At 41.0% G+C, this 144179-nt stretch overlaps 4 protein-coding genes across 4 annotated transcripts; 3 read left to right on the plus strand and 1 right to left on the minus strand.

Moving 5' to 3' along the window:
• Positions 1–34988: 34988 nt before the first annotated feature.
• On the minus strand, positions 34989–36677 carry LOC311506181 (tripartite motif-containing protein 16-like; the record flags this gene model as incomplete). Its single annotated transcript, XM_084570058.1, has 1 exon — positions 34989–36677. Exon 1 carries the CDS (start codon positions 36660–36662, stop codon positions 34989–34991), a length of 1674 nt encoding a protein of 557 aa, XP_084426184.1. The 5' UTR covers positions 36663–36677.
• Positions 36678–47045: 10368 nt separating this feature from the next.
• Positions 47046–55748, plus strand: LOC311505582 (butyrophilin-like protein 2). Its single transcript, XM_084569222.1, has 8 exons — positions 47046–47165; positions 48648–48992; positions 49461–49523; positions 50039–50146; positions 50715–51023; positions 52880–53209; positions 54018–54341; positions 54416–55748. Exons 1-8 carry the CDS (start codon positions 47093–47095, stop codon positions 54469–54471), a joined length of 1608 nt encoding a protein of 535 aa, XP_084425348.1. The 5' UTR covers positions 47046–47092; the 3' UTR covers positions 54472–55748.
• A 6817-nt stretch (positions 55749–62565) lies between these two features.
• On the plus strand, positions 62566–96859 carry LOC311492027 (uncharacterized protein; the record flags this gene model as incomplete). The annotated part of the gene is made up of 8 exons (XM_084550149.1): positions 62566–62934; positions 67479–67908; positions 68398–68736; positions 71286–71359; positions 72089–72476; positions 73582–73914; positions 91022–91354; positions 96379–96859. The coding sequence occupies 8 exons, from the start codon at positions 62566–62568 to the stop codon at positions 96432–96434; spliced, it is 2322 nt and encodes a 773-aa protein (XP_084406275.1). The 3' UTR covers positions 96435–96859.
• Positions 96860–109704: 12845 nt separating this feature from the next.
• LOC311492037 (uncharacterized protein) lies at positions 109705–117467 on the plus strand (the record flags this gene model as incomplete). Its single annotated transcript, XM_084550160.1, has 4 exons — positions 109705–109819; positions 113731–114078; positions 114572–114910; positions 115447–117467. 4 exons carry the CDS (start codon positions 109705–109707, stop codon positions 115587–115589), a joined length of 945 nt encoding a protein of 314 aa, XP_084406286.1. The 3' UTR covers positions 115590–117467.
• Positions 117468–144179: the final 26712 nt, after the last annotated feature.

Here is a 144179-nt window from a genome sequence, read left to right on the forward strand (position 1 = left end):
CAAACTGTGAACTAAATAGAAGCTGGTTGTTTCACTTCCTTTTCCTGTGTCATTGCGCAAAAGGAGTTGGGCCTTTGTTTGTGGTTCAAGAGAACTCTGCCAGTGTCAAGGTGACATAGAGACATTAAGGTGGGGTGTGAAAAAGAAGTGTCTGAAGTCAAATGTGACAAAGAACAAACAAAAGCAAGGCAGAACTACGGAACAAAAAACTAACCTAAATGTAAGTTCTGCAGGAAGGCAGCAGCTTATGTTTGAATGTTTTTTTTTTTGTGGTCTTCAATACGGTAACACCTTTTCTATCCTGCAGCCTCTCCAGAACATCTGGAGATGACCACTTCTGTGGTCCTGCTTCATGCCCAGAATATCCGAGTATGGCATTCTGCTGCTTGTGTTGTGTGAATGGGGACACAGACAGTGGACGTGGAGGTTGTGATTCACGTTTCTGTGCTACCTTTTGTCACCCCTCTTTGAGCTGTTGTGAGGGTAATAAAGCACTGGGTCGGTGTGACGCTCTGGCATTTTCAGGCAACAAGCAAGCAAGCGGTTTCCCTCGTTGCTTTGGAGTTGACAACAGTTTCCAAAGCAACCTGTGTTGTCTCTCTTATCAATGCGAATACTTATGTGCAGCAAGGGGGTGATGGGATTACTGGTGGTGGAGCTAAGGTTTTCTACCCTAGTTGAAATGGAACAATCCGGCACCACCCTAGGTTCATTATGCAAACAGGCAGGAGGCAAGGTTCCACCAATGAAAACTGTTTTTGACATAAAATATTAAAAAGATCAGATTGTCACATCCACACTAAGAGATGGTTCAGAGATGAGGCTTACTGGTGGAGAGGAAGTATCTCAGGGAAGGGTCACCCCAAACAATTAAACAGGGGGTATGCAGTGAAGGAAATGCCACCAACATGGAGACCCAGCCCCCACCACTTTAGGCTCTCAGCTTGTGAAATACAAGATAAAACAATTAATGGGAGTCCACACAAAGAATTATCAGAGAACACAAGGAATATCTCACATCTGTCCATGAAAGAGGTTTTGAGTCCTTGCTGAACATTAAGGACTATGTATAAAATGCTCATAATTCCAACTTTTGTTTTTTCTCCTAAATTCCTGTTTTCTCATGTTGTCCCAGTTAATCTGAATTCACCCTATAGGACGATAAAGTACTTTCTAAAGAAGGTGTGTGTGTCTCACCTGAAAACAATCTTGGTTTATGTACACTATGAGTCATATTTACTGGTAGATGAAGTGTTATGTGAAACAGAGGTCGCATCCTGTCTGAATACTACCGCATACTCCACTACACCGCAATTCCTTCCCCCTCTCATGTACATGCAGACTTCTGCATATACTCTCTCTTTTAGGCGTGGGGAAAGACTTTTCTAGCTGGTCTGTTACTGTTGGTCCTCGTTGTTGTTCATAGAAACTGTTCTGGATCAAACTTCAAACACATTCATATAAAATCAGCTTCATGTTCAGGAAGGTGATCTGACGGACTAACTCTCTGAAAGAGATCTGTGGGAAGACGCTGCTTTCTACTGTAGTTCAGCAGCCTTTTAGAAACACTAGGTTCTGGACCCAGACACCGTCCTAAACCAACCAGAACCTTCAACTGATAAAATGAAGGCAATGATTCACCTTTGATGGTGTGTTCTATTATTATCACGGCATTATTTGAAACTGTACAGATGGAGCAGTCTGTAATTCATATCTTAACTGGTAACTATGATATGTGATTGATCTGGACTTGAGCAAACACAGTACTATACCTCAACAGTCTCAAGTGCAGAAGGAGGCTCCTCTCCTGTGGATCCAACTCCCAGTTTGGTAACAACCACATGATCACCCACCCCATGCCTCCCCTGAGTACCTGCACCCGTGCTAAAGAAAACTCCACCTGTGGAGACCTGACGTAGCTCATGAACGACAGACAAATAAACAGATGTGGCTCCTACACCCTCTATTTTTCTGGGTCTCTGGCTTTGAGCTGCACATCTGTTCTCATGAACACAATGTTTACCCACTGAACAGTAGAAACATGTTTCTCATACTGACGAACAGTGGCAGTGTTGCAGACTTCATCTAAAAATAAATGACAGAATGTTTTCTATCATCTTTAAATTCCGTTACTCCTTTCACACTTCTCTACCATGTAACAAACTGAATTTCAAACTTAACACTCAGTCATCTTTCTGCTTTTAGCAGATGGTTTTATATTTCCTGAGCTGAGCTGTTACAGGAAGTACAATCTCTGCTGGGGCTAGCACTGATCAAAGACACCCTGGCACACTAGGTTTATAACCTGCTGTGTTATGCAAAAGTGTATCATAAGGTGTGTCTCTTTGACTGCCTGCACACACAGAGCTACAGATGCCCTCGGGGTTTTCGGGGCAGTTTCAATTATAACTGACACACAATAAATAAAAAAAATTGAATTCTACTAGATTAAACACTGAGTAGGCTGATGAAATGTGTCCGGTTAAATAACAGATCTCTGAATCTCTATCAGTAAATGATTTGATAACTGATCTTCAAGATGATTTGTTGTATCTTAGCTCCACGTTCTAGTTCATGTAAAATACACCCACCTGCAGGCAAACTGGGCTGGCCAACAATTCAAATGAAAAGGTTTATCTTGGTGCTACAGTGTACATGGAGCATAATTCAAAGGCCCTTAGACGATATAGGCTACAAGAAGCAGTGATGCACAGAAAGACTTGGAAGAAAAGTCAAATCTAGGTGAATACAGTGAGACAGAATCAATGAAAGCTGCATGGATTTGTCTTTGTTGTTGATGTAGACCTGATCCATCCTGCTCCTCAACCAGTGTCAGCTAAAATAAACCATTCAGTATATACAGGTATGGATGGAAGAAAACCTTAATCCTCCGTAGAGCCAGTTTACACTGTGAGCCACTTCTGAATTCAGCTTCTCCCACCTCCTTATTTTTAAAGTAAGCTACTTAGTAATGTCATCTTTTCTGTCTCTAATTGCTGCTGATGCTTCTCACTCGGTATGTCCTGGACCCATGCAGGGTTCACACCCAGACAAGAAGAACTCCACCGGCCCACTCATTCGCAGGTGAGCTGCAGAAATCTACACATGAGAGGGGGAAGGAAGTGCGGTGTAGAGGAGTATGCCATGGCTTTCAGACAGGGTCCACTTCTGTTTCACATAACACTTGATCTACCAGTTAGTATGACTCATAGTGTACATAAACCAAGATTGTTTTCCGGTGAGACGCACACACCTTCTTGACTGCGGTCGTGATTAGAAAGTGCTTTATCGTCGTATAGGGTATTCAGGTTAACTAGGACAGCGTGAGAAAACAACAATCCACTTGTCCTTGAAAAGACAAATCAATTGTTGCTGAGACCTTGCTGTGGAAGAACATCACCCAAGTCACATGACATAATTGTGGTCTGTGGCTGAGGTGTGCTAGCACCTGAAATCCCCCGGACAACTCCAGTCTTATACTCACCAGAATCACCTGAAATGCAAAACATACACAACAACAACAGCACCGTGATCAGACTTTCTGTCACTTGGTGATTTTTACAACCCAGATTTAGTTCTTGATCTCAGTCGATAAACCGGTTTCATTCCACGAGACTTAAAACCGTTGAAAAGACTCCAAATGAAGTGGGTGAAGTTTGGTGGTGGACACGTTTAGTCCTCAGTAACTGAAGATAGTAGATATGGTGAAGACGTGGACTTGATGATGATTCATGGGACATCTGACTGAACTGTACTCTCAGACCAGCGTTAGCTTTGACAAACATCCTGACAAATAAGTTGTCATGTGCATCATATGAAATGATTTACACACTCAGAACAATGAGCAGCCACACATGTGGTGACCAGGGAGCAGTTTAGGAGGTTAGGGGCTTTGCTCAAGTGGAGGAAAGGTGTTGGAATTATAAGCATTTTATACATAGTCCTTGATTTTCAGCAGGGACTCAAAAGCTCTTTCATGGAAAGATGTGAGATAGTCCTTCATTAGTTCTTCATCAGTTAAGCAGATAAAATGACTGAGTTATCTCCCAGTGTGTTACTTGATTTGGAAATTGTTGCTGCAAAGTCAGAAGATGTGTTTAAAGGAGCTCCAGTGAAACTGGGCTTGTAATTCCTCCAGTTTGTACGTGAATATCCTCAAATTAAAGCTGAGAGTCTGCACTTTAATCCCAGATTCATTATAGAACTGTAACTTGAATATGTTCTGATCAACAGGTAAAACAACAGAAACAGTGTCTAAACACACATGGACATGAGTGGATTTATAAAAGTGGTGTTTTATCCCACAGAACATGAACACACCAGATCATTTCACAGCTTCTAAGTGTGTCTGTGAAGGTTCTCAATCATCCAGGTCATGGTATATCCAAAAAGGTTTAAAAAGGCAACTGGACTTGTAGAATTTTTTCAGAAGACGTTTCACCACTCATCCGAGTAGCTTCTTCAGTTCTGATGGACTGGTGGGAAATCTGAGGTTTAAATAGGAACTTCTCCTGAAAAAATTGCTTGTTATGCTAATAACCAGAAACTGGTGCAGCAAATTTTATTGCTCTACAAGTCCAGTTGCCTTTTTTAACCTTTTTGGATATACTTCTAAGTGTGGTTTGATCTCCCTGATAACATGTGATGAAGTCAAACTGTGGACAAAGTGAGTTGAGGAGCTTTAACCTCCACTACATCCCTGGTTAGCAGGATGAAGGCGCCCTCTTGTGGTCTTCATCACATTTCACAACAGATCAGATTTGTACCTGAAGAAGCCTTGGATGAGTGCTGGAACGTCTTCAAGAGACAGTGAACTAACACAAGTTATGAATATGTGATGTTTACGTTATCAAAGCAGCAGATGATGGAGAAAAACTCTGACCTTCTGGCCTCAAATGTCCCTTTAAATCAGAGGTCCTCATTTAGCAGGTCATGGACCAGTACCAGACAACAAACCATTTACTACTGGACCATGAGGAGACAATATGATCCTGCAAACTCCCTGAATAATGAACACATCATTGTAGGTTATCTGTGCTGCAGACTCACTGAACTTGTCGTGCCCTCTCACCACCAGGGGGAGCTCTCTGTTGATGAGCTGCTGCAGAGAAACAACAAATGTCAGTGTGTGATAAATATGGGAATACAACCAGATCTCTTTTTACAGTGTTCCTCCAACACATTTCACAACTTTTAAACTAAATGAGTCTCTTTTCTTTGATTGGATTCAAACATCCAGAGCTCATGTTGTCATAGAAACTGAGTCAATGCTTAAATTCAAATAAACATCTGGATTATGGCTGATACACATGTGTTGAGAAGTAGACTCTTACTTTCACACTGTCATTCTACACACACACAAACAACAAACACACTGCCCACATGGTGACAGATAGATGACTTTCAACTAAATATAAAGAGACTTTCAAAGAATGATTGTGCTGCCCTGGCAGAGCGTTGACTGTAGCAATGCTGTAGACAGACAGTTAACAATCCCAAGTCCTCCAATAAACACACAGCCTTGACTTTTAGGGTATTTTAATAAAGACTTGCTGCTTCATTTGCTTTGTTTGGAAAACCGAAACATTACAATAAATATACAATTCTGTTCAAAACAATGTAAACGTTTAAAACATGAACTTAAAACAAGGCAGAATTTTAACAGAAAGGAAACCAGCGACTGTTTTACTCTGAGCTCAATGAAAACTGTTTGACTGCAGTAAATACCTCTGGCCAGTAGGTGTCAGTAAATAACTTTTTAACCTCTGAACTCATGAAGGTCACTTTTCAACTTATTTAACTGAAAGACAGAACAATTATAAACACTGACATCAGTTATTAATTCTGTAAGAACTTGATTTAAACACTGAGTAATATGAACATTTAACTCTGGAAAATATGGAGGTTAAATATACTTATATACGATGTTGAAAATCCTTGGGTCTGTTGATTTTATGAATCAGGTCTTTTACTAAATCTCTAATGATTAGACAGGTCCTCCACTCACGCTAGTGTCCCTCTGAGACACTCGTCCTGAAAACTGTTCATCCAGAGACAGAATCAGAGACAGGAAATCGAGATGTGATTGTTTTCGACTGCTTATGATGGATCAAATAAAGAAAACAATATTTATTTTCTGCATTTAAAAATAAAATTCAAAACAAAGAGCATGTGGAGTTTTGTATCTTATAGTAAAACGTTTAATTCATTTATTGACATAACATTAATGTCACTAAACTTGTGTGAGCTCAGATATGTTTGAATGTGTGTTTAAACTATGATTATTTAACCCAACTATGAGAACATGATGATTGTTAACTGTTATAAGATGGAATTATTAGTCAAGTAGAACAATCAGAGCTCATAACCTCCATGGAAGAAGTTATTAAGAATAAAATCGAACAGTGCTCAGTTACCAACATAGAGAAGATTCATGACACCTTTCGTAAAAAACAAACAAACTTGAGAATGCTGGAAACAACCCAGCCACCACCCTACCTAAAAAGAATAAGAAAAACCTTTATATGTTACGCAATGGGGAAATTGCAGTTTGCAAGAGCATACAGAAAGGGCAGGAAAAAAAGACACTCTGGCATCTGTCCATGCAGTAGAGAGTTTCTGTTTCACTGCTAGTTCCTCCAACGTAAAAAGAGACAAATGTCTAATCACATTTTGCAAAACAATTCCAGAGAGCACAACCCCAACCTGCTTTACCACACTTAGCTAAGATTCTGGCATCCATCCAGACACCACATCTGTCACCGCATGCTGCAGAGAGTTACTCTTTCACTGCTGGTTCCTGCTCCTTCACAGGTGACTACATTAACCAGTCAGTCAGTTGTTCATGTCCAGAGTAATCACATGTAGTATTTACCTGGTAAAGGTATGAATTACAGACTGCTTTACCAATTAGGTTTCAAATAGTGACAGGATAATAATCTCTTAAATTTCCTTAATTTAAATAAATAATAATAACATCTCAATAACACCTCCATCAAAAGGTGAATCAATCTCTTTGTTTTATCAGTTAAAAGTCCAGGTTGGTTTAGGACGGTGTCTGGGTCCAGAACCTAGTCTTTCTAAAAGGCTGCTGAACTACAGTAGAAAGCAGCTCCTGAATGCATCCAAGCAGGAAGCTCCTTTAGTCTGTTGGTGCATTAAAACACCTTCCTGGACATAAAGCTAAATGAATGAAACAATAGGAACTTGTGAGTTCTGATCTGAAAGAGGATTTCAAGTCCTTCTTACTGCAACAAAGAAAAACTCATCTGCCCAACAACCTTCTCTGCATTGTTGTTTCAGTTCATGTTTTCCACAGAGTGTAACAAGGACTTTGACTTGTTCCAGCAAAAGAAATGTAGCTTTGGAACTGAGACACTTCTGGTTTTCCTGCTTGGAAACTAATTTATTTCTTGTGTCAGTGGTTGACTGCACAGACTCAAAGATCAGTTGCAGTCTGTTTACCTGCTAGACTTTATTTATTTTTCCATTAAATGAGAACACAGCTTCTTTCATTCATGAGTCATTGATTCTATCAGATTCAAACATCCAGAGTTCATGAGTTAAATCAAACTGCTGAGAATGTTTGACTGGTCTCTGAAACACAATCCCTCCAGACTCCTCCATTCACACTGTGATTCTACACAGACACAAACACCAACAATGATCACAACCATCATTTTAGGAGGTGACACTTCTGATACAGTTGTTCCGTCAGTGGTAAACTCTCTGCTGTAGCTACTTCCTGAAACATTTACTCTACTATAACAGGATTGTTCAGACTAGACAGGAGGAGAGGTGACGTCAAAGACTCCACCATCTAATCTGGTGTTATGAATATTCAGACCCACTGGTCCATGCTGTGACCACTCTGGATGAACAAGAGTAAAACTCACTGACTCAACATCACATACTGTATCTAGCAGCTTAAGGAGCCTCAACAACAGCTATTAGTTTCTCTGCTCTTAGTCTGACTAAAGTGCTGTTTGATTACATGGACTTTTAATCAATGGAAAATGAATGTGGAGGAAATGTGGGATTAATATCATGTCACCATTCAAAACTTCAGAAGAAAAGTTAAAACTTTAAAGATCAACCACTTTATTTACATAATAACATAACAAGATGTAAATAATCAATACTCCAGATGTTTTAGTGCAAAGAACAAAAACATTATGACAATGTTTACATTTAATTAACTTTCCTTTTACAAAAACATTTCATGAAAAACCTGAAAACAGACGTGCTATTGCTGATATCTGCTGTTTGTGGCCCGTTCTATTTGTCTTGTAAGCGCGACTTGCAACTCGGGAGTGACGTCACATCCGTGTTGGAAAACAAGTTACAGCGGGTTTTTACGTTCTGTTTTGTACACAACACGACAGGTCGGAGAAAAGATGTTCATAGTGTTTATCTCGTTTACAGTGCAACCACGACGGATTTCACATGTTCACTACATATTACACAAACATATTTCACAGTTTGATATCTGAATATTCCGTTTTGATTAACGTTAACGATAGGCTAGTGCTCCGCTTTTTGCTCAAGACTCGGCATTGTTGTCATAGCAACATGGAGCATCTCTAGCCAATTTAAACTGCACAAGCTACAAAATAACTTATTAAGCGGTATTTAGCTGTAGCGACATAGGTAACCGTAGGCTATACACTGCTATGTGTACGACTTCTACATTTGGTTACAACAAAGACAAAAGTGCTTAAAATAGTAGAAAACCACAATGTTTACTACGTGTGATGCTCGTGGTAGCCATCTTGGAAACTGAACTCAGGGTCCTCTGAGCCTCGACGAGTTGACGACGTGTATATACGACCTCAGGGGGCGTTCTATTTGCAACTTCCGGTTCGTAACTCCGGAAACCGACTCGCAAACCGAGTTCGGTGGACAAATAGAACGCCCCATTAGTTCTGGGTGTTGTGTTATGTCTGCTCCTCTGACTAAACCAGTGCGACCCCTAGTGGAGAGAAACAGTTATATCAGTTACTTCTATTGAAAATTGCACAGACCTTATGTTTCACCTCCCTGCACTGTCTCTCTGAGACACTAAGCATCTATACAACTAATGAGAATTTCTTTTTTCTCTCTGCCTTTAATTTTGGAAGCAATCAGAACTATAACACAGAGAGACAGCAGAGCTACTACTACTACTGCTGCTGCCGCTACTACTACTGCTATCAGTCCATCACGTCGTCTACTTCTTCCTCCAGTCTCTGGTTCTAGACTCAACGTTGGTCTCTGAGTTTGAGGCTGATCAGCAGCTGCTGGAAAGAACATCAAAATATTAGTTGACACTTTTTCATATCCAAACTAAACAAATGTAACTGATGGTGTTTGTTGACATGTGCAGTATATTATTATGTTAAATGACAATCTGAGGAAATAATAAAGTTCTCAGCAGCCAGACTCCATGAAGTCCAGTTGAACAGCTCAGTCAGTGCAACAGTTATCAGCATCTTTAAAAAGGACTTCTAGTAACTTCTACTTTATCAACTTACCAGTGACGCTGAGTTCACATCTGCCAGATCTGAAGCCATAATCTGTCTTCACTTCACACAGGTACAGACCAGAGTCATCAGTCCTGAGTCTGGACACATGAAGTCTGATTCGTCCTTCTCTGAGGACGTCTTTGTCTCCCTGGACTCGTCCTGAGAACTGTTCATCCTGAGACTCTGACATCTCAACACCTTCATGTACATCATACAGAATCAACACCTTCTGATTGATTAACAAGATACAGTAGATAAAGAGATGTTTGTAGGAAGAGTCAGGTTTGGTGGTGAAGGTCCACTCCAGGGTGATGTTGTGGTTCTCCTCTGCCTGATAGGAGCTCTGTGTCACATTCACTTCAAATGTTGCTGCTGAGGAGACAGAGAGAGAAAGAGAGGAGCAGACACACTGAGAACTGGAACATGGGAGTCTTTCAACTCCATCATTGAAGACTGACAATTGATTTGGACTTCATCAAGTCAATTTCTAAACTGACCACAGACACATGAGTTGAGGATGATGAGCAGCAGGATCCTGCAGATCATCTTCTCCCTGTGAGAGGAGACAGAGGTGAAGAGTCATGAACACATGAGGTCAAAGGTCACTCTCTGCAGATACAACAAGGACAATCTACAGTCTGACTTCATTCAGTCGTTCCAACATCTGATCCTGTTCTTCATCCTGTTTGTTCCAAACCACCGACCAAAGAACTTTCTGACTAAACTCCATCAACGTCAAGGTATTCCAGGGAACACTAACCCCACCCTGCGTTATACACCTAGCAAAGAATCTGGCATCCATCCAGACACCATGCTGCAGAGAGTTTCTCTTTCATTGCTGGTTCCTCCTTCAGAGATTGGGACATTTAGTTTGACATCAACCAATCAGTTACTGTTTGCTCAAGTCTAGACCAATCACATGTTGTATTTACCAGGTAAAGGTATGAACTGCAGACCGCTCCAACAACGAGGTTTCAAATAGTGACATTATCATGATAATAATATATATATATGAGTTCTGATCTGAAAGAGGATTTCAAGTCCTTCTTACTGCAACAAAGAAAACTCATCTGTCCAACAACCTTCTCTGCATTGTTGTTTCAGTTCATGTTTTCCACAGAGTGTAACAAGGACTTTGACTTGTTCCAGCAAAAGAAATGTAGCTTTGTAACTGAGACACTTCTGGTTTTCCTGGTTTGAAACTAACTTTCACACGTACCTTGACAGTGTGTTCAGCTCCTCTTGACTCGTCTGGTTGTTTCTTCTTTCAGTCTACATTCTTTCTGCTCTGGATAAACGGTAAAACAAAAACACACTCATCAAAAGAAGAAAGACACAAAAATAGTTAAGGACTGTCTGCAGCTGCAGTTGATAGTCAGTGTGGCAGGTAGCAAAGCGTAGCAAAGATCAGCTAACTATGTGCAGGGTGTGGCATCTACCAAAGGGTGTGTCAAAGATCAGCTGCCTGCAGATGTATGTAGCTGCAGGCAGTGTCCATATAAAAAGTGGTCCCTTACCTGCCACACCCTGCCACACCCTGCCACACCCTGCACAATCAGTGTGTCAGGTAGTTGACGTCAACTACCTGACACACTGACTGGTAGGACTTTCATACTTTAACAACCATTTATAAATGACGGCAGATTGCAACTTGACCTGACTGAGGTAACTGTCAGGAGAGTAAATCAAAAAGATGAAAATAAAGCTGTGTTTATAGTTATTAAATCAACATGACTGTTATCTAGTTTATATTCGTAGCTGCAGTATCGACTCTTTTACCTGTTTGATATTATCATGATGATAATTATCAGTTCATCTCTTCTTCTAAGACCCTGATATTCAAGAAGAGATAATAAGAAAATGTCTAGAAACAAAGACCTGCATTCAGTGGTAGCTTCAGTTGTAAATAAATGCACCATTTGTCCACCCGTCTGCTCTGATTTGCTACTGAGAGGAAATGGTTTATTTGTTTTCATTTCCACTAGACCTCCACTAGAGTAATTTAACCGGTTCTTCAACACACATTCTTCCTCGTGACATAATTCACAGGTCACAGGCATATTTAAAACATCTCCTTACACCACATCCTTTAACAATCAAGTTGACATGTGTTTCAGCTTGTGCTGGACTTTATTTGATATGAAGTTAAATGAGAACGCAGCGTCAGAAGAAATTATTAAGAAGTGAATATTTATTAAGAATTCTTCTTCTTCCTCTTGAAGACACCACAAAGGCAAGACATTTAATGTACAAACTGATGAACTTTATCGTCTCATCTTGAGTTTGATGCCTGCAACACGTTCCAAAGAAGCTGGGACAGGGTCATGTTCACCACTGTGTTCCATCACCTTACTTGAGACAACACTCAACACTCATAGTTGAAGCTTTGCAGGTGGAATTCTTTCCCATTCTTGCTCGATGTACGACTTCAGTTGGACAGGTCTGGACTGCTGGCAGGCCAGTCTAGTACCTCCACTCTTTTACTACAAAGCCACACAGTTGGAACACGTTCAGGATGTGTCTGGACATCGTCTCCCTGAAATAAACTAAAGACGTTGATTGGATGGCAGCGTATGTTGCTCCAAAACCTGGATGTACCTTTGAGCATTAGTGGTGTCTTCACAGATGACATCGGCACTAACATGCCCTCATACCAGCGCAGTTTCTGGCTCTAAACTTTACGCTGGTAACAATCTGGATGATCCTTTTCCTCTTTAGCACAGAAGACACAACATTCATAATTCATAATTGAAATGTGGACACATCAGACCACAGCACACTTTTCCACTTTGTGTCCATCCATCTCAGATGAGTTTAAGTCCAGAGAAGCTGGCGGTGTTTCTGGGTGTTGTTAATTTATGTTTTTCTCTTTGCACGGTTAAATTTGAACTTGTTCTTGTAGCTGTAGCGGTGAGCTGTGTTAACTGACGATGGTTTTCTTTAGTGTTCCTGAGCCACGTGGTAACATCCTCTACACAATGATGTCAGGTTCAGTGTTGGCTTTCAGTCTTGCTGCTTAAGTGCAGAGATTTCTCCAGATTCTCTGAATGTTTTGATGATATTATGGACTGTAGATGATCAAATCTCTAGATTCCCTGCAACTGTACATTGAGAAACATTATTCTCAAACTGTTGTTCACAAAGTGGTGAACCTCACCTCAACCCTGCTTGTGAATGACTGAGCCTTTCACCTGTTTCCAATCAACCTGTTCACCTGTGGACTGATCCAACAGGTGGTTTTTAAGCGTTCCTTAACTTTCCCAGTCTTTTGTTGACCCCTGTCCCAGCTTCTTGGGAACATGTTGGGAGACATCAGATTCAAAATGAGACAAAAACATTTATCAATTTGTCTTTGTGGTGTATTCAATTGAATATAGGTGAGAAAAGAGTTCCAAATCATTGTATTCTTTTTTTTTTTATGTTTACACAACCTCCCAATTTCACTGGAATTGTGTTTGTCCACAGACACAAATAACAACAATGACCATAACTACCATTTTAGTGTCTACACTTAGGATACAGTTATTCTATCAGTTACTTGACAAATTGGTGTCGGTCATTGATTTCTTGACAATATCAAAACGGGTGGGAGAGTGAAAATCGTGTGGATCCCTGGTGGGAGTATAAACCATTACCATCAGCTTCAGGACAGAGGATGACGGTATGTGTTTCTCTTCTCTTCTCTGACTCTGAGTCTAACTTCTTCTTCAGATCTGTGTCCTGTGTTAACCTGTTGTTAAATGCTGAGCAGTAACAAAGTGTCTCTGTGTGTTTTTCTTTCTTTTGTTTTCCAGCTGCTAAGATCTTGACTGGTTTCCACCTGAACAGTCTGATCATGCTGCTCATTGGTTCCATTTGAAATTGAAAAAAGAAAAACGTCAGAAGAAAAATGTTTAACGTCAGTGTTTCAAATCTAATTAAACACGTTCTGAAGTATCTAAGCTGTGAACGTTCGTGTGTGAATTTGATAAATACACCATCTTTACAAAGAGGCAGAGTGGCGCCACCCTGTGACAGAACAGTGCAGTAGATTGTCCTTGTTGTACCTGCAGTGAGTGACCTTTGACCTCTTCCTCCAAATATCTGTCTAACTTCTGTAGCTTTTTAACCAGGTCAGATTGTTCTGTATCATGTATATGAAGGTGTTGAGGTTTTATTAGAAACCTGCAGGAATAAAGGAAGAAAACTAAAGCAGAGCTGGATACACTCTGAACTGTACGTACTTCTTCCTTTGATCATTGTCATAATCTACTGTATGTAGCACTAGTAGAGGACTTTGTTGGAATTCTAAGCTTCATCTTGTTTACAGTCATTCATGTAAATGTATAATCCATTGATGCTCTGTGGATGATGAACTAGTTTTTGGTGCAGTGTCTTTTTGTAGAAACAACAAGTCTTGTAATAAAGCATTAATAAAGCATCTTCTCCTGCTTCTTCTAAAATACATGACAGCTCCACCCTAACCCTGCTGGATTTTATTTGAGATGAAGTTAAATGAGAACGCAACATCAGAGAATATTTGACTGGCCTCTGACACACGATCCCTCCAGACTCCAGACTCCTCCATTCACACTGTGATTCTACAAAGAGGAAGAAAGGATGTCAGTCTGTGTTTCTGCGTCTAACGTCTACATATTCCTCCAGCATTAGAGACACAACCTGCATAAACACTGGCTGCAGATAACAACATGAAGTGGAGCACAGCAAAATACTGAATCAACGAGTTCTGTGTCTACAAGGAAACACTCTGCTGCATTTGTTTAGTGTCAAACTCCAGCTGCCAGAGAGAGAGAGAATGAACGTTCCTGATGACATCTTCAAGTTTGACAACAACATCAACTCTATGACTTAATTATTCTTCTTTCATACCTGAAAGGAAGGGAAAAGTTGTGGAACACCACAACAACCAGTTATAAATAACTACAGATTGCATCTTAACCTGTCTGAGGTAACTGTCATGTCAAAGCAATAGACATAAAAATAGCATATTGAGAAGACTGGATGTTTTCAGGCTGCTGCTTTAGATGAGGTGTTCTAATAGTTTTATAATCCATCAGAACAGAAAGAAATGCTGGTGACACATTCATTCCTGCATTCTAGCTGTTTCTTTCTGTTCTGTCCAACATGTAAATGTAAATAAATCGTTGTCACACAGATTTTAGTTTTAACTCTTTTTATTAGAAGCGTTCAACACCTGCCAATAATCAATATTGTTCTCTTACTGACAGATGGTCTCATCAGACCACTGGAAAGAATGTGTTGGTGCTACACACACAAGTCTACAATGAAAGGTAACAGTAAAGATCACAGCTATTCATAACAGACATGCAAATACTTTATCATCAAGTATCCATAAAGGAAACTCTGTATTACTGTAAATGCAGGATTAACATTTGAAGTGAAGTACACCTGTTGTGTACTGCAAGTACTAATAATCAGTTGTTATGATGATTGCCTCAAAACTGGTCAGCATTTAAAAGAAGAACAAGACAACTACGCAAACGCAGATTTTAAAAAGAGGAAGATGAAACAGGCTGTTTATTTGGGTTCTCAGTTGAACCAGGGACTTTCCAACGCAGTGAAGCCCATACATGGATGTCTGTCGATGTTGACATTGTTGTTGTCAGACAGCTGAAGGTTTCTAGTTCAGGACGAAGGTCATCACTGAAACCTGGATGATCCCTTTATGTTCTCAGACTCTGAAGACTGCAGCTTAATCACCATCCTCCGTTTGTCTGCTTAGGTCTCATGTCCACCTCACACACCATCTACTCCACCTGGTCTCTACCGGAGCTTCTTCTAATACGGACGGTCTTGCTCCATAACATTATGACCACCTTCCTAATATTGTGCAGGTCTCCCTTGTGGTGACTCATCAGAGAACGAACATGGGCCTTCTGAGGGTGTCCTGTGGTGTCTGGCAACACAATGTTGTTAATGGGGGCCTTTGAGGGGAGGGGCCTCTGTGGATCATCCCACAGATACTTGATCAGTTTGGGATCTAGTGAATTTGGAGGCCAGGTGGTCAGCCAACTGGTCAGCATTTAAAAGAAGAACAAGAAGATTATGCGTAACCAGATTTTAAAAAGAGGAAGATGAAACAGCAAACTCTGTGGCTGTTTATTTGGGTTTTCTGTGGAACCAGGGACTTTCCACCACAGAAGAAGCCCATACATAGATGTCTGTCGAATCCAGGCCGACTGGGATCTTTCTATTTGTGTGGAGTTTGCATGTTCTCCCTGTGTCTGCGTGGGTTCTCTCCAGGTTCTCCAAAGACATGCTGGTTAGGTTCATTAATGATTCTAAATTGGCCGTAGGTGTGAGTGTGAATGGTTGTCTGCCTCTCCCCCTGAGATAGACTGGCGACTTGTCCAGGGTGTACCCCTTCCCCTCCAACACCCCCACGTTCCTTCACAGGACAAGTGGTTATAGAAAATAAATGAATGAATGAATGAATGAATGAATAACTGTTGTGAGACAGCCGGAGGTCTCTAGTTCAGGACGAAGGTCATCACTGAAACCTGGACAATCCTTTCATGTTCTCAGACTCTGGTCCACTCTGAAGACTGCAGCGTGATCACCACCCTCCATTTGCCGGGCATACACTGTACGATATTTTAAATCCTTTGATTCAGCTCCATCTCAAACTGCATGACTAGATTGCTGAGTTCAAAAGTTCACAGCCTATGATTCATGTTCTCACACTATACGGCCTGATGCTCTGATGCGACTTGACTGCTCTCACCGTATGTCCACATACCACACGTCGGACTTTTGCAACGGCAAAAAGAAGTAGAAGAACAAGAGGAACCCGGAAGTGAGAGACGCACGTCAAAGTTGTTTTGACGTAACTTCAGCGATAGCACATGCTCTGTGAGGGAGGTTGAGGAAAATCGGCTCGTGGCACTGCTTCTACTGTGCGCTACCTTCACGAGGAGCGACCAGGATTTCAAACAAGTTTGATTTTCTTGCGAGCACACGATTTGTGATCGGGAGGTCGTCGTGAGCCTTGTTACCCCACGTATACTGCAGGAAGCACGACACGCGATTGAGCCGAAATTAGGCCCGATTAAAAAAATAGTCGCATGAGTGGAAAATCGTCTCAAAATGAGCCAACAATTGCACAGTGTATGCCCTGGTCTAGGTCCTTATGTCCACCACACACACCATCTACTCCACCTGGTCTCTACCTGATCTTCTTCTGAAATGGACGGTCTTGCTCCTCCATATGCACCGATCAGCAGGTCTCCCTTGTTGTGATTCATCACATGGGTCTTCTGAGAGTGTCCTGTGGTGTCTGGTTAACAGGATGTTTTTAGTGGGAGTACTTGATCAGTTTGGGATCTAGTGAATTTTGAGGCCAGGTCAACACCTTGTGCTGTTCTTCATGTGTGTTTGTTTGTTTTGTTTGTTTTTTCTTTTTGTTGTTGTTCCTGAAGTGTTTTTGTGTGTGTTTTTCTATCAAGTTGCATCCTGCTGGGAATGGCTGCTGCCATCAAAGAGTGTCATTGCTATGGGGTGGGGGTGTCTGGTCTGGTCTAGGTGGGTGGTACATGTAGTAACATCCACACCAATGAATGCCAGGTCCAAAAGTTTCCCAGCAGAACACTGAATTGTCTCAAGATGGTCAGTGTTATTTCTCCTGTCAGAGGTCATAATGTTGTGGCTGATGGGATACATTTCTTCAAATAAAATCACTTTTAAAACCTGGTTATTCTGTTTTAGTTTATGCCAGTGTTAGATATAAAAGAGTTATGGGAAGAAACAGAACAGGACAGAAAGAAGTGTTCTTCTTTCTGTCTTGTTCAGATACGGGGTTATTTACTGCTTTGCTGCAGCTTGCTCACTAGATAAGATGCACCACACTCATATTTCACCTTGAAGATATCAGTTAGGGCTGGCTTCGGCCACACATAGAAGACCACTGATACACGAAAGGCCGCGCTCCTCCTATTGTACCCGGGTGGAGCCCAGATAGAATAAAACCTGTGTGCAGACTTAGTGAGGGGCTTCTCTTCTCTATCCTTAAGGTGGTTAAGTTGAAGTCTCAGCACTGATGCTGTACCTATTCTCTGCGTGTCAAATAAATTGTTGATTAGAGAGAAGTTGTCGGGTGATCTATTCATAGTTGGACTAACCTTTCCAATAGGTATAAAGAACCTGGGCTGAAGGAGAGGAAAACATTCCTCCTTCGACAAATTGGGGGCTCGTCCGGGATACCTGGAAAGGAATAGTACTGGAGGAACGTCTCTTACAGCCAGCGGCCGTATCTAAATAATAGGTAAGCAGAAAACCTTTTTAAACCAATTTCTGCATGTCTTTCGAGACATTCTTTGGCTGTGAGAGCACGATCCAACAGTAGTGTTGTTTTAAAAGAGATATAAACGCAGAAAATTTGTACGGCTTAGGGATAAAAGAGTTAAAGAGGTGGGTTTAGAGGCCCCTCATCTAGATACTTAGGCCTACATTGCCTGAGTGTCTGGATGTAAACGCTCCCCTTGAGAATAAAGAAAAGAGTTAAAGAGGTGGGTTTACCACAATGAGCTGTGTTTTTTGAAAAAGGAAGTTGAGACTGTGAAGGAGAGACAGGGTGTGGTTTAGCATCTTCAGCTTTCTCAGAAATCTGAAAGGTCAGTGTAAATTACAGGGATACTAGGAATTCAACTACTTATAAATTATGCTGATAAAGGAAAAAAATGGACTTCCTCTTCAGGCTGAGTTTATATTGGAGGAGGACCATCATGCTGTTACTGCTGCTGTGAACACAGAGAGACAAGGTCAAGAGATTTTCAGGAAACCTTCACGACGGTGAGTTTTTCTTCAGTTTCAGTTTATTTTCTCCTTGTGTCTGTAATTCAGTGAATACAAACACAGAGCACAAGTTACTGAGACATTTTTATTTTATTAAAAATATAGATTTATTTTACAAAGTCATGTGGACACAGTCAGACTAAACTGAGTCCGTTAATACAACTGATGTCACTAGTTTAACTTATTATTTTTGTAAAGTTGAACCAAAATAGATGAAAATCAATCAAGTTATTTAACAATTAACATTTTCTTTCAGGATGAATCTATCCATCTATCAAACTTTAAATGTGTTTTATCAGATTTGTCTTTTCTCTTCTAACACATGACTGTAAAGCGTCTTGAGACGATTTGTATTGTTATTGACGCTATATAAATAAAACTGAATTAAATTGAATTGAATTGAATTAATTAATAATTAACACGTCTTCATAGAGGTTGATCCACAGTTTCATCAAATAAAGAGTGAATATAGTGTGAACAATCATGGGTTTTCAGTTGATCAGTTCATTTAACTTTAACTTGACATGCAACAAACTATAATACACTGATTTCTATTTTATTTTTTACAGTGATCCACCATGACATTACTGAAGGCTCTCCTGCCCCTCGCTGCTCTCCTCCTTCTGTCCGTCGTTCCCACAGAAACTAAAGTGGTGAACTTGATGGGAGACTGTAAAGGATTCTTTCTTAACAATAATCCACCAAATATCCCAGGAATGTTGGAGGGAGGAAACATCCTGGACCAGAACAGATACAAACCTATTTGCCAAACTTTGAACAACATCAGAACCTTTGTGACACTTTACAACACTGAGAACAGGATCCCAGTGTTTTCTGCTGCAAAGTACATAGGGAGTCATGGAGGCAAAAGACCTAAGCGTTGGATGATTGAACCTCAGGTGAGCTTTTTAACAAAGAAAATATCATAATACTAAAGTATTTGTGGATGTTTTTTGACAAGTCTCATTTTATTTGACATTAAAAGTTGTTAATCAGTTGAAAATACATGAAATAAACTGTTATGATGCTGCAGTGCATTGCCACAGTGTCAGTTACTCTACCTGACTCTTTGGACATTGTTGAGACCAAATTATTGTCTAAACTCTCAATCTGAATTTACTTTGAAAATGAAGCAAAAGCACCAAAAATAGTCTTGTTTACTTCCTAAGGATAATTATGTGGAACCAAATACTAACTTTACTTTGAATCTACTTTGATGTAACCTATGAAACAGTAATTTAGTTTTTCATTGTTACAGCTTGAGGACCCAGATGACAGAAACAACAACATGATGCTAGTAGACAAACAGAAAACCTACATCAACTAGGCTGGGGACACCGACTATAGAAACAACCAACGAGGTTTAGACAGAGGCCATTTGTTACCAAGCTGCTATGGATTTAAAGAAAATGAAAGAAAATCCACGTTTACCCTGACCAATGTTGTTCCACAAAAAGACAGATTCAACCAGGGAAGCTGGAACAAGATGGAACGATGTATCAAATGTGTTATGGATAAATACTGCATCAACAACAATGATAAAATAGAAGGTTTTGTAGTAATCGGAGCACAGCCCAGCACCAGCAACAAACTCAACAACAGGGTTAATATTCCTTCCATGCTCTGGTCAGCGTTCTGCTGCTACAGCAGCAAAGAGAAGAAATGGTTAGCAAGTGCACACTGGGGCAACAACACTGAACCTACAGAAGAATACCTGCCGACTAAGACTCTGGAGGAGCTCCACAAGAAAGTGGGAGAAAATTTTGAAGTGTTTCCTGGAACAGAATGTCCTGTCCGCACAACTGTCACTGAGTTGTACCCAAATCTTGACAATAACTGCAACTGCCCACCACCTACTACTACTACTGCTCCTTTGACAACCACTTCAGCACCAACATCTGTGTCTTCGACATCTGGTTCACCTACCACCTCATTCACTCCTCCTACCACCACATTCACTCCACCTACCACCACATTCACTCCACCTACCACCACATTCACTCCACCTACTACGACTACTACTGCTCCTTTGACAACCACTTCAGCACCAACATCTGTTCTTTCTGTTTCCACATCTGGATCCCCCAAAACCAAATCTAGATCTTTCAAACGACTATTTGCCACGTGCAAGTACCAAAAACACTACTCCAGGGTCTGCCAACGTTTCTGCTCCATGTCACACTCCAGATTCCACCACCATCAAATTCGACCCATTCCCATTAACATGTCAATATATAGCTCATGCAGACGCCGCCGTTACTCTCCCAAGTACATCTCTTCCTTTCAGCTTTCAGCTCCTCATCAAACTCCATCAAACTCACCTCCTTCTCCAACCTCTAACCCTCCTTTTCCTCCCTCTAACACAATTCTCTCTCTGTCACCAGAATGTCCTTTCCTACTACCAGTAACAGAACAACAGCTAGCTCTGCTTTGTGCTGACCTATTTGTATATCCGTTATCCAAAACACACTTGTGTCTTTGTGTGATCAGTTGAAATCTGTATTTTATCCTGAAATAAAAGTGGCACAAGGAAAACCCACGTCTCAGAGCGTCTTACTTCTCAATATACATCTCCAATAGAAAACACCAGCTTTGTTAAAAATGGGAGTTTCACACATATCAACATCTAGACTGATGGGAAAGTTGGGACATTGTCATCATCTAATAAAAAGACTTCTTTGTATTGCTTCAGGTGTTTATTCATTTATTTAAACGTGTTCAAATCCACTTAGTTTCACCCTCCATGACTTTAAAAACGTTGTTGTATTTAATTGTTTTACCACAGAAACCATACAACATTTTGAACTCCAGCTGTGCTTAAAGCTTTTACTGCTAAAAACACAGCTTGTTCTGAAAAGTCCCAACACAGAGCAGAGACGGAAGAAAGACATGAAGACAACAGCAGCTTGTGGTCAACATGTGTCTTTTCTCTTCAGGTGAGAAACTTCTCACTTCACCCACTTGTTTTCTGTGTTATTTCTTTACTGTTTGAGAGAAGAGTGATCAGGTCCTAGAGTTGGTGTTGTCGTCTGTACTGAGAGAACTGGAGGTTCAGACAAAGTGTCCTGATAGTTTTCAGAGTTTATTCAAAACAGAGAGAAGAAATAAGCAGACGGCAAAAAGAAAAGAGAAACGCCACTGAAATGAAGAATAGACGTGTTGATAGAAATCAGACTGATGTCCAGGAAGGTGATCTGACAGACTGACTCACTGAGAGCACTATGAAAATTAAAAAGAGAAAAAAGAAAATCTCAATAGTTGTATAGATGCTTAGTGTCTCAGAGAGACAGTGCAGGGAGGTCAAACATCAAACAACAGTCTGTGCAATTTTCAATAGAAGTAACTGATATAACTGTTTCTCTCCACTAGGGGTCGCACTGGTTTAGTCAGAGGAGCAGACATAACACAACACCCAGAACTAAACAGCAGATATCAGCAATAGCACGTCTGTCTTCCTTCTTCAGAGAGTTCAGGTTGTTCATAAAATGTTTTCCTGAAAGGAAAGTTAATTAAATGTAAACTGTCCAACCCATTATTAAAAACTGGAAGGATAGTGGGGAACGTGGCCCCCCGACCCAGTTTAGACCCCGTTTCAGTATGACACAATAGTTCAGTTTGAAGATCAGAGGTTTAGAGATGTAAGATTTATCAGTAACGAGGCAACTCAGATTTGATCCTATTAGTTATCAGTCAGCATCTAAAGAGAACACATGACAACAAGAACCAATGCTAAAATGCAACAGATGATGAGATAATCTAGATAATGATATCTGATCTCTGGAGTTTTCCTGCTTCACAGCTGCAGCTCTCTAGTCAGAGTTTCTCTTGCTGCTCACATTTCATCTGCTGTGACAGAATTCAACTTAAGAGAAAGGAGCAGTGAACACAACAACTCACAAAGACTTCACCTTTCTACTCTCTCTCTCCTCTGTCAGTTTAGTCTGGAGTCCTGTGTCACGTCAACCTGTTGTTAAAGTTGCTGAGTCATTACCAAGTGTCTCTGTGTGTATTTCTTTCTCTGCTCTTTGTTTAACTATACGTTTGAAGCCAAGGAAATCCAACACAGGTCGACCAAAAGGTCCAAAGGGTCGACCGTAAGACAACACAACCAGCTCTCTTTTAGGCATGGGGAAAGACAGAACAAATTTAATTTGCATTTTACTATAACGGGTCATGTTTAAAGGAGCTCCAGTGAAACTGGGCTTATAATTCCTCCAGTTTGTACGTGAATATCCTCAAATTAAAGCTGAGAGTCTGGACTTTAATCCCAGATTCATTATAGAACTGTAACTTGAATATGTTCTGATCAACAGGTAAAACAACAGAGACAGTGTCCAAACACATATGGACATGAGTGGATTTATCCCATTGGACTTGAATGCACCAGATCATTTCACAGCTTCTAAATGTGGTTTGATCTCCCTGATAACATGTGATGAAGTCAAACTGTGGACAAAGTGAGTTGAGGAGCTTTAACCTCCACTACATCCCTGGTTAGCAGGATGAAGGCGCCCTCTTGTGGTCTTCATCACATTTCAGAACAGATCAGATTTGTACCTGAAGAAGCCTTGGATGAGTGCTGGAACGTCTTCAAGAGACAGTGAACTAACACAAGTTATGAATATGTGATGTTTACGTTATCAAAGCAGCAGATGATGGAGAAAAACTCTGACCTTCTGGCCTCAAATGTCCCTTTAAATCAGAGGTCCTCATTTAGCAGGTCATGGACCAGTACCAGACAACAAACCATTTACTACTGGACCATGAGGAGACAATATGATCCTGCAAACTCCCTGAATAATGAACACATCATTGTAGGTTATCTGTGCTGCAGACTCACTGAACTTGTCGTGTCCTCTCACAACCAGGGGGAGCTCTCTGTTTATGAGCTGCTGCAGAGAAACAACAAATGTCAGTGTGTGATAAATATGGGAATACAACCAGATCTCTTTTTACAGTGTTCCTCCAACACATTTCACAACTTTTAAACTAAATGAGTCTCTTTTCTTTGATTGGATTCAAACATCCAGAGCTCATGTTGTCATAGAAACTGAGTCAATGCTTCAATTCAAATAAACATCTGGATTATGGCTGATACACATGTGTTGAGAAGTAGACTCTTACTTTCACACTGTCATTCTACACACACACAAACAACAAACACACTGCCCACATGGTGACAGATAGATGACTTTCAACTAAATATAAAGAGACTTTCAAAGAATGATTGTGCTGCCCTGGCAGAGCGTTGACTGTAGCAATGCTGTAGACAGACAGTTAACAATCCCAAGTCCTCCAATAAACACACAGCCTTGACTTTTATGGTGTTTTAATAAAAACTTGTTGCTTCATTTGGTTTGTTTGGAAAACTGAAATATCACATGAAATATACAATTCTGTTCAATTCATTCATTCATTCATGTAAAACAATGGAAATGTGTAAAACATGAACATCAAACAAGAAATCCTTTAAAAACAAAACATTTAATACTATTATAGACATATGGACATGAATGAAATTTTCAGCATCAAGACCTAAACTCTAAAAGCCTTGAGTGGATTCTTAGCTCTGATTTCTCAGTAAAGTGAAGGAGCTGATTGACTCTCTATAAACTCTACCACCTCCATATGTAGCCTTGTGATCCACCTGTGTTTTAGTTGTAACTATGGATGTCCTCATCAGTTTTGAGGCCGATCCAGGCATTTTTAATCATAGCCAGATATTTAATAGTTATTTTACATTTTAATAACGTCCCTGTAGCATCAAAACATCTTCATCTTCTTCTGTTTTAATGGTGGTCAGCATGGAGTCCACTCAGTCAAAGGCTGCACCCAAACAACAACAACAACAACAAACACTGAACGCTGTATTTAAAAGACGACTGCAGTCAGAGTGTTAACACAAAACTAACGCTGGACCAGAGTTCAGGATGACAGCTTTGTACTCAGCTTCTGTCTCTGCTTGATTCCTTCAGTCCTTCAGTCATGTTTCTCAGCTTTGTTTCAATCAAGTGATCAGTGCTGATTTCAGACCTGCTGACAAGTCCTAAACTCTGACAAGACGTCCTTTAACAGTGAAGGACTTGACTAACAGTGTGTTCTTGTTTAGAACCAAGCTAGAAAACAAAGAGTTTAAAGATCCTGCAGCATCTAAAGAGAACACATGACAACAAGAACCAATGCTGCTGTTTCTTTGGACTGTTGGACTTTTTAACAATACACTGTAAACAATTTTCCTGTAAAATAACAGTAAAGAGCTGGCAGCACAGACGCCAGCAGTATACCGTTATTTTAACGGTATTTAAACGAAAAATACTTTACGGTATTAGTCTGTAAACCATAAAAACAGTATATTTCTGTATTTCTATAATTTACAGTAAAGAGCTGGCAGCAAAGACGCCAGCAATATACTGTAATTTTACAGTAGTAGTGTGTAAACCAGACATACAGTATATTTCTGTATTCATACTGTTATTATACGGTCTACAGTAAAAAATAAATGCCGCATATTTCTGTGATTATTTGGAAATTAAAATAATATTTTGTTTAGGTTGTTACTTTGTAGACAGTGCCTGTCTACAGTAAACAAACAATTTCAACCTGACCCTAAGCCTGGATTCAAGTGTCTCTCCACTGAAAAAATAAAAAACTTGGATCAACTTAAAAAAAATTGAGGTAATCGATCTCACGAAATATCTGACATTAACTCAAAGCAAATTATTTTATTTTGTTTAACCTGAAAAGTTTAACTCCATGCAACCACTAATTAAAGGTTGGAGCAATCTAATTGTTTTTAGGTTGGAGCAAACTAATTATTTTAGGTTGGAGCTTTAGGTTGGAGCAAACTAATTATTTTAGGTTGAAGCTTTAGGTTGGAGCAAACTAATTATTTTAGGTTGAAGCTTTAGGTTGGAGCATAACTATTTTAGGTTGTCTCAAATAAAAAAGTAACAGTTGTCATTATTTGAAATGTATAGTAAATCAAATTTTAAAAAATTGGTTTTAATACATTTTGATCAGTGACTACTCAGAACACTTTCCTTAAGAACACATTCATATTTATTGTTCCATAAATTGACAACACTGAACATGTGTTTAAAATCTATTTAGATAAACAGTCTTCTTCAGCTGAACACCAGAAACGAGACTATTGATGTCATCAGAAGACAAATCATGGAGCTGCAATAGTAGCTCAACTCCTAAGACATCATGCCAGGACATACATTTTCTTATTCAGATGTAAGCCTTATTATCAACTAAACACAAAAGCTGTTGCAACTGAGGGCAACTCATTCAGGACCTCTGTTCCTTCGATGACAGTCTTAATGTCTTTGTGTGGATGGAGAGGATCCTCTTTCTCAGTGATAATTTGCTCCAGCTCTTCAACCTCATTTTCCTGCATTAAAAAGAAAGAAGAAGAAAAAAAAGACATGTTATTGTTTCAGAAATCTCCAGATTTCATGTTAGATCATAATATCCTTATGACATTGTAAATATAACTTACCATAAGCAATGATCACTGGCAGGAGCTTCCAAATGCACATGGTTGCACAGCAGAAACACGACCGATTGGTGGCTGTTTCCCTTAAGTTGAAAGAGAATACATTATTTAGTTTTTAAGTTAGCCATCAAGTGTGTTAGCTACTAACATGATGCACAAATTACCCAACTTTTAACATAAACAGATATACTTTATTTTATGATTTTAGGGAAGCTAGCTAACATTTTGGTACTTTTCTACCACATGTAAATTCTGTTAACAGTGTAGCATATTAACATTACCAGCAAGAACTAGCTGGGCCTTGTAATATTATGGCTGATAAATACTGAACACATGATAATTAGGAGGGTGAACGTAAGTTAACTTTATAGTTTGAATGAAGAATGCTAACGTTAGCGCTAGCTTAACGTTAGCATTTATAAACTATCAAGCGGGAGTGCTGAGATTACGGCCAGAGTCAAGGCCAGTCAGGTATACTTGGAAACAACGTTAATGGTAGACAAAGTTTAATGTTTTTACCTTACCAGTATCAATGTTGCTCGTTGTGTTCTTCTGTGTCGCAGCCTGGATCGAGGGTCTGTTGGAGTGAACCGTCCGCCGCCCACTGATTGTTCAGTGACGGACGTTTTTTTTTTTTTTTTAATTCCTTTATTTGGACGTAAACAGGTCAGAGAGCGGGATCTCAAACCCAACAATGCGCATGTGCAAATCATGCTTAATCGAAAAATACTGTAGTGTCCTGTAATTTAAAACATCACCATACTGTTTGGGGCCTCTGTCCTGTTGCTCCAAGTTAAGCAGCCCACAATGCATTGCTGACTACAGTACTAAGCTGTTTAACACGAAAACAGTATTTTAATGTTGAAAATTGGCTGTAAATTTACAGCAATTGCTTACAGTGTAGATAATGAGACAATCTAGATAATGATATCTGATCTCTTTGGAGTTTCTCCAACATGTTCTCAGAGTTTCTAATGTGTCTCTGATTTACAGGTGGATTAGTTTGTTTTCCAGGATTAAAAACATTTTGAAACACTGAAAACTGAAAACCAGCATGACTGGTTGAAACACCATACAGAAACATACCTTACAATAAAACTGGTTGAACTGTAGCAACCCATATCCATAAAGAATGTAACATGGAACCAAAACATACCACATCATTGACCACACCTCATATTTCTGTTAGAGGCCAGTGCAAAGCAAAAGTAGTCTATGTTTAACCTGATGGGGTACACTGAACAGCTTCTGTTGAGGGGCTTGGAGGTGGGCTGTATTGATCTGAGAGCGTAGACACTAAAAAGAGCACGGGAGAGATAGTAGCTGATCACACAAGTGACTGTTATGTGATCATGACAAGATGCAAAGATATCTAACACTGAAAATAACTCACTGTGACAGCTCATTGTTGTGACATACTGCTGATTGTTTTAAGGAAACTACTTGCTGAGAGGCAAGCCAAGGCTGAGTGCTTGAGCTGAACAAGCTGCTCATTCGTAATTGAAAGGGGAACATTAAGTCCCTTTATTGTTCCTAGTGCTAATAATAGAGTAAAAATATTTAAATGATATAGAAATCATGTATTTAAATGTATTTGTCCGTTTATTCAGGTTGACAATCCACTTAGCGCAAGACTGCAAAGTTCTAAAAGTTATGTATGCATATCATATTATTTGTGTGTAAATGTTATAAACAAGTAGTGATATGTTGAGGCTGAGACAATCACAATTCAAATTCTTCTAATTATTATTGTTATTGTTGTTGTTTTTATACTGTAATAGTTGAAAATGATGTGAATATGCATGTACATTGCATAGTTTTAGTGAAATAACATACCCTATGCCTCATTGCCTAGAGAGATATCATGTATCTCTCTAATGCACTTTGCCGATGACAAGAGAAACATACAGAAACAAAAAGAAGCCCGCATACTTTTTCCTCACAGCACGCTGTCCCAACCTGCAGCCCGACTCATTTCAGGGAGGTCAACATAAGAGAGTCTCTTTCCATGGCTCTGGTTCTAACCAGCTCAAGAAATTTGCACAAGTTGCAGGAGATTTTTAATTGCTCGTGGGTATGCAGGAGGCGGTTTTCAAATGCAGGAGACTCCTGGAGGTCGCGGGAGACTTGGGATGTCTGGACTAGCGGCCATAACTTGTGAGAGGTGTGTGCAGAGTCAGACGACACACAGGATGGTCATTGCTCACTTCGCTTCGTCAGTCATCTTGCAACAATACACCGTGCACACAAATGAATACCGCTGCAAGGCCTACTCACCGGACGTGTTGTTTACTCCCTCGGGTCTTCAGTAGTGGTTGTGTCTAGCAGCTTACCAGTGTTCAGCTACAGGGCACGTTGCAGATCATGTGACCGACCAAGGTATATTATTATTAATAGAATTATCAGTCAGCATCTTTAAAAAGGACTTCTAGTAACTTCTACTTTATCAACTTACCAGTGACGTTGAGTTCACATCTGCCAGAGCTGGAGCTATAATCTGTCTTCACTTCACACTGGTACAGACCAGAGTCATCAGTCCTGAGTCTGGACACATGAAGTCTGATTCGTCCTTCTCTGAGGACGTCTTTGTCTCCCTGGACTCGTCCTGAAAACTGTTCATCCTGAGACTCCTGAGACACCTCAACACCTTCATGTACATGATACAGAACCAACTCCTTCTGATTGGTTAACAAGCTACAGATGATAAACAGATGTTTGTAGGAAGAGTCAGGTTTGGTGGTGAAGGTCCACTCCAGGGTGATGTTGTGGTTCTCCTCTGCCTGATAGGAGCTCTGTGTCACATTCACTTCAAATGTTGCTGCTGAGGAGACAGAGAGAGAAAGAGAGGAGCAGACACACTGAGAACTGGAACATGGGAGTCTTTCAACTCCATCATTGAAGACTGACAATTGATTTGGACTTCATCAAGTCAATTTCTAAACTGACCACAGACACATGAGTTGAGGATGATGAGCAGCAGGATCCTGCAGATCATCTCAGAGTCAGAGACAAGGAAATCCAGATGAGGTTTTGTTTAGGATGGATCAACAGTGAAAGTTTAAAGAAAACAATATTTATTTCCTGTATTTAAAAATGAAATTCAAAACAAAGAGCATGTGGAATTTTGTATCCTATAATAAAATGTTTAATTCATTTATTGGCATAACATTAATGTTACTAAACCTGTTCAAGCCTAACCCCAACCCAACTATGAGAACATGAATAAAGCCTTTGTTTCATTATTGCTGCTGATCATTGTTAACTGTTAGAAGATAGAATTATTAGTCAAGTAGAACAATCAGAGCTCATAACCTCCATGGAAGAAGTTATTAAGAATAAAGTGGAACAGTGCTCAGTTACCAACATAGAGAAGATTCATGACTGATCACCTTTTGAAAAAAAAAAAAAAAACAACAACTTGAGAACCCTAGAAAAAACCCAGCCACCACCCTACCTCACCACAGAGACTCTTGCATCTGTCCAGAGATAGTACCTGTAATGCTACAGAGAGTTTCTCTTTCACTCTTAACTGATCACCTTTTGTAAAAAAAAAAAAAAAAAAAAAAAATCCAGAGCAAATACTCTGGCATCCATCCAGACAACATACTGAATCAGTGACAAAATCCTGCAGAGGGTTTCATTCTCACTGCTACATGCTCCAGAACCTAGTGTTTCTAAAAGGCTGCTGAACTACAGTAGAAAGCAGCTCCTGAATGCATCCAAGCAGGAAGCTCCTTTAGTCTGTTGGTGCATTAAAACACCTTCCTGGACATAAAGCTAAATGAATGTAACAATAGGAACTTGGGAGTTCTGATCTGAAAGAGGATTTCAAGTCCTTCTTACCCTTAGCAAAAAGAAGTTTATTCAAGTGTACTACAAGTATACTTATTTTATACTAAAATTGAGGTAGTATACTTGAAGTTTACTTTTTATATACTACATTTCATATACTTAAGAATAGTATAGTGAAGTATACTTGGCTTATACTGAAAAGTATAAAGAAAAGTCTAAGACTAAGTATATTTATACTAAGACTTACACTTATACTTTAAGACTAAAGCTTGTACTTTGGTATACTTTTTACTTCTTTCTGCCACAAAGTACTAATACTTAGTATATCTTAGTCCAAGTACAGAATAAGATCAAGTCATTGACTTGTGCATGAAATTTAATTTAGCAGAATCAAAATGTTTTTCCACTACACAATTTGTTTGAGGTATTACCCGTTAGAAACTCAAGATCATATAGTGCTGGACTTTAAAAGTTTACAGTAAATGGTATGTGTGTTCACTAGCATTATCTTTATGTACCTTAAAAACATACACAACAACAGAAACATTGACTTGACTTTATTGATCAAGTTCTAGTCCCTTTCATAAGAGTTTGGCAATGGTGTTATGTACACAGCATCATCTATTTCAACAAGAACACATTTAGTTTTAATCATGTCAGGCCACACAGCATTAACAGTTTCGTTTTTTTTTTTTTTATCCTCATATGTAAAGTACTTTGTACTGTGAATCTTTACATACAGGCCTGTCTGATTCAGTAAGTACCTCAACTAAAACACAGCATAGTTTGGCACATGAACAAAAAGCAGAAATTTGATGTCAACACATTTGTTTAAAAATAACCAAGTCATTAATTAAACTAAACGTATCATCTTTCAAGCATACAGCACTGTTGTATGTCTTCTTTAGTCTGAAATGTCCACATCCAGTTTACTTGTGGTAGGGTTCTCAGTGTTGACTTCATCATCATCTTCTTCATTGCTGGAAGTGTTACTCCAGTGTTCTTCTGTGTTGATTAGGTTATCTTTATTATCATTCTACATGTGAACCAAGGAAAGAGAATGAAAAATGTAGTTCATAAAACGATGACTGAAATTGTGCAGGTGGTTTGCTGTAGCTGTTGCCTTGTGCTGACAATGTTGTCATTCGTCTACACTTGGGTTGGACTAGAGGATAGATCAAAATGTACCACAATTAAGATAAATTGTCTGTTAGATGGTATGAATGCACTCAACTATTACAGCAAACCTCTAACTACATGTACAGTAAACTACATGTGTGCACTGTTGACACTTTTTGAGGGTGTCACTGGAAGCCCTCTGATGAATATTATATAAATCAGATTCTTAAAATTCAATCAAGCAGGATAAGAAAGTTACCAAGATACATGGGTTAATGTATCCTGGCAACAGAATATGTCCTGACATATTTCAAGATTGAATGTCTGTAATAACTTGGACAAACTGTGTCATTGTGTTTACCTGTTGAAAGGCAGTATCCAAAAGCCTAGGTGTGGAGACGCTCCTACTGTTGAATCATCTCTAATTTCTCTGTGGGAAACAATATATACATTCAAAACTAGGATACAAATTGATGAATTCAATCAATGTTGCTCAACTAAATGTATTACAAATTAATGCAACTAGTAATTTATATCGTCCCCAAATAAACTAAAATAAAACATTACATTTCAGTCTGACCTTTTCAACTGATGATGATTTTTCTTACATATCAAACCAGTTCAACATAAATATGCAACTGGAAACGGTCATTTAATATAAAATTAGTCACATGATAATCTTGGAGCTAACCTCACATCACCAGCAGCCTGTGGAAAGTAATGGAATGGAATATTCTACCAACTCTGTAGAACATAAAGCTCTGATGCACTGTAAGCAGCAAGCTAGCTGCTGTGTTCTGATCTTAGACATCATGATCATTATCTGTTACTTACTTTTACTTTCCATCTGTAGCCTACTTGGTAGTCCTTGGAATCTCTGCTGTGTAATCCTCCAAATGTATTTTATAAGGTCTACGACGTTTCGCGATGTTAGCTCTAATGAGCTAATTCAGAAGCTTCTCCAGCTCTCGCTGTCACAGGGTCGCGCTTTGCACTTCCGGTCCATGTTCCCGCCTCCCTACCTGGCAGCCAATGGGAGCCTAATTTCAAACTGGCGTCCACCGCTGCAGGTAACGATCTTGTTCTCCAAAGAAAAAACAACGGTCCCGTTCTCAACAAGGAAAGAAGGAGAAAACGACATGGAGGTGAAGTGGGACATTAAAGGCAGAGAAAAGCCAGACGGTCCAGCCTTTTTCCCAGCAAAGGTTTTAATGTTTGGTGGTAAGTTGTTGCATTTTATTTCTTCCCAGTTACCTTGGTAGCATTGATTTAATCTGTCACTTTGTCATAGCCCAGTTGTTTGCACGTGACGTCACCGCCGGCATGCTGCCCATTGTTTCCATCAGTTACCACTCTGTCATTCAGTCTAGCTCAGGGATGAGCAACTGGCGGCCCGGGGACACACACGGCCCGCGACCTCACTCGAAGTGGCCTTTAGATTAATTTTTGATAATTATAAAAATATGTCCTCTGCGGCACTGAATCAGTTGTAATGACACAGTTGGCCACTAGATGGCCTCTAATGCAGACGCCGCCTCATACACGCTTCCACCGGGTCTTCTCCACCAGTGAAGAAGAGACGTTGAGCCGTGGCTAAGAGCGGAGGAGAGATAAGTTGATCGAGAAAACAGTGTGTGTGTTTCAGGTGAAATGGGAAGAAGATTATCTGTTCACAGAATTTAAAAGCAAACCTATGTAGCCTACTTAGTCTGCTTAGAGACGTTATCTGCCTTGAAAGATTTCAATTTAAATCGCCGCTAACACGTTGCACAAAGATAAATACGAGAAGTATACTGAAGCTGCAAGGGCTGCTATCGTAGCAGACCTTAAATCAAAAGTACACAAACAACAGCGACTTTTTACCAGTGGCCACTGCTGGTAGTGGTGAGGTAGAGTGGGTAGGGAAAATGTTCAACTCTTTCTTAGTGTAAAAATTCACAAATAAGTTCTTGCAATTAATGTTTGTCTAATGTTCTGCAGGTTTCTGACATCATTGAAGAGGATGGTGATTTTTATGTTTTATTTTCATGAGCCCTTTGCACTAAACAAAATAACTTTAAGTGGTTATTTTTGTTTGCTTCAGTAAACATATATATGTATGTATATATATATATATATATATATGCATTCCCTATATAGAGTTTTTACCTGATAAACCATCCTTCATGCCTCTTTAACAATTGTGTTCATTGTGGATGGTGAATAAAAATAACACTGAAGTAATGTTTTGTGTTTTTCCCTCGCAGTCCATGTCCAGGCCAAGTTCCCTGACACCACCATGCAAGATGTGAGACCAATCAGAAGAAAGAAATGCAACAATATAAGCTATGCCAAGCAAGTAGCTGAAAAGAAGTCATAAAAGTAACGTTTTTGTTTCTGTCAAGGTATTTATTATGTTTGGTTCCAAAGATGTGCACTTTTCTTTTATGGAAGGACTTCAGTTCTCAGTTGCAGACACTGTTTTGTTTACATTTTTAATTTTTCAGCAAAGAAGGACTTGATTTCATAGAAGCTCTTTGTTTTTGAAATGCACATCTTTAAGCAGGTATTTGTAAATACACTGTATGTTATAAAATGTTCTATAAATATATCAAACTTGTTCTCAACATTCTGTCTTGTGATTTTGTAAATACAATGCAGTCTAGTGCACACACAGTATGGGTTAACTTTAAGAATACTTAGAGAATATTAGAAGAAGTATATTTCAAGTATATAAATAGTATGCTACAAGTGATATGCTAAGCAAACTTACAAGTATACTTGTAGTATAATGACAAGTAAACTAGTAAAATACCAAAAAATTGTGTTTTTCAGTTTTAGTAATTCTAAGTTCATACTTACCCTTAGCAAAAAGTAGTATACTTGAAGTTCATTTTATTAAGTATGCTTGAGTATAAGTATATGTATAGAAAGTATACTACAGACCATGTACTTGTAGTGTACTAGAAAGTATACTAATTTAATACTTCTTCGGACTAAATTGGAACATTTTTAAGTTTATAAAAGTATACTTTATATTTTATAAGGTCATTTTAAGTTTACAAAAGTACACTTTCAAGTATTCAACAAGTACACTCATCTATATACTACTAGTGTACTAGGTATATACTTCTAGTCCACAGTTTAGTTTATAAAAGTGTACTGTAAGTTTACCACAAGTACACTCATCTATATACTACTAGTGTACTAGGTATATACTTCTAGTCCACAGTTTAGTTTATAAAAGTGTACTGTAAGTTTACCACAAGTACACTCATCTATATACTGCTAGTGTACTAGGTATATACTTCTAGTCTACATTTTAGTTTATAAAAGTATACTTAAAGTATACTTAAAACGTTCCAATTTAGCCGGAAGAAGTATTAAATTAGTATACTTTCTAGTACACTACAAGTACACTCATCTATATACTACTAGTGTACTAGTTATATACTTCTAGTCTACATTTTAGTTTATAAAAGTATACTTAAAGTATACTTAAAACGTTCCAATTTAGCCGGAAGAAGTATTAAATTAGTATACTTTCTAGTACACTACAAGTACACTCATCTATATACTACTAGTGTACTAGTTATATACTTCTAGTCTACATTTTAGTTTATAAAAGTATACTTAAAGTATACTTAAAACGTTCCAATTTAGCCGGAAGAAGTATTAAATTAGTGTACTTTCTAGGACACTACAAGTACACTCATCTATATACTACTAGTGTACTAGTTATATACTTCTAGTCTACATTTTAGTTTATAAAAGTATACTTAAAGTATACGTTTATAAGTAAACTTAAAGTATACTTTTATATACTTAAAACGTTCCAATTTAGCCGGAAGAAGTATTAAATTAGTGTACTTTCTAGTACACTACAAGTACATGGTCTGTAGTATACTTACTATACTTATACTTATATACTTAATAAAATAAACTTCAAGTATACTACTTTTTCCTAAGGGGCGTTCAGAGCACAGACAAGTTTAGATTCTCATGTGGACAAATGTCAGTTTAGCTGAATCAAAGTCATGTTGAGCAGGGAGAGCCTCCGTGGCTAAACAGACACAGGAAGGAGCGCCACCCAAACAAAGTCCAACATCAAGCAAACAACAAACCAGGAGACGTCAAAGTACCGCCCAGAAAGTGTGATTGACAGCTGATCTCTGTTCAGTGAAGACATGACACAACAATGAGCTCTCAGCTACAATGATGGAGACCAAATCACCTGGAGACTAAAAGACATTTTAACCAACTGTCCCTCAAGCGACTTCTGTCTATTTGACTTTAATCAACTCAGCAGAGTCTCCAGAATGAAACGGACGAAGTCCAGCATAGAGAGGCTGAGTGAATGTGGTCTGGACTCTGTGGAGGAGAGTCATGGTTTCAGAGACACTGTAGAAAGACAGAATACCTGCTCTGTGATTCAGGTACACTCCTACTCTGGAGGAAACAGGACCTGAGACGTCAGTAGAGACTTTGTTGTAGTAAAATCTATAACTGTTTGTGAAACAATATAATGACCAAGATTTGTCATTGTATCCAAACCAACATTCATCTGACCTCTCTGCTCTGCTTATATTCTTGTATGCGACTGCTACACCAACTCCTCTTCCTTTCCACTCCACCTCCCAGTAACAACGTCCAGTCAGACTCTCTCTACTCAGGACCTGACTCCAACCAGTGAATCTGTCTGGATGATCAGAATAAGACTGTTGTTGATTCATTCTTGTTACTTTTCTGTTCCCCTCAGATAATAACAGCCATGTGTTTGCTGTGTTTGGATCCAGTGTGATTTCACATGAATATTTCAAGAATTCATCTCTGGTCTTTGGCTCTGGTTGTGGCAGTAAAACATCCACTTCAGTCACTGTCACTGAGATGTTTGTCCATGTCTCTCTCAGAATGTCCTGTAGTTTCTCTCGGGTCTCTGTCACAGCTGCTTTCACGTCATCAAAGTACCTCAGAGGACGAATCTTGATGCTGGATGAGTGTGTAGACTCACTGGGTGGTGGCAGTGAGGGGTAGTTGTGTAGAAATTGGTTGTGATCCTCTGTGTTTAAGAGCTGCTTCAGCTCGGAGCCTTTCCTCTCCAGCTCAGTCATCTCCTGCTCCAGCTTCTCCTGAAGATCTTTGACTCGACTCTTTTCAGTTTCCTGCTGGGATCTGACCAGCTGCGTCACATCAGAGCTTGTTTTCTGGATGAGACGGATCATCTCATTGAAGATCTCCTGACTGTCCTCCACTGTTTTATCAGCAGAGCCATTGATGGCCTTCAGCTCCTGTCTAAGCAGCTCCACATCTTTCTTTCTCTCCTGGATTCCCTGCAGGATTTCTTGTAGCATCACCTCCACCTCCTTCTGCTTCTCAGTCCTTTCTGCTGCAGCTGAGACTGTTTCATGTCCTTTATGTTCATCCATTGTGCAGAGATAACAGATACTCTGCTGATCAGTACGACAGAAAATCTTCATCACCTCATCATGACGAGAGCAGATGTTCTCCTGGAGCTTCTTGGAGGGCTCCACCAGCTTGTGTTTCTTGAATGGAGCTGCGTCATAGTGAGGTTGGAGGTGTTTCTCACAGTAAGAGGCCGGACAGTTGAGACAGGACTTGAAGGCTTTCCGCTTCCTCCCAGTGCAGACATCACAGGCCACATCTTCAGATCCAGCATAGCAGTGATCAGCTGGAGCAGCTTGGAGTCCAGTCTTCTTCAGCTGCTCCACTAACTCTGCTAACATGGTGTTTTTCTCCAGGACAGGCCTCGGCTTGAAAGTCTTCCTGCACTGAGGGCAGCTGTAGATTCCCTTCTGGTCTTCTTCATCCCAGTGGCTTTTAATACAGTTCATGCAGTAGCTGTGTCCACAGGAAGTAGTCACAGGATCCTTCAGTAGATCCAGACAGATGGAACAAGAGAAGGTTTCTATGTCCAGCTGAACTCCTTTCTGCTCCATTTCACCTCTCAGTGTCGACGACTGTGTGAGTTTCTGTTTGCTAGAAGTGAAACTACTCTGACCTCTGATCTGAACAACATGTGATTCTACAGTGAATGGAGCCAGTCAGCTCTCACACATGCTGGTTACACCCATCTTTATGGGAGGGAACAAGGAAACATGAGGAAATATGAGTAGAGCTGCTCCAGGATCAGGGTGGAGTTATCAGACTTGTTCCAGGATGAGGAGCAGTGAGAAGCTGACTCTTTTTATAACAGAGCACTTTTGAAAACATTGTTCAGCTCAGCTTTTAGGTGGTAAACTCTTCTTGGGATCTTTGGGTTTAGAGTTGTCTCTTTTCATCATTAGCTTTTCTGTTCTCCTAAAACGAACTTTGACTGAACAGTTTTAATCCTTTGTTTCTGAAAGTTTTTATTTAATTTTGAACAAAACAACACAAAATCTCTTTCAGACACATCTGACCTGACAACAAAAGAAAAGAAGGACGTAGAGAATTAGATAAACTAATGAGTGAGAGATGTTTAAAATCAGTCTAGTAACATTAGTCGTGTCTTTACCTCGACCATGAGATCATTTAGAAAGGAATGAAATACATCAGTGCAGAAAGTAAAGGTAAAACGAAATGATTACCTGAAGCTGAATGGTGTAGAAAGGAGGACAGCTGACACTTTCACTGAAAGAATGTCAGTATTGTATGTGTTGGTTTACATCTCTGATTCATAAAGACAAGAATAAAATGAGTTCAAGATGATTGGGAAAATTGGAGTGTGACATGAATCTGCAGCTAATAAAACAAAATGAAAAGCAGATCAGTAAAATGTTTGGTCAGTCTGTCTTATCAGCGCACGTTGAACTCTGCACCAGTGTAAATATATTGTATTATGAAACGACAAAGACGAAACTAAAGGCGCTGCAGACATGGCAGATAAGTCGTGATGTTACGAGACATGCCGTGGCGTCGAAGCGTGTGTCGAGCAATGGAGGGGGGGTTTCCTCGAAGCGCGTATCGACCATTGACTGTATACTGTATCGACGCTTGCTTCATTTAGGGGAGGGGCCGAAAATAATGACGTCCGAAGCCTCGCTGCACGGCTGTACCACGTGACTGCTTCAGAAAGTGGTTCGAGGTTTGACAGCACTATAAACCCCTCTGGGTTTTTTGATAGAGAGTTGCGGTCAAGTTGCGGAGTTTGGATAGCGTTTATATAGTTTGGAGATAGTTTGGAGAGTTTAGAGACAGAGAGATATGGTTTGAAGATTTAGGAGAGTGAGGAGAGAAAGATAGGTAAGAGGATGGAGCCAGCTAGGAAGAGACATATTCAGTGCCCTCTTCCTAGTTCCACAAGCACTTTCACTTTCCTCATCTGCCTGCTTAAGCCCATGCCATTTGCCTAAAGTGACAATACACAACCTGCCATATCATATGATAGTACAATTTAGGGAAAATTTGCACACACAGAATACATTCAAAAAGATATTTTATCATACATATGTGAAAATTTAAACAGAGAAATTATTTGGTCATACATTGTTTTGTAATTCATAGTCATTCCCAAGAGCCATCACAGACACAAAAATTCAATGCATCACACATTATGTGGTTAAGAGCTACAACTGCCTGTGATTATACACCTGGCCAGTAGGTGGTGTCATGTGCGCATGAAGCTTCGAGAGATTAACCTTTTCTCGAACCAATTGGCTCAAGTGGTTCGATGCCTCGTGAGGCTTCATCTCACCATCACTACAGGTAATCCAAATGTGACAAGACAAAACCATAGGAGACATGAACATAGTAGGATGACAGGAAGTACAATGTGACTGAGAACAAAGGGGAAGGCAGGGCTATATATACACAGGGACAGAGGAGTGCCAAGACACAGGTGAAACAAATCAGGGCGGAGCACACAAGTAGAAACCAATGAATCAATAAAAAGGGAAAACACAGGGAGTAACACCAAAAGGAAACCAGAAACATAACAAAATAAAACAGGAAACAGAACCCCAGGAAAACTAAGCACAAACCATGACAGACGCCACCGAAATAAAAGGTCCCACACTCTAATATTTCGTTGGACCACCTTTAGCTTTGATTGCAGCACACATTCACTGTGGCATTGTTTCGATAAACTTCTGCACAAGATTTATTTTCATCCAGTGTTGCATTCATTTTTCACCAAGATCTTCTATTGATGATGGGAGAGGCTGACCACTGCACAAAGTCTTCTCCAGCACGTCCCAAAGATTCTCAATGGGGTTAAAGTTTGGACTCTGTCGTGGCCAATCTATGTGTGAAAATGATGTCTCATGCTCCCTGAACCACTCTTTCACCATCTGAGCCCCATGAATCTTGGCATTGTCATCTTGGAATATGCCCGTGAACATCAGGGAAGAAAACATCCATTGATGGAATAACCTGGTCATTCAGTGTATTCAGGTAGTCAGCTGACCTCATTCTTTGGGCAACATAATGTTGCTGAACCTAGACCTGAGCAACTGCAGCAACCCCAGATCATGGCACTGCCCCCACAGGCTTGTACAGTAGACACTAGGCATGATGGATGCATCACTTCATCTGCCTCTCTTCTTACCCTGATGCCCCCATCACTCTGGAACAGGGTAAATCTGGACTCATCAGACCACATGGCCTTCTTCCATTGCTCCAGAGTCCAATCTTTATGCTCCCTAGCAAACTGAAGCCCTTTTTTCCGGTTAGCCTCACTGATTAGTGATTTTCTAGGCTACACAGCTGTTCAGTCCCGATCTCTTGAGTTCCCTTCACATTGTACGTGTGGAAATGCTCTTACTTTCACTATTAAACATAGCCCTGAGTTCAACTTTTGTTTTTCTTTGATTTGATTTCACCAAACATTTAAGTGATCACCGATCACGATCAATCAGGATTTTTTTCGGACCCCATTTCTTCCTCGAAGACAAATGTTCCTCACTATCCTTCCAGTTTTTAATAATGCGTTGGACCGTTCCTAACCCAATTATAGTAGTTTCTACAATCTCCTTAGATGTTTTCTCTGCTTGATGCATGCCAATGATTTGACCCTTCCCAAACAGAATGGTGGTGTGGAAACATCTTTTCCACACCACAGGATGCGTCTTTAGACATGGTTGTTTAAGAAATGAGAAGCTACTAATTGCATCAGTTGGGGTTAAATAACTTGTTGCCAGCAGAAAGATTCTGCAGTAGAGATTCTGTTTGACATCAATAAATATGTTGCTGTGATGAAAGAGCAGAATATATGACAACACCATAAAACCAAACCTCAGACCGACACTGAAGTTCAGCTAATAGCAGCTAACACAGGCTCAGGTCTTAGGTCCTCAACTTGTTACCAGACATAAAACCTTTATGAGAAGGAGACTTCATTAGAGTTCCTCACTAAAGTCTCATGATTGATGTTCCTGGCAGAAAAGCAGTGTTCATCAAAGTTAGCATGTCTACAAACTTGAAGACTTGTTGATTCATGTGAGGAGAGATTCTAGAGACACCACACAGCTGTTAACTTTTCATCATAACAGTCTTCATCAGAGAAGAACAGACTGAGAATCAGAATGACCCTCAGTAATTAATGATTAATTAGTCGACTGATAAATGATCCTCATCCTGGTTGAAAACTGAAACATTTTATGAATGAACTCCAAAGATTAACTCTACTAACTTGGCGTCCTGTGCTCTGCCAGGTTTGGGAGTTTGACATCGAGCTGGGAAACGTTGCTGAGGACATCAGAGATGAACATGGTTGGAGTCATGTGACCTTTAGAGTGATTACTGATCCATGATTGTGTAAAAATAATAAAGTCATCACATATTGTCCTGACTGCGTCTCTGAGGACGATTATAACATTTAAAGAAGAAGATTAAACTCTGAAAGACACTGTGACTGAGGCCAGATGTCTACCAGGAGTCCTCCCTCTTCACTTTTAAATCACTATTAAAATGTGTTAACTGAGTCTGACAGACATGGATGGAAACTGAAACCTGACTGTTGGAGCTACAAGAGCAATGATCCACGTTTGAGACAGATTTATTCTTCATCTGATCTTGGTTGTGTCCTGATGCCACGTCTCTCAGAGAGCCCTCCCGCGTCCTGACTCTCTGTCCTGCTGCCGTGATTTCAGTGTTGTTTACATTTACAGCTTAAGCTGCTGGCTGTGTGTTGCAGAGGTCTGCATTCTCCACTGTTCCTTCGATCAGGGACTCTGTGGCTGGATGTCAGACCGAGAGGGAGATCCCCACTGGGAGATGGTTCACAGCTCCACAGGTAACAATTAGGGTTTGGTCAGTGTATACTAATAAAAATGGTATTGTTGACCTGAAAACATCTGCTGAGACCAGACAGCTCATGTGCTACACACTGTGAGCTGCAGATATGTATAGTGTAACCCATGTTAAAATATGACATGAATAAGAATAAATAGTTTAAAAACTGCATAAATAAGTTTGAAAGTTAAGTAATTAATTTAATGTAAGTTAATTCATCAGTTAATTAAAAAGATGTTAAGATAGCAATAATTTAATGTTTAAGATTAAAAAGTATGCTGACAGAAATTCAAGTCGCTGCCCCTTTAAGGGACAGGTGACGCTAGATGCAGCACCTCAGTGACGCTGCAGCAAAGACTTGTGGGAGAGAGCAGAGGAAAAATCGGAAAGAACGAGCAGTGGATAATAAGCAGAGAAAGGATTGAAAAAGTTGATCTTGCAGTTGAAAAACAGAATTTACCTGGGGGGTATTGCACAAAACTACGATAAGGGATTAAGCCAGGATATGTTGGTTATCTTGGCTCAATTTATCCGTGATCCGGTTGCACAAAAGCGGGATAGGGAGCAGTAGGATATGTTATGGTATAAATTACCGTGGAGATTTATTCTGTGGAGCTAGCCTGCTCCAGACCAGGCTAAATTCCGGGATCTATTTAATCTCATCCATTATCTCAGTCAGCAGTCACCGCAAATGGAAACCAATAGTTATTCCACTGCCCACTACACATTGTTATCACATAGAATTACACCCACTGTTATTATTTAAACATTTGTGATCATTAATTTCAATCATTTTGGATAAACGATGATTTTAGATGATGTTGCAATCATTACATAATTTCCTTTCCCATAAGGCTATATATAAAACCACAGACTATTAGGGCCACAGAGCAAGACAAAAAAAAAAAAAAAAAAAAAAAAGACTTTGACAATAAAGTCAAATATTGTAACCCATTGTTTTAGGGGACAGTTGTTAAAATGAGGGCTGTGGAGCATTTCGCAGAATTGTACTTCAAAAAACGCTTCACAAACAAGGACATACTTAATCTTTTGCCACAACAGCATCACATTGTCATAATTGTCAGGACTAAAAAGAATATGCATTTTTTCCGCAGAAAGAACCAGGGTCATAAATTCATGGCTTTTTCTTCTTCCTCAGTGTGGCCCTAATACTCCGTGGTATAAAATACACATCCATTTAAATATAAGCACACATCAAAGTGTAACATCATGTTCTTTTATTGAATAAGGATAAAACAAAACATGTAAACCATCAGCTCCTTTCAAAATTGAAGTCACACAGTGACTCTACAAGATGGAAAGCACAGAATAAAAGCATATTATACAACACAAGGAGAAATACACATTCAGAGGTCTGTATAATACACCCCACATGTCTGTACACTGAAATAAATGCAGGACAAATCCATACACATGAAATGAACAGACAAATTAATGGATGCAGTAGCCTCCCTGCAAGCTTGTACACACACAGTATACAACACACACCAGATAAATGCAGAGACCAAATTCCTTGTATACACAAGTATACTTGGCCAATAGACACTTAATCTTAAAGAAGAGGCCAAAGCAATTTATAAGTAAGTATAGGCTAAGTATATATACTCTTTTGATCCCGTGAGGGGAAATTTGGCCTCTGCATTTATCCCAAACCATGAATTAGTGAAACACACTCAGCACACAGTGAACACACAGTGAGGTGAAGCACACACTAATCCCGACGCAGTGAGCTGCCTGCAACAACAGCGGCGCTCGGGGAGCAGTGAGGGGTTAGGTGCCTTGCTCAAGGGCACTTCAGCCGCTTTCTATTGGTCGGGGTCCGAACCGGCAACCCTCGGTCACAAGTCGGAAGTTTTCAAAAAACACAAATTCCTCTGCCACTGCAGGATATATTGCACTGAAAAATGTGAAGCACGCATTTTAACTGAAATAATTTCGCACATATTGGTCCCTCACCAGCCGACCACCGGCGTCATCAGGGAAGATTGCAGGATTGTCCCAGTTCATGGCTGGTGGCACTCTGGGGGCCCTCTCCTTCCTCAGGCAGGCCACATTGTGGAGGACAGCACAAGCCACAGTAATGTCACATGCCCTCGAAGGGCTCACCCTTAATTTGTGCAGACACTGAAATCGTTCCTTCAGGAGGCCAAAGGTTATTTCGATTTTGGTCCTGGTTCTGGCATGGGCATGGTTTCCCCTCTTTATTTCCCCCCTTAATCAAGGAGTTCCTGAATTAAAATACAATTAAGATATACCTAAATCGTCCTTAATTACCCCCTTAACCCCAACAAATAAAGGGAACCCCTGACTTGACACGTTAAATGCAGATTAAGGGGTCATACTTTAAAATGGCATTTAAGGTAAAATGAATGGCCTGTTTAACAAATTCAGGACCACTTAATTTAAAATAAGTGGTATTGGGATGTTTTCAGGGGTAATTTATGGTGAATTCGAGTACATTACGTTTCGTAGTGAACTGCGTTTTTGGAGATGTGAATAAACTATTTGGATTGTAGGCTAATCGTGATGTTTCAGCGGAGCGGTCTAATTGTGCACTACTTATGCATTCAGGCGGTCAGCAATACTTTGCCACGCGTTTTCTCTTTGTTTGATCACTGTGGCGGTGTTGCCTTTCTTCTTAATTATATGTTTCACCTCCTCGTAGGCCTGAACTCCGGTGCACAATATACGTCATTACCAAACGTTGCTGATTGGTTAAGGGAACTCCAATGATTTTAAACCTCAAAATAAGCATCCGCCCATTACGGAGACAGATTCCTATTACATTGGGCCAGACTAACGTGCAGACCGAAATCAAATTTCGGGCGAAAACGTAGGATGGTGACGACCAGGCTACTTCTCCATCGCATCAGTGAGGAAATCTGCTGCGTATGGTGACTCGCTGCCAGAGTGGTAGGAGTATCAGGAACTGGTTTTGAACTGAACTGAACACTGATTGAATTATTTTCTCTGGACTGAATCGAACTGAAACTTGTCAACTGAACTGAATAATTGAACTCACATTTGGACTTGAACTTGGAATTAAGGTGTTATACTTTTCTTTTCATATTGAGTTCATATTTGAATGTGATTTGAAATGATTGTGGTCCACATTGATGTGATTTTGCAATTGAAGGTATTATCTTACCTGTAAAAGAAAGGAAAAAGAGTCAACTCAGGAAGAAAATAGGAATTCTAAAATAGGTGCAACCTAGGAAAAAAGAAACTGGTCTAACTTAACTTAGATTAGATTAGACTAAAATAACTTAGGTGAACTAAAGAACGAAAAAATAGTGAAATACCTTTTCATTTACAATTTTGTTTTGTACACTGTATTTTATATCTGTGTTTTGCATTCAGTAAATTGCCAGCCTTTTGTATTTAAAGCAACGGTCTCTGGTGTAATTATTTTTGCTCCCCACTCGTTAGAACCTAGAACTGGTCCAGTAGTACAGTAAGTGGTGTGATACCGGTGCTACAATAGCCTGTATAAAAACAGGCATCATCTCAGCACCATCAGTAGCATTTAATAATACTCCACAGCGTATATTTAGATGGTATAGTGTAGCAGGTATTTCTCTGAAGCTGAAGGTCTAATAACTTTATCAAATAGTTGATGTTCAGCCTCCTTCTCTCTGTTACCACAGGACGTTTGGTGAAGTTGTTAACTGGCTACTGTCCAGAGGATTTGGTATGCTAGAGTTAGCGTTAGCCTTTTCAGATGCATTGCAACAGTACTTTAGTTGTATTTCTGGACTGACATGCCACGGTAGTATGGGCTTCATCTTTAGTGAGGTATTTCCACACACTTGATGAACCAATGACCCACTGGGCTCCTCACCTGTCTTCTAGGAGGCGTCCATGTTGTTATTGTCACGTGATCAGCGACTAGCCCACTAGTCGGCATCTAGCCTGTGTCACACACCTGTTCATTATATTTCTCTATAGACTATTCATGACTCTCAGTGTTTTATTTAGTTGAATAAGTGCTGCTGTCAAGTCACAGATTATTAAACTATTTCTATTAATAGCGGGTCGCACACAGAAGCAGCTCAGATGAGTCACAGTTTATTTCATTTATTGGTTGTGTAGCTGTGTTGACTTCCTGTTGTTGCTGTAGTGTTACTGGTTACTAGTTGCAATACATGGTAATTCAACTCCTATTGGAGTTTTATTGTTGTTTTTTTCATGATGTTCATGAATGTCATTTTTTTTAACCTCCTTAACACTTCCTTAACACCTCAATCCACACAAATTGGTTGTTTCAAGTCAAACTAGACACTGTGAATCTCTTTGATGCAATATGTAAATATTTTTTGTACATAACATATTTGTCTGCCGTATTCTATTCTACTGTTTTTTTTTTTTTTTTTTTTTTTGTATCTTCTGCATCTTGCACTGTTGTTTCCTGCCGCTGTAACACCCTAATTTCCACACGGGGATGAATAAAGTCTTATCTTATCTTATCTTATCTTATCTTATCTTATCTTATCTTATCTTAGTGAAGGTTTGACTTTAACTGCTCCACGTTTAGGATTCATTTTAAGATTTAAGTGTTTGCGTGTAAATCAGTGAACGCTCTGACCACAACATCTCTGATCTCCTTCAACTGAGATTCCAGCTCCAGTCCTCAAACTTCAGTCTATCTCTGCGTATCAGGCTGGCCACCACGTTGCCTGGTTATAAATCAGAGTGTTTTATTTTTTAACCTCTTCCTCTTCCTTGTCTTTGTTTTCCTGTTGACGGTGTTGTGTTCAGGATGTCGGCCATCGTTGGCTGTTTTAATAAATGAGATGAGAGTTGTAGTTGTAATAAACTAATTATTAATTATTGTAATCTGTTTTAAATCCCTTCTTAACTTTGTTCAGTTTTTCTCACAATAAAAATCGAAAGTTGAAGATGTTATCTCAGGTGGCCGCTACCTGTCCGTCTCTCAGCTGAAAAAGCTATGGTGACCTGTGCTTCTCCTTCTCTCATTGGCTGATGGGGCCTCATGTGGACGTGCTGCAGCTGTTCGCCAGGAGAAGAGGATGAGACCAAAGGTACCGAGTCAAAGTCGACCCGCTCTTTAAAAACAATGACCCCAGCTGAGAATGCTTGCTCCTGATTGGCTGTGGCAGGTATGGCCCCGCCCTGTGGAGCAGAACATGGCTGGAGACACATGCAGGTTACCTTCACGATGCACTCTCTGGTCAGTGTGAGACGTGTGCACGCACACACACACACGCAGTACACAATAGTGTCAAGCTCGAAACTTATCTACTTGATATCTACTAAAGCTGAACCTTTATATTTTGTTTCAAATACATAATGAATTGTGTTTCAATAGAGTGGTTTCTTCACTAAGTAGTTTGATGAATAGCCCTACTACTATCTGAAATACTGGCTGGGGCTGCAAGCCATTCAGACAATGGAGGGGTGTTAAGAAACTACGTGTGTGAATGACATGTGAAAATCCCTGCTCCAGCCAGTAGGCGAACTGCTGAGTATGGGTTTTAACACTCACATACCTGTAATATTAAAACAATTCACCAGAGCATCTTAGACATGATTTTAGCTTGATTTAAAGCATGACTAACAGGGGACTTGAAAAATGTCCCCTGTTCAACTGCGAGTCCCCTGTTTGTGAATGTGTAACAACGCCAATGTCCCCTGTTATGCTGGTTGACAAGTGCACACACCCACCCACACACACACACACACACACACCTGTCATCATCATCAGCCTCACAAACTGTGTGTGTGTGTGTTCAGGTGTTGCTGAAGGCCGAACGGAGGATTGGCCGTCGAGGTCAGATCACACTGTGTCACATCGACACAGGGGGTATGCTCATGACATCACTTTGACACCTGAAATCTTTGTGAGAAGGAGACAGTGAAAATAAATCCTCGGATCTAGTTTAGTTTACTTTCAGAGCGAGACTGCTTCACCTGACACAAACGGGATGAACAGGTGTGAAAGTATGAGGAAATTGAACTAGGTTCTTAATTATGCAACTGAATTGGGTCTTTATCAGAGTGAAACTGAATGTAGAGAGAGACACACCTCGCCCCTCCCTCTCTTCACCTGTCAGATGAAAGCTGACACTGTAAAAGCAAACGTGGCAGCAGAGAAGTGTTGTCAGAGAGTCAGTAGATGATCAGCTGCTGTGATCCTTGGTTTGACAGGAAGATGAAGACGTTGGTGGTGTTTGTGATCCTTGTTCATGGTAAGATATCTTCTTCCTGGGTCTGATTATCACTTCAGTCTGACATCATTTCTCTCACGTCTGTCTAAAGAAAGTCAGTGATGACCTGTTTCAACTTTGATTAGCTATTAGTTTTTCTGTGAGGGACACGTCCAGAAGCAGAAACTGATGTTCTGTTCATGTGAAGTGTTTCTAATCACTGCTGTAAATGTAAAATCACATCAACGAACAAAGAATCAAACAGATTTAACGTGAGCTCAGAGCTAACGACTGCTTGATGATCTGGCTGCAGGTCAGGACTTCACTGCTGGACAGAAACATTACAGATGTCAATGTGTTTTAAAGTGAAACTGTCAGCTAGTGAGTTCTTCATGGGGAAATGTTGACGACTAGTTTCTTCATCCAAATGCCACATCACTGAGAACAAGCAGAGACATATTAAAGGTTAATAAATGTTAACCTTATTAAACACCAGTGCAATGAACTATTAGCTGTTTTCATTCACCCTATCTATCCTGATGTTTCCAGTGGTGAATGTGGGACAGGTCTTCAGTGACTGTAACAAGCTGAATGTCCTGATCTGGACTTCACAGCCTCCGTCCTGTTTATTTCTGTCTCTAGACAAAAGTCTGAACATTGACACATTAACAACATGTCAGTCTTCAAATGGGTTCTTACTGGAATCAACACAAATGATCCAAAGCTTTCTGAGCACCACAGAGGACAGAACGTTGACTATCACATGTCTGGATGTATCAGATGATCAGAGAACAGTTGGTCCAGTGTTCTGTTCCTGACATTGAGAACTGTAACAGGTCAGAGGTTAACTATCAAACACAAAGGAGTGGACATAAAGACAGAAATATGTATAATGAGGCCATGTTTCCGAAGCTGCGTGGTAGAAATGCTAGAAAGAAGACAAGAGAACAGAGCATTGACTTTGTACCCAGCCCCCCTGGACCTTCTGGACAAGCAGACCATGAACATTCTCAGTAACATCTTGCTCCAATCAGTAGATTTTCTCTCTGTGTTTGCTGCATGTTAGCTTCCTAGTGTTCCAGACTTGTAAATCTGTGAAAGCAAGAAGCCATTTCTGAATACTTGACATGAATAACATGGCTGTAATTCTAGTCTGGACGTTGAGACAGTTTCTGGTTTAGATTTGTACTGTTAAAGAAGAGATGTGTCTCTGTGTTAGTACCAGGACCAGAGGAAGCTTTTTACTGATGGATTGTAGTGCAGAGATCAGTCCTGAGAGATGGTGCACCATGAGTTCATTTATCAGTTAGAGATAACAATCATGTTATGTTTGATTGAACTCTAAGCTGTTACAGGACTGGAGTAGAGGACAGACCTGATCAACACAATCTTACAAAACTCACTGTATAACAGTTAAACTGGTTTCTCTGGTCCCTGCAGATAATGTGACCTACAGTCAGTCATGTGTGAAGTCAAACAAGCAGCATGCAGCTGATTTGTTTTTCTCTTTGTGTGTCCTCACAGTTTCCCAGCATGCCCTGGCAGGTGTGGTGCAGGTGACTGAGGGGGCGGAGTCTGTCCTGCTACCCTGCCAGTACTTGGATTATTTACCTGAGGACCCCACAGTGATTTGGACCCGGAATGATCTTAGTCCCAAATATGTCCACAAACAACGAGAAACAGATGAAGTTAAAGGTCAGAACCAGGTTTACAGGGGGAGGACATCGATGACGCCTGATGCTCTAGAGACTGGAGACTTCAGCCTCACTCTGAGAAAACCCCACCTCTCTGACAGCGGCAACTACACCTGCTCCATCAGTGATGGCAGAGAAGAACTGAGAGTGACAGACGTACATCTACAGGTCAAAGGTCAGAAACAAACCTCAACATTCACTGTTTAAACATGTGGAGGAAGAAAAAAACTCAACCGAACCTTTATGAGGTTTCACTTTTTGTAGCAGAACATCTGACTAACAGCAGTGGAGACAAGAGCAGCACCTCATTCATTCATTCATGCTGAAAGATATGACAGAACCAGTATTAACTCTGTCAAAGACTGCAAAGCGAGAAGGAAAGTGATGGGTCCTTCTAAGAGTGTTAGAGAAAAGTGTAAGGAAGAGTTTCTCACAGACATTTAGCAACAATGAAAAGATCAAAATCTAACTCAGGTTTTTATGTCATCCAGGAAAAAGTTTTCAAGCAGCAGTGTTTTCATATTATTAACAGTCTGGGGAGACGTTCCTGTAAAGATGATGTGTTGTGTTTCTGCTAATGTGATGAGATGCGTCTAATTAGGACTCTCTTCTTTTTCTTCTATAACCGCTTGTTCCTGTGAAGGGTCCGAGCTGTCACCAGGCGTGGGGGAGGTTACACCCTGGACAGGTCGCCAGCCTATTGCAGGTAATTAGGGCTGTCAATAGATTCAAATATTTCCATGGTTAAATTCAAATGAATTACACATTCTTTAAAAGTCTGTTTCAGATATACCTGGAAGGTACATTTTAAAGTTTTTAATACGCTTCTCAAGATCTCAGCTGCTCAGAGAACTCTGTGCTCTGCAGAGAAGTCTCAGCTCTCAGCTGTGTTATTGATCTGATGGTAACTCCATTCAGGTGCTAATACTAATCTCAGACTCATTGTGTTTGTCAGTGAATGTAGAACTCACCAACACTGATCATTTATTGACAATGATTCTATGGATCAATTTGAAATATTCGGGGAGTAATGGAAGAAGAGGGAGCAGTCACAGCAGACTGAACACGTTCAGCTTCTCATCCAGGAAGCAAACACCTGTCTCTACAGTTTATCTGCTTTATTGTCCTTTCAGACATAGATACAGGCCAGAGGACAGAGGTCAGCACTGGAGACACTGGTCAAAGGTCAGAGGTCATGTTGTTCTTTACGTTTCTCCACAGAAGTGTTTCCAACCTGGGCCATAGTTCTCCTGGTTCTCCTGGTTCTCCTGGTTGTTCTTGGTGTCACTGGGGGTCTTTTGTTTTATTTCCGACACTACTTCAAGTCAGGTGAGTCTCTACTACTACATTACCCATAATGCTGATGTTAACATGTGTCCTGTGGAGGAGACTTGTTCCAGCTGCTCAAAGAGTTCAGAATTCAAACAGCTGCTGCAGAAAGCTGAAGAGAATCTTCCAGGCTTAGTTCCAGAAATTCTTCATCAAACATGTCTGCAGCACTTTACAGGACACCTTGACTAGTTACCAAGGAACGAGTCAGGAAGACATCAGGAACAAACGGAGACACAATCCCTATCCCAGTAAAACCAGAGCAGAGGGTCAAGGTTGTTCCTCATCCATTCATCTGATTGGTTCCTCATTAGTTCCTGACTTCTTCTTTGGTAACTGCTCCAAATGTCCTGAAGAAGAAAACTGGTGTTCAGTCACAAACTAGTTTCCGCTGGTTTGTGTCAGAGGTGTGACAGACATCAGGTGAACTCAGGTCACCTGGTTGATCCACGTCCTCAAACAAACTGAACACTGAGAGTCCTCCACCAACATGAGACACATAGACAAGGATGGACAGGGATGCTGCTGCTGTCTCTACAGCTGATGATGTGATTTGTTGTCCTCTCAGTCTACCAGGTGGAGGTGGATTCAGGGGTGGAGTCTGTCCAGCTGACCTGCAAAACCATAACTCGTCTGCCTAAAGATGCTAAAGTGGAGTGGAAGGGTGGTGGAGATGTTGTGTATCAGAATGGCTCTGACCAGCTTAAAGACCAGAACCACAGAAACAGAACAAAGATGAAGAAAAACCTGAAAACTGGAGACCTCAGTCTGACCCTGAAATACCCCAGAGATAGAGACAGCAAGACCTACACCTGCACCGTCTACAGCAAGGAGGGAAACAACCTGATGGAGAAACGAGTGAAGCTCAGTGTCAGAGGTCAGTATTGTAGATAAAGGTCAGAGGTCAGTAGTGAAGATATAGTTGTTGTTTTTGTTGTTTGTTTTATTTCCCCCAGCGTACAATTCGGTTCATTCATCAATGCACTAAATAGCATAAGTTACATAGCTCTGTTGTTGCGTATTTTGTCTTTGGAGTGAATTGGTAAAAGACAACAGGCTCAAACAGTGTCCTCCAACGACAGGTGAGTATCTGGTGGAAAGAGCGTTAACTTATTATTAACATGTTAATTTTGATGGCCATCATAAGCAGGATGGAAAATTATGAATAACATTTAGGATGGAACAGAAAACTGAAGGCAATGGACACTTTGAGTGTATTATGGGTTAATGGAGCCAAGAGCATTCATTCATTCATTCATTCATTCATACATACATCTTCTGTAACTGCTTGTCCTGTTAAGGGTCGCGGGGGGGCTGTTGCCTATCCCAGCTGTCATTGGGCGAGAGGCAGGGTACACCCTGGACAGGTCGCCAGTCTGAGCCAAGACCAATTTAATTCAATTGTATTTTGTTTAATTTTATTCAGTTTAATTACAAGTCCGTACAAGTTCCCGGACATTTCACTCTTGATACATCTGAACTTTTCCATGAGCGAGTACGTACAGAACGTTTTTGTACGCACGCAACCTTCGTACATGAGGCCCCAGGTCACTGGCTTTATGAGACAATTGAAGGACATATCCTGGTTTCTCACAGTAGTACTGGAGGCCAAGGTGATGACATCCAGAGAAAGTAAGTGATTAGATTCTCTGAGATGTTTAGGGCCAAATACAATGGCTTCTGTTTAAGAGAGTTTAAGAGGAAGAAGTTCCAGGTCATGTCTTTAAGGAGTGTAACCAGCTGATAGATAAATATAGCTTAGTGTCATCTGCATAGAGATAATGCAATGTATCCTGATAATATTTCCGAAGGGAAGCATGTTTATTGTGAAGAGTATTGGTCCTAGCACAGAACCCTGAGCAACTCAATAACTAACTTTAGTAGAAGAATCACTGTTGGAATCTGTCTGATAGATAGGATTCAAACATTTAATCAAGTGTGTGTAGTAAAATAATGTGATGAATAGAGTTAAATGCAGCACTAAGATCTAGGACAAAGGACAGAAGCCCATTATCTGAAGCCATGAGGAGATTGTTGGTAACTTTAACCAGAGCTGTTTCTGTTCTATGATGAACTCTAAAATCTGACGAAAGGAATCAGCAACAACTTTAACTACAAGTTTAGAAATCAAAGGAAGGACCACAGGTCAGAAACACGGAGCTCCAGGTCAGAGACATTAAGGATCATAGAAATATCAGGTGGCAAATATAACTAGATTAAAGACCATGAAGTTCTGTCTTTAATCCTCTAATGATAAATGATGTTTTTGTCAAGTTCAAGATGACAACTGAAGATCATTGTTTGCATGAATCATACATCAGCACAGATTAGATCCTAAACTGATCGTACACAGAATCGAAGAACTTTTGTGGCATTAATGAATAATTAGAGAGCTCCTGTTTGTTCTTGGGTAAGAAGACCCTCGACCATACATGAACACAAGAAAGACAATCTGCTGCTGGTGCTGGGAAATAAGAATGAAAATGAATGAACCTGATTAAGACACAGGGAAATGTTCTGAAATCATTCATTCACATAAATAGATAGTTTAACATTTAACATTTAATACATCAGTAGTTTACAATTCTTAAGTTGCCTCTGTTCAATGGAGAATGGGACATATTTCAGACTGGAACCAGTCAAACATGTTTCACTCCAAATATTTCTCTTCAATGTGCTCAGAGCTGCTGCTGCTGTCTCTACAGCTGATGATGGGATGTGTTGTCCTCTCAGTCCCCCAGGTGGTGGAGGTGGATTCAGGGGTGGAGTCTGTTCAGCTGACCTGCAAAACCACAGCTCACCTGCCTAAAGACGCTGAAGTGGAGTGGAAGGACAGTTATAACAGGACGGTCCATGTGTATCAGAACGGCTCTGACCAGCTTGAAGACCAGAACCAGATTTACAGAAAGAGAACGAAGATGAATGAAGACCTGCTGAAAACTGGAGACCTCAGTCTGACCCTGAAATACACCACAGAGAGAGACTCAGACATCTACACCTGCACCGTATACAACAAGGAGGAAAACATCCTAATGAAGAAACAAGTGAAGCTCAATGTCAGAGGTCAGTACTGTAGATACAGGTCAGAGGTCAGAGGTCAGTATGTCAAATGTTCCTTAAAAAGATCAGAGAGCTTTTCCAACTCCTACTATTCTCAGATCAGTTCCAGCAAATGTGAGGTCATTGGTCTGGATTCATGTTTTCAGTAATCTGGATCAGACTTTGATTCCAGTCTCATCCTAAATGCTCTCCGAAGAACCCAGCCTAGAAAGCTCCTTCTCCGATCTAGAGGCTCCTCTGCTTGAATCGAGTGGATTGTGAATGGACTCTGGTGCAGTAGCTGCAGCGTTTGATTGATGTCCAGTCAGTATTAGAGCCAGACTTTCTGATCAGTGAGAGAAGATGAGAAACACAGACAGTGATCCTTCAGCAGCAAACATGTGATCAGAGCTGGATGTTGATCTAACACTAATGTAGAGCTGAGCTGAGTCTTTGATGAGATGAAGGGTGTTTGAAATGTTACGTGGAGCTGAGATTCATTGACACCACAGAGAGACAAAGAGACTGAAGACATGTTAGGATCTGAACTCTTCTTCTCTTCACTGTCACTGTCATGTTAGATCCACAGATAGAAAAGCAGCAGACAGCAGCTCCACACTGACAGGAGACATTACTGTGAAGCAGCACATGGACAAACAACCAACCATCAAGACTCTGATCATCTGCAACACCTTTCTAGATCTCTGTCCTGTTCCTTCTGCTCTCATCTGCTTCTGTCCTTCAGCTTTCTCTGCAATCATTCAATAAAGTCATGAAAACCTACTGCTGCTGCTGTCTCTACAGCTGATGATGGGATTTGTTGTCCTCTCAGTCCCCCAGGTGGAGGTGGATTCAGGGGTGGAGTCTGTCCAGCTGCCCTTCAGAACCACAGAGCTGCCTGAAGACGCTAAAGTAGAGTGGATGGACACTTCCTTGAGGAAGGTCCATGTGTATCAGAACGGCTCTGACCAGCTTAAAGACCAGGACCAGATTTACAGAAACAGAACGAAGATGAATGAAGACCTGCTGAAAACTGGAGACCTCAGTCTGACCCTGAAATACCCCACAAAGAGAGACAGTGGAGGATACATCTGTACAGTCCACAACAAGGAGGGAAAGACAGTGAAACAGAACACAGTGGAGCTCAGAGTGAAAGGTTTCTTTCTTTCTTTCTTTCTTTCTTTCTTTCTTTCTTTCTTTGTCTCTAACTGTCGTGTGTCTCCTCTGCAGGCGGAGTCCAGGTCCAGGATGTAACATTTCCTCTGATGGCTGATGAGTCAGTTTGATCAGGTTGTTGATCTTTGATTATTGATCAGTGAAGGATCTGATGGACGATGGATGAAGAGAAGAGGACGCTTTGTCAGCTCCTAGTTTTCTTCTTCCTTCATATCAGTCTTTGTGGATTTCCATCATGTCCAGATGGTTTCATTGTGTCACTGCTGTGAAGAAAAGAACAGTGTCATTTGATCCTGATTCATCCTTTCATTGTGCCTGTCTGTGACACCCCAGACTCTGGTTGCTTAGTTAACCCACTTGTATATTTTCCAGTAAATCAAGCAGAACATAAAAATGTTTGTAGCATATGTGCAGAGCGAGCTCTTCTTCTGTTTAAAAAGCAAATACTGTAAAGTCCATCGCTGCTCCAAGTCGCTATCATCATGGTGGATTTGTTGGTGGGAACCAAAGTGATGAACAGTGTTTCCTCCAGCTTAAAGTCTAGGGAACTCTGTGTTTGAGTCATATGTCAATCAACTGGATTAGTTGTTCCCATTGGTCAATATTATTTCAGCCAGGTACCGCCCACTTCACATCACTTCATGGGTTTCAGCAACATTCATGGTCTCTGATCGACACATCGCTGATCATCTTTTCCGGTGCAGACGAACCTGTACGTTGTCACTTTAAGACATTTGATTTGACAACAAGATCAGTACCAATAATCTTCTCTGCAGACCTGATTGTTCTCTCCTCGTCATGTCTGGTGGCAGATCCAAACCAGACCGTGATGGACGTGGTCAGGAGAGACTGGACTATTGCAGTGTAGAAAATAATCAGCAGCTCCTGAGGCAGGTTGAACATCATGAGCTTATGCAGTGTCATGGTTTTCTGTCAAGGTTTGTGATTAGTTTTCCTGGGTTTCTGTTTATTGTATTTTGTTAAGTTCTTGGTCTTTTACGGTCATGGTTTAGTGTTTAGTTTTTCGGTTTTCTGTTTCCTGTTTTATTTTGCTAAATTCTTGATATCCTGTTATGTGTTACTCCCTGTGTTTTCCCTTTTGATTAGGTCATTGCTTTCTCCTTGTGTTATGTCTTGATTTGTTTCACCTGTATCTCGTCACCCCTCTGTTCCCCGTGTGTATATATAACCCTGCCTTCCTCTCTTTTGCTTTTTACTCAGCATGAGATGTTGGTTCTTGTTGTTTATATTGTTTGATAGGTTTTATGATTTTAATCTTGTTCTTAATTTTTCTATGTGTTTTTATATTCTCATGTCTGTGTACAGTACTTTGGTCAACCTTGTTATTTTTAAAGTGCTTTATAAATAAAGATTGATTGATTTGGTCCTTGTCGTGTCATACTGTTTGTTTGCCACGTTCACGTCTTTCCATGCCATAGTTTTTCATGTCTTTTTCATATTTTCATATTGTTTTCCTGCCTTGTCTGCAGCACCTTTGGTTTTCTTGGCTTTGTCTTTTTTTTTTTTTTTTAATTAAATACCTTTTTGCTAACAGAGAAAACACACGGACAAACTTTGAATTTCACAGTCAGCATGTCATTTCCCCTTATGTTTTAATATTTAGTCAAATAATTGTGACTTCCTGGCAGAATGATCCCTGTGCTTCATTTTCATACATCATACCTTTGCCTCCACCTAGTGGGCTAATGGTGGTACTACACATGACAAACACTACAGTCATACAGTAGTGACAGTTAGCTTTAGCCATAGGGAGGAAATATCAATATTCTTATGGATTGTATAATGTGCACAATGTTAGAACGTGACGATGTCCAGGCTAAATAAAATGTGTGTACATTATCTCCTGTAGTGGAATCAGTAGTATTTTGTAGCCAGATTCCCTTTCAAGAGGTAAAAACCCAGTTTGATTCATGGGTCATTCATGTGGACCTGAGAGTTTTGAAGCTCTCCCCGATTTATTTCTTTAGTCAAGCTTAACCTCCCAGCACCCCAGGACTTAAGAGATGAACTCGTTAACCCTCTACGTATTGCAGGAAGTAAAACACAGACCACATTCAAAAATTCAAGACCTTGTGTCAAAAGTATTTTCACATTCCCCGTCTGCAACCAAGTGACCAATAAACCAATAAAAATAAATCAGGGACACATCAACTGTGAACTCAGTTTACAGCAGATGTCTATATCTTATATGGAGAAGTGACCTCCCTCCCCCTGTAGCACAGAGCCCAAACCCTGTTTAGTAAAACGTAAATAAAACCAGATCAAACAATGATTGGGTTCATATGAGCTGGGATTTGTATTTGGATGTGAAACACAGTGACCGGTAACGCTGGTTACTGTGTTACCGGAAACAGACTGAGTACTGCAAACAGTTTCTAGGCATCTACTAAAACTAAAATCACACTCCTTTCCTGACTTGAATCTATCAACCTGACTAGATCACAGTCAGTGGAAGTTTGAAATTAAGCTGAAATAAAGCTGAAATAAAGCTGAAAGTCTCTGATGCTGACGACTCATCTTTCTTTCAGCTGCCAGCACTCAATCAACCAGGAAGGTAGAGGAATGAAGGAAAGTAGGGATGGGTGGCAGTCAAAATATAAAGAAATGTGATGACAACAAAAGGAAAGTAAATAGAGGCTCTGTGTGTCACTGACAATGATCTCCATGACAACAGCAACATATGCCGTCCATCAACCAAAACCCACGTATTATAGATTGTCTGCATACAGCACTTTGGCCAACCTCGTTGTTTTTAAAGTGCTTTATAAATAAAGATTGATTGATTGATTGATTGATAGGTTATTATAGACATTATGCATTTTTACTTCTAATATTAGTCTGTCCAGGGTCACATTCAGTCAGTTAATTCATGTTCCTGTTAAAAAGTCATCCTTCAGTTCCAAATCCAGATTACATCCTAAATCTAGGCAGTGTGTTGTTTAGCAGGCTGCTGTTAGACTGACTATCAGTGACTGCAGAGGTGATTTCTGATCAACTCTGGACGTATAAAACCCTCAAACATGTCCCTTTACTAGTTACAGCCGAAGGTGTAAGAAATGTTTTCTCATCCGTGATGTTTTTAAATGTCTGTGATAGGGGTTGACAGACTTCTGATTTTTCGACTAATATGTCAAATGACAAACGTATGACGTGAATGGAAGTCAAACATGTTGGCAGCAGCTGCAGCCATGAAATGTTCATGTGTCCACACTGCAGATGTTGATCACATTTAGAGTGTTGAGTTCAGTTCATTCTGACAGAGACAAAGTCACAGATCCATCTGTATTTAATACATCAAACTGTGTTCAGACAGACATGAATCCAAAGAGTCTGTTATTATGTATGTGTCAGAGTTTTAGTTACAGCATGTGGCTCTAGAGCAATAACTCATCCAGGAAGTTTGAACAGAGGGATGAAAGCTGGAGTGATGGGGGATGGGCAGTAGTCAAATCAATAAGAAATGTGATGAGAACAAAATGAAAGTGAACAGACGCTCCACGTGTCACTGACAATGATCTTCACGACAACAGCAACAGATCTCACCTGTCACCTGATATTTAAAGACAAACAGCTGACGTTTCCAGACATCCTGTCCTCCCTTGCAAGGACTAAATTTTGATTTCAGAAGTGGGGGGGACACAAGTATTTTTAAGAAAACTCTAATCTTTCAGTTCTCTGTGTTTTCTAGTAGTTCTTCTAGTTTTCTGTTGTTACTTTTAAGTTTAATGTTCCCCTTTTTGGTTTGACTGGTTGTAAAGCATGTAGCAAAACATTATCACCCAATTCTGTGTTTGACCGTGTTAGTCAACTTCACTCCAACTCAGTACCACCAATTTTACACTTATTTATGGTATATATGGTAAACAGAGCTTATTTACATAGCACCACCCAGTGGTGGGCAGGTCAAACTGGCATCACAGGTGGAGAGAAACTGAATCAAATGTCGGCACGCACATATGCACATGGACACCGATTCAAACGTTAATGTAAATGAAACCTCTGATATTACAATCCTTCTAGCTGACGTGACCCAGGCAGAACAAAGGAACAATTTACAGTAGCAGGTTAACAAGGACTCCTGACCGCAGACTGGCAGACCGGTGTGACAGCAAGGTGGAGTGACAGCGGGGACGGCCAATCACACAAGAAACGGCAGAGCCAATGGAGGAGCTTGTGGGCGGGGCTAAACTAAGGAAAACAGGCTTCAGCTTGAGCGGCCGTTTTCCGCTTGGTCCTAGTGCTTGACTTTTCTCTGTTTACTATAGTAACATTGTTTTTGGACGGTAAAAAGTGCAGGGGACCAAAACGGCCTTTTGAAAAAGTGCAGGGCACATGTCGCCCCCCCCCCCCCCCCCCATTACGTCCGTGCTGCCTCGTCAAAAACCAAACCGACACCTTCAGCAGTCAGTTACAGTTGTGGATGCTGTCCAGAAACTCGTTCTTCCTTTTTTTTTTTTTTTTTATAGTCTACACTTTCACTTCAGTGGGAGCAGCTGAAGACGAGAGGAGGAAAGTCAGAAGTGTCTCATGATCTGAAGAAGAGTCCAAACACATCAACTGAGTTCTTGGAGTTTTGACAGGAAGATGAAGACGTTGGTGGTGTTTGTGATCCTCGTTCACGGTAAGATATCATCTTCCTGGATCTGATTATCTCTTCAGTCTGACATCATTTCTCTCACGTCTGTCTCTTTAAAGAAAGTCAGTGATGACCTGTTTCAGCTTTGATTAGTTATTAGTTTGTCTGTGAGGGACACGTCCAGAAGCAGAGTCTGTTGTTCTGATCATGTGAACTGTTTCTAATCACTGCTGTAAATGTAAAATCACATCAACGAACAAAGAATCAAACAGATTTAACGTGAGCTCAGAGCTAACGACTCCTTGATGAGATTTCACTGTTGGACAGAAACACAACAATTCTCAATGTGTTTTAAAGTGAAACTGTCAGCTAGTGAGTTCTTCATGGGAGATGTTGACGACTAGTTTCCTCATCCAGATTCCACATCACTGAGAAAAAGCAACAGAGACATATTAAAGGTTAATAAATGTTAACCTTATTAAACACCCATGTTATGAACTAAGCTGTTTTCATTCACCCTATCCATGGACGTTTTTTTTTTTTGGGGGGGGGGGGGGGGGGGGGGGGGCACAGGGGACATGTCCCCTGCACTTTTTACCGTCCGAAATCTGTAAAACAATGTTACCCTTTTTCTGTTTGTAAATGTTAAGTGTTGCCAGCAGAGGGCGCACTTACTCATTGTATGCATTTACCTGTTGTACGTGTGGATGTGATGTCACCACGTTATTTTTAAGTTCACGGTTGCTGGGAGGTACCGCGAGAACGGTCGTTAAAAAAATACTTTTCTCTGTTCATTCCTAATGCAGATGTAACCTGCTGTGTTGGCCTTAATAAAATGTGCCTGAAGGCTAAATAGAAAAGACTGAGTCAAGCTCCGCTTATTCTCCACCACGCTGAAGATGTTGCGCGAACAGCTTAACAGTAAACATTGATGACGTATGCGCGCGCATTTTGGCAACGGAAATATGGCGGAGATAAACAGCTTGTCAAGCTGTGCAAGGGGATTATCAACTAAAGATCGTAAATGTTACCTTAACAAGTTGACTTTGACAAATGGTGTCCGACTTCCAGATTCGTGTTCTATTAACGAGTGGGTTGATGACGTTAAAAAGTATCCGAATATACAGTGGCCAGATAGCCTACCTATTTAATTGAGAAACCGAGTTTGGACAGATGTTAGGGTACAACGTCAGAATGTCTGACCCATTCACCCATTTAGACGGATGAAATAATTAAATCAAGCATTAGGCTAATGTGTTCATCGACAAAGGTGGAGCTGATTTAAATACTGACAGGTCGTTCGTAATTTCTTTCCCGGGATCAATAGTCTCATCATGTTTTATTTTTAAAAATATATATTTTTTTTTATTATCAGTTAGAATTTGCAAAGTAATTAAAGCTGTCAAAAAGTGTCAAATGTCCTCGAGTGGGATGAAACGGAAAGCAGAGACATAAATACCGTAAATCCTCTAATATTGGCCTGTATTCCATTACCGGCCGGGTCTCCAACATTGGCCGGTCTCGCTGTCAGCGGAGGTAAATAAAGGCCGGTCTCTAATAGTGGCCGGGGCTATTATTAGAACCATCTCGGCGGGTCAGGGTTTCGGCGGCACGGTGTGCGGGACCTCTCCCCGGCGTCGGCCGGCCCCCGCCGGGCGCATTTCCTCCGTGGCGGTGCGCCGCGACCGGCTCTGGGTCGGCCTAGAAGTGCTAGGGGCGAAGGTGGCTCGCAGGCTCTGGCCGCGAGCTTTACAGCGACCCCCCGCATCTCACCTCGCCGCTTCCCTGGGGTCGTGGAATCAGTGCTCACTGCGCCCTCTCTCCCTGCGGGGAGGGACGGGGCCCCCTCGCTCGAGGCGCGACTGCCGACCGGCTGCGGACTGTCCTCAGTGCGCCCCGACCGCGTCGCGCCGCTCATTTGTTGTTAATGTTCTGTATGCATACCAGGTTATGGTAACTGTACGTTTTCAATAAATGAACCTAGTATTTTATAGGTTCAAATAGACACAAAATCTTGTTTTTATTAATTCTACTCGTAGTTCGTTTTGCTCAAATAGAAATTGAGGCCTGCCTCTAATTCTGGCCTCCTTCCAATAAAGGCCTGGACCGCGATGAGTAAAATAAAGGCCCGGGCCTGTATTAGAGGATTTACGGTATGCGTAGTAAATTAGAGTAAAACACAGGGGGTCGTTTCTGAACCACATGACGTCCCCAGGTAAAACCAGTCCCGTATAGGGCTATAGCTAACCAGTAGGCCACGGGGCAGCCGTGGCCTACTGGTTAGCGCTTTGGGCTTGTGACCGGAGGGCTTGTGACCGGTAGAAAGCGGCTGAAGTGCCCTTGAGCAAGGCACCTAACCCCTCACTGCTCCCCGAGCGCCGCTGTAGCATGGCAGTTCACTGCTCCGGGTTAGTGTGTGCTTCACCTCACTGTGTGCTTTGTGTGTTCACTAATTCACGGATGGGATAAATGCAGAGACCAAATTCCTTGTATACACAACAAGTATACTTGGCCGAGAGACACTTAATAATAAAATAGTCCTGAAGTTGACTGTATCTCAGGTTCAGATCATCGTACTCTCTCTTTGGAACTGGGATATCCTCTTCAGCTTTAATATAGAGAAGTGAAAAATTAAATTATTATTATTATCATTATTAAAATAAAACACAAACACGTCTGTTTAGCCTAGCAAGCTGCAAATCTCACGCCAGCTCATCAAACTTTAGCTGCATTTGATTATTATTCTATATCATACAGACAATCACTAATGTACGACGGAGTATAGGGCCACATTGAGGGAAAAAAAAAAATCACAAACTTTGAGAATAAAGTCGTAATTTACGAGAATAAAGTCGTAATATTACGAGAATAAAGTCGTAATTTACGAGAATAAAGTCGTAATTTATGAGAAAAAAGTCATAATATGTTGTTTTAGAGGAAGACAGTTGGTAAAATGAGGGCCGTGGAGGATTTTGTGGAGTTGTACTTTAGGGTGGTCGGACCAAGTCCACCAAGAGCTCTATCTCGCTGTGCTGACAACAAAAAAGGAAGGAACGGTAAAATGGCTCTTCAGATGAGTCGATGACGTCTATTCGTTCGACATTCTTTCCATTTCCATGGTTTCCAAAACGAAACCAACGGGCAGATCTCATAATCCAAAATTTAGATTTTTCATTTTGGTGGAGAATCGGAAAATGAAAAAACGATCCGTTATCCGTTTTTTCCATTTTGGTTTTTAAAACGGATAACGAAAAAACAATTTTTTTCTCGTGTTTTTTTCTCTTTGGTTTCACTACGAAAAACGAATGAACGGAAGGTTCACGGATTGAACCAGACGGACTTGGAGGAAGTCGCTGCTTTTGTGGAGGGGGAAATGGCTGGAACTGGTCAACTGCAGGGTTATCGTGGATGCATCAGCGGGCCATTCAGAGGGGTAAGATTCTGGATCCAGAGGGAGTCGAGCTCCGGCGAGCACGGCGTCTCCGACGTCGGCAATACACCTGCAGAGGCCCCAACGCCTTATGGCACATGAACTGATTCATAGAATAAACTAAAGCCCTATGGCATTGCTATTAACGGCTGCATTGACGGATTTAGTCGCCACATAATGTGGATGGAGGCATACACAACTAACAGCAACCCCAAGGGAATAGCTGAATACTTCATAAATACTGTGATGCACATTGGAGGCTGTCCACAGCGGCTAAGGGCCGACCCAGGTACGGAAAATGGACACGTGAGGGACATGCAGATGTTCCTGCGGAGGAATCACACAGACTATCATGTGGGAGATGGGAGCTTCATTTATGGGTGCAGCACTGCCAATCAGCGGATAGAATCGTGGTGGGGGGTCCCGCGTAGACAGCGTGTCCAGTTTTGGATGGACATACTTCAGACCCTCAAAGATGATGGGCTCTTCTCGGGGGACTTTCTGGAAAAATCCCTGGTCCAGTTCTGTTTTCTCAACCTAATCCAGGTACAGTGTTGGATGAAGTTGTTCTTAAATTAAAAGTATCGCCATTAGTATAATTTTTAAATGATAATTTGGTTAAAGTGAAAGTAAAGTTAAAGTATCTGACATTAAAAATGTATAGTATTTTTATTATATTATATATTGTATTTATTAATACGCCTAATTATTCCTGTCAGTGTATTTCCTGCTGTAGCAAAGGGATATTCAAAATACAGTGCATTTTCATTGTGATCAACAGTGGTTGTGTATAGTAATATATATATTACAATTAATGTTAAATGGTTATTTATTTACAGGATGAACTTGACGAGGTTGTCAGGATATGGAATACACACCAGACAAGATCAAGAAAAGCCCATGGTGTGCAGAGAGGACGACCCATTCTCATGTACTCTATGCCACAGCTCTATGCAGCAGAGGACAAACTCCAATGTGTACTACCTGTGGAGGTTGCTGTTTGCAAGGAAGAGTGCACCCCAAAAGGGCAGTTCCCCTGTGATGAGACTCTTTTCGAGCTCTGCATTCTAGTAATGGCTGAAAATGTTTGGAGTCCTCCTACGGATGCATACAGTGCCACAGAACTGTATTCACTATTAAGAAATAAAATACTCGAAAATCTATAAAAGTTTCACAATGTTCATTTTGTTTTTGTGTTAGGACTTCATAAGAGGCTGCCTCAGTGTGATGCTACATACCTACAGCATCTTTCCAAATAAGGGTCTAAATTGTGTGTACATAAAGACTCTTCTTTGAACACATCATCCTGTCACATTCATCTAAAATGTCAGTATAACCTACTAAAGATGAACAAGCACTGTCCAACTCGAGGTACTGATGTGCAGCTATTATTTTAAAGCATTTTTATGCACATCATGCTACTCTACAAACATGGCATCCTCCATAAAAGGGGACCTGCTACCCATGTAGATATAAAAGATTCGTTCCAAATGCTATGTTATCAGCAAAATGGCTAGAAGGTTTTTTTTCTGTAAGAGTGATAATAATGCAAATACCGGTAGCCTAGTGTCTACATGTGTGATGCAATATTTTTCTCTGAATTGTAAAATAAAACCTGAATAGTGGTGAAATAGAAATACTCATGTAAAGTGCACGTACCACAATATACAAGTGCAGCAACTAAGTTTAGCTAGTCAGTTCTATTCCATCACTGATGAGTTAACTTTTGAAATGTTCAGCAGATGCCTGTTTTCATCAAAATGAATTAAATACAATTGTGTCAAACATATCTTTTAATAACTTCACAAGTAAGTAAACAGAATAAAATCTCTTCATACAAACACCTGCAAGTGACCTCAAGAAATCCAATGTCTCTGGCTTACTTTTGTAATTCATGACAACTTGATCACAAATGATCAACACATATGTTCTGTAAACAATAATAACCTTGCTTTGATCACAACAGTTCAATACATTTTCTGTAAACAATAAACACTTCAGTTTGATGCAAACACATCAATACAGTTTCTTTCTATAAACAATAAAAACTTTGGTTTGATGCAAACACATCAATACATTTTTCTGTAAACAATAAGCAACCTGTCAAGATCAACATACTTCTATAAACAATCTGATCACCTGTTTGTCACAACCGATCAATACATTTTTTCTGTTACCTCATTTTGATTACAGTCAATCAATTTTTTTTATGTAAACAATTACCTCATTTTGATCACAATCAATCAATATTTTTTTTCTGTAAACAGTTACCTCATTTTGATCACAATCAATCAATATTTTTTTTTCTGTAAACAGTTACCTAATTTTGATCACAATCAATCAATATTTTTTTTCTGTAAACAGTTACCTCAGTTTGATCACAATCGATCAATATTTTTCTGTAAACAGTTACCTCATTTTGATCACAATTGATCAATATTTTTCTGTAAACAGTTACCTCATTTTGATCACAATCAATCAATATTTTTCTGTAAACAGTTACCTCAGTTTGATCACAATCAATCAATATTTTTTTTTCTGTAAACAGTTACCTCATTTTCATCACAATCAATCAATATTTTTTTTCTGTAAACAGTTGCCTCATTTTGATCACAATCAATCAATATTTTTCTGTAAACAGTTACCTCATTTTGATCACAATCAATCAATATTTTTCTGTAAACAGTTACCTCAGTTTGATCACAATCAGTCAATATTTTTTTCTGTAAACAGTTACATCATTTTGATCACAATCAATCAATATTTTTCTGTAAACAGTTACCTCAGTTTGATCACAATCAGTCAATATTTTTTTTCTGTAAACAGTTACATCATTTTGATCACAATCAATCAATATTTTTCTGTAAACAGTTACCTCATTTTGATCACAATCAATCAATATTTTTCTGTAAACAGTTACCTCATTTTGATCACAATCAATCAATATTTTTCTGTAAACAGTTACCTCATTTTGATCACAATCAATCAATATTTTTTTTCTGTAAACAGTTACCTCATTTTGATCACAATCAATCAATATTTTTCTGTAAACAGTTACCTCAGTTTGATCCCAACCGATCAATACATTTTTTCTATAAACTGATAATCTGTTTTTCACAATCGAATAATACATTTTTTCTGTAACACAGATACATTTGAACATTCTGTTAGAAATGCCTTTTTCTGAGATAAGATGTGTGCATTTAATATGTTTGTAGTAAACGTCTGTGCTGATGACTGCATGTGTTTGTTTGTACCATGTGTATGGAGGTAGTGAACTGTGTAACAATATTTTAGAGTAAAAAGTCAGCAGTAATATTTGACGCCACATGTCCCGCCTACACAATATCCATTATCCAGATGTTGCTCTCTAGAATGGAATTAAATTCGCTGCGGAAGTCAGGAAAATGATCGTAGCTGTCAGACAGTTTCAAGACCATTCCACATGTATGGGCAATGGGCCGTCTTGTGAAACTGCTCTGAACAGCAAACTCCACCTTGATATGACCAGACACCAACAAATCAGAGCCAGTACAAAACCTTAAAAATCTTCCCAGCTTTTCCTCATTATAAGCTCTCTGATGTATCTTTTTAGGTGCTGGGAGACCTCTGCTTCCTTCTGTGTCATCGCTGTAGGAAAGTTCAGTATCCCCACCACTTTCCTTGGCATTGGTTTGAGGTCACTGTACATTTTGGTCAGTTCTGCAAGGTTCAGATGCAACTGTGGCTGTGTGATCTCCCTCCAGCAGTCAATCACAAACTTGGGTTTCTGTACAAGTTCCTTGTGAGAGATCTCATCTAAGATGTCTGGCAGGGTATCAGCAGAGACCTTCTTTCTACATTCATAGGTGGTCAGCACTTCGAGAAGGTCATCAGCATCAACAGATGAAAAATCATCTAGAGCCTGTCTTAGGACATCCTGCTCTTGGCAGCTCACAAACTGAAGAAAACTTGTCTTCAAATCACTGTGAACTTCCCCAAAAAGCATTTCCTCGACAAAAGGTGGGGCTAGCTTGATGGGCAAGTATTGGTAATCTTGGAATCCTTTCAGAAGAATTCATCCAATTGCTCTCCATGTAGCTGCACTGAAATCATGCCTAAGAAAAGGCACTTTCAAAGTTGTTCCAAGGGTGCACCGTTCATAAAAATCTTCCCAGAAGCTACTGAAACTGTCTCTGACTACGCCAGAACCGCTGACTTTTTCCACTGAGTTGTCAGGAAGTAAACGTTTTACTTTCAAGGTTTTGTTCATGATCTCAGGATCAGAGAATGCCTCTATCATTTCACTGAAGCTGTTTGTGTGGTGTAACACCAAGGTCATTTCAGGCAAAGTATGAAAAACAATGTTACTATAGTAAGCAGAGACTCGTCAAGCACTAGGACCAAACGGAAAACGGCCGCTCAAGCTGAAGCTAGTTTAGACCCGCCCACAAGCTCCTTCATTGGCTCTGCCGTTTCTTGTGTGATTGGCCGTCCCCGCTGTCACTCCACCTTGATTGCACACCGGTCTGCTAGTCTGCGGTCAGGAGTCCTTGTTAACCTGCTTCTGTAAATTGTTCCTTTGTTCTGCCTGGGTCACGTCAGCTAGAAGATTGTAATATCTGAGGTTTCATTTACCTTAACGTTTGAATCGGTGTCCATGTGCGTATGTGCGTGCCGACATTTGATTCAGTTTCTCTCCACCTGTGATGCCAGTTTGACCTGCCCACCACTGGGTGGTGCTATGTAAATGAGCTCTGTTTACCATAAATCCCATAAATAAGTGTAAAATTGGTGGTACTGAGTTGGAGTGAAGTTGACTAACAAGGTGAAACACAAAATTGGGTGATAATGTTTTGCTACATGCTTTACAACCAGTCAAACCAAAAAAGGGAACATTAAACTTACAATTTTGTAAATATTGTGTATAGATTTTTGTTCTTTTTTTAGTTCTCTATTTTTTATTGTTGATTTTTAGTATTTATGTATGGTGTTGAATGCCTGTACACTGCTGCTGCAACAGAGAAATTCATTAAAAATCTATCTATCTATCTATCTAAAAGTAGCAACAGAAAAATTAAGAACTACTAGAAAACACAGTGAACTGAAAGACAAGAGTTTTATTAAAAATACTTGTGTCCCCCCCCACTTCTGAAATCAAAATTTCATCTTTGTCTTCATGTGTCCTCTCAGTTTCCCAGCATGCCCTAGGAATTGTGGTGCAGGTGACTGAGGGGGCGGAGTCTGTCCTGCTACCCTGCAACTACCTGGGTTTCTTACCTGTGGACAACCCCACAGTGATTTGGACCCGGAACGATCTCAGTCCCAAATCTGTCCACAAACGACGAGAAACAGATGAAGTTAAAGGTCAGAACCAGGTTTACAGGGGGAGGACATCGATGACGCCTGATGCTCTAGACACTGGAGACTTCAGCCTCACTCTGAGAAAACCCCACCTCTCTGACAGCGGCAACTACACCTGCTCCATCAGTGATGGAAGAGAAGAACGGAGAGTGACAGACGTACATCTACATGTCAAAGGTCAGAAACAAAGCTCAACATGTGGTTTCAGAGGGAAACAAAGACTCAAGGCCAAACAGTTTCTGGTCTTTCCAGTAGAAAATCAAAGTGGTGATCAGGAGCTGTTTTATTGTTGGAGTCACAGACACATTTCTGATCTCATCTAACGAACAGGACTTCTCAAGGACACACACACATCAGTCTTCAGTGTGTTTATCTGGGCTTATGTTGAATAAAATGTGAACCCCCAGCTTCAGTCAGAGGAAATAATCAAATCAGAACTGAATAAGAAGGTGAGTTGTGGTCTTTAAGTCAGCTGATGAAGAGTTCTGGTTCAGTCTCGTCACATATCATGTTGCCCCTGAGCTGGAGAACAATCTACAGATATTTAACAAAATCCACCAGGAACTCTGGACCATGTATTAAACATGTTAGGCTACTTCACTTCCTGCATGTGACAGTTATTATTAAACCAGATGATTGATGTTTCTGTCTCTTGTGTTCTCTCAGTTTCCCAGCCAACCCTGGCTGTGGAGGTGGTGGACGGGGCGGAGTCAGTCCTGTTGCCCTGTCAAGACTCTTCTGTTCTTGTGGACCCCACGGTGGAGTGGATCCGCTATGAACTCAGTCCTTCAACCATCCATCAGCGTCAGACGACAGGTGATCAACTGACAAACCAAAACCAGCGTTACAGTGACCGAACATCCATGAAGACTGACGCCTTGACAACTGGAGACTTCAGCCTGAATCTAAGGAAACCCCGCCTCTCTGACAGCGCAACCTACATCTGCTCCATCAGTGCATTTGGAAACGAACGCAGACTGGCAGCCGTGCAGCTGGAGATCAAAGGTCAGCAATAAATACTAACACTGTATACAGCAGTATACTGTATGATCACACACAGTTGACATTTGTAGGGTTGCCATCTCTAAGCCTTTTGGACTGAGTCAGACTAAGAGGTTGAATCCTTTATTATTTTTATTTTACTGTCAGTGGAAATCTGATCCTCAGCCGACTCAGACTCCATGCGATAAGCTCTCCAGGCCCAGGGAAGGAGAATCCACCTTCAGGAAGAACAGGTCACTGTAGCTTGTAAAGAAATGAGAGATCAGTCGGAGAGACAGGAGAGTATCCTGGAACTCATCTGTTCACTGAGAACATTTGCATTGTCTGACCAAATTCAGAGAATGCAAACCAAGTACTTGTCTTCTGTTCAAACTCCGACCCCAGAAACTTTCATTTCTGCTCAAGCTGCAGCCCTAGTTCCTGCCCCTGAGCCTTCTCTAGTCTCTGTTACTACCTTGTCTCCTCACCTCTCCCAGCGATTTTCTGGTGATTTGGGTGACTGCCGAGCATTCCTGAGACAGTGTGGGCTCCATTTTGAGTTCCAGGCCACCTCCTACCCTACCGAGGCAAGGTGGCATACATCATCTCTCTTCTTTCTGGAAGAGCTGAAGCCTGGGCTACAGCTCAGAGGAGCTGGAGTTCTCCAATCTGCGACTCTTTTGAACTTTTCTCTGAGACTTTTGCTAAAATCTTTCAACACATGGCTCCTGGTCGTGAGGCAGACAGGGCCCTAGCAGACCTACATCAGAGAGAGAGATGGGATAGCGTTTTGTAGCAACTATTGACCTGCTATCTGGAACATCATCTCCTAGGGGTGACTTTATTCTTTATCTGCACCTGAGATGCAAGCCATGAAGGAATATGTGAAATCATTCTTGGCTGCTGGCATCATACGTCCTTCATCCTCCCCTCAAAGTGAGGTCTTCAAATAAAAACAAGGTGACATTTCATCCCCCACTCCACAAACTGATGAAGACAGAAACCAAAGTGACATTGAGGAAGATGTGTCTGAGAATGAGGATGACGTTGAGTGTGATCATGAAGAAGGCCCTATCAGATATGCTGTGTCACATGTTCAAGACATCAAGACAACATTTGAGCTGTTAATACCACCATATGTTGAGAACATCTTGCTTGAGATGGCAAACATTAAAGGTAGAAGGGTGTTGTGAAACAGCTGGATTGGAAACAACAAACATACCTGGATGCTTACATGGGGCAGTTTCTTCTTGCTGGGGTGTATAGATCATGTAATCAGACTACAGCCATCTTATGGGATGCTGTGTCAGGCCGGAGTATTTTCTGTGCTACCATGTCACTTCAGAGTGATGTGTTGTCAAGAATTACCCAGTTTGACAATCAGGAGACGAGACCTGGTCCCCTTGTAAATTACAAACTTGCTCCCATTAGACAAACAAGGGCCTATATTTGCATTTGCAATTTTGAGCTAAATGAAGTTTGGTTTTGTGAAACAGACTTTTTTTTTTTTTACCTCTATCCTAGCATAAATATGTACGGGTCTGTTTTGACCCGTAACAGAACAGATGTCACTGTGATTAATAATATTAAGTAAAAAAACTCCACATGTAATTTATTTTTGGTGGTATGTTCTAATATTAATCTATGATAGTCAAATAGAATAATTATCTATTGTCTTCACTATAACAAAGATAAGAAGGGAATTTAAATATTTTTTCAAATGAAAACGAGTGGTGTATTCCAAGATAAATGGATAACGGATAAATGTTTTAGACTAACATCTAAAACAAAATTTTCAATGGCACGCGATCTACCCCCACACCTTCGCGATCTGCCAGTCGATCGCAATCGATGTAATGAGCACCCCTGGTGTAGAGAAACCCTGGGGGGGCCAAGACTAGATACAGGTCAGAGGTCAGAGGTCAGTACTGTAGATACTGGTCAGAAGTCAGAGTTCAACCACATTCTTACCACATCCTGGGTAACCTGTGGGTCAGACATTCAGATGAGTGATACATAATTCCAGGTGTTGGTGACTGAAAGGACCTTACACAATGTTTAACTAGAGCAGAGCTTCTCAATTATTTTCTGTTACGCCCCCCCCAGGAAGAAGAAAACATTTCGCGCCCCCCACCCCCCCGACTTTCCGCTGCGACTATAAATAGTATAATTTGTCTAGAAAATTGTTATAAGTACACCTCTGCATAACGTTTTATCCTTAATTAACCCTTTCATGCCTGGTGTCGCGAATTCGCGACACACTGTTTCCGCTCAGACTGCAGCCGAAATAACGCATGTTATACCTTTTGCAAGCACCAGTTTCTTAATTAATTTCTTTATATAATTGAAAAATCTATGCTGTGTGGGCGCATGCTCGGTGCAAAAAAACAAAAACAAAACATACACCATAGAGCCAATACTCCTTGCGCACACTCTGACTCTCATGTTGTGTTCAATGTACTTCAACCAGGGAAAAATATCAGACCTGTTTGAACTCTGAGACATTCAGGAGTTTGGACCAGAGTAGTGGTGTTCATGTGGAGCTCATTCTGTTCTTTGCTTTTAACCCACAGAACCGTACATTTTTCCAGTTAAGGCCTGGGTTCTCCTGGTTGTCATCATTGTCATGATCGTTGGTGGTGTCATTGTGGGTCTTGGAGTGTATTTGAGAAGATTCTTCAACAAAGGTATGCTGTGTGTGTTAATCTCTCACAGTGTTAGTAGATGAAGACAATAGACACAATAAAAATAAATAAATATATAAGGAGTGATATAACCAGTCCAGCATCAAACATGACTGTGGAATCAGTTTGACACTGATGTGACGACTAAATATCAGAGAAAACTATAACGATAGGTGTCAGTAAGAAACCTTAATCTAAATGACCTCACTGAAAGAACCAGTGAACACCACCAGGGCTGGCTGTGGTCAGACGACCTGAACAGAGGCAAAGCAAACTTAGTTGCACCATCGTGACATTCTCTCCACAATCCTGTGACCACTGGTCTAAAAGGCGCCAGTCTTGATTGACTAAACATAGAGATGAAGGTCAGTACCTTCCTCAGGAAATATTTGGGAATGCCAGAGTAACACCACAGCAAACTGTAACTGCCATTAAAGTCCTTGTGAGAGGAGTTTAAGGAGACGAGACCCAGGGAAGGGACGCAAAGGTGGTTAGAAGCAGGATGGAGGAGAGGGTGGACAGGAAGTGGAGGGTAGTGTTTAACATTTACACAGAAACTGATACAATGACTGTTTATCTGGCATTTTATCTTTAATTTCTAATTTCTGGAACTTGACTGAAACCAGTCAAACATGTTTCACTCCAAATATTTCTCTTCAATGTGCTCAGAGCTGCTGCTGCTGTCTCTACAGCTGATGACGGGATTTGTTGTCCTCTCAGTCCCCCAGGTGGAGGTGGATTCAGGGGTGGAGTCTGTCCAGCTGACTTTCAAAACCACAGCTCACCTGCCTGAAGACGCTAAAGTGGTGTGGAAGGACAGAAGATACTGGACGGTCCATGTGTATCAGAACGGCTCTGACCAGCTTGAAGACCAGAACCAGTTTTACAGAAACAGAACAAAGATTAATGAAGACCTGCTGAAAACTGGAGACCTCAGTCTGACCCTGAAATACCCCAGAGAGAGAGACACCGACATCTACACCTGCACCGTCTACAACAAGGAGAGAAAGATCCTGATGAAGAAACAAGTGAAGCTCAATGTCAGAGCTCAGTACTGTAGATACAGGTCAGAGGTCAGAGGTCAGTACTGTAGATACAGGTCAGAGGTCAGTGATTTTGGATGGAAATGGATTTTTTCTACCAATGTATTTGTAGTTTTTCCAGTTTCCATCTCATCTGTGGTGATTAGATGTTACATTAGTGTTCATTACAGATTACACTCAGATCTACTGCTGCAGAGCGTCTCGTCCAGTTTCCAGCTTCAGTCTCTTGTAGTTTACCTTTAGACAAGTTGTTCAGTCAGGTAGGTCATCCACCAGAAGTTGTTCTTTCACAGCTTTTTGATGTGAGGTGACCGTGTTAACCAATGCACCTCATTAAAAACAGAATTAATAAAGATCATAATAATGATAAAAAGAGATTCCTGACTGGTGCATTGATGACTCTGTCTTCTGAGGGTCTTTAGTGGGTCTTTATATACTCTTCTGATGCTTTTAGAGGGTTTTCAATAATTAGTGGTTTGCTGATGTGAGACCAGAAGAACTTGGTACAATGTTAAAGTACAATGCCTTGGGACCTGCACAAGAAGTACACTGGCTTCTGATTCCCTGTGGATGGATTTAGCACAATTCACTTTCAGTCAGGGTTATTTATTGTTTTTTGTATAGGTCACTGTATAATGACAGTAAAGGCTAATATGAATTATTGTTGGTAATTAATGATGTTCAGGATGATAACTGAAGATCATTGTTTCCATGAATCATACATCATCACAGATTAGATCCTAAACTGATCGTACACACAACTGAAGAACTTTGGTGGCATTAATGAATAATTAGAGAGCTCCTGTTTGTTCTTGGGTAAGAAGACCCTCGACCATACATGAACACAAGAAAGACAATCTGCTGCTGGTGCTGGGAAATAAGAATGAAAAGGAATGAACCTGATTAAGACACAGGGAAATGTTCTGAAATCATTCATTCACTTCATAAATAGATAGTTTAACATTTAACATTTAATACATCAGTAGTTTACACTTCTTAACTTCTCTCTGTTCAATGGAGAATGGGACATATTTCAGACTGGAACCAGTCAAACATGTTTCACCCCAAATATTTCTCTTCAGTGTGCTCAGAGCTGCTGCTGCTGTCTCTACAGCTGATGATGGGATTTGTTGTCCTCTCAGTCCCCCAGGTGGAGGTGGATTCAGGGGTGGAGACTGTACAGCTGACCTGCAAAACCACAGCTCACCTGCCTGAAGACTCTAAAGTGGAGTGGAAGGACAGATATAGGAAGGTCCATGTGTATCAGAACGGCTCTGACCAGCCTGAAGACCAGAACCAGATTTACAGAAACAGAACAAAGATGAATGAAGACCTGTTGAAAACTGGAGACCTCAGTCTGACCCTGAAATACCCCAGAGATGGAGACAACAAGACCTACACCTGCACCGTCTACAACAAGGAGAGAAAGATCCTGATGAAGAAACAAGTGAAGCTCAATGTCAGAGGTCAGTACTGTAGATACCAGAGATGGGACCAAGTCTTTGTCCTCAAGTCCTACACTTTTCATTTCGAGTCCTTTTAACAGACAGATCATAATCACTTTTTAAATCTACATTTATTTATCATAACGTGATAAAACATGTTTCAAGTGAAAATGTATAAAAACAGAGCTGATCCTTCCATATGACGCTATTAACCAGTTCCATTTAACTCATCTGCAACAATATTTTTCATTTTAAACTTTCTTTGCTGAAACAAACATTTGATCAAATGTGGAGAAGTGGAGCTGAAATCATTTGCACAAAAGTGCTGACATTTAATTTCCAAAGCACCAGAATGAGTTCCACCAGAGAGAGAGAGAAATTATTTGATTTTTAAAAAACATATTGGAACAATCTTATTGGAACAATAAATAACAACGTTCATTTCATCACCAGAACCTCCTTAAACACAGTATTAAAGGTTAGAACATATCCAGACACAGAGCATATCACGTCTTCATGTTACTCACTGCTTTAAAAAACCTAAAATCAATCCACACTCTGGTTTTCACTCACCAAATAAACATAGGAAGTGCTTCCTGTCCAGTTCTGTCCTCCACCTTATTTCTTCTACGACAGTCAATGGACATTTTTGACATTGTTTATGCTGGAGGACAGTGTTCCAAAGAGGACATTTTTGCCTCCACTCCAGTGAGTAGCGTCTCCAATTCTCTTTCTGTGAAGTTCTTCTTTTTTCCCGTCTTACTCATTCTTATGTTTTCATTTTCTGATCGTGCAGAGAGGGGAATCTCAGGTGCAGGGTCAGTTTAAATATAATTTGCATATTTAAAAGGGGGCGTGGACAGGGAGGGGTCGGGAACAATCCGCGCTAGATTCCATGTTGATTGGGATGTACAAAGGAAAAATGTTTCTTGATCTGAGCGTGCGCCACGCTTTGGAAGGAAATCCACGCAAGTCTTTGTACATGAGCCCCCTGTTGTTGGTCTGTCCTCTATGTCCAGCCTGGTTCCTTTGATGACAGGATCTTCTAAGAGCTAGTGAAGAGAACTTGTCTTCTCAAGTTTCTTCCAGGAAAAAATGGTGTACGCTCAGATGCAAATATGCAAATTATATCTAAATTGACCCTTCACGAGATTCCCCTCTCTGCACGATCAGAAAATGAAAACATAAGAATGAGTAAGACGGGAAAAAAGAACTTCACAGAACTTCACTACTCACTGGAGTGGAGGTGTGCAATAATGTCCTCTTTGGCAGCTGTCCTCCACACGCCACAATGTTGGTTAATTCCATTTGTGCATCACATATGACCTGTACATTGATGAATAAAAATGTTTCATCATGTGATGGCGCTTTTATATCAATGTGTGTTCAGTCGATACCTCTGATTACATTCAGAAAACCGGTTCTCGCTGCAAATTGCTCTTTAATGTTGACCTGTTCAGATGCATTGTGGGAATTTGATATACCTGGCTGACATGAGGATAACTCCATCCCACACGGCTAGCATGGCTCTGCTCAGGGTCAACCGGCACAGTCCTGATCGGTGGGACTAATAGTTTTCATATTGATGACAGGTTCCCAGCATCACCTCTAAGTGTCGCCAAAGGATCAACAGCTGTAGAAGCCAGCGTGCGCCAGACATGATGTTGGCGTAGGCATGTACAAGTTAGCAGTCATTTCACTCTTGATACATCTGAACTTTTCCGTGAACGAGTACTCACGGAACGTTTTTGTGCGCATGCACCCTTCATATATGAGGCCCCAGGTCTTTTGGGCCTATGAGGTATTTCTGTAAAAACTACAGTCTGTTGTTAACCTGCTCTGTATATTTACCAGGCCATGTCCTCCCTCACATTTTGGTAAAAACAAAACACTCTGAGACACCCAGTGTAATTTATCCCAGAAAAAAATCAAGGAGAACAGCTTGTAGCTTTGCTGTTAGACCTTTAGGTGGCTCTATAACAGCTAGCCAGTGCCAGAGGGCCGACGCAACCAGGTTATTAATAATTAGATTAGATTAGATTAGAGTAATTTCAACTTTACTGTCATTACACATGTACATGTACAGAGCATCGAAATGCAGTTTAGCATCTAATCAGAAGTGCAATAGGCAGTAAGTGCACGTGGCATAAATATTATGGTAAATAAGTTTGGTTTTTACAGCTTATGGACAATATTTACAGATCAGAACCTATGTACAGGTGAGACCATATATACAGGTTAATGAGCAGGATATACATAATGATTGAGTGAGGTACAATGAACATATTATGCAGATGGATTTGTTTGTTAAATGTGAGTAGACTATAAACAGGAACTAGCATAACATAATTTACAATAGAGGAGATGGCAGATGATAAATTAGGTAATGCAAAAACAGATGACGTGAGCAACTTACAGTGCAAAAATAAACAATAAGCGGTAGCTATCTAAGTTACTAGACTAGTGCAATATTTGGGTACATAGTACTGTGCAAACAGATTGTATAAAGTGAGCATGTGCAGAGTAGTCCAATAGTGCAGTGGTGCAGTGGTGATGGTGTAAAAGTCTTTGGTCAGTGACACCCAACCTCTAAAACCTCTAAAAGATCATTTTGGTTTCAACCAATTCTATTTATTTAATTTGGCTTTAATCTTTTCTATAATTCTGTCCCAGTTTTTCTGCACCATGTTCTCGTCTCCCAGATATACTCTAAGATGTTAAAAATCTTTTTTCCACTTTACTTTCCCTGGTAGACTGGGTAGTCCTCTCTTCCAGTTACCAACTGCCAGTACTTTACTTTTCTTCCAGTTAACTTTTGCAGCTGATATCACACCAAAATCATTTACAATGTATTCAAGTTTTCTGGCCTCTTCCTGGTTCTGAATAAAAATAATAAGATCGTCAGCATAAGCAGATAAAACATGTTTCTCATTACAACCTTGTAAAAACAACCCCTCCTTCTTATTTTACACAGCAAAGCTTCGATAGATAACGTGTACAACATACCTGAAAGAGAGCAGCCCTGTCTCACCCCTCTACACACTCTGAAGGGGGCACTTAGACCTCCTTTAATCTTCAGTACACTTTCAATGTCTTGGTACAACACCTTGATCATAGCTATGACACCAGGGCTGAGACCAAACCTCTCCAGGATCTTCCAGAGGTAAAGGTGCTCAACCCGGTCAAAAGCCAAAAGAAGAACTGAACAGCTCTCCATCTTCTCTGTACTCAGAGCTAAACAGCTCTGAATAAAAACCTGTCGCCCATCTCCTGATGTCGTTGTCATCTGACCTCGATATCAGCAGATGACCTTGATTTCCAGTGGAATCTGCTAAACTTTGTAATTCCACAGTTTCATTCTCCAGATCATTCATAGATCTGGTGATGCCACGTGTGACACTGAAAGTGTACTGTTGACAGAGCTGCTTTATTTCCACCTTCCCATAATCCCACCACTGCCTCAAAGATTTATGCATGTTTGACTTTCTGTTCTTAAAACATCTCCAAAAGAATCTAAAAATATCTTTAAAAGGGAAATCATCCAACAGAGCAGTGTTAAAATGCCAGTATGCACTCTTGGACTTTAAATTAGAAATTAAAACGTTACTAGTAACTAAAAAGTGATCAGTAAAACCAATAGGCATCATTCTGCAGTCTTTAAAAACATTAAAATGATGTTTAAAACAATAAAACCAATCCAACCTAGCCAGAGAATAACATTATCTCTAGTGTGAGTCCAGGTATATTGTCTTCTGTCTCCATTTCTTCTTCTCACACATCCACCACTTCATGTGTTTTCAGTACACAAATGGTTTTCTGTGCAGTTAAAATCTCCTCTCAATAATAATAAAAAAAAAAATCCTCAAAGTGACTTTGTCTATAACTGAATTTAAAATGTTTAGGAACAAAACTCTGTGAGGCCCCGCTCTAGGAGCATAGACATTTATAAAAAATACATTTAAAAGATCTACCTGTTCTCTGACCACCAGCAGTCTGCCCTCTACCACCTGCTCCACCTCCAAAGACATTCATGAGAGACCCTTAGAAAACAGAACATGGCTCAGCACCACGTCCCCCTCCCATTCTCTCTTCCATTCGGACTCATTGGAAACATCACTGTGAGTCTCCTGAACAAACATCACATCTGACTTTTTAATCAGTTCGTATAGCAGAAACTTTTCCTCTCCTTCTCTTGCCCCATTTATATTTAAAGTGCTGCGTGTAACGTGACTCATTGTGAAAGAAAATAAAACTAGACAGAAAAATCTAATATACTAATATTAAAAGAGACTCTATTCATCATCATCATCATCAGGGATTAGTTCTTGTCTGGTTTTCTCAAGTATTTTCTTCATTCTGTATATTTCTTGTTCAGTTAACCGTCCTCTGGCTTTACTGCCCATGTGCAGTCAATACGAGTTACAGAGCAGCACTTTGTCTGAGAAATATTCCTCTATTTTAACACCTTTCATGTTTTTGGTTCTTTATAAGAAACTCTTGATTTTCCCCATACCGTAAACTCTAGTGTTTCCACTTTTACATCAGGGTTACCGTCACTGTCCATCTCACTGTCCATCTCACAGTCCTCTACGGTCACCTCTCTGTCCACTTCTCCTTTGTTAGAGAGCTTCCACTGCTGCTCCTGGTTTTTCTTTTTAACTGAGGAACCTTCATGTCCTCTTAGTCTCCTTCCATCTCCAATTCACTTTCACACAACACAACATTTCATCTTCTTTGTTACCTTTTTGTTTTATAATTTTCTTTAATCATCTTCTCCTGATTTCCATATTTTGTTTTACCTGTTATACTTTGATCTGCCTCACTCACCTGGCTGTCCTGCTAGCCCTCACCTGTCTCCTTCCATATTGTCCTGACTTCCTTCAGGATTCTTGTTAGTTGTGTCTGTTCCTCCATTTTATCCTGCTGTGCTATTCTCTTCTCTCTTTCTTCTGTCTGTACCCAGCTGGCCTTAGGCAGATGGTTCCCTCCATATGAGCTGGGTTCTGCTCAAGGTTTCTTCCTGTTAAAAGGGAGTTTTTCCTTGCCACCATTGCCTTCAGGCTTGCTCTGGGGGTTTCAGGCCGGGTTTTTGTATAGCGTCTTGAGACGATTTGTATTGTTATTGACGCTATATAAATAAAACTGAATTGAATTGAATTGGACGTTGTCTCTGGGCATGCTTTAATCAAATGTCCCTCTTTACCACAGTTGAAGCATTTCATATTCCCTGATAACACAAATATAACATAATCAAAGTCATCCACTCTGATTCTGAATGTTAAGGTCAGCTTTTCCTTCTCATAAAAATGTGAGACACCATGTGTTTCAATAAAGGAGATTTACATCCTGAGTGAACCTTTTTCAGACCAGATAACTCTCTGGTTAATGTCTCTGATGAAGACAATGAGAGGCAAGACATGCACCAACGTATCTTTAATTACGACCCCGTTCTCCACTACCATGTTTGCCTTTTCCAAAGTGTCTAAAAAAATCACCACCACATTATTGTTGGGACCTGAACCTGGTGGTGAGCTATGGAAGCTCACCATGCAAAATCAAGTTAACCACATGTCTTGGAAACAAAGGGAAGCACCACAATCCTCCAGGTGTGAAAACTGACCAAGCAGTTCACTGGCTGACAGTGGCATGTGACCTCTGAGTCCCACAATCCTCCATCAGGAACACACAGCAAGGACTACAACTTTTCTTTGGCTTTCCATCAGGAACCGCCAGCTACAGGAGCAACATACCAGAAATTGACTTTTCCACCAAATCTGGTAGTATGACCTGGGCATAGTCAAGCTAAGCTAAGCTAAACATAGAGTTAGAAATGTTGATTTGATGTGATATTTGTGTTTATTGAGTTGTTTATAGTATAGTGGTTTGATGTTAGTTTAGATTATGCAACACATAGACTCAGGGTCTCTTGCATGCTAAATTAACCACTCTTCCTCTAACCTGGCACCTCATAAAACCCTTATCATATTCCACATATCTACTAGCCAGCACATGGTCTGAGTGTCCCTACTCAGCAGCCATTGTTTCCTTTGTGTTCAAGACCTCAAGGCCCCAGCGGCCATCTTGGCACGCCCATAACCGGCGGCCATCTTGACACGCCCACAACCAGCGGCCATTTTGGTGCACACACACACATACACACACACTCACCTGTATTGAGTACACTGTAGTTAGATTGTATGTTTACTTTTATTCTTGTTAGTAAATGTCTTTTAAACATACCTGTCTGTTTAATGTTGCACAAGAGTGAATATTGCCAACCCCTGCACTGTCAAGAACTCCAAATTCCTTCACTTTAACTAGTTGTTAACGTGGTAATTTTTGGTTATAGTTATTAAGTTAATTATTAATCAGAAATCCAAATTGACAATTTAGTATAATTTATGAGACTTTATGAGATTTGATTGATTGGCATCTTTTCCCTTCCTAGCAGGGTGGTGCCCCGAGGTGATCTAGTAATTCAGATCCAGTTATTTAATAATAAATAATTATTTTTGAGAATTATTAATTATTCATGATAGCCAAACCCTAATATTGAGTGCCTTAGTACCCAGGCCCGACATAAATGGTGCCCCGTGTGAGGAGTACTGTTGGCAATTATTCATAATTGTGCAATATTAATTTCAGCATAATTTTGGCCAAAGCCAAAAATATTTTTGTACAACTTTTAGACTTGCCAGAAGTCTTAACTTTCAGTCCCACTAGTCTACCACAGGAGTAGATGTCCAGCTGTATTTACGAACAGGTGCAGTGTGGTGATAATTTATGAAATTCATAAATTGATCAATTATTAATAATTTGTTATTAATAACTACCGTTTTCAGTCCCATAGTGGTATATTAAGAGTTGCTTTTGCTGCTAGCTAATACAAGTTGAATCTACTTTTCGTAGTTGTAAGAATTTCAGCATTGGAATACCACATATTCATGCAATCCAGTCAAGCTGTTCCTGTTAATTTAAGTGCTCCCCTGTTGAATTAAACCACAGCGTGCCACCGGCCCTGTGTGAAAGAACTTGTGCCGGCTGTTACTGCCATGCATTTCAGCCTAAGCAAGATAAGGAGTCTGAGATAGAGCCACAGTGTGCTTCCAGCCCTGTGAAACATAAAGTTATATACTGAGCTGTTACTGCCATGCATTCCAGCCAAAGTAACCTTTAAGAATCACGTCTCTGTTACTGCCCTGTATTTCAGTTATTGCATGTTGTGTTTTTTGTGAGTAAATTTGCATTTACTGTTATCAAAATTTGTTGTGCCCATTAGAGCCAATAGACGGTGCCATAGCTACCTTTCGAGCCTTAGAAGCTACATAGTTACTTAGCATAGCATTGCTAGCCCCATTGCTTTGTTGTTGTTATTTTTGACACCTTACCTCTATCCCACATAACAATGGAGAACCCCTGTGTAGAGCAATTCATTTCCTCCCTTGCACATACCCTAAACCCAGGCTACTTTGAATTCATTAGCAAGTTGAATTTCAGTGAGTGCAGGGAAGAGATAGATTCTCTACTGAAGGACAGGTGTGATGCACAGACTGCATCCAAGGGCCCAGTGTTAAGATGTTTGCTTCTGAACTTTCACAGGCAATCCAGCCTTGCCTCTCAGAGCAAATCAGCCTTAGAAAAGGAGGTTGAGTCCCTTAAAGCGCAAACGGCTTGTCTCCTCCATGAGGTACAAATGGCCAATAATAAAGCTATGCGGTACTTAGCAGACCTGCACTCAGCAGAGTCCGATCTTTGTGCACACAAAGAAGAACTGCTAAGGCTTAAATCGGGTTGTCTTTCCCCACCACCGTCATTAAGCCAATGTGATTCTGGTTACTCCGATTCACACTCCTCCTGTAGTGAAAGGTTAACGTCCCCTACAGTTAGAAAATGGGAACAATTTCCAGCTGACCCTAAGTTCCTGGGAATGGAGTCAGCTCCTCAACCTCCTCTGAGAGACCGAGGTAACGGTTACCTGACGTCCCATCTCACTGACATAGACCGTGAAGAGATTTGTAGTTTATTCTCCAGAAGATATTCTGCCCAATCTTCTTTTCAGTCTGTGATGCATGACACTTCCATCCGTGCCCATCTCTCCGAAGGGAGGACTACAATACCACAGGTTTGCCCAGCATCCGCCTTTCCACCAGAGATAACTGTTGCATGTGATGCACCTGCCCGGACACCACAGCGTCCCCGCTTTGAAGTGCTTGAGTTCCTCGCTCAGGACATTGAACATTTTGATCCAGACAGCTGTGATCATAATGTTGACAATTATGTCAGGGATTTAGACCACGCCCTAATTGATTTGCCCCACGCAACCCAAAGGGAGAAAGTTAAACTTGTATGGAAAACAAGTTCTAAAGCTGTCCATAAGTTTATCCAGTCACAACCTCCCACAGTCAGAGATGACTACTCAGAGCTCCGTCAAGCACTGCTAGAAGAATTCTCTTCTACTGCTGATGAGATCGGCTCAATGGTTGCAGCCCTCCAAATTAAACACACCCGTCATGAGCATCCCAGAGATTATTACAAACATTTGAGACATGTGTACTTTCAGGGCAAGAATGCACCAGGCTTAGAAGAGAACTCCACCTTCAAGTTTTTATTCTTGCAGAACCTTCACCCATGTGTACGCACTCACGTTGTACTCATGACACGCCAAGGTAACCCCTCCATGCAGGACATCAGGAAGATGACACAGGTGGCTTGGGAAACTGTCGTCACTTCCAAAGCAAGAGGGAAGACAGTTGAGCCCTCCAGCTCAAACACCAAGGCATCATCCCAATCTGTCACCTTAAAACATCACCCTCACAACAGACCAAAGGGGGGTGATAAAGGGCCACACAGGGACACTGAGCGTAGCCGCCATGTCCACCAGCTTCTCCAAGATAGGCATTCACACAGTCGAAGCTGTAGAAAGCCTTACTCCGAAATTATGGCCCAGCAGTATGATCAGCCAATAGACTGCTCAGATGATGATCGCAGCATCTCTGAGTGCAGTTTAGATGATCATAATTCAGCAGACAGTGACAATGCCTCTGAATATCTCTGTGCCTCTGGCTACACAGAGCGTTACAGCCCTGAGCCACGAGTTCGGAAAAACTTAAGTCACCTCAAATTCAGAGTTCCTTCTTCACAGTGATAACAGTCCATCCCTGTACTGCCAGTAGGTGCTAAGTACTTTACTTTCTTTGCAGTTAAGTAGGCAAACTTGTTGATTTGTTAGCAACAGCAGCAAACTCCATAATTTTCAACTCACTAATAGCCACACCTGCCACTATTAGCTGAGAAAAGCCTAAATTCTGATTGGACCCAGACCCACTGTCTAACTTTGCAAATACACCTGAACCAACACCTCTGTAGTATTTTGCCAGTCATACATGTCCTTATCCAACACAAATTTTAGGACACATTCAGACAATGATACAGCCATTGACACCAAGATTTTGAAATGTGATGATATCCTTCCGCAGCAACATCTGCATGAAGGACAAATTGTTATTTCTGTTAAGATCTGACCGAGTACTGCATTGAATAATAATTATTGTAATAGGATCCAATGAGTGAACCACAAAACTCTTGGACATTTGGAAATGGTTTTACCATTGTAGGTGCCACTCTCTTTCTGCATCTTACCCTAACAATTTACATCACTGACATTCTTCTTTTTCTAAATAACGCTGTTAGTAAATGTCAATGTGCTTATGTGTGTTTCAGTTTTTCACCTGATGATTTTGTTTTGCTTAGCTAGGACAATTAGTGTTTACCACAGCCCAGTTGGTTAACAGACTGCCCAGACGTCATTCCTATGAATGACCTTTTCCAACTTGGATTATACACAGACACTTGTGCTCTCACAACCACACATCGAGTGAGGTCGTGAGACCAAAGGGGGGAATGTTGGGACCTGAACCTGGTTGTGAGCTATGGAAGCTCACCATGCATAACCAAGTTAACCACATGTCTTGTAAACAAAGGGAAGCACCACAATCCTCCAGGTGTGAAAACTGACCAAGCAGTTCACTGGCTGACAGTGGCATGTGACCTCTGAGGTCATCAGGCCATATAAAATGCACTGTTTGGCTTGTGTTCTCTCTCTTAACCTCTGACTCTCTTCCCCACTTCAACTCCACACCTCCACGTGGAGACCCCCAGCTGCTCGGCTGCAGCTGGCTGCCAGGTAGTCTACTAACAAAGAGCAACTACTTCCAGGCCTGTTCTCCATACAGCAACGAAGCGAGTTCCTGCTGAGGAATCTGCACCAGCTCTTTTAGCCTACAAACAAAGGTTTGCAGGCTAAACTCCCAAACAACAGGAGCCACACGGCTAGTTAACACCGAGCTGCTAACAAGCCACTTCAAAGGACTCAAGGAGTGGCCGGTTTCCCTCCAACGCCTGCCATCAGGAACACACAGCAAGAACTACAACTTTTCTTTGGCTTTCCATCAGGAACCGCCAGCTACAGGAGCAACATACCAGAAATTGACTTTTCCACCAATTCTGGTAGTATGACCTGGGCATTGTCAAGCTAAGCTAAGCTAAACATAGAGTTAGAAATGTTGATTTGATGTGATATTTGTGTTTATTTATTGAGTTGTTTATAGTATAGTGGTTTGATGTTAGTTTAGATTATGCAACACATAGACTCAGGGTCTCTTGCATGCTAAACTGACCACTCTTTCTCTAACCTGGCACCTCATAAAACCCTTATCACATTCCACATATCTACTAGCCAGCACATGGTCTGAGTGTCGCTACTCAGCAGCCATTGTTTCCTTTGTGTTCAAGACCTCAAGTAGTGATGTTACGAGACGTGTCGAGGCTTCGAAGCGTGTGTCGAGAATGGAGGCGGGGTTTCCGCGAAGCGCGTATCGAGGCTTGCTTCATTTAGGGGAGGGGCCAAAAATAATGACGTTCGAAGCCTCGCTGCCCGGCTGTACCACGTGACTGATTCAGAAAGTAGGCGCGTTCGACTTGATGCAGATCTGTCTGAGTCTGACTTGACGTGATGCATGCTGGGATGAACGCAATGCATGCTGGGATGGACGCAATGCATGCTGGTTAGAAATCCTGTCCGACTTGAGTCAGACGGGGAGGGACTTACCACTACGTCACCATGTCACATGACCTTAAAATATCGCGGGAGTCTTCGCCTGCAGTCAGATCTTGCAGTTGCTCTCCAACGAACTGCACGACCGGAAACCCGCCCTCATGACGTCAGGTCAAAGACGTGATTGGGCAGTTTGGGAGGAATCTCCTCATGACGATTTTGACGTTTCTCGCTTCGTTATGTTGGAATATGCGAAAATGAACAGAAATGGAAGGGATACCTTCTTATATGTGATTTCTGCAACAATGGTAGGCTGGCCTACTGAAAACGTTGTACATCTGACTGCAGTTCAATGCAGAGTTCATTTCTTCCATTAAACAGTAAAAAGGCATTTTTAACATGTTGGTAACAGTAGAATAAGCGGGATAATGGACTTCACTCCATTAGACTATCCAAAAAATAAACGCATCAGTAGGTTGAATAGTCTGGGCTATTGGCTCAACTGTCAGCACGCTCGCCTCCCGATCCGAGGTGCTGCTGGTTCGAGTCCGGGCGTGTGCAGAGCTGAATCGCAGGTTACATTCTAAGGCAGAGGTCTTCAACAGGGGGTCCGCGACCCCTAGGGGGTCCGCGGAGGTACTGCAGGGGGGTCGCGAAAATGTTTTGATTGATTAGACATTTTTTTATATTCACCTCCACAATTTTTTTTAAACACACATGAAGTTCTTTTTAAATGTTATACAGCTTGGGGATTATGGGGAAAAGAATCAAGGCTCTAACTATTATATAACATATATTTATGGGCGATTTCCTGATAGTAGTGATCATAAACGGCAACAGAGTCAACCATCTTGATGTAAATAAAGTTTAATATAAAACACAATTTTATACAATATATATATATAAGTAGGGGGTCCCCGCTCCATCTCTCCATCAGATTGGGGGTCCTTGGCCTGGAAAACGTTGAAGACCCCTGTTCTAAGGCTTTGCGTTGGGTCGTTTTACCATCTAGAACGCGTGCATTCAATTTGTAGAAGTATCGTCCATTATCCTTTACTTATATCGTAGTACTGCTTCTTCAGTATCATCCTAAATTGGTTTAGTGGGTAACACGTCAGTCTGGCGATCGGCCGTCCGTAGTTCAAATCTTGTTAACGGTTAGTAGATTTTTGGGGTTCTTCTTCACACCTGTCTGTCCAAAAATGAAAACAAATGGCATTTAATCTCCATCTCAATATCTTTCTGTGAATTCGTTTCATGGTTGAGTTACAGGTGCTAAACGACTTTGGGTGTAAAAGTAAATATTCAAATAAGTAGCCTAATCAGCAGTTCATTTTCGCCAAGATTGGAGACCAAAGCACTATGCTACTTAATCCTTATTCAGTAGATTTACTGCTATTCACAATCATTTGCATACAGCATGCTTGTTGTAACACGGGTATAAATTCCGGTAACTCCAAAGGTTCTATTTCGTCGGCAACAACGAATGCAAACACCGCGAGATCCGCCATTGTTTACACGAAGTTGACCGTGTCCGACTTGTCTGCAGCCGTTTTATGCTCCACCCCTACAGTCGGCGTAAGATCACGCTGACGTAAGCAAGTCAGACTCAGACAGGCGCAGACAAGTCGAACGCGCCTAGTGGTTCTGATTTTCCCGCGAGGTTTGACAGCACTATAAACCCCTCGGGGTTTTTGATAGAGTTTATATAATTTGGAGATAGTTTGGAGAGTTTAAAAAGAGAGATATAGTTTGAAGATTTAGGAGAGTGAGGAGAGAAAGATAGGTAAGAGGATGGAGCCAGCTAGGAAGAGACATAATGAGTGCCCTCTTCCTAGTTCCACAAGCACTTTCACTTTCCTCTGCCTGTTTAAGCCCATGCCATTTGCCTAAAGTGACGGAAAAACACACAACCTGCCATATCATATCATACTACCATTTTGGGAAAAGTTACACACACAATATATATTGTGGGTTTTATTCAAAAAATATCATACACCTGTGATAATTTAAGTAGAGAAATTATTTGGTCATACACTTTTTTGTAATTCATAGTCATTCCCAAGAGCCATTACAGATAGTGATGGCCCTCTGACACCTGAGGCTCCGACACATGCGCCGTAGCTCATGAAGCAATTGTATCGAACTACTGTGCCGAGGCGTGGTCCGTTCGAAGCAGCTGAGTGACGTCCGAAGCAGTTCAAGTGCTTCGGACGTCACTCAAAGCACTTGAACTGCTTCAGACGTCACTCAAGTGCTTCGGATGCTTCAGCAGCAAACGAATCACCTGAGGGGTTCGGTTTGTCATGTGAATCACTTGGCGGCTCGAGTGTGTTCAGGGATGTCCCGGATACCCTATCCCTATTTGGTGGTGCTCATTTGAATGTTTCTTTGCAGACTGGTTTGTTGCTGTAGTTGGAGTTAGTTGCGTATTTTGTGGAGATAGATCGTAATTAGAGATTCAGAGAGAAATAGATAAATTAGTTACATAGTTAGATAACACTGTACTGATAGATAGACATAGTTACATAGATAGTCCTAAATAGCGTTATATATAGATAAGACAGAGAGAGAGAGATACAGATAAGATATAGATATATATCTAATATAAAACTATAGCCCAAAACTATACACGCACTTCTGACTATATATAGTCACACTACTAAACCATGATACCAAGAGCAAAAGAAAATAGTTGACGTAAGCGCTGAAACATAAACATTAGTGCAAATTAATGACGGCCCACAGAGTGTAGTAGTGACGTAATGAAAATGGTCCAACGACAACCGAGCGCCATTAACGGATTTAGTGGCACACTGTGAAATCACCGGTCTTTCGTTATTGAATCAAGGGATCAATTCCCATTGTTTTTTTTTTTTTTTTTTTTTTTATTGTTAGTATGTATATAATTTTCTTATAATCAACTTTAAACCACATATCCATGTAACGTAGTCGAATAGGAATGTGCATGGCGAATCAAGTGCCACACAAGCATGAACCAGTAAGACACGTCTCCATTGCACTACATTTTATTGTCCACTAGATACAAAAAATAGAGCACGGAGTCACTGAAGCTTCGAGTAATGAACCTTTTTTTAATCACGTGTCGGGGCTTCAACAAAACCTTGATTGCCCATCACTAATTACAGACACAAAAAAATCAATGCGTCACACATTATGTGGTTATACACCTGGCCAGTAGGTGGTTTCATGTGCACATGAAGCTTCGAGAAATGAACCCTTTCTCGAACCAGTTGGCTCAAGTGGTTCGATGCCTCATGAGGCTTCATCTCGCCATCACGAACCTCAAGGCCCCAGCGGCCATCTTGGCACGCCCACAACCGGCGGCCATCTTGACACGCCTACAACCAGCGGCCATTTTGGCACACACACACACACACATACACACACACCTGTATTGAGTAGTAGTAGTAGTTGACCTGTAGTTAGATTGTATGTTTACTTTTATTCTTGTTAATAAATGTCTTTTAAACATACCTGTCTGTTTAATGTTTCACAAGAGTGAATATTGCCAACCTCTACACTGTCAAGAACTCCAAATTCCTTCACTTTAACTAGTTGTTAACGTGGTAATTTTTGGTTATAGTTATTAAGTTAATTATTAATCAGAAATCCAAATTGACAATTTAGTATAATTTATGAGACTGATTTGATTGATTGGCTATCGTTTCCCTTCCTAGAAGGGTGGTGCCCCGAGGTAATAGTAATTAAGATCCAGTAATTTAATAATAAATAATTATTTTTGATAATTATTAATTATCCATGACCCTAATATTGAGTGCCTTAGTACCCAGGCCCAACATTATTCATCCTAGCAGCGGGCTTCACGCTGTCATATCCGACAACCTTTCCAACTGCCAGGCTACAGTCCTCCACCGAACAAAGGAAAGCCGGTGCTACCTTGATGCCATGCTTCCTGGTTAGTTTAAATAAATCCACCAGCAACACACACTACTCCCTAAAACCCTAAGTATACACACCACTGTGACACAAAAATACACTAATATATACACAACAATAACCTGAAAAGATTGCCATTGGCTCATGACTCCACACCATGAAGTCATTAGATGACACAGGATGAGACAGCGAGATAAAATCTGCTGATGTCATTTATGGGTTTGGCTCTTCCATAAGGCTTGACAGAGACTCTGTACTCACTGGAAAGCATCATGGAGGGGGAGTCAGCATTTAGCTTGCTCCAGCTTATTCACCTGTAGTCAAGAGGACTGATAAAACAATTAAGAACATCAAACAGTGGACTCCAGATAGCATCAATAGACTACAGTGGTGTTTTGACACCACTGACTGGAATAGTTTATGGTCCTCTAGTAACATTAGTGAGCAGGTAGAGACGGTGTCTGCATACCTCCCCTTCTGTGTTAATTATAACTAAAACAGTCACAATATTCCCTCACAACAAACCATGTGTTACAAAAAACTGAAACAAATATTAAATAAGAAAGAAATTATTGATTTCACTGGATCAGTTAATAGACAAGTGAAGGCAGGGTGTTCCAAAGTCGAGGGGCCGTAATGGCAAACGCCCGGTCACATTTAGTTTTGAGCCTCGACCTTGGAACAGCCAGAAGGGAACCTCCTGGAACCTAAGGCTCTAATAATAATGAAAAGGAATGAACCTGATTAAGACACAGGGAAATGTTCTGAAATCATTCATTCACTTCATAAATAGATAGTTTAACATTTAACATTTAATACATCAGTAGTTTACACTTCTTAACTTGTCTCTGTTCTTATTTGATTTATTTATTTATTTGATAGGGACAGTGCACATTAATGAACATCTATTCAGACAGCAATAGACGTAAATATGATGGATTATACCAACAATGCTAATTTACATCCACAGTCCCTAGGCAGGTAACACAAAAACATGATAAGACATAGGACAGGACAATAGATCACAATAAGAGGACAACATAAGACAGCACATTACTAAGAAGACAAAAGTCAGTGGTTACAAGACTGGTTTGCTTTCAACCACTGCTTGAGGTGAGATTTGAAGGTTTGTAATGTGGGACACTTGTTCAATGGAGAATGGGACATATTTCAGACTGGAACCAGTCAAACATGTTTCACTCCAAATATTTCTCTTCAATGTGCTCAGAGCTGCTGCTGCTGTCTCTACAGCTGATGATGGGATTTGTTGTCCTCTCAGTCCCCCAGGTGGAGCTGCCTGAAGACGCTAAAGTAGAGTGGATGGACAGATACAACAGGACGGTCCATGTGTATCAGAACGGCTCTGACCAGCTTGAAGACCAGGACCAGATTTACAGAAACAGAACGAAGATAAATGAAGACCTGCTGAAAACTGGAGACCTCAGTCTGACCCTGAAATACCCCAGAGAGAGAGACGGTCGAGGATACAGATGTAGAGTCTACAACAAGGAGGGAGAAATCCTGAGAGAGAAAACAGTGGAGCTGAAAGTGAAAGGTTTGTTTGTTTGTTTCTGTCTCTCTTTCTTTCTTTCTTTCTTTCTTTCTTTCTTTCTTTTTTATTTCTCTCAGTACTGTAGATACAGGTCAGAGGTCAGTGATTGCCCATCTGTCTGTACCAATAGAAGTCTAATGATAATCCTCCAGTAGTTGTTCTTTCACAGCTTTGAGTCAAGTCACACCATTAGAATAATACTCACATGACTTTGGAGAAAACATTTGAATTGTTTCAAAATAGAAAATGTGAACCTGGTGTGTTATGAGCTGATTTAGAGAGAATGATCTTGTTTGTGTTCAGTCGACAGAAGGTGGCTGTAGTTATTAATAGTTGTAATAACTAGAGAAATAGAAGTAGAGGTCAAACCAGACACAAAATAAACCAAAACCTTGACAAAGAAGAAACAAAGACAGACGCTTTAGACATGTGAAGAGACGCTGTGTTGCTAAGGTGGACTGACAGCATGGAACAACAGGACTGTGAATGGACAGGATGTGAAAGAGGGAAGTTTGGGATCAGGAAGGTACATGGCAGGAACTGAATCTGGCAGCAGGAGGATGAGGTCTGGAATATTGTAATGTTGATCATGTGATTTGTTGTCCTCTCAGTCCCCCAGGTGGAGGTGGATTCAGGGGTGGAGTCTGTCCAGCTGACCTGGAAAACCACAGCTCACCTGCCTGAAGACGCTAAAGTGGAGTGGACGGACGGATACTTGTGGGATAGGAAGGTCCATGTGTATCAGAACGGCTCTGACCAGCCTGAATACCAGAACCAGATTTACAGAAACAGAACGAAGATGAATGAAGACCTGCTGAGAACTGGAGACCTCAGTCTGACCCTGAAATACCCCACAGATGGAGACAGTAGACGATACATCTGTAGAGTCTACAACAAGGAGGAAGACATCCTGAGAGAGAAAACAGTGGAGCTGAAAGTGAAAGGTTTGTCTGTTTCTTTCTTTCTCTCTTTCTTTCTTTCTTTTTTATTTCTCTCAGTACTGTAGATAGAGGTCAGAGGTCAGTGATTGTCCATCTGTCTGTACCAATAGAAGTCTAATAACAATCCTCCAGTAGTTGTTCTTTCACAGCTTTGAGTCAAGTCACACCATTAGAATAATACTCACATGACTTTGGAGAAAACATTTGAATTGTTTCAAAACAGAAAATGTGAACCTGGTGTGTTATGAGCTGATTTAGAGAGAATGATCTTGTTTGTGTTCAGTCAACAGAAGGTGGCTGTAGTTATTAATGGTTGTAATAACTAGAGAAATAGAAGTAGAGGTCAAACCAGACACAAAATAAACTAAAACCTTGATGAAGAAGCAACAAAGACAGACGCTTTAGACATGTGAAGAGACGCTGTGTTGCTAAGGTGGACTGACAGCATGGAACAACAGGACTGTGAATGGACAGGATGTGAAAGAGGGAAGTTTGGGATCAGGAAGGTACATGGCAGGAACTGAATCTGGCAGCAGGGGGATGAGGTCTGGAATATTGTAATGTTGATCATGTGATTTGTTGTCCTCTCAGTCCCCCAGGTGGAGGTGGATTCAGGGGTGGAGTCTGTCCAGCTGACCTGGAAAACCACAGCTCACCTGCCTGAAGACGCTAAAGTGGAGTGGACGGACGGATACTTGTGGGATAGGAAGGTCCATGTGTATCAGAACGGCTCTGACCAGTTTGAAGACCAGGACCTGATTTACAGAAACAGAACGAAGATGAATGAAGACCTGCTGAGAACTGGAGACCTCAGTCTGACCCTGAAATACCCCACAGATGGAGACAGTAGACGATACATCTGTAGAGTCTACAACAAGGAGGAAGACATCCTGAGAGAGAAAACAGTGGAGCTGAAAGTGAAAGGTTTGTCTGTTTCTTTCTTTCTCTCTTTCTTTCTTTCTTTTTTATTTCTCTCAGTACTGTAGATAGAGGTCAGAGGTCAGTGATTGTCCATCTGTCTGTACCAATAGAAGTCTAATAACAATCCTCCAGTAGTTGTTCTTTCACAGCTTTGAGTCAAGTCACACCATTAGAATAATACTCACATGACTTTGGAGAAAACATTTGAATTGTTTCAAAACAGAAAATGTGAACCTGGTGTGTTATGAGCTGATTTAGAGAGAATGATCTTGTTTGTGTTCAGTCAACAGAAGGTGGCTGTAGTTATTAATGGTTGTAATAACTAGAGAAATAGAAGTAGAGGTCAAACCAGACACAAAATAAACTAAAACCTTGATGAAGAAGCAACAAAGACAGACGCTTTAGACATGTGAAGAGACGCTGTGTTGCTAAGGTGGACTGACAGCATGGAACAACAGGACTGTGAATGGACAGGAAGTGTGTTACGGCCCTAGTGCCTCTATGGTTGTTTTGGTGTGCTTGTGTCTCTCTCTCCCACTCTCCTCCTCCTCCAGGTGATCGCCCCTCCTCCGACCAGCAGCAGTTTCCACTCAGGTAATCAGCTGATCCTGGTTAAAGAGTGGAGGAGAGGTGCGGCCCGGAGAGAGAGAGATGGTGGACCACAGTGGTGGAAGCATGAGGTTGACTTTGTTTGTTGGATCTCTGAATGGTGAAGTACTGAATAATCTGTTCTGTGGACAGAAGTGGACAGTAGTAATCTTTCTTGGTCTTTTGCCTGTGTTCCTTTTCCCCCCAGGTGTAGTGGCGCCTTTAGTTTGTTAGTGGCTGTCAGTTCTGGTCTGTTGTGTTTAGTTTCGTGACCAGCTTTCTTAGTTACCATTGGTATTTTGTTTTTGAATAAAGAGCCATTCCTTTTACACACAGTTATCGGTCTCTGTGTCGCTTTCCTTTTACCCGGAAACAATTTTCTTTTGTTTTCCTCCCTTCATCCCCTGGCTACATACTCGGGAGGTAACAAAGTAAAAGAGGGAAGTGTGGGATCAGGAAGGTACATGGCAGGAACTGAATCTGGCAGCAGGAGGATGAGGTCTGGAATATTGTAATGTTGATCATGTGATGTGTTGTCCTCTCAGTCCCCCAGGTGGAGGTGGATTCAGGGGTGGAGTCTGTCCAGCTGCCCTGCGAAACCACAGCTCACCTGCCTGAAGACGCTAAAGTGGAGTGGAAGGACGGATACAACAGGAAGGTCCATGTGTATCAGAACGGCTCTGACCAGCTTGAAGACCAGAACCAGTTTTACAGAAACAGAACGAAGATGAATGAAGACCTGCTGAAAACTGGAGACCTCAGTCTGACCCTGAAATACCCCATAGATGGAGACAGTGGAAGATGCATCTGTAGAGTCTACAACAAGGAGGGAAAGATCCTGAGAGAGAAAACAGTGGAGCTGAAAGTGAAAGGTTTGTATGTTTCTTTCTTTCTCTCTTTCTTTCTTTCTTTTTTATTTCTCTCAGTACAGTAGATACAGGTCAGAGGTCAGTGATTGTCCATCTGTCTGTACCAATAGAAGTCTAATAACAATCCTCCAGTAGTTGTTCTTTCACAGCTTTGAGTCAAGTCACACCATTAGAATAATACTCACATGACTTTGGAGAAAACATTTGAATTGTTTCAAAACAGAAAATGTGAACCTGGTGTGTTATGAGCTGATTTAGAGAGAATGATCTTGTTTGTGTTCAGTCAACAGAAGGTGGCTGTAGTTATTAATGGTTGTAATAACTAGAGAAATAGAAGTAGAGGTCAAACCAGACACAAAATAAACTAAAACCTTGACAAAAAAGCAACAAAGACAGACGCTTTAGACATGTGAAGAGACGCTGTGTTGCTAAGGTGGACTGACAGCATGGAACAACAGGACTGTGAATGGACAGGAAGTGAAAGAGGGAAGTGTGGGATCAGGAAGGTACATGGCAGGAACTGAATCTGGCAGCAGGAGGATGAGGTCTGGAATATTGTAATGTTGATCATGTGATTTGTTGTCCTCTCAGTCCCCCAGGTGGAGGTGGATTCAGGGGTGGAGTCTGTCCAGCTGACCTGGAAAACCACAGCTCACCTGCCTGAAGACGCTAAAGTGGAGTGGATGGACAGAGACAACAGGAAGGTCCATGTGTATCAGAACGGCTCTGACCAGCCTGAAGACCAGAACCAGATTTACAGAAACAGAACAAAGATGAATGAAGACCTGCTGAGAACTGGAGACCTCAGTCTGACCCTGAAATACTCCCGATATGGAGACACCTACACCTGCACCGTCTACAACAAGGAGAGAAACATCCTGATGAAGAAACAATTGGAGCTGAAAGTGAAAGGTTTGTTTGTTTATTTCCTTTCTTTCTTTCAATCTGTATTTTATTCGTTCTCCCTTTCATTCTTTGTCTCTCGCTTGCTTTCTTACTCTTTCATTTTTCCTTTTCTTTCTTTCTCTTTTCTTTCCTTCTTTCCTTCTTTCTTTCTTTCTTTCTTTCTGTGTTTGAAATGCTGCATGGAGCTGAGATTCATTGACACCACAGAGAGACAAAGAGACTGAAGACATGTTAGGATCTGAACTCTTCTTCTCTTCACTGTCACTGTCATGTTAGATCCACAGATAAAAAAGCAGCAGACAGCAGCTCCACACTGACAGGAGACATTACTGTGAAGCAGCACATGGACAAACAACCAACCATCAAGACTCTGATCATCTGCGACACCTTTCTAGATCTCTGTCCTGTTCCTTCTGCTCTCATCTGCTTCTGTCCTTCAGCTTTCTCTACAATCATTCAATAAAGTCATGAAAACCTCTGCTGCTGCTGTCTCTACAGCTGATGATGGGATTTGTTGTCCTCTCAGTCCCTCAGGTGGAGGTGGATTCAGGGGTGGAGTCTGTCCAGCTGCCCTTCAGAACCACAGAGCTGCCTGAAGACGCTAAAGTGGAGTGGACGGACATGGACCCCAGGAAGGTCCATGTGTATCAGAACGGCTCTGACCAGCTTGAAGACCAGAACCAGTTTTACAGAAACAGAACGAAGATGAATGAAGACCTGCTGAAAACTGGAGACCTCAGTCTGACCCTGAAATACCCCACAGAGAGAGAAAGTGGAAGATACATCTGTACAGTCTACAACAAGGAGGGATACATCCTGAGAGAGAAAACAGTGGAGCTCAGAGTGAAAGGTTTGTTTGTTTGTTTGTTTTCTTTCTTTCTTTCTTTCTTTCTTTCTATGTTTGAAATGCTGCGTGGAGCTGAGATTCATTGACACCACAGAGAGACAAAGAGACTGAAGACATGTTAGGATCTGAACTCTTCTTCTCTTCACTGTCACTGTCATGTTAGATCCACAGATAGAAAAGCAGCAGACAGCAGCTCCACACTGACAGGAGACATTACTGTGAAGCAGGACATGGACAAACAACCAACCATCAAGACTCTGATCATCTGCAACACCTTTCTAGATCTCTGTCCTGTTCCTTCTGCTCTCATCTGCTTCTGTCCTTCAGCTTTCTTTACAATCATTCAATAAAGTCATGAAAACCTGCTGCTGCTGCTGCTGCTGCTGTCTCTACAGCTGATGATGGGATTTGTTGTCCTCTCAGTCTGTCAGGTGGAGGTGGATTCAGGGGTGGAGTCTGTTCAGCTGCCCTTTAGAACCACAGAGCTGCCTGAAGACGCTAAAGTGGAGTGGATGTACGGATACCGGTGGTACGGTGACTACAGGATGGTCCATGTGTATCAGAACGGCTCTGACCAGCTTGAAGACCAGAACCAGTTTTACAGAAACAGAACGAAGATGAATGAAGACCTGCTGAAAACTGGAGACCTCAGTCTGACCCTGAAATACCCCACAGAGAGAGACAGTGGAGAATACATCTGTAGAGTCTACAACAAGGAGGGAGACAGGCTGAGATGGAAAACAGTGGAGCTGAAAGTGAAAGGTTTGTCTGTTTATTTTCTTGCAATCTTTCTCTCTTTTTATTTCCTTTCTCTCTCTCTTCATTTCTTTCTGTCTTTCTTTCTTTCTTTCTTCCTGTCTTTCTTTGTCTCTAACTGTCTTGTGTCTCCTCTGCAGACAGAGTCCAGGTCCAGGATGAGACGTCTCCTCTGATGGCTGAAGAGTCAGTTTGATCAGGTTGTTGATCTTTGATTATTGATCAGTGAAGGATCTGATGATGAATTAAAAGAAGATAAAGCTGCTGGTGGATCAGAGTTCATGTCAGCGACCTCCTCCTGCTTCAAGTAAAACCCTCAAAGTCAGTCAACACGTTTGGAAGAGGGAACTAATGAACTTCATTCAGTTGTCCAGCAGAGGGCAGTCCTGACTGAAACCTTCAACAAGACACAAGTTAACATGAGGTTTTTAACATTTCTGTGACTTCTGATGTGTTGATGAAACCAGGACTGAATGACGGAGGACAGATTTAAATGAGCCTTTCAAAACCAACTGTAGCGCCTTTAGCCTGATGTAAGAACACACTATGACACTAACATTCCCTCTAGGTTCAGAGAGCTGGTAATAGTTAGTCAAGTACAATACCATGAAGTTAACAGTTGAGTTTATTGCCACAGATTAATATATATATATTTTTTTGCAGTGCATAAAAATGAAAAATACAATAAAATAAAAAAAATAGAGCTCTTTCAAAAAAAAAAGGTTGAAAAATAATAAAATAAAAAAAGTTCAAAAGAAAATGTTCCTCCTTCTTTCTAGAAGGGCAGAGTTCAGTTCAGTTCTGTGTTTTATGTGTACAACGTTCTGATCATGTGGTTACTACCCGGGTAGATTTTTGTGTTATGTTCTTATCTGTGTCACCGCACTGTTCAGCCATTTGTAATTAGGTTATTGGGTAACGAGTGATGAATGAGTGATGTTTCACCCAGATACAAGGTCTCACAATCCTCTCTTCTAACCAAGCACCATTAGGACAACAGACCGAGGCTTTGAATGCACAGCCACACACATGCAGAGTAGATCCACATGGTCCTTTGTCCTGAACTTACATGAATTCATTCCCTGACACGCCCCCATCAAAACTGAGGGAGCAGCAGTGGAGTGAGTCAGACACTTCAGACAGATGGTAAAATCAGCCCATCGCATCAGCATGTCTGAGCTGACAGCCATCCAGGAAATTTTGTTTGTTACCAAGTTGAATATCTTAGTGATTTTTGTTTAAAGAGCCCTGTAAATATCAGAGATACACACTCTGTCATGCTGGGTGTCATTTAAAACTAGAGAAGCTAATCTTTCCATTCATATCAAGCATCACAGAGCAGGAGCTAACCAGCTAGTCTCAGCTAACAGAGAAAACACACAGACAGACTTTGAATTTCACAGTCAGCATGTCATTTCCTCTTATGTCTTAATATTTAGTCAAATAATTGTGACTTCCTTGCAGAATGATCCCTGTGCTTCATTTTCATACATCATACCTTTGCCTCCATCTAGTGAGCTAATGGTGGTACTACACATGACAAACACTACAGTCATATAGTAGTGACAGTCAGTTTTAGCCATAGGGAGGAAATATCAATATTCTTATGGATTGTATAATGTGCACAATGGTAGAATGTGATGATGCCCAGGCTAAATAAAATGTGTGTACATTATCTCCTGTAGTGGAATCAGTAGTATTTTGTAGCCAGATTCCCTTTCAAGAGGTAAAAACCCAGTTTGATTCATGGGTCATTCATGTGGACCTGAGAGTTTTGAAGCTCTTCCTGATTTATTTCTTTAGTCAAGCTTAACCTCCCAGCACCCCAGGACTTTAGAGATGAACTCGTTAACCCTCTACGTATTGCAGGAAGTAAAACACAGACCACATTCAGAAATTTAAGACCTTGTGTCAAAAGTATTTTCAGATTCCCCGTCTGCAACCAAGTGACCAATAAACCAATAAAAATAAATCAGGGACACATCAACTGCGGACTCAGTTTACAGCAGATGTCTATATCCTATATGGAGAAGTGACCTCCCTCCCCCTGTAGCACAGAGCCCAAACCCTGTTTAGTAAAACGTAAATAAAACCAGATCAAACAATGATTGGGTTCATATGAGCTGGGATTTGTATTTGGATGTGAAACACAGTGACCGGTAACGCTGGTTACTGTGTTACAGGAAACAGACTGAGTACTGCAAACAGTTTCTAGGCGTCTACTAAAACTGAACTCACACTCCTTTCCTGACTTGAATCTATCAACCTGACTAGATCACAGTCAGTGGAAGTTTGAAATTAAGCTGAAATAAAGCTGAAAGTCTCTGACACTGACGACTCATCTGTCTTTCAGCTGCCAGCACTCAATCATCCAGGAAGGTAGAGGAATGAAGGAACGTAGGGATGGGTGGCAGTCAAATTATAAAGAAATGTGATGACAACAAAAAGAAAGTAAATAGAGGCTCTGTGTGTCACTGACAATGATCTCCATGACAACAGCAACATATGCCGTCCATCAACCAAAACCCACGTATTATAGATTGTCTGCGTACAGCACTTTGGCCAACCTCGTTGTTTTTAAAGTGCTTTATAAATAAAGATCGATTGATTGATTGATTGATAGATTATTATAGACATTATGCACTTTTACTTCTAATATTAGTCTGTCCAGGGCCTCATTCAGTCAGTTAATTCATGTTCCTGTTAAAAAGTCATCCTTCAGTTCCAAATCCAGATTACATCCTAAATCTAGGCAGTGTGTTGTTTAGCAGGCTGCTGTTAGACTGACTATCAGTGACTGCAGAGGTGATTTCTGATCAACTCTGGACGTATAAAACCCTCAAACATGTTCCTTTACTAGTTACAGCCGAAGGTGTAAGAAATGTTTTCTCATCCGTGATGTTTTTAAATGTCTGTGATAGGGGTTGACAGACTTCTGATTTTTCGACTAATATGTCAAATGACAAACGTATGACGTGAATGGAAGTCAAACATGTTGGCAGCAGCTACAGCCATGAAATGTTCATGTGTCCACACTGCAGATGTGGATCACATTTAGAGTTGAGTTGAGTTCATTCTGACAGAGACAAAGTCACAGATCCATCTGTATTTAATACATCAAACTGGGTTCAGACAGACATGAATCCAAAGAGTCTGTTATTATGTATGTGTCAGAGTTTTAGTTACAGCATGTGGCTCTAGAGCAATAACTCATCCAGGAAGTTTGAACAGAGGGATGAAAGCTGGAGTGATGGGGGATGGGCAGTAGTCAAATCAATAAGAAATGTGATGAGAACAAAAGGAAAGTGAACAGACGCTCCACGTGTCACTGACAATGATCTTCACAACAACAGCAACAGATCTCACCTGTCACCTGATATTTAAAGACAAACAGCTGACGTTTCCAGACATCCTGTCCTCCCTTGCAAGGACTAAATTTTGATTTCAGAAGTGGGGGGGACACAAGTATTTTCAAGAAAACTCTATGTAAATTCCTAAACACCGAAGCCATGAGCTTGACGCTTTCCTCCCTCGTTATCCACTTAAACGACAAAAAAAAACTCCACAGATTCCTTCGTTTCTTTTCATTGTTTACTCCGAAAAATTGGTCAAAATACAATAGTCCAGCATTATGAAAAATAAAAAAGGCAAGAGCTAAATATAGCGAGAATGCGGAGTCTAACGGTAAAGTAAAGAGCAAAAAGAAGAGAAGAGAAGAGAAGAGGTCAAAAAACTGTGTGGCTCCACTCCATGATGACTGCACCTGACTAACTGCTTTACGTCAACTGCTTTACGTCAACCACGCACACACATATACTCCCCATTAAAGCTTACATGCACGATTTTTAAACCTAAGAACATCCACACATTTTTAAGTGAAATAAATGAAATATTAACTTATTACTATGAACCTTTCACTTGTAAATAATGTAAACACCTCTTTTTTATCATAATTTTTAACACAACCTTTTTCCACATATCAACTTAAATTATTATTCAAACACTAATAAACAACAATAGCGTTTAGGCTCCTATACTCTAATCTTTCAGTTCTCTGTGTTTTCTAGTAGTTCTTCTAGTTTTCTGTTGTTACTTTTAAGTTTAATGTTCCCTTTTTTGGTTTGACTGGTTGTAAAGCATGTAGAAAAACATTATCACCCAATTCTGTGTTTGACCTTGTTAGTCAACTTCACTCCAACTCAGCACCACCAATTTTACACTTATTTATGGAATATATGGTAAACAGAGCTCATTTACATAGCACCACCCAGTGGTGGGCAGGTCAAACTGGCATCACAGGTGAAGAGAAACTGAATCAATGTCGGCACGCACATACGCACATGGACACCGATTCAAACGTTAATGTAAACGAAACCTCTGATATTACAATCCTTCTAGCTGACGTGACCCAGGCAGAACAAACGAACAATTTACAGTAGCAGGTTAACAAGGACTCCTGACCGCAGACTGGCAGACCGGTGTGACAGCAAGGTGGAGTGACAGCGGGGACGGCCAATCACACAAGAAACGGCAGAGCCAATGGAGGAGCTTGTGGGCGGGTCTAAACTAAGATAAACAGGCGTCAGCTTGAGCGGCCGTTTTCCGCTTGGTCCTAGTGCTTGACTTTTCTCTGTTTACTATAGTAACATTGTTTTTGGACGGTAAAAAGTGCAGGGGACCAAAACGGCCTTTTGAAAAAGTGCAGGGGACATGTCGCCCCCCCCCCCATTACGTCCGTGCTGCCTCGTCAAAAACCAAACCGACACCTTCAGCAGTCAGTTACAGTTGTGGATGCTGTCCAGAAACTCGTTCTTCCTTCTTTTTTTGTACACTTTCACTTCAGTGGGAGCAGCTGAAGAGAGGGGAGGAAAGTCAGAAGTGTCTCATGATCTGAAGAAGAGTTCAAACACATCAAATGAGTTCTTGGAGTTTTGACAGGAAGATGAAGACGTTGGTGGTGTTTGTGATCCTCGTTCACGGTAAGATACCCTTAGCAAAATGAAGTTTATTCAAGTGTACTACAAGTATACTTATTTTATACTAAAATTGAGGTAGTATACTTGAAGTTTACTTTTTATATACTATATTTCATATACTTAAGAATAGTATAGTGAAGTATACTTGGCTTATACTGAAAAGTATAAAGAAAAGTCTAAGTCTAAGTATATATATACTAAGACTTACACTTATACTTTAAGACTAAAGCTTATACTTGTACTTTGGTATACTTTTTACTACTTTCTGCCGCAAAGTACTAATACTTAGTATATCTTAGTCCAAGTACAGAATAAGATCAAGTCATTGACTTGATCGTATATTTAATTTAGGAGAATAACATTTTTTTCCACTACACAATTTGAGGTATTACCCCTGTTAGAAACTTACATGTTCAAGATCATATAGTGCTGGACTTTAAAAGTTTACAGTAAATAGTATGTGTGTTCACTATCATTATCTTTATGTACCTTAAAAACATACACAACAACAGAAACATTGACTTGTCTTTATTGATCAAGTTCTAGTCCCTTTCATAAGAGTTTGGCAATGGTGTTAAGTACACATCATCATCTGTTTCAACAAGAACACATTAGTTTTAATCATGTCAGGCCAGACAGCATTAACAGTTTTTTTTATTATTTTTTTTTATTCTCATATATAAAGTACTTTGTACAGTGAATCTTTACATACAGGCCTGTCTGATTCAGTACCTCAACTAACACACAACATAGTTTGGCACATGAACAAAAAGCAGAAATTTGATGTCAACACGTTTGTTTAAAAATAACCAAGTCATTAATTAAACTAAACGTATCATCTTTGAAGCATACAGCACTGTTGTATCTCTTCTTTAGTCTGAAATGTTCACATCCAGTTTACTTGTGGTAGGGTTCCCAGTGTTGACTTCATCATCATCTTCTTCACTGTTGGAAGTGTTGTTCCAGTGTTCTTCTGTGTTGATTTGGTTATCTTTATTATCATTCTACATGTGAACCAAGGAAAGAGAATGAACAATGTAGTTAATAAAACGATGACTGAAATTGTGCAGGTGGTTTGCTGTAGCCTTTGCCTTGTGCTGACAATGTTGTCATTCGTCTACACTTGGGTTAGACTAGAGGATAGGTCAAAATGTACCACAATTAAGATAAACTGTCCGTTAGATGGTATGAATGCACTCAACTATTACAGCAAACCTCTAACTACATGTACAGTAAACTACATGTGTGCACTGTTGACATTTTGAGGGTGTCACTGGAAGCCCTCTGATGAATATTATATAAATCAGTGACATGGCATATGACATGTGGTAATGATTATACCTACCAGGGGAGCTGACAGCACAGTTTAGGGAAGATTCTTATAACTGAATCAAGCAGGATAAGAAAGTTACCCAGATACATGGGGTAATGTATCCTGGCAACAGAAGATGTCCTGGCATATTTCAAGATTGGATGTCTGTAATAACTTGGACAAACTGTGTCATTGTGTATTTACCTGTTGAAAGGCAGTATCCAAAAGCCTAGGTGTGGAGGAGCTCCTACTGTTGAATCATCTCTAACTTCTCTGTGGGAAACAAATAGGCCGACTCATGTCATCTTGTGTGTTGTCCTGTAGTTCTGTCCTGTCCTGGAAAGGTGGGGTGTTCAAATATGAATGTCAATAATTACTCAAGTCATTTCATTCCCCATGGGTATACTGAGTGCATTTTTAACATAAAATCATCCCAACATTTTTTGGGAAGATACCTCCAAATGAGACTGTCCATAGTGCATGGGTAGCAATTACCTTTGAAAATAAAACCAGATTCAACATTTCGCCTTAAATTACTATAAATATTTCTACAATATATATATATATATATATATATATATTCAAAACTAGGCTACAAATTGATGAATTTAATCAAAGTTGCTCAACTAAATGTATTACAAATTAATGCAACCAGTAATTTATATAGTCCCCAAATAAACTAAAATAAAACATTACATTTTAGTCTGACATTTTCAACTGATGATGATTTTTCTTACATATCAAACCAGTTCAACATAAATATGCAACTGGAAACGGTCATTTAATATAAAGCTAGACACATGATAATCTTGGAGCTGACCTCACATCACCAGCAGCCTGTGGAAAGTAATGGAATGGAATATTCTACCAACTGTGTTGAACATAAAGCTCTGCTGCACTGTAAGCAGCAAGCTAGCTGCTGTGTTCTGATCTTAGACATCATGATCATTATCTGTTACTTACTTTTACTTTCCATCTGTACTTGGTAGTCCTTGGAATCTCTGCTGTGTAATCCTCCAAATGTCTTTTATAAGGTCTATGACGTTTCTCCATGTTAGCTCTAATGACCTAATTCAGAAGCTTCTCAGCTCTAGCTGTCACAGTGTCGCGCACATAAACTGTACGGTCGCGCTTCCGGTCCATGTTCCCGCCTCCCTACCTGGCAGCCAATGGGAGCCTAATTTCAAACTGGCGTCCACCGCTGCAGGTAACGATCTTGTTCTCCAAAGAAAAACCAACGGTCCCGTTCTCAACAAGGAAAGAAGGAGAAAACGACATGGAGGTGAAGTGGGACATTAAAGGCAGAGAAAAGTCAGACGGTCCAGCCTTTTTCCCAGCAAAGGTTTTAATGTTTGGTGGTAAGTTGTTGCATTTTATTTCTTCCTAGTTACCTTGATAGCATTGATTTAATCTGTCACTTTGTCATAGCCCAGTTGTTTGCACGTGACGTCACCGCCGGCATGCTGCCCATTGTTTTCCATCAGTTACCACTCTGTCATATTCAGTCTAGATCAGGGATGGCCGGGCAACTGGTGGCCCGGAGGCCGCACACGGCCCGCGACCTCACACGAAGTGGCCTTTAGATTAATTTTTGATAATTATAAAAATGTGTCCTCTGCGGCACTGAATCATTTGTAACGACACAGTTGGCCACTGGATGGCCTCTATGCAGACGCCGCCTCGTACACCCTTCCACCGGGTCTTCTCCACCAGTGAAGAAGAGACATTGAGCCATGGCTAAGAGCGGAGGAGAGAGGAATTTAAAAGCAAACCTATGTGCGTAGTCTGCTTAGAGACGTTATCTGCCATGAAAGATTTCAGTTTAAGTTGCCACTACAACACGTTGCACAAAGATAAATACCAGAAGTATACTGAAGCTGCAAGGGCTGCTATCATAGCGGACCTTAAATCAAAAGTACACAAACAACAGCAACTTTTACCAGTGGCCACTGCTGGTAGTGGTGAGGTAGAGTGGGTATACAGGGAAAATGTTCAACTCTTTCTTAGTGTAAAAAAATCACAAATTAGTTCTTGCAATTAATGTTTGTCTAATGTTCTGCAGGTTTCTGACATCCTTGAAGAGGATGGTGATTTGTAAGTTTTATTCTCATGAGCCTTTTGCACTAAAAAAACATAACTAAGTGGTTATTTTTGTTTGCTTCAATAAACACACACACACATACATATATACACATGTATATATACATATATGTATGTATGTATGTATATATACACACACACACACACACACACACACACACACACACACAAACATATTTAAAATGGCAGTTTTATCATATATGGTTAAGTGTGCGGCCCTAGTTGGCCCTCTGGTAGTGTCGATGAAAAATTGGGGCCCCCTCCATCATTTAAGTTGCCCATCCCTGGTCTAGCTGATTGGGGTGTGATGTATGTGCATTCCCTCTATAGAGTTTTTTTTTCCTGATTGCATTTAAGTTCAGACATGCACCTGATAAACCATCCTTCATGCCTCTTTAACAATTGTGTTAATTGTGGATAGTGAATAGAAACAACACTGAAGTAATGTTTTGTGTTTTTTCCCTCACAGTCCATGTCCAGGCCAAGTTCCCTGACATCACCATGCAAGATGTGAGACCAATCAGAAGATAGAAATGCAACAGTATAAGCTATGCCAAGCAAGTAGCTGAAAAGAAGTTATAAAAGTAACGTTTTTGTTTCTGTCAAGGTATTTATTATTTTTGGTTCCAAAGATGTACACTTTTCTTTTACCTTTGTCTTTTGACAAGGAAGGACTTTGGTTCTCATTTTTACATGTAAATGTGAACTTTTTAATTTTTCAGCAAAGAAGGACTTGATTTTATAGAAGCTCTTTGTTTTTGAGATGCACATCTTTAAGCAGGTATTTCTAAATACACTGTATGGTATGTTATAAAATGTTCTATAAATATATCAAACTTGTTCTCAACATTCTGTCTTGTGATTTTGTAAATACATTGCAGTCTAGTGTACACACAGTATGGGTTAACTTTAAGAATACTTAGAGAATGCTAGAAGAAGTATATTTCAAGTATATAAATAGTATGCTACAAGTGATATGCTAAGCAAACTTACAAGTATACTTGTAGTATAATGACAAGTAAAATACCAAAAAATTGTGTTTTTCAGTTTCAGTAATTCTAAGTTCATACTTACCCTTAGCAAAAACTAGTATACTTGAAGTTCATTTAATTAAGTATGCTTGAGTATAAGTATACGTATAGAAAGTATACTACAGACCATGTACTTGTAGTGTACTAGAAAGTAAACTAATTTAATACTTCTTCGGACTAAATTGGAACATTTTTAAGTTTATAAAAGTATGCTTTATACTTTTTAAGGTCATTTTAAGTTTACAAAAGTACACTTTCAAGTATACAACAAGTACACTCATCTATATACTACTAGTGTACTAGGTATATACTTCTAATCCACATTTTAGTTTATAAAAGTATACTTTAAGTATACCACAAGTACACTCTTCAATATGCTACTAGTGTACTAGTTATATACTTCTAGTCCATGTTTTAGTTTATAAAAGTATACTCTAAGTATACCACAAGTACACTCATCTATATACTGCTAGTGTACTAGGCATATACTTCTAGTCTACATTTTAGTTTATAAAAGTATACTTCAAGTATACTTTAAACGTTCCAATTTAGCCAGAATTAGTATTAAATTAGTATACTTTCTAGTATACCACAAGTACACTCATCTATATACTGCTAGTGTACTGGTAGTGTACTTCTAGTCTACATTTTAGTTTATAAAAGTATACTTAAAGTATACGTTTATAAGTAAACTTAAAGTATACTTTTATATACTTAAAACGTTCCAATTTAGCCGGAAGAAGTATTAAATTAGTATACTTTCTAGTACACTACAAGTACATGGTCTGTAGTATACTTACTATACTTATACTTATAGTCAAGTATTTTTAATAAAATAAACTTCAAGTATACTACTTTTTCCTACCCAGACAGCAAGGTGACATTGAAAATATATTGTTTTTCCATCAAAATCATCAGAATGGTTGACATTGAAATTTCAACACTAAATAAATGTTGAATCACCATTGCAATACTGATGAATGCCTGACCAATGTAATGTTGATTACAGTGGCATTGGAACAATGTTGATCTATAGTTAGGCTTATACGCCCCCCTCCCCCCCTCCCGGGGTGGGGGCGGGGGCGGCGCCCTTATACGCACCTGGTGATGACACAGATGTTGAAAAAACATCGATATAGGGTTGACCGGGAACCGGATTGTTGAAAAACCATTGATTTATAGTTGACCGGGAAATATGATTGAAAAGTCATAGAATTGTAGTTGACCGGGAGACCGATGTGGTAGACCAACTGCACCACACACATCTCATTTCTGAGTCCATCAGGTAAGCAGTGTTGGGAAGGATACTTTCAAAATGTATTCCGTTACAGAATACAGAATACATGCCCAAAAATGTAATTTGTAACGTATTCCGTTACATTACTCAATCTAAATAACGTATTCTGAATACTTGGATTACTTCCACATTGAATTGCATTTTATAAGTGTAGGAATGCGACCATCAAATTCTGCTTACTAAACAGGCCTATTCTGGTGTGTTCTTCTGTTCTGTTATATTGCGTCCCTTTTCTTTCTTGAAGGTGAAATGATCTTTGAATTTTCACGATGAAAACACATTCTTGTCCTGTTGTGCCGGTTCTAGCTCTACCTCTGCTAGCTCCTTTCCCGACTCCATTGTGACTGATCACGCAGCTTTTTTTCGTTTTCATATTGAGGCTTCTGGGAAATGCATGGATCGTTGAGTTAATTTATTTAGAAAGTGAATACCGTATTTCCTCTAATACAGGCCCGGGCCTTTATTTGACTCAAGCGCATAGCGGCCCAGGCCTTTATTGGAAGGAGGCCAGAATTAGAGGCAGGCCTTAATTTCTATTTGAGCAAAACGAACTACGAGTAGAATTAATAAAAACAAGATTTTGTGTCTATTTGAACCTATAAAATACTAGGTTACCGTACAGTTACCATAACATGGTATGCATACAGAACATTAACAACAAATGAGCGCCGGGAGCGAGTGGGACCCGTCCCTCCCCGCACGGAGAGAGGGCGCAGTGAGCACTGATTCCACGACCCCAGGGAAGCGGTGAGGTGAGATGCGGGGGGTCGCTGTAAAGCTCGTGGCCGGAGCCGACGAGCCACCTTCGCCCCGAGCACTAGGCGGCGCACCGCCGCGGAGGAAATGCGCCCGGCGGGGGCCGGCCGACGCCAGGGAGAGGTCCCGCTGAGGGGATCCTCCCACACCGTGCCGCCGAAACCCTGACCTGCCGAGATGGTTCTAATAATAGCCCCGGCCACTATTAGAGACCGACCTTTATTTACCTCCGCTGACAGCGAGACCGGCCAATGTTGAAGACCCGGCCGCTAATGGAATACAGGCCAATATTAGAGGATTTACGGTAAACTCGTGAAACAGAAGTATCGTCATGTAATCCATTGATTTCAAGAATGTAACTGTATTCTAAATACCAGCTATTTAAATTGTAACTGTAACGGAATACAGTTACTCATAATTTGTATCCTGAATACGTAATGCCGGTACATGTATTCCGTTACTCCCCAACACTGCAGGTAAGCATGCATTTTCTCTCATATTTGCTCAATTGTACTAATTGAATGTTCGTGTTTATTTACATGGTGCATTTTTCATCATTTATTTTGTGGTCATGTTTAGATGTTAGACGTAGGATGTTGCTGTCAAAGTTGTGGTAACGCTCCTTACCTTACTGTAACGTTAACGTTAGATAACGGGAAACTAGGATCGGAGGCATGCACAGTTCTGTAATCTAAACGTTTAAAAGTACCGTAGTTTATACGCTGTATAAGCCTTACGGTGTTTGCCGTCATTGTCAAGTTAGGTTAACTTTTCTTCTGATATAGTTAGCATTTATGCTAGTGGAATGTCAGATGATCGGATATTGCTTTTAAGTCGGTATCACCACTACGTTATCCACTGTATTATTTCTGTATTAACTTTGCACAAGTTCACCTAAATTTGACGGAAAGCTATCGCAAGGCTTGTGGAAGTTGCATGGCTAAACGCATCTTTTCTGTCATGTCATTAGCCGCAGTAAAGTCTTCTGATGTGATGTTACTAATTAAAACAAAACGTTCACATGTGCTATAACTTTGAGAACTTTGGAGAACTTTGGGGTTGTTTCGTGTGTGTTATGCCTTATTTACTGTTTTATGTACGTGTTTTAGTGTAGCGTGATTACCCCTTATTCTATGGGGTGCCGTTTGTAAAGCGGCTCATGCTGAAAATAACAGCAACATTTTGCCACATTTAGCTTCAAACAATGTTTAAAAAACTGGTGTGAATTTTTGAGAGTCACTTTTATGCACATTTACAAGAATATTTGTCAACTTAGAGATATTTTAAATATTTAAATCTAAATGCTAAATCTAAATCTAAATGTTAAATGTTAAATGTTAAATCTAAATGCTAAATCTAAATTTAAATGTAAATGTTAAATTTAAATCTAAATCTAAATGTTAAATCTAAATGTTAAATCTAAATCTAAATCTAAATGTTAAATCTAAATGTTAAATCTAAATCTAAATCTTAAATCTAAATGTTAAATCTAAATCTAAATCTAAATCTTAAATATAAATGTTAAATCTAAATATAAATGTTAAATATAAATCTAAATCTAAATGTTAAATCTAAATGTTAAATCTAAATGTTAAATCTAAATGTTAAATCTAAATCTAAATCTAAATCTTAAATCTAAATGTTAAATCTAAATCTAAATGTTAAATCTAAATCTAAATCTAAATCTTAAATCTAAATATTTCGGGTGAAACTAAATATTTAGCTAATATACAAATTCAAATGCCGGTAACCGGAAGTAGCAAAATAAAAGCTCAAAGAAGTCAGAGTGTGTTTATAATGGCAAATAACGAATAAAAACCCATCTTATCCGGGGAAATGGACTCTTGGACGTGGATTATCGTGATAATAACTACCTAAAATAACAAACACGTTTGGATAAACTTTATTTGATGAGTACTTTGAGTTTTTAGTGTCACTTTTATGAAGGGTGTGGTACACTGTACTGTACTGTCGGCCATGGTCGCTCTGCAAACATGGCAATGAATGAATCGGCGTTAGCGGAGAACATCGGCAGAGCCGTTCTGGCGGCGATACGTCTTTCCACAGCGACAGCAACCGCCACAGGGCCACCACAGGCCACCTCGATAAGTACGTTTTTTCCAAATCACGTAGCATTGGATTCTTGTCAAGGCTAACTTAACTAAACTAGCTAACGGTAGCCAGTAGAGATTTGCTACTAGCACCAATGCACTTTATGTGTAGCACATATGTTTCTATAAACAGTAACTCACACCGGTAAGTGACGCAGTGCGAAGTGACGAACTCATGAGCTGAAAAACAAGGTGTGTAAATGTGAGTTCAAGATTACGTGAAGATGTTCTGAGCAGCAAAGCATAAATTGTATAATTTAGCGTTATAGCCGGGCGATGATGACGGGGCTGTACACATGTAAACACGTACACACATAGATGACAGGTGAAAAAAAAAAAAGATGACAGATGACCGCGAAATTTGAATCTACCGGTGTGAGTTTTTTAGATTTAACATTTAGATTTAAGATTTAGATTTAGATTTAGATTTAACATTTAGATTTAAGATTTAGATTTAGATTTAAATTTAAGATTTAGATTTAGATTTAGCATTTAGATTTAAATATTTAAAATATCTCTAAGTTGACAAATATTCTTGTAAATGTGCAAAAAAGTGACTCTCAAAAATTCACACCAGTTTTTTAAACATTGTTTGAAGCTAAATGTGACAAAATGTTGCTGTTATTTTCAGCATGAGCCGCTTTACAAACGGCACCCCATATTATTCTACCCCGTGTGTGACCCTTCGTGTGTGGGTGGCTGCGTCCACCCCTGTGTGTGTAGCGTGTGTGTGTATTTGAGTTCCCTATGTGTACTGTTTTCGTGCTATGTCCTGCTCCCAATCCTTGACGATAAAGCTTGCTTGAACAAAGCATTGACTAAATCACAGTAGGCCTACTTTTGCTTGTGTTCTATTTCAGATGCCTTGACTCAACGACTGAAAACGGTAAACACTGGACTTCGCTCAAGCTGCGCAGAAGTGGCGCTACGCCCCAGACCGAGCGGGAGGAGCTGGAAGACAGACGCAGCAGGAGTTAGCACGTTAAAAGAAAAAGAAAAAATGAAATGATACAATAAAAACGGTTGTTTAATTTTTAAAGAATGTGTGGGGTGTCATTTGTGCTAGTCTAGGTTATAGCCTAAAGGTATAGTTTCTATTTTCTATATTTTGTTAGCCCATCCTGGCTGTCGATAAAGCTATAATAGCCTATAATGTTTTTAATATTATATTAAAATTATAGACCTTCAGATTAAACCTGTGGTATACTAAAATACCGTTGAAGTTTCGTTGATATGCTGGGATTTCAACATTGTTTCAATATCCATTGTAATCGAAATACCATGAAATTCTGTTGATCTCTAGGTATGATTTAAACGTTGTTTCAATGATAATAGAGGGTGCAACATGATGATGAATCAACATCAGAGTTCGACGTTGATTCAATGACTTTATCGTTGACAGCGGGATGTTGATTTAACATCGTTTCAATTACTATTTGCTATCTATATCGTCTTCTTCCTGGATCTGATTATCACTTCAGTCTGATATCATTTCTCTCACGTCTGTCTCTTTAAAGAAAGTCAGTGATGACCTGTTTCAACTTTGATTAGGTCTTAGTTTTTCTGTGAGGGACACGTCCAGAAGCAGAGTCTGATGTTCTGTTCACGTTGATTGTTTCTATCACGGCTGTAAATGTAAAATCACATCAACGAACTAAGAATCAAACAGATTTAACGTGAGCTCAGAGCCAACGACTGCTTGATGATCTGGCTGCAGGTCAGGACTTCACTGTTGGACAGAAACATTACAAATGTTAATGTGTTTGAAAGTGAAACTGTCAGCTAGTGAGTTCTTCATGGGGAGATGTTGACGACTAGTTTCCTCATCCAGATGCCTTACTATTATTTTATTTTATTTTTTTTTGGGGGGGGGGGGGGGGGGGGGGCAGCACAGGTACGTGTCCCCTGCACTTTTTCAAAAGGCCGTTTTGGTCCCCTGAACTTTTTACCGTCTTAACAATGTTATAGTAAACGGAGACTCGTCAAGCACTAGGACCAAGCGGAAAACGGCCGCTCAAGCTGACGCCTGTTTATCTTAGTTTAGACCCGCCCACAAGCTCCTCCATTGGCTCTGCCGTTTCTTGTGTGATTGGCCGTCCCCGCTGTCACTCCACCTTGCTGTCACTCCACCTTGATTGCCAGTCTGCGGTCAGGAGTCCTTGTTAACCTGCTACTGTAAGTTGTTCGTTTGTTCTGCCTGGGTCACGTCAGCTAGAAGGATAATATCAGAGGTTTCATTTACATTAACGTTTGAATCGGTGTCCATGTGCGTATGTGCGTGCCGACAGTTTCTCTCCACCTGTGATGCCAGTTTGACCTGCCCACCACTGGGTGGTGCTATGTAAATGAGCTCTGTTTACCATATATTCCATAAATAAGTGTAAAATTGGTGGTGCTGAGTTGGAGTGAAGTTGACTAACAAGGTCAAACACAGAATTGGGTGATAATGTTTTGCTACATGCTTTACAACCAGTCAAACCAAAAAAGGGAACATTAAACTTACATTTTTGTAAATATTGTGTATAGATTTTTGTTCTTTTTTTTAGTTCTCTATTTTTTATTGTTGATTTTTAGCTTTTTGTTATATTTATGTATGGTGTTGAATGCCTGCACACTGCTGCTGCAACAGAGAAATTTCCCAGTTTGGGATTAATTAAAAAACTATCCATCTATCTAAAAGTAGCAATAGAAAACTAGAAGAACTACTAGAAAACACAGTGAACTGAAAGATTAGAGTTTCATTAAAAATACTTGTGCCCCACCACCCCCCACTTCTGAAATCAGTGGGGGGTCGGGGACCCTATCCTAATGTTTCCAGTGGTGAATATGGGACAGGTCTTCAGTGACTGTAACAAACTGAATGTCCTGGTCTGGACTTCACAGCCTCCGTCCTGTTTATTTCGGTCTCTAGACAAAAGTCTGAACATTGACACATTAACAACAGGTCAGTCTTCAAATGGTTTCTTACTGGAATCAACACAAATGATCCAAAGCTTTCTGAGCACCACAGAGGACAGAACGTTGACTATCACATGTCTGGATGTATCAGATGATCAGAGAACAGTTGGTCCAGTGTTCTGTTCCTGACATTGAGAACTGTAACCAGGTCAGAGGTTAACTATCAAACACAAACACAGTGAGGTACGGTGTCCTGGAGTGGACATAAAGACAAAAATCTGTATAATGACGCCATGTTAACTAGAAATGCTAGAAAGAAGACAAGAGAACAGAACATTGACTTTGGACCCAGCCCCCCTGAACCTTCTAGACAAGCAGACTGTGAACATGAAGGATGTTTCTCAGTAACATCTTGCTCCAATCAGTAGATTTTCTCTCTGTGTTTGCTGCATGTTAGCTTCTTAGTGTTCCAGACTTGTAAATCTGGGAAAGCAAGAAGCCATCTCTCAGTACTTGACATGAATAACTCGGTTCTAGTTTGGACCTTGAGACAGTTTCTGGTTTCGATCAGTGCTCTTAAAGAAGAGTTTTTTCTCTGTGTTAGTACCAGGACCAGAGGAAGCCTTTTACTGATGGATTGTAGTGCAGAGATCAGTCCTGAGAGATGGTGCACCAAGAGTTCATTTATCAGTTCTGGTTGATTGAACTCTAAACTGTTACAGGACTGGAGTAGAGGACAGACCTGATCAACACAATCTTACAAATGTCATTACTCATTACTTTGAGTAAGAGAGGAAGTTTTTCAGCCAAATCTATGAAAACTGTTGAAACACATTCAATGATCTGTTCTTTGACTTCAGTCTGTGAATGAAATTTAGTTTTTCATTGACTGACTGATAGTTCAACTGATTTCTCTGGTCCCTGCAGATAATGTGACCTACAGCCAGTCATGTGTGAAGTCAAACCCACATCATACAGCTGATTTCTGTTTCTCTTTGTGTGTCCTCTCAGTTTCCCAGCAAGCCCTGGCAGGTGTGGTGCAGGTGAATGAGGGGGCGGAGTCTGTCCTGCTACCCTGCAACTACTTGGGTTTTTTACCTGTGGACAACTCCACAGTGGTTTGGACCAGGAACGATCTCAGTCCCAAATCTGTCCACAAACAGCGAGGAACAGATGAAGTTAAAGGTCAGAACCGGGTTCACAGGGGGCGGACATCGATGACTCCTGATGCTCTAGACACTGGAGACTTCAGCCTCACTCTGAGAAAACCCCACCTCTCTGACAGCGGCAACTACACCTGCTCCATCAGTGATGGAAGAGAAGAACGGAGAGTGACAGACGTACATCTACATGTCAAAGGTCAGAAACAAACCTCAACATGTGGTTTCAGAGGGAAACAAAGACTCAAGGCCAAACAGTTTCTGGTCTTTCCAGTAGAAAATCAAAGTGGTGATCAGGAGCTGTTTTATTGTTGGAGTCACTGACACATTTCTGATCTCATCCAACAAGTAGGACTTCTCAAGGACACACACACATCAGTCTTCAGTGTGTCTATCTGGGCTTATGTTGAATAAAAATGTGAACCCCCAGCTTCAGTCAGAGGAAATAATCAAATCAGAACTGTATAAGAAGGTGAGTTGCGGTCTTTAAGTCAGCTGATGAAGAGTTCTGGTTCAGTCTCGTCACATATCAGAACGTTGCCCCTGAGCTGAAGAACAATCTTCAGATATTTAACAAAATCCACCAGGAACTCTGGACCATGTATTAAACATGTTAGGCTGCTTCAGTTCCTGCATGTGACAGTTATTATTAAACCAGATGATTGATGTTTCTGTCTCTTGTGTTCTCTCAGTTTCCCAGCCAACCCTGGCTGTGGAGGTGGTTGATGGGGCGGAGTCAGTCCTGTTGCCCTGTCATGACTCTTCTGTTCCTGAGCGTCCCACGGTGGAGTGGATCCGCTACGAACTCAGTCCATCAACCGTCCATCAGCGTCAGACGACAGGTGATCAACTGAAAAACCAAAGCCAGCGTTACAGTGACCGAACATCCATGAAGACTGACGCCTTGACAACTGGAGACTTCAGCCTGAATCTAAGGAAACCCCGCCTCTCTGACAGCGCAACCTACATCTGCTCCATCAGTGCATTTGGAAACGAACGCAGACTGGCAGCCGTGCAGCTGCAGGTCAAAGGTCAGCAATAAATACTAACACTGTATACAGCAGTATACTGTATGATCACACACAGTTGACATTTGTAGGGTTGTAATCTCTAAGCCTTTTGGCCTGAGTCAGACTAAGAGGTTGAATCCTTTATTATTTTTATTTTACTGTCAGTGGAAGTCTGATCCATTCATTGAAGTTAAAACTACTTTTCTGTCTTGTCAATGTTTTTATTGTTGAGACTTTTCAGTTTCACAGTCTCACTGCAGAAGTAAAACAGCAATGACATTACTGAGCACATGCATGATTCCCATAACTATTAACAGCATAAACCTTCTCTAGTCAATAATAAAACTACCAGAATACGTCAGGATGGTCACATCTTAGCTCTGTTTAATGGGAGAGCCAGTTCCTCTTTATAGTACGAACTGGCCAACATGGACTCAGTCGACCCGGACTCCAGGGAAAAATATCAGACCTGTTTGAACTCTGAGACATTCAGGAGTTTAGACCAGAGTAGTGGTGTTCATGTGGAGCTCATTCTGTTCTTTGTTTTTAACCCACAGAACCGTACATTTTTCCAGTCGAGGCCTGGGTTCTCCTGGTTGTCATGATCGTTGGTGTCATTGTGGGTCTTGGAGTGTATTTGAGAAGATTCTTCAACAAAGGTATGCTGTGTGTGTTAATCTCTCACAGTGTTAGTAGATGAAGACAATAGACACACATAAATAAATAAATAAATAAGGAGTGATATAACCAGTCCAGCATCAAACATGACTGTGGAATCAGTTTGACGCTGATGTGACGACTAAATATCAGAGAAAACTATAACGATAGGCGTCAGTAAGAAACCTTAATCTAAATGACCTCACTGAAAGAACCAGTGAACACCACCAGGGCTGGCTGTGGTCAGACGACCTGAACAGAGGCAAAGCAAACTTAGTTGCACCAACGTGACATTCTCTCCACAATCCTGTGACCACTGGTCTAAAAGGCGCCAGTCTTGATTGACTAAACATAGAGATGGAGGTCAGTACCTTCCTCAGGAAATATTTGGGACTACCAGAGTAACACTACAGCAAACTGTAACTGCCATTAAAGTCCTTGTGAGAAGAGTTTAAGGAGATGAGACCCAGGGAATGGACACAAAGGTGGTTAGAAACAGGATGGAGGAGAGGGTGGACAGGAAGTGGAGGGTAGTGTTTAACATTTACACAGAAACCGATACAATGATTGTTTATCTGGCATTTTATCTTTAATTTCTAATTTCTGAAACTTGACTGAAACCAGTCAAACATGTTTCACTCCAAATATTTCTTTTCAATGTGCTCAGAGCTGCTGCTGCTGTCTCTGCAGCTGATGACGTGATTTGTTGTCCTCTCAGTCCCCCAGGTGGAGGTGGATTCAGGGGTGGAGTCTGTCAAGCTGACCTGCAAAACCACAGCTCACCTGCCTGAAGACGCTAAAGTGGTGTGGAAGGACAGAAGATACTGGACGGTCCATGTGTATCAGAACGGCTCTGACCAGCCTGAAGACCAGAACCAGATTTACAGAAACAGAACAAAGATGAATGAAGACCTGCTGAAAACTGGAGACCTCAGTCTGACCCTGAAATACCCCACATGGAAAGACACCGACATCTACACCTGCACCGTCTACAACAAGGAGAGAAAGATCCTGATGAAGAAACAAGTGGAGCTCAATGTCAGAGGCAGAGGTCAGTCCTGCAGATACAGGTCAGAGGTCAGAGGTCAGTGATTTTCCATCTTTCTGTCCAAACGATTCATGCTGATTGTTAAAATGGATTTTTTCTACCAATGTATTTGTAGTTATTCCAGTTTCCATCTCATCTGTGGTGATTAGATGTTACATTAATGTTCATTACAGATTACACTCAGATCTACTGCTGCAGAGCGTCTCGTCCAGTTTCCAGCTTCAGTCTCTTGCAGTTTACCTTTAGACAAGTTGTTCAGTCAGGTAGGTCATCCACCAGAAGTTGTTCTTTCACAGCTTTTTGATGTGAGGTGACAGTGTTAACCAATGCACCTCATTAAAAACAGAATTAATAAAGATAATAATAATGATAAAAAGAGATTCCTGACTGGTGCATTGATGACTCTGTCTTCTGAGGGTCTTTAGTGGGTCTTTATATACTCTTCTGATGCTTTTAGAGGGTTTTCAATAATAAGTGGTTTGCTGATGTGTGACCAGAAGAACTTGGTACAATGTTAAAGTACAATGCCTTGGGACCTGCACAAGAAGTACACTGGCTTCTGATTCCCTGTGGATGGATTTAGAACAATTCACTTTCAGTCATGGTTATTAATTGGTTTTTGTATAGGTCACTGTATAATGACAGTAAAGGCTAATATGAATTATTGTTGGTAATTAATGATGTTCAGGATGATAACTGAAGATCATTGTTTACATGAATCATACATCATCACAGATTAGATCCTAAACTGATCGTACACACAACTGAAGAACTTTTGTGGCATTAATGAATAATTAGAGAGCTCCTGTTTGTTCTTGGGTAAGAAGACCCTCGACCATACATGAACACAAGAAAGACAATCTGCTGCTGGTGCTGGGGAATAAGAATGAAAAGGAATGAACCTGATTAAGACACAGGGAAATGTTCTGAAATCATTCATTCACTTCATAAATAGATAGTTTAACATTTAACATTTAATACATCAGTAGTTTACACTTCTTAACTTGTCTCTGTTCAATGGAGAATGGGACATATTTCAGACTGGAACCAGTCAAACATGTTTCACTCCAAATATTTCTCTTCAATGTGCTCAGAGCTGCTGCTGCTGTCTCTACAGCTGATGATGGGATTTGTTGTCCTCTCAGTCCCCCAGGTGGTGGAGGTGGATTCAGGGGTGGAGTCTGTCCAGCTGACCTGGAAAACCACAGCTCACCTGCCTGAAGACGCTAAAGTGGAGTGGATGGACAGTTACAACTGGAAGGTCCATGTGTATCAGAACGGCTCTGACCAGCTTGAAGACCAGGACCAGATTTACAGAAACAGAACAAAGATGAATGAAGACCTGCTGAAAACTGGAGACCTCAGTCTGACCCTGAAATACCCCACATGGATACACAACAACACCTACACCTGCACCGTCTACAACAAGGAGAGAAACATCCTGATGAAGAAACAAGTGAAGCTGAAAGTGGAAGGTTTGTTTGTTTTCTTTCTTTCTTTCTTTCTTTCTTTCTTCCTGTCTTTCTTTGTCTCTAACCGTCTTGTGTCTCCTCTGCAGACAGAGTCCAGGTCCAGGATGAGACGTCTCCTCTGATGGCTGAAGAGTCAGTTTGATCAGGTTGTTGATCTTTGATTATTGATCAGTGAAGGATCTGATGATGAATTAAAAGAAGATAAAGCTGCTGGTGGATCAGAGTTCATGTCAGCGACCTCCTCCTGCTTCAAGTAAAACCCTCAAAGTCAGTCAACACGTTTGGAAGAGGGAACTAATGAACTTCATTCAGTTGTCCAGCAGAGGGCAGTCCTGACTGAAACCTTCAACAAGACACAAGTTAACATGAGGTTTTTAACATTTCTGTGACTTCTGATGTGTTGATGAAACCAGGACTGAATGACGGAGGACAGATTTAAATGAGCCTTTCAAAACCAACTGTAGCGCCTTTAGCCTGATGTAAGAACACACTATGACACTAACATTCCCTCTAGGTTCAGAGAGCTGCTAATAGTTAGTCAAGTACAATACCATGAAGTTAACAGTTGACAGTTTATTGCCACAGTATTTTTTTTTGCAGTGCATGAAAATGAAAAATACAAAAAAAAAAATAAAAAAATAGAGTTCAGTTCAGTTCTGTGTTTTATGTGTGCAACGTTCTGATCATGTGGTTACTACCCGGGTAGATTTTTGTGTTATGTTCTTATCTGGGTCACGAGTGAAGTGAGATGATGTCTGAAGTTCCTCTGAATGGATTCCACGGTTGGCCGGGCCGTGCACCGTTCCCTCTGATTCGCTCGTCCTCTCTGGCTCGCCACCGAACCCCCTCGGTTCAGAATCTGAATCAGTTCTAATCCGGCAATAAACCAGTCTACACATAGCCTAGAATCTAGACGCGCCCCTAGCGGCAGCAAATTACATTTGCTTCCAGAGTCAGTCTAGTTACTCTCCGTTGACTTGAGAGTTTGAAAAATCCAAGATGGACCGGGCCAATCACGAGTCGGTGGGCGGGCTTAACACGATGACGACTGACCTGCGACCATAAGTTCCGTGAATTACGCGTGAGTTCCCCATCCTGCTAGAACTACCAGAGCGATGGCTGCTGCTAGCGAACAACTTTCTTTCCAATCGGCTTTGGCCGCCACTCTGAAAGACTTGAAGTTAAGCTTTTCTCTGAGAAAAGAACAAGAAACTGCACGGAGGTCGTTCTTACAGAAGAAGGATGTATTTGGAGTTTTGCCAACCGGATACGGCAAAAGTTTGATCCACAGCTTAAAAATGATTAATGCAGGAGAAACTCAACCTGTAGGCGAACTCATAAAAAAAACAAAAAAAAACAGGATGCAACAAGAACTATTTAATATCTATTAGGATAAGTTTTTTCCACAACACATGCAAGGAACTCTCTTTTCCGTCGCTCTGACTACGTCACCTTCTTCGTTGCTCTGATTGGTTGTAGCGCTATCCTATTGCGTGGAGAGGGAGTTTGAAAGACAACCGTTTATCCCACCCCTCCGGTTGAGCCCTGTCTATGGAGAGTGACCAGACCCTACATTTAATGTGGGTCTGGCTCGTCAGGCTAGTCTACACATAGAGTGCAGAACAAATAATCATTACTCTCATTTCTACTTCAAATCATCATCTTTATTTTAACAAAACACTATTTATATTTTTAAACAGCTCGATTAATCAAAACATCAACATTTATCTTTTTAACCCTTTCAACCGTAAGCTAACAGTGTTAAATTGTTCAGTGCAGTAAACACATTATGCGCATTAACCAAAATACACTTTTTATATCACAACGGCATCATGTGCCATCTCTTTCTCTCTCATATGCTACAGTAGTGGCCATTTAGCTTCACCAGCTACACCATTAGCATTCCCAGTACAGGTAATACCTGAATTAGCTTAACAGCGTCGGCCGCGGTTAGCATTAGATATCGGGGGACTCCGACTGGTTTTATGAATTTTTTCACATCATGCTAATATCAACAGCTAACCTCGGGGCTTAGCCTCGTAGCATGTAGCATCTTTCTTAGTGGAGTTCTCACAGAGGCTCAACACGGTGAAACCGGCTCCTTTCTCTCTCACACACACTCACTCTCTCTCTCTCACACACACACACACTCAGAGTATATCCATAAGTCATTCCCTTTTTACAAGGTGTTGCACTTACAAAATATAAGATTCGAGAGGGTCTTATCTGGAAGCCGAGCACGATGTGGCCTCATGATGATCCCACCATGACTGAAGACCCTTTCAACTGGGGCACTTGAGGCCGGCACTGAAAAAACTCTCATTGCAACAGGAAAAAGTGCAGGGAGGATACCCCTGTTTGCATCCCAGAAGGACAGACAAGCCTGCCCACCACAAAGACCAAAATAGTTATTTACTTGTGTCTCTGGGTTGGTGGTTGTGTCCTGCTTGCGGCGTTTTCTGTACTCTGAGAATAAGCCAGTGCTCTCTTCTTCCTGGTTTTCATTTTCAACCTCTTGGAATCCAGGACTCTGGGATGTTGTGTCAGGTCGCACCTCACGTAGAATCAGATCTAATGAAAACAAAGACAACAAAGTTAATTTAATTAAAAAGGGCAAGTGTGAAAGCCCATGATTGTTAGAAAGTGAACTTCCTCATTCATTATTTCACAGCTCAGTTTGATATGCTTGCAAAATCAGCTCTAAAAATGTAAACTGTTGTGAATTTAATTTCCATAATTTGATAATAGTGACATGCCTAACTTTATATCATGTAAAATAAAAAATCGCTGACCTTTCACCATGTCAACAATGTCATTCTTTATGTCATCACTGACAAGCACATCATGCTGAAGCCACATCATGGAGAAAGCTGGGTCCAGGACAGCTGATCTGATGTAGAGTGGGTCAGCAAATGGCAGCTCTTCCCCTGATGCTGCTGATAACATTCTGACATTAACAAAGATCCCCCGGAATCTTTTCTTGAGAGAGCATTGCAGGCTATGGATCATGCTTCCCAGGAAGCGCACTTGCTGTTTTGAGTTTTTCCCAAATGGTGGTTTAGTGACAATACACAGGGGAGGACAGAGCTGACTGTCACAATCTGCTCTCCCTGAGTAAGATCGGTGGCCTCGGCAAATGGCTGTAGCACATCACAAAGCTCCTTCATCAGATTCCACTCCCTACTTGAGAAGACCTGCTCATTGTGGCCTGTGTCCTGACCAACACTGCACAGTTCCTGATGACTGAATGAGAGCACTGCCTTGACTTGGCGGAGAGTGGGATTCCACCGTGTATTCACAGCAGCGGGTATCCCTCGTTGCCCAAATGTATCTTCAAATGCATCTTTAAAGGTGCTGGATGTATGCAGGAGAGAGCTCAGCTTGGAGCATTTTGCAAAGGTACTGTTCATGATCCGTGCATCCTTGAGACCATCACCAACAGTTAACTGCAGCGTGTGGGCAAAGCATTGCTGACGTTTAGGACTTCCTCTGTTGATCATGCGGTCCACAGTCTCCCATTCACCTCTGGAGAGGTCTTCCCACAACTCTGCATCATCCAGATTGTCGTCATCAGATACTTCACCATCTTGCTCTTTTGGAAAGCGCACTGTGAATGCTCGCTTCATATTAGCGGCATTGTCACAGATAACAAAGTCAAGTTTGTGTCTGATGTCATATTCGTCACATATGGAATCAAAGGCTTCTGATATCCGTTCTCCTGTGTGGGTTCCTTTGAATCTGCTGCAGGCAAGCAAGTATGATTTCAGCTGAACTCCCTGAGATGTTGCCAAAACATGGCCAGTGACTCCCAAAAAGCCACGCATTCTCCTGTCTGACCAAATATCCACTGTAACTGATACATGGTCTGCACTTGCAAGAAGCACTTTTATTTTCTCTTTAGTCTCTGCAACAAGGGATTCTATCTTTAAAGTTATTGTCCTACGACAGGCAGGCTGGTACTTGGAGTCAGCCACAGACATGAAGTGTCGGAAATGTCCATTCTCAGTGATTGAATGAGGCATGCTACACCCTATCACCAGGTCTCTTAGAATGGCATTTGTTATGGCCTTCTGTCTTGGATGATTAACTGAATAGGCTTCCTGAGGACGAGACTGGAGGAACTGGGAAATTGCAGGCTGTGTAGTATCAGTGCTTCAGTTTCTAGTCCTTTCATACTCTGCATATGTGTGAAACAGAAGCAAAAACAAGAATGGGATGTACTGCATGGTCGGTCAGACATGAAAACATGATATATGGTTAAAAAAAATAGTTGTTTGAGGCTTTTTGTAGTTTTTATTTACTGTCTTGCTTAGCATCAAAATCCTCCAGACTTGGCCCTTCTACACTGATTCTTATTAGTGGACAGTGTTGGGGAAGTTACTTTTAAAAAGTAGTGTTTGCTCATTACTCGTTACTTCTTAAAAAAGTAACCCATTACTTTACTTAGTTACCCTCTATGGAAAGTAACTTTTTACGTTTATGTTACTTTTATGTTGCTCGACTTTGGGCAGAACCCAATATCTGTTCCTAAATGTGTAGGTCTACATAAAGTTCTACTATGGAGGACATAACAGGTATTTCTTTTGTGCTCTTCATTATTAAAAATGCCACAAACAGAGCACTTCACAAGAAAACATTGGGCTATTATAGGCTTCAACACCACCACACACCAGCCCTATGAAACAATATCAAATAGCATAGCCTCGATACATCTTAAGGGCATAGGTGAACACAAAATAGGCCTACATGAGGGCTTATTTTGGGTGAAAGACGTGCCGCTCATTTTTTTCTGTCCCTGAGGTTTGAAAAACTTTAAAAATGTGAAAATTTCACAATAAAGTTATAATTTACTTAAAAATATATTTTTCTTTGGCCCCCTATCTTAAAATGCCTGATTTTTATTAAGTTTTGAGATCATATTGAGAGAATAAGGGTAAAATTGTCTAAATGGTGTAACCATAAAAATGCAGCACCAATAATATAAGTTGTTGAAAAAATGTGTAATAATGTTCTAAACAGCCTCTGAAATACATTGGCATAATTTTAAACAAGTATTTTTTAATACCAAATAGTAATAGATAAACATGGCAGTTCTGAATATTTCCATTAACATGGGGAATCATGTCTGCTAAGTCAAAATTCTGGTATGTCAACTGGTGTAACCACCCTTTTTGGAGCAATTTTGAAAATTTTGAGCTAGAAGATCATGTGACAGGATGTGATGTCAAACAGAAGGACCCCTGAAGACCCCAACTGCCACATGTCAATGTTAGTAACTCTCTCTAAAATTTGACAAAATAAAGCATTTTCAGATCATGGTCAGGTATGATTAGAATACATGTCAAATGGTATGACCTCAGTAAAATGTTAATAAACATAAATTATCATAAAATATTCAAATTAATATGAAAAATAGCTTTAAATATACAAACCAAGGTCAAGTGTTTACATAGTTGTCCACAATAATGCCTGCAAATTTTGGTTTCAATTGGAAATGTCAAGTGGTGTAACCGGGTTACACCATTATACCTCTTCATTTACTAGTCTAATCTGATCAATTTATGGACAATAGTTCTACTTTTGTAATGTTTATTATTATTGAAATAATAATAATAATAATAAAAATAATAATACAATTATTAACATGATTGTTGTTAGCCTGTTATTAAAATGATAATATACTATAATGTGCAGCTTGAAATGTATTCTAAAAAGAACTAAAAAATGGAAGATGAATTAAGGCTCTGGACATAAGACTAACAGTTTTATTCATATGTTTTGCTCTTAGCTATCAAAGGACAAAGAGACAGGGAAAGATCACAAACATCCCAGTCGCAGATCTGCCTAGGGAAAAACAGGTGCAGATGAGGGAAAAGTGGAAGCAGTATCAGAGGCAATGGCCACGCAGTTGCTTGGACGCAGTCGTGAGACCGTGATGGTTCTGCGTGGGGTTTACGCGTCGAAATGCAATTCGATGCCACACCGGTAGAGGGCGCTATGATTTTTTGTGACCGACCGACCGAGACTCTTGTGACGTATCTCGCCTCGTATAGTTATTTACCTTCCGGCTTTTGTCGTAGTCACAGTGAACGATGGACACCGAGACAGAGAGACTGTTGTCCATTCTCAAAGACCAACCAAACTGAAGACTTTTTAAAAATGGCGGTGTTTATGAGTGGAAACCGGAAAAGCGGTCTCCAGCGGATGTAGTTAGCGGACCAATCACAGCCAATGCCGCTGCGTTGCTGCTGCGTTGCTGCTGCGTTGCTGTTGCGTCGCGGATTTTTGGGAGGTGCACGTCTGGCCCTTGCGTAGGACGTACGGGGGTCCGCAAGGACGTAATAGGTCCGTACGCCCCCTCGCGCTGTGTCAACGCAGAAGCATAACTTGGGCTTAAGAGTGAAAGAATGAAGGCAAAAAAGCTGCAAAGGAAAGTTGATAAGCTCAAAGCAAAGAAAGGAAAGGAAGTAAGTGTGAGAAACAAAAAGAGAGACACAAAGAAAATTGCAGAGGAGAAAAAGGAGAGGGTTGTCAGCTTTCTCTGTAGAGACGAGAATAGCCGCATGCTGTCGGGTAAGAAAGACACAATTACAAAAAATAAAATAAAACACCAAAGAAGAGTACTTCTTCATTCTCTGAAAAACCTCCACTCCAACTACAATACAACTGCCCTAAAACACCATGCAGTCTCCTATCGACAGTTCCTCAGATACTGCCCTTTTTATGTTAAAAATGTTAAAAATCTATTAGAGTGTACATCACATTTATTAAAATACCTAAATCATTTTACTCCATGACTTTTTATTCAATTTCATGTGTCAATTGGTTGTCGTTGATAGTATGGTCAGTTGGTGTAACCGATAAATGTCAATTGGTGTAACCAATGTTTCTCATAAAAATCTGATATTGCGCAAAAAAGTTACTATGAATATGATTTTAGCAGTCTACTACACTGTAAAAATGAAATTTAAAATGTTTTTAAACCAATTGACCCAAGAATAGAGAGAAAACATTAATGTCTACGGCATACTGACTTGCTCAGTACAACAAAAACCCATATTATCTAAGTTTAGAAATAAGATATTTTAAATATACTTTGAGATGATATTTCATAATAAATAACTTATTTTCATCAGTACACTTGCATAACTTCTAGGGGGTTGAATTATTTAATACTTGTCATGCTTTTGTGGTTACACCATTTGACAATTTAATGGCACTGTGATTCTTTAATTGGTTAAAAATGTTAGAAATGTCATATAAAATACTATGACACCAACAGAAATGCAAACTATACATTTAAACAAACATCTAACATGTTGTTTTAACAAGTTTAAAGCATATTTTTGATTTGGACATCATACCAACCCTTATTTGTCACTGACCCTTTTATAGCCTTATAATCTTTCATTAAACAGGCACTCCTCCGAAATTTGGTGCAAAGCTAGTGTAAATCGTATCAGTAGGCTTGTAGTTGAGTTAACGGCAGTGAACAAAAGTTTCTCACCTCACACTCACATTCCTCCACTTCGTTTCAACGAGTTAGAAGTAGCCTAATGTGAATACCTCCATCTAGAGGCCCTGCATTGGGATTGGGACCCGCCGGGTCCCGCGGGACCCAACGCAAATCTCACGGGAGCGGGAACTTGAACTTTGCTGCGGGCGGGAATTGGCGGCTAAAAAAAAAAAACACTGCGGGATCAGGAGGTAGCCTAGCGACATGATGGAGATGTCATTACTACTACTATTCATCTTCCTGACCAGTGCGTCAGAATACATGCAGGCCAGGGAAACGAAACAAACAACCCCATGAATCTCTTTAATAATAGCAATACAAATACGTTTTTTTTTTTTTTTCCTGCGGGACGGGAGAAGACACAAAATCAATGCATCTCTATTATGTGCGGGAATAAATTCTCAGAGTTTTGCGGGAGCGGGCGGGAGTGTAACACACACGTTGTCATGTGAAGCTTGTGCTAACTACGTTACGTTACCAAATTTTCAGTAGTAGCGCATTACACTACTTTTCACCCGAAAAAGTAGTTACGTTTTACACACAACACTGTTAGTGGACGATGCTGCGTGTGCCTGATGTTAATGGCTACTTTAGCTAATATTACATTAGCTAACTACCAACTAGCCAGATAACATTAACAAATTGACAAGCACTTACTGGGCAGAATGGGTCTTCAAATGTCGGACGAAGTTGGATGTTGTCGTCTGGCTGTCTGCGATGTTGATGTTGCATGTCATGCATAGCGCTGTTCTTCTTTCGCCATCTTGGGAATAATTCTTAAAGCCGAAAGCAATCACCCTAGGTACCCCTCTGGCTGACATGTTGATGTGATATCTCTGATCTAAGTGGGCGTGGTGTACGTAAGATACGAGAGGGCATGACCGGGACCAGAGCCCGTCTACGGAGAGAGCCTCGCCACTCTCTATTAAGTCCCATTGTAACGAACAGTTCAGAAGCCGGAAGTTCACTGAGAGTGGAAGTTCTCCCCTTATTAGACGTTCTCTGCCGGGACTGATGATAGTGTCGTGATTAGAGCCCGACCGATATTAGGCATTTTCAAAACTATCGGTATCGGCATTTATAATGGCCGATAAATGAATATTTCAAAAATCAAATAAAAGCGAAACACCCTTCAACCATGTCATGAGTGTTGGCGTTGTATAGTTTAGTTTGTCCACCAGAGGGCACTCTACACCGTCCCTGTTGGCAACACTCCAGCCAGAGTCGGGCAGAGAGAACCAGTTATCCGCGAGTAAGATCATCGGTGAAGTGTGTTCATGGTGAGTTGGTCACGAGACATACATTGCTTGAATAACAATTAAAAGAACATCCCCATCAGTTCTCTTAACTCAAATAAGCATGACAAAATTCGTGACTATCATGTCCAGTTTTGCTGCTGTTAAATAAGCCGAGAGTGAAGCGGAATTACCTAGTAGCTAATTACGTTACGTTGTTACAGTGTAGTTGACTGACTGTCCTTTTAACTTTTAACAATATGACTGAAGTATTTCTTTAATAGCGTGACAGTTATAGCAATGAGACGTATCATCTCTCCTTGGCCTGTTATATTGAAAATGTATGTTTTACAATTTGCAGTATGACGTTATCCATTGCTAAATTATGGCTCATCATAGACTAGCTAACCACAAAGCTAGCTAATGCCACTATCAGTGGAAGACCGCTAACGTTAACATTAATGAGCTTGGAAACCACAACGAACTTATTCTGCCTAAATAAAGTACTGTAATGATTACTGTATTTATAACTAGCATATCTCTAGTTACAGTCCCTGCATTGTAAAATGTAAGTTAGACTTGCGAGGAGTGAACATTTAGACATAGAGAAAAAGTATCAAACGTAGCTTGTGCATAAAAGTTAGCTTTTCTTTTACACGTGTGTGAAATCCAATGACGCCAAGTGTGCGTTGCAGACTGTCGTTCAGCCGCAGCATTAACGAGTCACATAATGGATTTAGATCGCTAAATAGTAGGTTTTAGAAGGCAGGCAGCAACTGATGATTGAAAATGGTTTGATGTAGCTTGATGGAAAGAATTTAAAAAGTGCAGGTAAAGGGATGCATTATCATATTATTTTAGTTAAAACTCATAAATAACTACAAATAACTAATGTTAGGGAAATCTGTTAATGTTTTGTTGCGCGTTTCTGAAAAAAAAAAAAACGGCCGATATATCGGAATATCGGTTTTTAAAACCAACAAATATTTGTATCGGTATCGGCCTTTAAAATCCTTTATCGGTCGGGCTCTAGTCGTGATCCAGTCATGACACGCTATTCTCAGCCTGCGCTCCAGCTGGGTAATCAACTTTATTTTTTTAAATAATTTATATATTTTATATTCAAACTGAAAACATGATGTGAATAACGCAGGTCATTCAAGTAATCGTGTCTCAAGTCAAGTCAAGTCCCGAGTCTTTAACTTCCAAGTCCGAGTCAAGTCTCAAGTATTTTAGTTTTTGTCAAGTCAAGTCACAAGTCATAAAAATTGCGACTCGAGTCGAGTCGACTCGAGTCCAAGTCACCAAGTCACAAGTCCCCATGTCTGGTAATACCTGAATTAGCTTAACAGCGTTAGCCGCGATTAGCATTAGCTTCGCGCTAGCTCGTTAGCGATCTTTTTACAGTTGGTTTTCAAGGTTCACAATGATACAACAGGTACCACGGTGGGTTTAAAACATTAGGAAAACATATCGGGGGACTCCGACTGGTTTTATGAATTTTCTCACACCATGCTAATATCAACAGCTAACCTCGGGGCTTAGCCTCGTAGCATGTAGCATCTTTCTTACCGGAGTTCTCACAGAGGCTCAACACGGTGAAACCGGCTCCTTTCTCTCTCACACGACTTCCCTTAATAACAGAAGACTTATCAAGATACTGCCCGAGGATTAATCATTGATTTACGTGGTTTTTGTCACGTTACATACCCCAGTTCGTCAGCTTTTACATGCAGCTCAGCTCTGAGTAAGATGGCGCTCGGCGCAGACTGAGGTCACGCACGGGTCAGCGTGAGGTCACGTTCAAGGGTCACGGCACTACGCACAGGGCTGGTGCGCCACTTTGTGGTGGGGCTAAGATACTACACTCAAATAACATACACTGGTTTAGTAACCATGTGGGTTACACAACATTTAAAAGACATGAAGTGTGCAATGAGCCGTGGTCACCAGCAGGAGGCAGAAGACTGCAGAGGAGAGAGTGAAGAGGTTACTGTTATAATTACAGGGTTAATGAGGAAACCACACACATCCTTTACTCAGTGATAAATCACATGTTCAGACTGAGCGTCTAGAAACTGAGGAATCTGTTGAACTCACAGTAAAGTAGCAGTCAGCTTCCTGGCTGCTCCACCCACCTGTGTGTGTGTCATCAGATGTTTTTATTTAACTTTTTCCAGATCAGAGAATAATCAGTGATGAAAATAACCTTCAAACAGTGTGAACAGTGTGGGTGGAGCTGAGGTCTTTCCTTCATGTGATAACTATCCAACTCTTCTTCTGTTCATTCTAACAAGATCGTATTTAAAATAAAATCAACAGACATCACTTCAGTTTACGACTGGATTCTATTTAGTTGGTGAGAAATGAAACGTTTCTACAGGTGAGAAAAAGAAACTCTACCTGCTGCAGTCAGAGATCAGCTGATGGTGGGAGTGTTTAGCTGGTGGAGACCAAACATAGAGCCAAAAGAGACAGAGTACTGGACCTCATCATCAGGAGGACACTGAGACAAACTCCACTGAAGGATGGAAGCTGTTCATCACATCAACTTTAAAAGACGTTACATTGACTTCATCTCTTGTTGGATGGTTTCTGGTGTCGGTTATCATCTCTGGCTCTAGTTTTTCTGCTGTGTCCTGCTCCGTTCTAGTCAGACCTCTGTCTGCAGAATGAGTCGGTCTGACAGATCATTCTGATTGGCTGATCAGCTCAGAGAACCAGAGCCGATCATGATGATCAGAATGAAGAGAAGTTATCAGCTGATTCAGGAGAGGACAGCTCTGAACCTCATTTAGTAGCTTCCTAGCTTCCTAGATTCTTACCTTCCCACCTAATAGTAGCTCTACCAATCTTCCTAGCCTCCCAGCTAATTGTATCTCTTTGTAGCCTCCCAGCTAACAGTAGCCATTTCAAGATTCCTAACATCCTAGCTAACTGTAGCTCTTCCTTGCTTCCTAGCTAACAGTAACCGTCCCCAGCTTCCTTGCCCTCCAGCTAATAGTAGCTCTTCCTGTTTCCTCTTTTGAATGATGAATCCAGACTACTGCCACCTGCTGGTATGAAGAGTTATGTCCTCCAGCTGGTCGTTGGTTTTAGATCCAGACACAGGGGACGTGACAGTCGACCTTCAGAAATCTTCTGATGTTTGATATGTTGGAACATTTAAATGTCAAACTGAGAAACATTAATGTCTGCGACGGGAACAAAGTTCAGTTTTCAAACTTTTTACACAACACACACACACCCATCATCATCGTGAGCCTCACAAACAAATCCCAGTGTGTGTGTGTGTTTCTGTGTGTGTACGTGCTTGTGTGTGTGTTATTTTCCTCATAAGTGATCTATGGACTTCTGGACTTCATCCAGAGATTTTTATGAGACTGAAGCTGAATGTAGAGAGAGACACACCTCGCTGCTCCGTCACTTCACCTGTCAGACGAAAGCTGACACTGTAGAAGCAAACGTGGCTGCAGAGAAGTGTTGTCAGAGAGTCAGCAGATGATCAGCTGCTGTGACCCTTAGTTTGACAGGAAGATGAAGACGTTGGTGGTGTTTGTGATCCTCGTTCACGGTAAGATATCTTCTTGCTGGATCACTTCATTCTGATATCATTTCTTTTGCGTCTGTCTCTTTAAAGAAAGTCAGTGATGACCTGTTTCAACTTTGATTAGTTATTAGTTTGTCTGTGAGGGACACGTCCAGAAGCAGAGTCTGATGTTCTGTTCATGTGAACTGTTTCTAATCACGGCTGTAAATGTAAAATCACATCAACGAACAAAGAATCAAACAGATTTAACGTGAGCTCAGAGCTAACGACTGCTTGATGATCTGGCTGCAGGTCAGGACTTCACTGTTGGACAGAAACATTTACAAATGTCAGCGTGTTTTAAAGTGAAACTGTCAGCTAGTGAGTTCTTCATGGGGAAATGTTGACGACTCGTTTCTTCATCCAGATGCCTGAGAACAAGCATGTAGAACTTTCCAGTAGTTTTAACTATTACTTTATTATTATAAGCTTGATTGTTGGGATGTTTTTTTTCTTGACCTCCGGGCTGTGGGTGGAGCATGCGCAGTTTGTTGCAGTGCGCAGTTGTCTGGTGTTTTTCTCATTTCAATTGATCATAAGGACTGGTACGCCCTGTCGGTTTACAACCTAACTGTCTAATTTACAAACAAAACTAACTGAGCAACTGAGCGTCATTAGTGTGTGTGAGTAATAAAAAGTAAAAAGAGACGAGTTGTTTCCGCCATACTTTCCTGATAACCCTTCCAGAGGGAAGTTGACTAGAGACGATATTAAAATGTGGTCAAAGCAACAGAGACATATTAAAGGTTAATAAATGTTAAGCTTATTAAACACCAGTGTTATAAACTATTAGCTGTTTTCATTCACCCTATCTATCCTGATGTTTCCAGTGGTGAATGTGGGACAGGTCTTCAGTGACAAACTGAATGTCCTGGTCTGGACTTCACAGCCTCCGTCCTGTTTATTTCTGTCTCTAGACAAAAGTCTGAACATTGACACATTAACAACAGGTCAGTCTTCAAATGGGTTTTACTGGAATCAACACAAATGATCCAAAGCTTTCTGAGCACCACAGAGGACACAACGCTGACTATCACATGTCTGGATGCATCAGATGATCAGAGAACAGTTGGTCCAGTGTTCTTTTCCTGACATTGAGAACTGTAACAGGTCAGAGGTTAACTATCAAACACAAACACAGCGAGGTACGGTGTCCTGGAGTGGACATAAAGACAAAAATCTGTATAATGACGCCATGTTTCCTAGAAATGCTAAAAAGAAGACAAGAGAACAGAACATTGACTGTGTACCCAGCCCACTTGGACCTTCTGGACAAGCAGACCATGAACATGAAGGATGTTTCTCAGTAACATCTTGATCCAATGAGTAGATTTTCTCTCTGTGTTTGCTGCATGTTAGCTTCTTAGTGTTCCAGACTTGTAAACCTGGGAAAGCAAGAAGCCATCTCTCAGTACTTGACATGAATAACACGGTTCTAGTGTGGACCTTGAGACAGTTTCTGGTTTCGATCTGTGCTCTTAAAGAAGAGTTTTTTCTCTGTGTTAGTATCAGTACCAGAGGAAGCCTTTTACTGATGGATTGTAGTGCGGAGATCAGTTCTGAGAAATGGTGCACCATGAGTTCATTTATCAGTTAGAACTAAAAATACTTTTCTGGTTGACTGAACTCTAAACTGTTACAGGACTGAAGTAGAGGACAGACCTGATCAACACAATCTTAAAAATGTCATTACTCATTAATTTGAGTAAGAGAGGAAGTTTTTCAGCCAAATCTATGAAAACTGTTGAAATACATTCAGTGATCTGTTCTTTGACTTCAGTCTGTGAATGAAATGTAGTTTTTCATTGACTGACTGACTTCCCTGGTCCCTGCAGATAATGTGACCTACAGTCAGTCATGTGTGAAGTCAAATCCACATCATGGAGCTGATTTGTGTTTCTCTTTGTGTGTCCTCTCAGTTTCCCAGCATGCCCTGGCAATTGTAGTGCAGGTAACTGAGGGGGCGGAGTCTGTCCTGCTACCCTGCAACTACTTGGGTTTTTTACCTGAGGACCCCACAGTGATTTGGACCCGGAATGATCTCAGTCCCAAATCTGTCCACCAACTACAGGAAACAGATGAAGTTAAAGGTCAGAACCAGGTTTACAGGGGGAGGACATCGATGACGCCTGATGCTCTAGAGACTGGAGACTTCAGCCTCACTCTGAGAAAACCCCACCTCTCTGACAGTGGCAACTACACCTGCTCCATCAGTAATGGCAGACAAGAACTCAGAATGACAGATGTACATCTACAGGTCAAAGGTCAGAAACAAACCTCAACATGTGGTTTCAGAGGGAAACAAAGACTCAAGGCCAAACAGTTTCTGGTCTTTCCAGTAGAAAATCAAAGTGGTGATCAGGAGCTGTTTTACTGTTGGAGTCACAGACACATTACTGATCTCATCTAACAAGCAGGACTTCATTCTTGTCTCCAAGAGGAAGTCTCAAGGACACACACACATCAGTCTTCAGTGTGTCTATCTGGGCTTATGTTGAATAAAAATGTGAACCCCCAGCTTTACTCAGAGGAAAAAATCAAATCAGAATTGTACAAGAAGGTGAATTGCGGTCTTTAAGTGAGCTGATGAAGAGTTCTGGTTCAGTCTCGTCACATATCAGAACGTTGCCCCTGAGCTGAAGAACAATCTACAGATATTTAACAAAATCCACCATGAACTCTGGACCATGTATTAAACATGTTAGGCTGCTTCAGTTCCTGCATGTGACAGTTATTATTAAACCAGCTGATTGATGTTTCTGTCTCTTGTGTTCTTTCAGTTTCCCAGCCTACCCTGGCTGTGGAGGTGGTGGACGGGGCGGAGTCAGTCCTGTTGCCCTGTCAAGACTCTTCTGTTCCTGTGCGCCCCATGGTGGAGTGGATCCGCTACGACCTCAGTCCTTCAACCGTCCATCAGCGTCAGACGTCAGGTGACCAACTGAAAAACCAAAACCAGCGTTACAGCAACCGAACATCCATGAAGACTGACGCCTTGACAACTGGAGACTTCAGCCTGAATTTAAGGAAACCCCGCCTCTCTGACAGCGCAACCTACATCTGCTCCATCAGTGCATTTGGAAACGAAAGCAGACTGGCAGCCGTGCAGCTGGAGGTCAAAGGTCAGCAATAAATACTAACACTGTATACAGCAGTATACTGTATGATCACACACAGTTGACATTTGTAGGGTTGCCATCTCTAAGCCTTTTGGCCTGATTCAGAGTTGGACTCAACATGGACTCAGCTGACTCAGACTCCATGTGGTAAGCTCTCCAGGCCCAGGGAAGGAGAATCCACCTTCAGGAAGAACAGGTCACTGTAGCATGCAAAGAAATTAAAGATCAGTTGGAAAGACAGGAGAGTATCCTGGAACAGAACTCAGTGAACAGATGAGTTCTCAGTACTTGTCTTCTGTTAAAACTCCGACCCCAGAAACTTTGATTTCCGCTCAAGCTACAGCCCCAGTTCCTGCCCCTGAGCCTCCTCTCGTCTCTGTTACGGGTGACTGCTGAGCATTCCTGAGACAGTGTGGACTCCATTTTGAGTTCCAGGCCACCTCCTACCCTACCGAGCCAAGGTGGCATACATTATCTCCCTTCTTTCTGGAAGAGCTGAAGCCTGGGCTACAGCTGAGTGGAGCCAGAGGTCTCCCATCTGCGACTCTTTTGAACTTTTCTCTGAGACTTTTGCTAAAATCTTTCAACATGTGGAATCAGGCGACATTATTCTTTATCTGCACCTGAAATGCAAGCCATTAAGGGGTATGTGGAATCATCCTTGGCTGCTGGCATCATACGTCCTTCATCCTCCCCTGCTGGAGCTGGATTTTTCTTTGTGGGCAAAAAAGATAAGTCTATTTGCCCTTGCATCGACTACTGTGGCCTGAACATCACCATCATGAACAGGTACCCACTTCCTCTTATCTCTTCTGCCTTTGAACGGCTACAAAGAGCTAAGATTATTTTTTTCCAAGCTAGATCTACAGAATGCCTACCATTTAAGGAGAGGGATGAGTGGAATGCCTTTTGGACTCACAAATGCTCCAGCTGTCTTCCAGGCCCTGGTGAATGATGTCCTTCGAGATATGCTGAACATCTTTGTCTACTTGGATGACATCCTCATCTTTTCCCCCGATGAAGAGTCTCATGTCCATCCGGTGTGTCCTGCAGCTCTTTGTCAAAGCCGAGAAGTGTGAATTTCATGTTCCCTCTGTGTTCTTGGGATTTATCGTTTTTTGAGGGGAGACTTCTGATGGACCCAGCTAAGATCAGTGCTGTCAAGGATCGGCCCACACCTCTCAACTGCAAGCAATTACAACGCTTCCTGGGCTTTGCAAATTTTTACATATGCTTTATTAGGATCTTTAGCTCGGTGGCTTCGCCATTACATGCCCTAACCTCTGCACATGCCAAGTTTTTGTGGTCCCCACCACAAACAGCAGCCCTGCGCCTTTCTCTCCAGAAAATTGTCTGCTGCTGAGAGAAATTATGATGTGGATGAATAGTCGGCCATTAAAGTGGCACTGGAGGAATGGAGCCACTGGTTGGAGGGTGCAGAACATCCTTTCCTGGTCGGACCACAAAAATCTGGAATACCTCAGGTTAGCGAAAAGACTCAACTCGCGGCAAGCCAGATGGGTCATGTTTTTTGTTTTTTTTCCCCAACCATTTCAATTTTACTTTGTCCTATTCTCCTGGTTCTAAAAATAACAAAGCCTGATGCCATCTCCTGTCTGTCTGCCCTTGACTCTGCAGCAGAGTATCCTTCACATATCCTTTCCCCGTCCTGTATTGTCAGGGCAGTAACCTGGGTAATTGAGGATCGGGTTAAACAAGCTAATGGTTATATTCAGGACACTGACGGTTGTCCCCAGAACCGGTTGTTTGTTCCATCCTGTTTGTCCTGTCTAAAATGGTGTACTTTGTTCCTGTCAAGTCTGTTCAAAGTGTCATGGCTTCCCAAACTTGAAAAAGGAAAGACTTGACCAGACTCAGGATTTCTCTCAATCTTCGGTTTATTTGACCAATAAACTAAGAAAGGTGAAAAACCTTTAAACACAAGAATAAAACAAATGTAAATAAAATTCTGCATTTTCCACCAACCAAGATAAGTACATTTAAATGCATTTTCAGGTAAGTGCATGTAATTTGTTTAAAGGTAAGTATATTTTAAACACACATCAACCACACAACCAGTACTGTTTAAAATAGGAATTGAATAAACAGAAACCTAACCATTTACTTTTAAATTAACCTGTTTTTCCTTTATGTTTTTTTAACCTAAATTATTTTATACAGATTTTTGACGTGACAATGTATTTCTATCACAATTTTAAAATACTAATTTTTTAACTTGATTTTACTGAAATCAAGCATTTTAGACCGATTTCACTGTAGATTTTTACGATCGTTTTTGAACAGAAATACCCTTTTTAATGCATAAAGTATTTTTACTTTGCATTTTAATGAACAAAAAGTTTGCTATATTTTAACTAATACTATTCAAACACTTCATCTACTATTTTCTATTCTCACCAGTAGCCCTTTTGATTTGATCCTCATCCTATGCGCTGATTAATTTGTGAAGTGCTTCTTTAGCTTTGTTTCTGCTGTCCTCTGCAGTCTTGCAATCAGCCAAACAGTGCGTTTTTCGCCACACCTCCAGGCAGATCGCCGCAACAGTTCCTCTGCCTAACTTGCCTACTGCAAAGGAAACGGCAGAGGTTGTCCTGTCCCATGTCTTTCGTCTACATGGTTTTCCTAGCGATGTGGTGTCAGACCGAGGTCCCCAGTTCATTTCCCAGTTTTGGAAGGCATTCTGCTCACGTCTTTGTGCCTCGATCAGTCTCTCTTCAGGTTATCATCCTCAGTCCAATTGTCAGATGGAACATACGGTATGAATCAGGAGTTAGAGACCAGTCTGCGTTGCCTAGCATCTCAGAACTCAACTTCTTGGAGCAAACAACTTACATGGGTGTAGCATGCTCTTAATACACTGCCGTGTTCTGCTGCTGTTTTTTTTTTCTTCTCATTTCACTGTCTGTGGCTACCAACCTCCTGTATTCCCAGACCTGGAAAGAGAAGTGAGTGTACCCTCTGCTGGAGAGGGGCTCATCAAGTGCTTCTCAAGAGTACAGCCCGTTATTAGGCAACTGCTGACCGCCAGTGAATTCCTGCTCCCACCTATCAAACTGGTCAGAGAGTCTGGCTATCTACCAGGGAACTTCCTATACACGCCGGTAAATTGGCTTACCGCTTTATTGGTCTGTTCCTCATCTCTCAGGTGGTTAATCCAGTGGCTGTGAGACTCAAACTTCCCAGGTTGATGAGAATTCACCCAACCTTCCATGTGAGCTGGCTGAAACCTTTTAAGGAGAGCCCTCTGGTTCCCCCTTCCAAGCCTCCTCCAGCACCCCGCTTCATCGATGGTGGCCTTGTGTTCACTGTCAAATGGCTTTTGGTGATCCGTCACTGGGGTCGCAGCCGTCAGTATCTTGTTGACTGGGAGGGGTACGGTCCCGAAGAGTGGTCTTGGGTGTCAGCTTGGGTCATCTTAGATCCTCATCTCGTATCTGACTTCCACCATGATCATCCTGACCTACCTGGGCCTTCAGGTTCTGGCCCTAGAGGTAGGGATACTGTCAGATCTATCAATGAATTAAATGTTTAACCGTTTCTGGGTTTGTTAATTTCTTTGTATTTGTATTTACTTGCCTTTTAGAAGTAAAGACTTTCTATTCATCACATAAGGAAACCCTAGGGGGGGGCATGACAGAAAATAATTTAGAACCACTGCTCTAGATACAGGTCAGAGGTCTGAGGTCAGAAGTCAGTGCTGTAGATACAGGTCAGAGGTCAGAGTTCAACCACATTCTTACCACATCCTGGGTAATCCTTTGGGGCAGACATCCAGATGAGTGATAATGCCAGGTGTTGGTGAGTGAAAGGATCTTACACAATGTTCAACTAGATAAATGCCAACATATCAATAAAGTAACAAGCATTTTATTTACTTAATTTTCTTATTTTCTGTCATTTTCTATTATTTGTGTATTTTTAAATATTTTTTTCTTTTCTTTCTTTAAGGTCTTAGTTTTCTTATAATTCCTCAGTGTCATGTTGTGTTCGATGTACTTCAACCAGGGAAAAATATCAGACCTGTTTGAACTCTGAGACATTCAGGAGTTTGTCTGTGAAGGTTCTCAGTCATCCAGGTCATAGTATATCCAACAAAGGTTCAAAAAAGGCAACTGGACTTGTAGAGTTTTTTGAGAAGACGTTTCACCACTCATCCAAGTAGCTTCTTCAGTCCAGTTGCCTTGTTTGAACCTTTGTTGGATATTCAGGAGTTTGGACCAGAGTAGTGGTGTTCATGTGGAGCTCATTCTGTTCTTTGTTTTTAACCCACAGAACCATACGTTTTTCCAGTTGGGGCCCAGGTTCTCCTGGTTGTCATCATTGTCATGATCGTTAGTGGTGTCATTGTGGGTCTTGGAGTGTATTTGAGAAGATTCTTCAACAAAGGTATGCTGTGTGTGTTAATCTCTCACAGTGTTAGTAGATGAAGACTATAGACACAATGAAAATAAACAGGAATAAATAGAAGAAAATAAATATCTGGTGGGAGAAGGAGTGATATAACCAGTCTAGCATCAAACATGACTGTAGTCAGTTTGACGCTGATGTGAAGACTAAATATCGGAAAGAACTATAACCATAGATGTCAGTAAGAAACCTTAATCTATGACAAAGATCCTCATCTGTATATCTACTGAGTACACTGGACAAAAGGAGAGGAAACTCAAAGGAGAGTCTAAATGACCTCACTGAAAAAAACAGTGAACACCACCAGGGCTGGCTGTGGTCAGGTGACCTGAACAGAGGCAAAGCAAACTTAGTTGCACCAACATGACATTCTCTCCAGAATCTTTTCTTGATTGACTAAATAAAGAGAGAGCCTTTATTTGTCATTATATTATACAAGTATCATATAACGAGATTGCATGGTCAGACATGGAGGGTTGGTCCTGAGCCGCTGCACTCGCACGCGCCGCCACTGTGGCCCAACCTGACCGGTGCCTAACACCTAGCATGTTTTGATGATGGGAGGAAACCGGAGTTCCCGGAGAAAACCCACGCAGACACGGGGAGAACTCCACACAGAAAGGCCTCTGCCCCGGGGATTTGAACCAGCGACCTTCTTGCTGTGAGGCACCAACGCTACCCACTGTGCCACCGTGCTGCCCTGTGTAGAGATGAAGGTCAGTACCTTCCTCAGGAAATATTTGGGACTGCCAGAGTAACACTACAGCAAACTGTAACTGCCATTCAAGTCCTTGTGAGAAGAGTTTAAGGAGACGAGACCCATGGAAGGGATGCAAAGGTGGTTAGAAACAGGATGGAGGAGAGGGTGGACAGGAAGTGGAGGGTAGTGTTTAACATTTACACGGCAGAAAAAAAAATAAACTGATTGTGGATACAAGGATTGTTTACCTGCCATTTTATCTTTAATTTCTAATTTCTATAGTTTGAGTGGAACCAGTCAAACATGTTTCACTCCAAATATTTCTTGTAACTGTGCTCAGAGCTGCTGCTGCTGTCTCTACAGCTGATGATAGGATTTGTTGTTCTCTCAGTCCCCAAGGTGGTGGAGGTGGATTCAGGGGTGGAGTCTGTTCAGCTGACCTGCAAAACCACAGCTCACCTGGCTGAAGACGCTAAAGTGGAGTGGAAGGACAGAAGATACTGGACGGTCCATGTGTATCAGAACGGCTCTGACCAGCCTGAAGACCAGAACCAGTTTTACAGAAACAGAACGAAGATGAATGAAGACCTGCTGAAAACTGGAGACCTCAGTCTGACCCTGAAATACCCCTCGTGGAAAGATACCGACATCTACACCTGCACCGTCTACAACAAGAAGGGAAACATCCTGATGAAGAAACAAGTGGAGCTCAATGTCAGAGGTCAGTACTCTAGATACAGGTCAGTGATTTTCCATCTTTCTGTCCAAATAGAACTCAAACGATTCACGCTGATTGTTAAAATGGATTTTTTTCTACCAAATCTGTCTTCTGAGGGTCTTTAGTGGGTTTTTATATGCTCTTCTGATGGTTTTAGTGGTTTGCTGATGTGTGACCAGAAGAACTTGGTACAATGTCAAAGTACAATGCCTTGGTACCGGCACGAGAAGTACACTGCTTGTGATTCCCTGTGGATGGATTTAGCACAATTCTTTTTCAGTCATGGTTATTTATTGGTTGTATAGGTCACTGTATAATGACAGTAAAGGAATTATTGTTGGTAATTAATAAGGCTGGGCGATATGGACCAAAAGCTATATCCCGATATATTTAGGCTGAATATCGATATATGATATATATCCCGATATGGAGCTTTTTCGGGTTGTGGATGGCTTGCGACTGAGGCTTCTGCAGCGCGCAGTTTCACACACTCTTCGTACTGCAGTTTGTGCCACTGTTTTAAGTGGTGAAAAAGATTTGTAGTGCTTCCACCCCTGGCTGTAACTTGTTTATGGCACAACCTACATATAACCAGGGGTCGCGTTAACCGAATATTTTCCGTTTTTTTTAAACTGTGACGGAGAACTCTGAAGGCCATCTGTCATTTTGACAGATTGCAGTTCATATTCCTGACCACTTGGTGGGGAGTGACATTATTAATTGGCTCTTGTTTCTAATCGCAGTTTGCATTCCAAACATCGCGAAACTTTTATCAGGGCACGATTTCCTGGTACACCGATTATACTGATGCACACGTCAGAGCTCGGCTATCCATAGACATATATACAATATATATGTATATATGTCTTATATATGTCTATGTCTATGTGGCTAACGGCTACCAAAATGGAGGAATCGGATGAAAGCACGTTGCTAGGACTGATGAGTTTTTGTGCAAATTGTGCAAAATGAAAGAGTTTGGATACCACTGAAGCACTTCAACCCTACGGTGCCATCTAAGAGCTGTTAGCACTAGCAGTCCCGGTCCGAGTATGGACAAGACGTGTCGGCAGCCCAAACTTTTGTTTTTCCTACCATTTAAAGTCAATACTGAAAAAGTACTTAAAGTTAATGAAATTTTAATGAAAATTAAATGCTATTGACTTGCATTATTATCATTTTAAAAAATTAAAGTGACGGGTAAAAATAGATTATGACAGGATTTTTATGACCCTGTCAGTCAAAAAAGTCTAGCGCAAACTCTGCATCTAACTTAATTTTGTTGCTCATCTCATACTTTGAATCTGAACCATCTCCAAATTACTGAGCCACTGCTTTTTCTTTTACAAACCAATTTCTCCTCCGCACACTCCGCAGACATTGTTGCACCACTCCTCAAGCTAAATAGTGACTTCACAAACCTAAATGGGTCCTTATAAAATGCTACTCTAGCCCGCTCTTTCCTTTTCCTATTTTTCCTAATGTTCCGCACCTTACTTAGCGCTGCCAACCGCTCCCTCACATCTGCCTGTAAACAATCAATACCTTTCTTCTCCTCATCTGTAGCTTTCCTCCACTGGCTCTTAAGGAGTATCCTCTCCTGGACGAGCCTATCGATCTCTTGCTGACACCTAGATCTAACTACCTGTCCCTCTTGTTTCTTCATTATCAATAGTCGTACTTGTAGTAAGGTAGGGTGTAGCCCATGGCTTATTAAAGCCTGGGCTACTGCCACAATGAGCTGCTAACCCATTGTAGCCCTGGCGGGGACTGTTCCCTCCTGTCAGCTGTCTTGCCATGGTGTCACTAGGTCGTTCCCTAGTTGTCAGCTGCACTATTCGCAACAGTCACTAGTCTAGGCTAGATATAACATTCATTAATACACAGGATTAGATGTTACAATATAATGAAACGCAATGAACCTGATTAAGACACCGGGAAATGTTCTGAAATCATTCATTCACTTCATAAATAGATAGTTTAACATTTAACATTTAATACATCAGTAGTTTACACTTCTTAACTTGTCTCTGTTCAATGGAGAATGGGACATATTTCAGACTAGAACCAGTCAAACATGTTTGACTCCAAATATTTCTCTTCAATGTGCTCAGAGCTGCTGCTGCTGTCTCTACAGCTGATGATGGGATTTGTTGTCCTCTCAGTCCCCCAGGTGGAGGTGGATTCAGGGGTGGAGTCTGTCCAGCTGACCTGCAAAACCACAGCTCACCTACCTGAAGTCGCTCAAGTAGAGTGGAAGGACAGAGACAATGATGTGGTCCATGTGTATCAGAACGGCTCTGACCAGCTTGAAGACCAGCACCAGTTTTACAGAAACAGAACAAAGATGAATGAAGACCTGCTGAAAACTGGAGACCTCAGTCTGACCCTGAAATACCCCACAGATGGAGACAGTGGAGAATATATCTGTTTGGTCTACAACAAGGAGGGAAAGATCCTGATGAAGAAACAAGTGGAGCTCAATGTCAGAGGTCAGTACTGTAGATACAGGTCAGAGGTCAGAGGTCAGTACTGTAGATACAGGTCAGAGGTCAGAGGTCAGTACTGTAGATACCAGAGATGGGACCAAGTCTTTGTCCTCAAGTCCTAAACTTGTCATTTCGAGTCCTTTAAACATCAGTAGTTTGCACTTCTTAACTTGTCTCTGTTCTTATTTTATTTATTTATTTATTTATTTATTTATTTATTTATTTGATAGGGACAGTGCACATTAATGAACATCTATTCAGACAGCAATAGACGTAAATATGCCGGATTATAGCAACAATGCTAATTTGCATCTGCAGTCCCTAGGCAGGTAACACAAAAACATGATAAGACATAGGACAGGACAATAGATCACAATAAGAGGACAACATGAGAATTAAATAAAAGTCAGTAGTTACAAGACTGGTTTGCTTTCAACCACTGCTTGAGGTGATTTTTGAAGGTTTGTAATGTGGTTAGGGGGTTGTAGCGGTGTACGTCACCCCATCTGCTGAGACAGACACAGCTTCTGATGCTCTGCTCTCAGTTACCAGCAAGCTGCAGACACAGCTCCCACAGGCCCTGTTCCTCATCTCTGGAGACTTCAGTCATGTTTCTCCCTCATCTGTTCTGCCCACATACACTCAGTATGTCACCTGCCCCACAAGAGACACTTGTGGGGCATAAAACACTGGACTTGTTTTATGCCAACACCAAGGAGGCATATTACGCATCCCCCCCTCCCTCCCCTAGGAAGAGCTGACCACAACACTGTTCACCTGCAGCCTGTGTATAAGCCTACTGTACACAGGCAGCCTGTGGTCCCACGCACGGTGAAGAGGTGGACTGCGGAGAGTGAGGCAGCTCTCAGGGACTGCTTCAACACCACTGTGTGGACAGAACTCTGTGATCCACATGGGGAGGACATCAGTGCTATGACAGACTGCATAACGGACTATATTAATTTCTGCTTTGAGAACACCGTTCCCTTCAGGGTGGTATGGTGCTTCTCAAATAACAAGCCGTGGATTAACCCTGAGATTAAAACTCTGCTGAAGGAGAGAAGAGGGCTTTCAGATCAGGGAATAAGGAGGAGCTGAGGACTGTACAGAAGGAGCTGAGAAAGAAGATCAGGGAGGGAAAGGCCAGCTACAGGAGGAAGATGGATGAGCAGCTGCCGAGGAAGAACATCAGAGGGGTGTGGAGAAGCCTGGAAACCATTTTGGGCTATAAAACACCCCATGCACAGGTTGGGGGGGATCGCCAGTGGGTCAACGATCTAAATCTACATTTCAATAGGTTTGATCAAGCACCCACTCCTCCCCCTACGCAGCTGGTCCCTCACTTGCTGTCACCTGGCTTATGCCCTCCTCACTCAGCCCCTCACAACTTTGGCTCACCACACCATGTACTCGCATCTTCACACCAAGATGGAGCCACTCATCCCCCACCCCCGTCCTTCACAGCAGACCAGGTGAGAAAAGAGCTCAGGAGGATAAAAGAGAGGAAAGCAGCTGGACCGGATGGTATCAGCTCCAGCCTCCTTAAGTCCTGTCCAAACGAACTGTCTGAAGTTATGGAGCATGTCTTCAACCTGAGCCTTGGGCTGAGAGTGGTACCACAGATTTGGAAGACCTTGCGCGTGGTACCGGTGCCCAAGACATCGCACCCTAAAGACCTCAGCAGCTACAGACCGGTGGCTCTAAAATCCCACCTGATGAAAACACTGGAGAGACTGATACTGGGACATCTCCGCTCTGAGGTGGGCCTCTCCATGGACCCACTACAGTTTGCCTACCGTCCTAATGTTGGAGTGGAGAACACTGTTATGTTCCTGCTACATCGAGCTCTTTCTCACCTGGAAGAGCCCCAGCACTGTGAGAATCACCTTTTTTGATCTTTCAAGTGTGTTCAACACCATCCAGCTGGTGATTCTGAGGGACAAACTGGAGAGGATGGGTGTGGACCACCAGCTGTCCACAGGGATCTTGGACTACCTCACAGACCGACCACAGTTTGTGAGAAACAGGAACTGTGTGTCTGACCTGCTCACCAGCAGCACGGGTGCCCCCCAGGGGACTGTCCTGGCCACCTTTCTTTTCACCCTCTACACAGCAGACTTCAGGCACAACACTGACAGCTGTGTACTGCAGAAGTTCTCTGATGACTCTGCGATTGTCGGACTCATCAGAGATGATGATGACGCAGAGTACAGAGGACTGACGGGCAACTGTGTGGACTGGTGTCAGCGAAACCACCTCCTGAAAACCAAGGAGATGGTGGTGGATTTTCGCAGACGCATTCTGCCCTCCCCTCATCAGTGA

This window comes from Chelon labrosus, assembly GCF_963514085.1.
Source record: "Chelon labrosus genome assembly, chromosome: 1".
Taxonomy (NCBI): domain Eukaryota; kingdom Metazoa; phylum Chordata; class Actinopteri; order Mugiliformes; family Mugilidae; genus Chelon; species Chelon labrosus.

Coding starts and splice junctions, on each gene's coding strand:
- LOC311505582 (XM_084569222.1), top strand. CDS start 47,093: ATGATCAGCTGCTGTGATCCTTGGTTTGACAGGAAGATGAAGACGTTG. Junction 49,524..50,038: donor AGGTCGCCAGCCTATTGCAG/GTAATTAGGGCT, acceptor GTTTCTCCACAG/AAGTGTTTCCAACCTGGGCC. Junction 50,147..50,714: donor CCGACACTACTTCAAGTCAG/GTGAGTCTCTAC, acceptor TTGTCCTCTCAG/TCTACCAGGTGGAGGTGGAT.